At 48.4% G+C, this 144,179-nt stretch overlaps 1 long non-coding RNA gene across 1 annotated transcript; it reads left to right on the plus strand.

Annotated features, from left to right (window-relative positions):
* The first annotated feature begins 7,179 nt into the window (after positions 1-7,179).
* LOC147094721 (uncharacterized) lies at positions 7,180-91,624 on the plus strand. Its single transcript, XR_015074756.1, has 3 exons — positions 7,180-7,322; positions 19,169-19,299; positions 91,335-91,624. It is a non-coding gene; the product is annotated as an uncharacterized LOC147094721 (long non-coding RNA).
* The last annotated feature ends 52,555 nt before the right edge of the window (positions 91,625-144,179 follow it).

Genomic DNA, 144,179 nt, shown 5'->3' on the forward strand with positions numbered 1-144,179 from the left:
ACACCTCCCTATGCAACTGGATCCTGGACTTCCTGACGGGAAGATCCCAGGTGGTGAAAATAGGCAGAAACACCTCCTCCACACTGATCCTGAACACGGGAGCTCCCCAGGGTTGTGTGCTCAGCCCCCTTCTGTACTCCCTGTTTACTCACGACTGCGTGGCCACGCACAACTCCAACTCCATCATCAAGTTTGCTGATGACACTACCGTTGTAGGCCTGATCACAGATGGCGACGAGACAGGCTACAGGGAGGAGGTAAGAGCCCTAGGAGAATGGTGCAAGTACAACAACCTCTCTCTCAACATCAGCAAAACAAAGGAGATGATCGTGGATTACAGGAAGCGGCAGGGGGAGGGACACACCCCAATCTACATCGAAGGGGCTGAGGTGGAGAGGGTCAGCAGCTTCAAATTCCTGGGTGTATTCATTACGGAGGACTTAACGTGGTCCCATCACATCGACGTTGTAACCAAGAAGGCATGCCAACGCCTGTTCTTCCTCAGGAGACTGAAGAAATTTGGAATGGCCCCCGAGATTCTCACCAACTTCTACTGGTGCACCATCGAGAGTATCCTGTCCGGCTGCATCACTACCTGGTATGGCAACTGCACCGCCACAGACCGCAAGGCTCTACAGATGGTAGTGAAAGCTGCACAACACACTATAGGAATTAAACTACCTGCTGTGCAGGATATCTACCCCGAGAGGTGCCGGGGGAAGGCCCTGAGAATCATTAAAGACACGAGTCACCCCAGCCACAACCTCTTCGCCCTGCTCCCGTCCGGTAAGAGATACCGAAGCATACGGTCTCGTACCAGCAGGTTTCGAAACAGCTTCTACACCCAGGCCATAAGACTCATGAACGATTAATTTATTATTATTTATTACTGTTGTTTTATTTATTACTAGCTGGGGAGCCCCGCGTTGCGAGGGCAATTTTGGGGCGCTTGGTCTCCCTGCCCCTGTGTGTCCCCCCTCTCCCTGTCATGTCCTCTCCCTGTCCTATCCCTCCCCTCCTCTCCCTCCCCTCCCCTCCTCTCCTCTCCCTCCCTCCCTCCACTCCCCTGTCTCCCTCCCCCCACCCCCTCCCCTCCCCCACTCCACTCCCCTCTGTCCCTCTCTCCGGCCCCTCCCCCTGCCTAGCGCCTGAGGTCCGGTGCCGTTGCGATAGCGGCCGTGCGGGGCCTAGCGCTTAAGGCGCGGTCGGGTTCTGAGGCCGGGACGGACTGGAGCTGAGGTCCCCTGCGTATCGCGTGGCTGATGGACAGCCGCTGCGGGCGGGCGGCGCATGCGCGGTCAGTGCGGGCGGCGCATGCGCGGTCAGTGCGGGCGGCGCGAGGCGGCCCGTGGGGAGCAGGCAAGGGCGGCTTGGCGGCCGTTAGCGAGGGGGAAACTTCGGGCGGCCCGCCCGCGCTCCGTTCGCGACACCGTGAAACCTGAGACGGGGAAGTAGAGAGAGACAGAGAGGGAAGAGGAGAAGGAGAGAGAGGGAAGAGGAGAGAGGGAAGAGGAGAAGGAGAGAGAGGGAAGAGGAGAAGGAGAGAGAGAGAGAGGGAAGAAAGAGAGAGAGAGAGAGAGAGAGAAATTTTTTGAGCTTCAGGCCCCGAGTCCCCCCTGCGCAAGGGTGAGGAGGAGGGGGGGGGGTTGCTAAACACAATATAAAACTCAAATAAATTGTTAATTAATTCCCTAACACATAATTCAAATATTTACCTTACTTCCCTAACACACTGAAAGTGTGGGGAAAAAATCGTGAAAAATCAAGATGGCGGCCACTCACCTCAGTTCAGAAGGATAAGGCCCGCCCACACACGCACCGATTGGTCGACCGGTCAGGTCACCGAAGCGTAGGATTGGTCAATCGTCGAGTCACTCGACACTCAACTGTAGGAAGGAACCCGCCGTCCGATTGGTCGACCTCGACGTCACACGGTCGCTAATGAGATGCTAATGAGCGGAAGGCTGAACGTTTTTCGGATACCGTGGGCGCAGTTTCTGTCCGGCCGAAACGTAAATACGCCTATGACCGGTCCGGAATCGCAAGCTTTCTTTTGAGGCGACGCGCGCGTCGGTACGCTCTGTAACTTTCAAACGTATAGAGAACAGACAGACAGACATCGGGACAGACAGAAGAGCTCTTTTATATATATAGATTACTGTCTTTCTATTAGTATTTCTATCAGTATTTTTATCATTGTTATGCCATATTTATTCCAATGTTGGGAGGACTCGTAAAAATCAACATTTCATTGTGCAGTACACATGTCTGCTGCATATACGACAAATAAAATTGCATTGAATTGAAAATTGAAAATAGGAAAGACAGGAGAAGACTGAGAGAGAGAGAGACAGAGAGAGATACAGCAGGAAAGACACAGTGGAAGAAAGAGAGAGAGCCAGAGATAGTGAGAAAAAATAGAGACAGAGATAGAGAGACAGCGAGAAAGAGACAGAGAAAGAGAGAGAGAGACAGGGAGATACAGAGACAAGAGGGAGAGAAAGAGAGACAACATGGAAGGACAGAGGGATAGAGAGAGGGAAAAAGAGAGACAAGAGGGAGAGGCACAAAGAGAGACACAAAGAGAGACACAGAAAGGAAGAGAAACAGATATAGAGCAGAGAAAGAGAGAGAGGCAGAGATAGAGACGAGGCAGCGAGAGAGACAGAGAAAGTGAGAGAGTGAAGAAGACAGACAAAGATGATAGAGAGAGACAGAGTGTGAGGGACCAAAACATAGAGACAGAAAGAGATAGTGGGGGATAGAGGGAAAGAAACAGGGAGAGTGACATAGAAAAACAGAGACAGAGAGAGAGAGAGACTGAGAGTGAAAGAGAGAGGAAGAGAACAAGATGAGTGACAGGAACAGAGGAAGAGAGATAAATAGATAGACAGAGTGAATAAAAACAGAGAATGCTTGTAATACTCAGCAGGTCGGGCAGCACCTGTGGAGAGAGAAACAGAGTTAAAGTTTCAGGTTGTTGACCTTTCATCAGAGCAGGTAAAAGTTAGAGTTGTAACAAGTTTTAAACAAATACAGAGGCAGGGAAAGTGGGTACAGAGGCAGAGAAAGTGGGTACAAAGGCAGGGAAAGTGGGCACAGAGGCAGGGAAAGTGGGTACAGAGGCAGGGAAAGTGGGTACAGAGGCAGGGAAAGTGGGTACAGAGGCAGGGAAAGTGGGTACAGAGGCGGGGAAAGTGGGTACAGAGGTGGGGAAAGTGGGTACAGAGGTAGGGAAAGTGGGTACAGAGGCAGGGAAAGGGGGTACAGAGGCAGGGAAAGTGGGTACAGAGGCAGGGAAAGTGGGTACAGAGGCAGGGAAGGTGGGTACAGAGGTAGGGAAAGTGGGTACAGAGGCAGGGAAAGTGGGTACAGAGGCAGTGAAAGTGGGTACAGAGGCAGGGAAAGGGGGTACAGAGGCAGGGAAAGGGGGTACAGAGGCAGGGAAAGTGGGTACAGAGGCAGGGAAAGTGGGTACAGAGGCAGGGAAAGTGGGTACAGAGGCAGGGAAAGTGGGTACAGAGGCAGGGAAAGTGGGTAGAGGCAGGGAAAGTGGGTACAGAGGTAGGGAAAGGGGGTACAGAGGCAGGGAAAGGGGGTACAGAGGTAGGGAAAGTGGGCACAGAGGCAGGGAAAGTGGGTACAGAGGCAGGGAAAGGGGGTACAGAGGCAGGGAAAGGGGGTACAGAGGCAGGGAAAGTGGGTACAGAGGTAGGGAAAGTGGGTACAGAGGTAGGGAAAGTGGGTACAGAGGCAGGGAAAGGGGGTACAGAGGCAGGGAAAGTGGGTACAGAGGTAGGGAAAGTGGGTACAGAGGCAGGGAAAGTGGGTACAGAGGCAGTGAAAGTGGGTACAGAGGCAGGGAAAGGGGGTACAGAGGCAGGGAAAGGGGGTACAGAGGCAGGGAAAGTGGGTACAGAGGCAGGGAAAGTGGGTACAGAGGCAGGGAAAGTGGGTACAGAGGCAGGGAAAGTGGGTAGAGGCAGGGAAAGTGGGTACAGAGGTAGGGAAAGGGGGTACAGAGGTAGGGAAAGTGGGTACAGAGGCAGGGAAAGGGGGTACAGAGGCAGGGAAAGGGGGTACAGAGGCAGGGAAAGTGGGTACAGAGGTAGGGAAAGTGGGTACAGAGGCAGGGAAAGGGGGTACAGAGGTAGGGAAAGTGGGTACAGAGGTAGGGAAAGTGGGTACAGAGGTAGGGAAAGTGGGTACAGAGGTAGGGAAAGTGGGTACAGAGGTAGGGAAAGGGGGTACAGAGGTAGGGAAAGGGGGTAGAGGAGGAAAGAACAAAAGGGAAGGTCTGTGATAGTGTGGAAGACAGGAGAGATTAAATGACAGAAGGGATGATGGTGCAAAGCACAAGGGGATGGCAGTGGGACAAGTAAAGAAACCAAAGATGGGTCTAGAGGAGGTGTAAATGGCAATAGCAGAATCATTAACAACAGTGACTGTCCGAAAAAATGGTGGCAGAGGATATGATCAGAAATTGTTGAACTCGATGCGGAGTCCAGATGGCCGTAACGTGCCTAATCAAAAGATAAGGTGCTGTTCCTCGAGCTTACATCGCGCTTCATTGGAACAATGCAGGAAGCCGAGGATGGAGAGGTCAGAGTGGGAGTGTAGTGGAGAATTAAAGTGACAGGCGACCGGCAGCTCAGGGTCACGCTTGCGGACTGAACGGAGGTGTTCTGCAAAGCGGTCACCCAACCTGTGTTTGGTCTCCACAATGTAGAGGAGACCACATCCTGAGCAGTGAATACAGTACACTAAATTGAAAGAAGTACAAGTAAATTGCTGTTTCACCTGGAAGAGTGGGAATAAATGGGTTATTTTCAGATTAGCAGGCTGTAACTAGTGGGGTGCTGCAAGGATCACTGCTTGGGACTCAACTATTTACAATCTATATCAATGAATTAGATGAGGGGACCGAGTGTTATGTGTTTAAGTTTGCTTATGACACAAAGCCAGGTGGGAAAGTAAGCTGTGAGGAGGACACAAGGAGGCTGTAAAGAACATAAGGGCATAAGAAATAGGAGCAGTAGTCGGCCATTTGACCCTACGAGCCTGCTCCGCCATTCAATAAGATTATAGCTGATCTTCTCCCTCATCTCCACTTTCCTGCACTATCCCCATATCCCTAGATTCCCTTAATATTCAAAAATCTATCGATCACTGTCTCAACAACTGAAGCCTCCACAGCCCTCTGGGGTAGCGAATTCCAAAGATTCGCCACCCTCTGAGTGAAGAAATTTCTCATCTCAATCCTAAATAACCGACCCCTTATTCTGAGACTGTGACCCCTGGTTCTGGACTCCCCAGCCAGGGGAAACATCCTCCCTGCATCTACCCTGTCAAGCCCTGTAAGAATTGTGTATGTTTCAATGAGATCACCTCTCATTCTCATCACAACCATCTGCAGCTGCTTCATCAATGACCTTCCCTCCAACATAAGGTCAGAAATGGGGATGTTCGCTGAAGACTGCACAGTGTTCAGCGCCATTCACAACTCCTCAGATAATGAGGCAGTCCATGCCCGCATGTAACAAGACCTACTCCTGCTCCTACTTCTTATGTTCTTATGTTCTTATGACCTGTTCGACATTCAGGCTTGGGCTGATAAGTGGCAGGCAACATTCGCGCCACAGAAATGCCAGGCACTCCAACAAGCGAGAGTCTGACCACCTCCCCATGACATTCAATGGCATTACCATCGCCGAACCCCCCACTATCAAAATCCTGGGGGTCACCATTAACCAGAAACTTAACTAGACCAGCCACATAAATACTGTGGCAACAAGAGCAGGTCAGAGGCTGGGTATTCTGCGGTGAGTGTCTCATCTCCTGACTCCCTAATTTCTTTCCACCATCTACAAGGCACAAGTCAGGAGTGTGACGGAATACTCTCCACTTGCCTGGAGGAGTGCAGCTCCAACAACACTCAAGAAGCTCGACACCATCCAGGACACAGCAGCCCGCTTGATTGGCACCCCATCCACCACCTTAAACATTCACTTCCTCCACCACCGGCGCACCGTGGCTGCAGTGTGTACCATCTACAAGGTGCACTGCAGCAACTCGTCAAGGCTTCTTTGGCAGCACCTTCCAAACCCGCAACCTCTTCCACCTAGGACAAGGGCAGCAGACGCATGGGAACACCACCACCTCCAAGTTCCCCTCCAAGTCACACACCATCCTGACTTGGAAGAATATCATCGATCCTTCATCGTCACTGGGTCAAAATCCTGAAACTCCCTCCCCAACAGCACTGTGGGAGAACCTTCACCACACGGACTGCAGCGTTTCAAGAATTCGGCTCACCACCACCTTCTCAAGGGCAACTAGGGATGGGCAATAAATGCTGGCCTTGCCAGCGATGCCCAGATCCCATAACACAAATTTTTAAAAAATGATTCTAAACTCTAGAGAATACAGGCCTAGTCTACTCAATCTCTCCTCATAGGGCAACCCCCATCCCAGGAACCAGTCTGGTGAACTTTCGTTGTACTCTATGGTAAGTATATCCTTCCTTAGGTAAGGAGACCAAAACTGTACACAATACCGCAGGTGTGGTCTCACCAGGGCCCTATATAATTGCAGTAAGACATCTTTACTCTTATACTCAAATCCTCTTGTAATAAAGGCCAATACACCATTTCATTTCCTAATTGCTTGCTGTACCTGCATGTTAACTTTTAGTGATTCGTGTACAAGAAGACCCAGGTCCCTCTGAACACCAACATTTCCCAATCTCTCACCATATAAAAAATACTCTGCTTTTCTATTTTTCTTACCAAAGTGGATAACTTCACATTTCACCACGTTATATTCAGGGCCCCTCACTGACGATCAAACCCGCAGCTTCTGCCCCGCAGGACAGACACGTCACAACCAACGGGACAATGGTTACTGACGTCACACAGCCCGGGTTGTCGACGTCACACAGGCAGCGTTGCCGGTTTGCCAACGTCACACAGCCGCCCTTTCCGATTTACATGAGGTCACTGGCGCTGAGGTGGTTTATCGGCCGCGCGGATGCAAATCGATCGCCACGCTATCACGACCGGCCCCGCCTCCGTCTGAGAATGTGGGCGGCGCGCGTGCAGCTGTGCCGGGCCCCGATTGGTGGGCGCGCTGTCAATCAGCTGTCTTCACCCAATAGCAGTGACTGAGCGCGCTCTGAGGCCACACTGAGCATGTTCCAGGTCGGAGGCGGCTGGCGAACGAAACAAAATGGCGGAAAGTGAATCCGAGAGAGTGAAGCCGGAATGGATTGGCCGGAGGATCAACACCGGCACCGCCTGGACCCGCGGCCTTGGGAGCTGAGGGTGAGTGTCCCGCTGCTCGGAGTAGCCCAGGGAGGGGATAAGCGGGGCTGAGAGTGAGCCGGACCCTCATCTTCCCTAAAGTGCGGGGCCCAGACTCCAGCTGGGACTGAAGCAGAGTTTGATCCAGGCTCAGCACAGCGGCCGGACTCTTGTCCTCTCCCCCCGCCCGCCTCTGTCTGGAAAGCCCCGGATCCCCAGCACAGACATTATTCTCCGCTTTGTTCACCGGTGCCGCCACCTTCCGAGATTTGAGCACCAACACCCCCGGCTCGCTCTCATAGAAACAATATAGAAATATATAGAAGATAGGAGCAGGAGTCAGCCATTCGGCCCCTCGAGCCTGCTCTGCCATTCAATGAGATCACGGCTGATCATCCAAATTCAGTACCCGGTCCCTGCTTTCTCCCCATACCCCTTGATCCCTTTAGCCTTAAGAAATATATCTAACTCCTTTCTTGAATATATTTAATGAATTGGCCTCTACTGCCTTCTGTGTTAGAGAATTCCACAGGTTCACCACTCTCTGGGTGAAGAAATTCCTCCTCATTTCTGTCCTAAATGGCTTACCCTTTATCCTTAAACGGTGACCCCTGGTTCTGGACTCCCCGACCATCGGAACATCCTTCCTGCATCTAGTCTGTCCAGCCCTGATAGACTTTTATAAGTTTCAAGGAGATCCCTTCTCATTCTTCTAAACTCCAGTGAGTATAAGCCCAATTGACCAAATCTCTCCTCATACATCATTCCTGCCATCCCAGGTATCAATTTGGTGAATCTTTGTTGCACTCCCTCCATGGCAAGAACATCCTTCCTCAGATAAGGTGACCAAAACTGCACACAATACTCAAGGTGTGGTCTCACCAAGGCCCTGTACAACTGCAGCAAGACATCCTCGTTCTTGTACTCGAACCCTCTCGCTACGAAGGCCAACATACCATTTGCCGCCTTAACCGCCTGCTGCACCTGCATGCTTACCTTCAGCGAATGGTGCACAAGGACACCCAGGTCTCGTTGCACGCCCCCTTCTCCAAATCTATTGCCGTTCAGATAATCTGCCTTCCTGTTTTTGCCACCAAAGTGGATAACCTCATATTTATCCACATTATACTGCATCTGCCATGCTTCTGCCCAATCATCCAACCTGTCCAAATCATACTGGAGTTTCTCTGCATCCTCCTCACAGCACACACGCCCACCCAGCTTTGTGTCGTCTGCGAACTTGGAGATATTACATCTAGTTCGCTCGTCTAGATCATTTATATATATTGTGAACAGCTGGGGTCCTAGGACCGATCCCTGCGGTACCCCACTACTCACTGCCTGCCACTCGGGGAAAAAGACCCGTTTATTCCAATTCTTTGTTTCCTGTCTGCCAACCAGTTCTCTATCCAAGTCAGTACCTTGCCCCCAATCCCATGTGCCCTAACTTTACAAGGTAATCTCTTATGCGGGACCTTATCGAAAGCCTTCTGAAAGTCCAAATACACCACATCCACTGGTTCTCCCTTATCTATTCTACCAGTTACATCCTCAAAAACTTCCAGTAGATTAGTCAAGTACGATTTACCTTTTGTAAGTCCATGTTGACTTTGTCCGATCCTGTCACTGTTTTCCAAGTGCTCTGCTATTACATCTTTTATAATGGACTCTAGCATTTTCCCCACTACCGATATCAGGCTTACTGGTCTATAATTCCCTGTTTTCTCTCTACCACCTTTTTTGAATAGTGGGGTAACATTAGCTACCCTCCAATCCATGGGAACTGTTCCAGAGTCTATTGAATTTTGGAAGATGACCAGCAATGCATCTACTATGTCTAGGGCCACTTCGTTAAGTACCCTAGGATGTAGATTATCAGGCCCTGGGGATTTATCGGCCTTCAATCCCGTCAATTTCCCTTACACCATTTCCCTACCAATACTGATTTCTTTTAGTTCCTCTCATTAGACCCTATGTTCCCTGACATCTCTGGGAGGTTATTTGTGCCCTCCTTTGTGAAGACAGAACCAAAGTATGTATTTAATTGGTCTGCCATTTCTTCGTTCCCTATTATAAATTCCCCTGATTCTGAGTGCAAGGGACCTACGCTTGACTTAACCAATCTTTTTCTCTGCAGATATCTATAGAAGCTTTTACAGTCAGTTTTTATGTTCCCTGCAAGCTTGCTCTCATACTCTATTTTCCCCCTCTTAATTAATCCCTTTGTCCTCCTTTGCTGAATCCTAAACTGCTCCCAATCCTCAGGTTTACTGCTTTTTATGGCCAATTTATATGTCCTCTCCTTGGATCCTATGCTATTGTTGTAGGAAAAATGATTCCTCGGAAACTAGATTTTGAGTAAGAGAGACAACTTTATTAAATGACAGAGCTCTGGGAGAAGCGTCTGCAACCACGCGGTCTGCGAGAGCACCTTCTCCCCGATTGTACTACGTGCCGAGCTTATATACAATTCCAAGAAGTTGGTTTTAGATCATTTACATTCATCCAATCAATTCGTTTATTAGCGCATATCGTTATTTTCCTCCAGTCAGGAGTTTACACACTTGTGTTGCCAATTCTGCCTCTTCAGGTCTTCGTTCCGTCTTGTTCCCCGGCGGAATGTGATTAGTTCGATAATAGGATACAAGTGATTAGTTCGATGATAGGATACCAGTGAACCTTGTTAGTCCTCAGTGATCCAATTAGTCCCAGACAGGACACGAGACGGTCTTTGTTCCAGCCATGCGTAAGCGTGGCATGTCTCAATGTGCAGTGATTCAATTAGTCCCAGTCAACAAATTTGTTGTTTGTGTCTTTTCCAGCAAAATCTTGTCCAGCAATCTTGTCCAGCAAAATTTTATTCTAACAATATCCCTAATTTCCCTTGTTAGCCACAGTTGAGTCACCTTTTCTGTTTTATTTTTATGCCATACAGGGATGAACAAATTCTGTAGTTCTTCCATGCGATCTTTGAATGTTTGCCATTGCTTATCCACCGTCAACCCTTTGAGTAACATTCCCCAATCAATCCTACCCAACTCGTGCCTCATACCGTCGTAGTTTCCTTTATTTAAATTCAGGACCCTAGTCTCTGAGTCAACTACTTCATTCTCCATCTTAATGAAAAATTCTATGTCATTATGATCGTTCCGACCCAAGGGGCCTCGCACAACAAGATTGCTAATTAATCCTTTCTCATTACATAATACCCAGTCTAAGATGGCCTGATCTCTAGTTGGTTCCACAACCTATTGGTCCAGGAAACCATCCTGTATGCACTCCAGGAATTCTTCCTCCACACTATTGTTACTAATTTGATTAGCCCAATCTGTATGTAGATTAAAGTCACCCATGATGACTGCTGTGCCCTTATTGCACGTGTCTCTATTTTCCCGTTTAATGCCATCTCCAACCTCCGCATTACTGTTTGGAGGTCTGTATACCACTCCCACTAACGTTTTCTGCCCCTTGGTATTTCTCAGTTCTACCCATACAGATTCCACATCATCAGAGCTAATATCCTTCCTTTCAATTGTGTTAATTACCTTTTTTAACCAGCAATGCTACCCCACCTCCCTTTCCTTTTTGCCTATCTTTCCTGAATATTGAATACCCCTGGATGTTGAGTTCCCAGCCTTGGTCACCCTGGAGCCACGTTTCCGCAATCCCAATCAGATGATATCCGTTTACCTCTATTTGCGCAGCTAATTCATCCACCTTATTACAAATGCTCCTCGCATTAAGACACAAGGCCGTCAGGCTTGGTTTTTTTAACACTCTTACACCTTTTAGAATTATTATTTACTGTGGCCATGTTTGATTTAAGCCCTTGATTTCTCTGACTGCCACCTTTGTTTTTCTCCTTCCTGTCTTTTGCTTCTATCCTTATTTCCCTTTCTTCTGTCTCCCTGCTCAGGTTCCCAACCCACTGCCATTTTAGTTTAAACCCTCCCCGAGAGCACTAGCAAACACTCCTCTTAGGACATCGGTCCCGGTCCTGCCCAGGTTCAAACCGTCCGGTTTGTACTGGTCCCACCTCCCCCAGAACCAGTTCCAATGTCCCAGGAATTTGAATCCCTCCACCTTGCACCATTCCTCTAGCCACATATTCATCTGAAATATCCTTCTATTTCTACGCTGACTAGCACGTGGCACTGGTAGCAATCCTGAGATTACTACCTTTTTGAGGTCTTATTTTTTAATTTATCTCCTAACTCCCTATATTCAGCTTTTAGGACCTCATCCCATTTTTTACCTATATCGTTGGTAGCTGTATGCACCACGACAACTGGCTGTTCACCCTCCCCTTCCAAAATGTTCTGCAGCCGCTCTGAGACATCCTTGACCCTTGCACCAGGGAGGCAACATACTATCCTGGAGTCACGTTTCCGGCTGCAGAAACGTCTTTCTATTCCCCTTACAGTAGAATCCCCTATTACTTTGGCTCTCCGACTCTTTTTCCTCCCGTCCTGTGCAGCAGAACCATCCATGGTGCCAGGAAGTTGGCTGCTGCTGCCTTCCCCTGATAAGCCATCCTCCCCAACAATATCCAAAGCGGTATATCTGTTTGAGAGGGGGATGGTCACAGGGGACTCCTGCACTACCTGCCTGCGCCTACTACTCTGCCTGGTGGTCACCCATTCCCTTCTTGCCTGTGCAGCCTTTACCTGCAGTGTGACCAACTCCCTAAACGTGCTATCCACGACGTCCTCGCATCGCGAATGCTTCAGAATGTATCCACTTGCAGCTCCAGCGCCGCAATGCGGTCTGTCAGTAGCTGCAGCTGGATAAACTTCCCGCACACATGGTCGTCAGGGACACAGGAAGTGTCCCTGATTTCCCACATAGTGCAGGAGGAGCATACCACGGCACAGAGCTCTCCTGCCATGACTTACCCTTTAATTAATTCAAATTAACTTAAATCAAATCAATACCACCAATTAAATGATATACTCAAGGGCCCTTGGTTACTAACACTAGAAACTATAACCACAAAAAATTAAGACCATCTAAACTTTATAAACTATGAACTTTAGCTGTCAAACTAACCTGGCCGTACTCACCCAATCAGCTGCTCCCTCCTGCCCGTGTCACATTTTGAATCGTGACGTGGCTCTGGAACACCGCCGCCGGTCTGAAATTTGTAAGAAAGCCCGCGAAAGTGATTTTAAATACTCACCGGGCCTCGGGTCTCTGGTCTCACCGCTCCCACAACAGCCTCTGTATAGAAAAGCTCGCAAAAGTGATTTTAAATACTCACCTGGCCTCGGGTCTCTGGTCTCACCGCTCCCTCTCTCCTCGTGCCCCCTTTAAAATCCCCCTGTTTGGCTCCTCTTGTCTCCTCATTCTGCCCCCAGACACTCTGCCCTCCCTCACACTCTCTGTGCTCAATCCCACCGGCCCTGTGTCCGCCCATTCCACCGGCCTGTCTGTCCTCCTCACTCTTCACCACACGGCCCAGGCTCGGCTCATCGGCACGGCGCTCAGTCCCGCCCCGAGTTCACGGCAGCTTCAGGCCGACACAACCGGCATCAGAGCTACAGACAGTTTGATGGGACAGTGTAGGGGGAGCTTTGCTCTGTATGTAACCCATGCTGTACCTGCCCCGGGAGTGTTTGATGGAACAGTGTTCTCTCTCTCTCTCTCTCTCTCTCTCTCCCCCGTCTCTGTAATTGGTTATTTTGTAAATTTATCTGACATTTTTGAGCAATTGACAAGCGATTCCTGCTGATCTGCGCGTATTTCCATATAGGACACAGATGCTTCGGGGGAGCAGAGCTCTCGGTCATGTTGAAATAATGCTCAACAGATTATTGTAGAGACCGCCTAGCAGTGGAAGAAAACTGTGTCAGCAAAACTATAAAAAGAGTAAAATACATATCCTGGTCATGGGAGATTTTAACTACACCAAATGATCTGTCAAGAAGAGGTAGGGAAAGCGGAAAAGGGAATGGAGTATTTACAGTGTGCTCAGGTTTCCTTTCTTACCCAGTACGTAAGAAGCCCAACCAGAGAGGAATCACTGACGGATCTATAATGGGAAATGAACCAGAGCAGATAAGAGAAGTAAGCTTAGGTGAAAATCTACACTATCGATCACAACATAATAATGATTGAGAAAGACAGGAGTAGTAATAAGATTGTGAACAAGCTGATTTTGTGGTGATGACAATGGAACTCGGGAAGATAAACATGGAACTGAAGAGACAGACAAAGAGAGAGAACAGCAGTGGGAAATATTTAAAAAGGTGATCAGTAGAGTTCAAGAGAAATATATTCCATGACAAAACAAGAACAAACTAGCCAATAATAAAACACCAGGGCTGAATAAAGAGATGAGGGTAAAATGGATACTGATGAAAAATACAGACACCGAGTACAGTGACAATAAAGGAGAGGATGACAAGGGAATTGGAAGAGGCTGGGAAAGAATAAGAAAAACAATTAGGAAGGCGAAAAGAAACTGCAAAATTAAATTATCAAGGAATATAAAAAGAAATAGTAAAGTATCGTACAGGCACATAAATAATAGGAAATTCAGGATAGGGACAGAGCCACTAAAGGATCACAAGATAAACCAACAGGTAATGACAGCAAAATGGCAGAAATATTGGATACAAAAGCCTGACCTGCTGAGTATTTGCAGCACCTGACTGGCTGAGTATTTCCAGCATTTTTTGTTTCTGTTTCAGAAATATTGGATAGTTACTTTGCCTCAGTTTTTACCAACTCAACGAAAAAGGTGGACATGACATTGGAAGAAGAGATCAAGACATATAAAATAGAAAGGGTGAAATAATTAATAAACTAGCAAAAGTTAGAGGATAAAACCCCGATACTTAAATAAGCAAGGGAGAGAGAGAACAGAGGCACCATTATATATACTTGGGAATAGTTAGTGTAATTTCCAAATTTACAGATGACACCAAATTCTGGTGTATAAATACTGAGGAGCACTGTGACAAAATAGAAGATGTTAATAAACTGGCAGGTTGGTGTGTAAATGGCAAATTAATTTCAATATAGATAGATGAGAGATGCTGCAATTTTGGTAGGAGGGATAAGGAAACATACTCCTTGTAAAGTTAGTGTCTAAATGGGGTAGAGGAGCAAAGGGATCCAGAGGGACAGATGCACAAATCATTAAAAGCAGGTTAACCAGGCCATGAAAATGCAGACAAAGCACTGGGGTTCATTTCTAGAATGATAGATATACAAAGCAGAGCAGGTATTTTAAACGTGTATAGAACCTTGGTTAGACCACACATGGAGTTCTAAAAGCTTCCCCACCACCAAGGTTAAGCTGACTGGCCTGTAATTGCCAGGTTTATCCTTCTCCTTGTTTGAACCTGGGTGTAACATTTGCAATCCTCCAGTCCTTTGGCGCCACCCCTGTAATCTAAGGAGGATTGGAAGATTGTGGTCAGCACCAACACAATTTCTACCGTTACTCCCCACAGTAACCTCGGGTGCATCCCATCCGGACCAGGTGACCTATTCACTTTAATTACCGCCAGCCTGTCTGGTACGTCCTCTTCATCTATTGTATCTCATCCAGTATCCCAGCAATCTCCTCGTTTACCATAACTTTGACAAATCCTCGTCCTTAGTTAACGCTGATGCAACGTACTCATTTAGTACCTCAGCCATGCCTTCTGCCTCCACCAGTAGTTCTCCATTTTGGTCCCTAATCGGCCCCACAACTCCTCTGACGACCCTTTTTCTGTTAATATGCCTAAAGAAGACCCTTTGGATTACCGTTATGTAATTCTGTGGTGAATTCTGAAACGACATGGTACAGCACTCGAAACAATCTTCAGCAAGGGGCTGGGTGTCAGAGGGTCAAAACTCTGACCTTTCACCCCTACCGATCTGAAGGTCTTGTGTAAAATGAATGTGGGGATTTCAAACACAGTCCTTGGTGAGAGGTCAGATTTGTGCCAAACTAGGCCGTTTGACAGTTCAAGATTTCCACTTGGCTTTGTGTGAAGACGCGCTTCCTGACCTCACCCCTGAATGGACTGTTTATAATGTAAATATTATGCCCTCTTGTTCTGGACTCCCACTAGAGGAAAGAGTTTCTCTGTCATTTTGACAAACTTGATTTGAGGCTTTTGACGAGGTAACAGAGGGTGGATGAGGGCTGTTCAGTTGATGCTGTGTATATGGACTTTAAAAAGGCGTTTGAAGAAGTACCACGTAATAGGCTTGTTGGCAAAATTGAAGCCTGTGGGATAAAAGAAGCAGCAGGGATACAAAATTGTCTAAGGGATAGAAAACAGAGTTGTGGTGAATGCTATTTTTTGGAGTGGAGGGGGAGGTATTCAATGGTGTTCCCCGGGGATCAGTACCAGGATAACTGCCGTTTTTGATACATATTCATGACCTGGATTTGGATAAAGGGCACAATTTTGAAATTTGCAGCTGACTCAACTTGGAAGTGTTTAAAACCGCGAGGAAGATAGTAATAGACTTCAAGAGGACGTAGACAGGCTGGTGGATTGGACGGACACATGGCAGATGAATTGCAACACAGAAAAGTGTGAGGTTATACAGTTTGGGAGGAAGAATGAGAAGAGACAATGCAAGCGAAATGGTACAATTTTAAAAGGGGTGCATGAACACAGACCTGGGGGGATGTTTGTGCACAAATCTTTGGTGGCAGGACAGGTTAATAAAGCCAATGGGTTCCTGGGCTTTATAAATCGAGGCGTAGAGTACAAAAGCCAGGAATCGATGGTAAACCTGTATAAAACACTAGTTTGGCCTCAGCTGGAGTATTGTGTCAATTCTGGGCACCACACTAGGAAGGACGTGAAGGCTTTGGAGAAGAGACTTGCTGGAATGGTTTCAGGGATGAGGGATTGCAGTTACTTGGATAGACGGAGAAGCTGGGATTGTTCTCCTTCGAGCAGAGAAGGTGAAGAGGAGATTTGATCGAGGTGTTCTAAAATGAAGAATTGTTTAGATGGAGTAAATAGAACAACTTGTATTTATATAGCACCTTTAATGTAGTAAAACGTCCCAAGGTGCTTCGCAGGAGCCGCATAAGAATATATTGGGGCAGATGACCAAAAGCTTGGTCAAAGAGTTCGGTTTTCAGGAGCGTTTTAAACAGGCCATGAAAATGTAAACACAGCACTGGGGTTCATTTCTGGAGAGATCGAATTGCAAAGCAGCGAAGTTATGTTAAACTTGTAGATTCTGTTAGAGCCTTGGTTAGACCACACTTGGTGCACTCTGTACAGTTCTAGTCTCCATATTATGAAAAGGATAGAGAGACACTGGAGAAGGTGAAACAAAGATTGACGAGAATGATACCAGAACTGAGAGGTTCTAAGTATCCAGAATGTCTGACCGTGCTGGGGTCTTTTCTCTAGAAAAGTGAAGTCCGAGGGGTTATTTATTAGAGATCTGTATAATTATGAAGGGCTTTGATCAGGTAGATGACGAAGATGTTGCCACTTGTGGTGAATCCAAAACTGGGGGTCAAAAACATAAGATAGTCACCAATAAATCCAGTAAGGAGCTCAGCAGAAACCTCTTTACCCAGAGAGTGGTGAGAATGTGGAGCTTGCTGGCGCATGGAGTAGTTGAGGTGAATAGCAGAGTGCCTTTAAGGGGAAGCTGGATAATTACGAGGTAGAAAGGTATGGACGGATATGATGATAGGGTGAGGTGAAGTAAGGTGGGTGGAGGCTCGTGTGGAACATGAACACTGGCATGGACCTGTTGGGCTGAATGGCCTGTTTCTGTGCAGTAAATACTGTGTAATTCTATGGTGAATTCTGAAGAGACACGGTACAGCTCTCGAAACAATATTCAGCAAGGGGCTGAGGGTCACAGAGGGTCAAAACTCTGACCTTTCACCCCATCCAATCTGAAGGTCTTGTGTACAATGAATGTGGGGAGTTCAAACACAGTCCTTGGTGAGAGGTCAGGTTTGTACCACACTCGGCCCTAAATCGTTAGACTGTCTGTTAGGTGCTGATCAAGTGCCTTCAAAATCCTGTTTAAAACCTCTCTCTCCATCACTGATCTCAATCCACCTACAATCTTAACCCATTCTCTCCTGCTCAGTTTGTTTGTGTCTCTACATGCGTGTGTTTCTGTGTCCCACTATACGTGTGTTTTTGTGTGTGTCTGTATATGTGGGTATGTCTGTGTAGGTGTTTCTGCATGTGTCTCTTGTGCTGATGTGTGTGTCTATAAACAGAACCCTAGCTAATGAAAATATATCAGTCTGAGTCTTGAGCTTTTCAATTGAGCTCCAGCATGAACAGCTTTTTTGGGGAAAGTTCCAGATTTCTACTACCCTTTGTGTGAAGAAGTGCTTCCTGACATCACACCTGAACAGCCTAGCTTTAATTTTAAGGTTTTGCCCCTTGTTCTGGACACTCCCACCAGATGAAATAGTATCTCTCGATCATCATAAAACCTCAATGATCGCATCCTTAATTTTCTATATTCATGTTTATAAATTCAGGAACAGAAATGGTATGGAGCGGGGAGAGGAGCAGAGTAACAGTGGTAATGTCTAGGTAATGAAGAGGGAGCTCAGTATTTTACCTGCCTTTGAGGGCTCGATGCTGACACTATAAAGTGGAGGTAGGAACAGGAGTCGGCTATTCAGCCCCTCGAGCCTGTTCCCCCATTCAGTGAGATCATGGCTGATCTATCATAATTCCATCCACCTGCCTTGGCTCTGTATCCTTTCTCCACCCTTGCCTGGCAAAAATCTATTGATCTGGGAATTAAATTATTAATTACGCGAGCATCTACTGCTTTTTGTGGGAGAGTTCCATACTTCTACCACCCTTTGCGTGAAGAAGTGTTTCCAAACTTCTCTCCTGAATGGCCTGGCTTTGATTTTGAGATTATGTCCCCTTGACCTAGACTCCTCAACCAGTGGAAATAATTTCTCTCTCTCTACCGTGACAATTCCTTTTAACATCCTAAAATCCTCAATCAAATGAAATCGCCCCTTAACCTTCTATATTCCATGGACTACAAGCCCAGTTTATGTAATCTCTCCTCACAATCCTGGAACTCCCTCCCTAACAGCACTGTGGGAGTACCTTCACCACATGGACTGCAGCGGTTCAAGAAGGCGGCTCACCAATATCTTCTCGAGGACAATTAGGGATGGGCAATAAATGCTGGCCTTGCCAGCGATGCCCAGATCCCAGTAACGAATAAAATAAATAACTTAACCCTTGGTACCCTGGTTACATTCTGGTCTATCTGTGCTGCACTCTCTCCAAGGCCAGTATATCCTTCCTGAGGTGCGGTGCCCAGAACTGAATGCAATTCTCCAGATGGGGTCTTTCCAGAGCTCTCTACAGCTGAAGCACCAACATTCCATTGGCCTCTTTAATTATTATTGTACCCGTCCACGAGCTTTTACTGATTGAAGTACTTGGACCCCTAAATCTCGCCAGTAAGAGGTGTGGGGTGTGTGTATTTTCTGTTTAAATTGGTGCATTTGATTTCATTTGATTCTGGTATTTAACAGCAACAAACAACTCCTGTAAACCCTCAGCAACTGAATCTCTATTTGGATTCGTTCACCAGTCTTGGCGACTGACCAACTCGCCCTACGTATCTCTCTGTCCCACTATCCTTCCCTGGTGGGTTCGGATGTTGCAGACCGACAGTGAAAGATCCAGTGTCTGATTCCCACCAGCCCGAGCTCTCCACGTTCTCACTGAATGAAACCTTCCTTCACGGGAAGCAGGCTCTGTTTGATTGTTTAGGTCCCGTAACCCCTGACCCTGTATTACTGCTGTCAGAATAATGGGCTGTACTCAGAAATAAAACTTACTGCATTGATCACAGCTTCACATCCGTGTCTTGTTTCTCTTTAGGATCAGTGTGCCGGAGGACAAGGTGTCCGGGGATGAAATGAGACTGGGAGAAGATTTGGGAATCGCAGGAAATGGGAAGAGGAAACTGGCACAGGGAATCTCTCCAAGTGTCCAATAACACATTCAGAAAGGTACTGAGATAAGACAGGTGTCCCAGAGTGTCAGCACTCTGACCGTTTGGGGTTTAAGCTGTTTAACTTGAAACGTTGCCTTCAGGCAGATTGAAAATGGACATCTATTGCATCAGACCCACAGATCGTTTGATGGAACAGTAGAGGGAGATTTACACTCGGTCTAACCTGCCTATCCTCTATCTTGGTTTTTTCTCTATCTGCCTCATTTAATCTCTCGCTCTCTCTTTGCCTCAACTCACTCTGCCTCACTCTCGTCTCTTTCTTTCTCAATGGCTCTATCTCTCCTCGCCTCATTTTCTCTCTCTCATTCACCTTTGCTCTGTCTCTCTTATCTCTCTCTCATTTCTCTCTGCCTCGCTGTGTCTCATGCTTTCTGCCTTTCTCTTCTCTGCCTCGGTCTCTCCTTCTGCCTCACTCTCAGTCCCCCTCTCTCTGCATGTATCGACTGTTGTATCCTAAAAAGTGGACCTGGTGTTGTGCCAGGTCGACACTTTCCCCCTCAGAGTGGACTAAGTGATATACAAAGTCAGCGCTTAGCTTTGGTACAGATGACAGACTTCGAGTGAAGGATGGTTCAAAACGGTCTTTATTCACAGGCCCGGGGAGAGCCTTCTGGGACCCCTCTCAGATCCGACTCCACTGATTCCCTAGCAACAATCACAGTTATACAAAAATCAAACCCCTGCCCTAGGGGCGGGGATAAAGCTTATCTGCATATACAGAGTTATAGCTAAATGGCAATTATAAACCGTGACATTTCATCTTCTTACCACCCACAAATCCCACATTTCTGTTATCGGTTGGTCCCGTCACCTCCTGTGACTGTGGGCCTCATCTTAATTGCTCTACAACCCTCCATTTGCCCATAGCCAGGTGGTTTTGCTTGTTACATGTTGTCTTAAGGTAACAGTCCTCGTTAAGGCGTGCAAAGCACAGACTTTTGGCCTCGTCTCGGGTTACCTCTGCAAAGCAAGTGCATTCTGATTAGTCCCACCATACTTTGAAGAATGGAACCCTGTTGTGATTTACAACGAATGAATTCTTCGGTGTGTTATCTCGCATATGTGTTGCCTCGCCTGGCCAAACAGACATCCTCCTCAATCTTTCCATGAGTTGTTCTGCAGTTTAATCTCTCAGCATTTGAAGTCACTTAATCATGTTTTAAAACTTACCTGGGTAAATGCAGTATACAGACCTCTATATCGTTTAACTCCGGATAGGGATTAACCCATTATCTCCACCTTGTACATTGGTGCTGCATTATACATATTCTAACATACAAACTAAGATATAATAGTAATTTGACTACTTCAGTCCCCCCTTATGGCCCATTGGTCATTTTGACCCAATACGGCCAATATGCTGCAGTTTAAGATTGTTTGCTATGAGGACCGTCGCCCTAGTGGTACCAAGCCAGGGTGTCTAGTACTCATACTTCCGCAATCCTAAACGCAGTCTTCATAATGATTCTCCTCACGCCCTACCCCTTGCTTGTTGGTGGTTAGCAACAGTGTTTCTTTCTTTCTCTTCTTCCTTCGTTATTCGTTTGGTTATGGCCTGTGCGAGGTTGCGGTTCTTTTGCCATCGGCAATATCCACAAAGTAAGAACAAAGGGATCATTAATACGGCGCCTTGCACAACTGCCAGCACGTGTGACATGATCCTGATCCAGGGGTGTATATCGACATTTAGCCCCCAATTCCAGATCTTACTGTACCAAGGAGTTTCTGCTAATGTTGTGCCAATGTCTTTTCGTTGTTGCTGTAAGTCTTCCTCTATTTTATGATAGTACTTTAAAATTTCCTTCGTCTCCTGCCGTAATTTCTTCCAACCCTCCTCTTCCTCTAACTTAGGAATTGCCTTGGGCTCTGGTATGACATAAGCTTCAACCTCTTTATTAAGTACCATACCATCAAGTGACCATGTTTTCGTTTCCTGTGGTCTTGGTGGGTGTATATATTGATGTCCTATCTGTGTAGATATCTTTGGATCAAAACAAAAGTTTGGTTGGGGAATGGGACAAATCATCTTGATATTCATATTTCTGTTCAGTTGTGGTGACAGAAAATGCCCCGTTGTTCCTTGGTGCTACCCTTGTCCGGTGTATTCCCCTTGGGTGTGCCTCAATGGTGCAATTGGTGGTTTTTGTGAATCCGCACTCGGATGTGTTTCCCTCGGTGGGGGGGCGGTGTGCATGCCCATGTCCTTCCCTTGTGGTGGCACCTGTCCATTACCACCCCCCTTAAGGTTCCATTCTTCTGTTTATTATCTTCTTCCCCTTCCCAAAGTGCCTTGGTAGGGACATCATGATATTTAACCCAACTTTCCCTTTGTATCTCTCCTATGTTAATCACGTCGTATAGGGGCTGTCTCTCTTCTGGGAGTTGTGGGATGGCCAGTACAAAGCCAATCACCTTCGTCCATGGGGCCAGACAATTGTCTGCCCGGTATACTTGTCCCATTTTACGCCCCTTACATAGGCTTTTATTTGTGTCAATCCAAGGTTCCAGATCCTCATTAGTAATCCAGTCAGGGATCTGTCCATTATTTATTTGCCTCATGTTATGCTCAGCATTTGACAATAGCCATGAGCCATACATGGCACATACTAGTTCCTTATGGTTTGGCGAGAAGCATTGTCAAGTCGATCAATAATTGTATTGATTGTTTCTGCATGGGGGGCTACTACCTCTTCCACCCCCAACAATTGCATTATTGTTTGTTTTCCTGCCAGTGCCAGTTGCTGGCAATTTCCAGTGGTTTGTTTTAGTAACTTCTTTATTTTTGCTTGTAGTTCCTCTACTCCTTCGTTTACTCATTCTATGTCCAAGTTATTAACTGTTGCTAACCCGGCCGCATACCCTGCTCCGGCCATTTCCAATACTCCCCGTTTCTTACGTCTTTGTAAGAGAGATTTTCCCTGTGGACCCTCTAATTGTTTTACCCACAGGGAGTTCCATATTTGTTTTGTATGATTGTTACACATCGCGGACATTGCTAGAGTACTCCTATTAATGGCAACCTTAATAATTCCATGTGTTACACTAAAGAATGTTAGAACGGATTCTTTTACCCTCAGTCTGTTTCAGTAAACACTGAGTCGAACAACTGGAGAATTCAAACGATTTATTATCCGCGGAGTCTTACTCTGATATATCGACACTGACTCCTGCAAGAGTCTGCGAATCCAACAGAGCAAGCAGTTTGTCCTACAGTGTGTTACATTATTATACTTGCATTTGAGAAGACATTAACACATCGTACAGTCTGCACCAATCCCGAGCTGTGCACTTATACAGTTAATTTGATTTCCTGGCCTGGCAGTTTGAAATAAAGAAGTCACATTTTACTGAATGGGTTACAGTTAAGTAAATATCCTGGTAATGGGTTCCCGATCACCTAAACATTATGGTAATGTGTTTGCAATCATGGTAATGCGTTTTCTGATCGCCTATTGTCTGTATAACTTCTGCACACTGACTTATATTGTTCCTAACAGCAAGGTGTGACATTTGTGGGCGCCAGCCATATTAGCAGCCAAAGATCAGTTTAGCCTTTTTATTTTACTTCTTGCTGCCTTCACAGTTTCTTGTTTCTATTTCCTTGACCTTGGTATTCTCAAGTACACCTCATCTTGTGTTTTCCTTGTTATTAAACCCCCGGGTGCCCCTTTTTCCATTGGTGGGCCAGTTAGTGGAGTGAGGGCATTTTTATGCTTGTTGCCTTTCCTTTGTAACCCTATCCCCTCCGTCCTTTCCCTGATTTCCATCTGTAATATTTGTCCTCGCCGGGATCCCTTTTTGCGTTCCGCATTATAACATCCTATCATTCCCCTTTCTTTTACCTATTTTGGGCCAATTTAGTGGATTCGAACTCTGTCCCAAATATGGGAGCCCTGTGTAATTTGGTGTAATCTCAACTGCTTTATTGAATCCGAATCATGTATCCATGAAATATCCCTTTCCTACTTGAAACTTTGGAGTTATTTGAACGTTGTCCTTAGTACATAGGCACTCTATTTTAATCCCTTCGCCCTCCGTGACCCGGACAAACAAAGTCCCGTTAGCTGTACTTTCGTATTCACAATAATCACAGTACACAGTAATATCGCATCCGTTTCCCGAAGCCGCCCCCCATTCTAATGGTGGCTTATTGTTGGTGGGCATCTTGATTCCATTCTGGATGATGATTATGTTTGAAGTCGGGTCGATACCAAAGAGCATCAGAAGTCCCATCACAGATTCAGGGCGTATATTTAACCATAAACTCCCGAGTTGCTCGCGCCTCCCACTAGACTCAGCGCTTATACTTAGCCATAGAATCCCGATGAGAGCGCGATTGATGCTCCACTTCATTTTTCTATGCATTTATCGTTCCTGTAAAGATAAATAAAGGGGGCAAGTCATCACCAGCCGATAAGAATGGCATAATTCTATCAGTTCAAACTGCTGTACGTCTGGTTCATTTCCTGGTCTGTGGCTCTGTTTCCAGATATACTTGAAGATGCAAACCACGATGTATAATATTAATATCCCGCAGAGCCCTAGCATTAATATATGTAGAAACTGCCCTTCCCATTCTTTATACCTTCTAGCATACTCCTCACTCTCCTCAAAAGGCACCATCTCTGGCTTACTCATTGTTTTTGTCATATATTTTTAACTGAGTCCAGTGCTCCCATCTTCCTTTACCTGTTCTGGACTCATCTATACAAGCGCATGTGTCACTGTTCATTAATACTTCGTAAGGCCCTGACCATCTGGGTGCCAGCCCTGGTTTGGCTGGTATTATTTTTGCCATCACCTTGCTACCGACAGCTGGGACCTCCTTCTGGTCGTCCTGTGCATCCTGTTCTAGATCCCGTATAATCTGTTGCTCTGGCCTCATGTCTGAGAGCGTGTAATTGCGTACACAATTGTTTAATAAATCTCCTAATTCTATCCTTCGGGGGCCCTACGTCCTCACCCCCGGTAGCGACTCCTTCCGGCAGTGTCATTGCTCGTCCGGTCATTAGTTCGAAAGGTGTCAGCCCCGTGGTTCTATTCAGAGTTGCTCTAAGTCTCATCAGTATACTCGGGAGTAACTCTGCCCATCCCTTCCCCGTGTCTTCTACTGCTTTAGCTAAGGATAATTTCAAAGTCCGGTTCATCCTTTCCACCATCCCTGAACTCTGAGGGTGATATGGTATGTGGAACCTTTGTCTGATACCTAATAATGCACATGTTTCCTTTATAACCTTCCCTGTAAAGTGTGTTCCCTGGTCTGAATCAATTTGCAGCGGGATCCCCCATCGTGGTACAACCTCCTCTGCCATTATTCGTGCTACGGTTGTTGCTGTGCAATCTCTCGTGGCGAAAGCTTCAACCCATCCAGTAAATTGATCTATTATTACCAAACAGTACATTTTCCCCTTTGATTTCGGTAGAGGTCCAGTAAAGTCTATCTGCAACTTCTCCCATGGGCCTCTTGGTCTCGGCTGATGTCCCCACTTTACCTTGACAGGTTTCCCTATGTCATACTGCGCACATATGGGGCAGTGTCTACAGAATCTGTCCACAGCTTGTTTCATTCCGGGCCGCCACCAGCATCGCTGGAGGTTGTTTAACATATTGGATATACCTGTGTGTTGCCTACCATGGTACATTTTCATTAATTCCTGTTGTATACAGCCTGGTGCACATATCTGCTGCTCTTTCCTCCATATTCCCCCCGCCCTTTCTCCTTGTCCCCCTCGTTCCCATAGCTGTTTCTCCTCTTGGGATACTTCCTTATGTAATTTGGATATATCTATATCTTCTGGCAATGCAGTTACAGCAGCTATGTCTATCTGTGTTTCTGGTTCTGTGGTGCTCTTGTTTGCTGCTGCAATCTGTTGCTCTGCCACTTTTCTGGCTGCAAGGTCGGCGGCTCTGTTTCCCCTTTCTGTGGGGGAGTTCCCCCTCTGGTGGGCTTTTACCTTCACTACAGCTGTTTCAGTGGGTAACCCTGAGGCAGCTACCAATTCCTTTACTAATTCCTCATGCTGTATGGGTTTGCCACCTGAGGCAATATACCCCCTTCTACTCCAAGCTGCCATATAATCATGTACTATGCCAAAGGCATAGCGACTATCGGTATAGATATTCACCCATTTCCCTGCTGCCAATTTTAATGCTTCTGTCAATGCTGTTAGCTCGGCAACCTGTGCTGAACTACTCCCTGGTAATCTTCCTTCCCTCTGGACGGTGCCATCTCCGGTCACCACGGCCCAACCTGTTCGTGGTGTTACATAAGAACATAAGAAATAGGAGCAGGAGTAGGCCAATCGGCCCCTCGAGCCTGCTCCACAATTAGTAAGATCATGGCTGATCTGATCCTAACCTCAAATCTTCTATCACTCTCCATCCACCCGAACCCATGCGATCTCCCGGGAGAGGCGAAAAACCAGATAAAAAACCCAATGGCCAATTTGGGAGAGAAAATCTGGGAAATTCCTCTCCGACCCATCTAGGCGATCGATACTTGTCCAGGAGATCACTCTGTCCCTATATTTTCTACAGTACTTACCTTCTGTAAAGGCGATCTCCACTCCAGCCAGGAACAGGAATGAAACCATCTCCTGAAATCTAACACAGAATTAGAACACAAGAAGTAGGAGCAGAACCAGGCTACACGGCCCCTGGGCCCGTTCCACTACCCACAGGGCCATGACCATTTCGAACCCAGACTCCTGTCCAATTTCCTGCCCGCTCCCCGTAACCCTTAATTCCCTTTACTGCTAGGAAACTATCTCTTTCTGTTTTAAATTTATTTAATGATGCAGCTTCCACAGCTTTCTGGGGCAGCAAATTCCACAAACCTACCACCCTCTTGAGTGAAGAAGTTTCTCTTCATCTCAGTTTTGAGAGAGCAGCCCCTTATTCTAAGATCATGCCCCTTAGTTCTAGTTTCACCCATCATTGGGAACATCCTCACCGCATCCACCCGATCAAGCCCCTTCACAATCTTATGTTTCAATAAGATCGCCTCTCATTCTTCTGAACTCCAATGAGTAGAGTCCCAATCTACTCGACCTCTCCTCATATGACCACCCCCTCATCCCCGGGATTAACCGAGTGAACCTTCTTTGTACTGACTCGAGAGCAAGTATGTCTTTTCTTAAGTATGGACACCAAAACTGTATGCAGTATTCCAGGTGTGGTCTCACCAATACCTTGTATAACTGCAGCAATACCTCCCTGTTTTTATATTCTATCCCCCTAGCAATAAAGGCCAACATTCCATTGGCCTTCTTGATCACTTGCTGCACCTGCATACTAACACTTTGAGTTTCGTGCACCAGGACCCCCAGATCCCTTTGTACTGCAGTACTTTCCAGTTTCTTGCCATTAAGATAATAACGTGCTCTATGATTTTTCCTGCCAAAGTGCATAACCTCACACTTTCCAGTATTGTATTCCATCTGCCAAATCTCTGCCCACTTACTTAGCCTTTCTACGTCACTTTGCAGGTTTTTTTATGTCCTCCTCGCTCACTACTTTCCCTCCCATCTTTGTATCATCTGCAAACTTTGATATGTTACACTCGGTCCCCTCCTCCAAATCATTAATATCGATTGTAAAGAGTTGGGGACCCAGCACTGACCCCCTGTGGAACACCACTAGTTACTGATTGCCAGTCTGAGAAGGAACCATTTATCCCAACTCTTTGCTTTCTGTCAGAGAGCCAATCTTCCACCCATGCCAGAATATTACCCCCAATCCTGTGATTTTTTTTATCTTGAGCAATAATCTTTTGTGTGGCACCTTGTCAAATGCCTTTTGGAAGTCTAAATACACTACGTCCACTGGTTCTCCTTTATCCATCCTGTATGTTACTTCCTCAAAGAACTCAAGCAAATTTGTCAAACATGACTTCCCCTTCATGAAATCATGCTGAGTTTGTCCTATTAAATTATGTTTATCCAAATGTCCTGTTACTGCCTCCTTAATAATGGACTCTAACATTTTACCAACCACAGCTGTTCAGCTAACAGGTCTATAGTTTCCAGCCTTCTGCCTACTACCCTTTTTAAATAAGGGTGTTACATTGGAAAGCTGCTAATCTGCCGGGACCTTTGCTGAGTCCAGGGAGTTTTGGAAAATTATTACCAATGCATCCACAATCCCTACTGCTACTTCCCTCAAGACCCTAGGATGTAAGCCATCAGGTCCAGGGGATTTATCCGGCTTGAGTCCCATTATTTTACCAAGTACCACTTCCTTAGTGATTTTAATCGTATTTAGCTCCTCTCCCCCTAGAGCCCCCTGTTTGTCCAGTGTTGGGATATTCTTAGTGTCCTCTACCGTGAACACTGATACAAAATATTTGTTCAGCATTTTTGCCATCTCCATGTTTCCTACCATTAATTTCCCGGTCTCATCCTCGAAGGGACCAACATTTACTTTAGCCACCCTTTTTCTTTTTATATAACTATAGAAACTTTTGCTATCTGTTTTTATATTTTTTGCTAATTTACTTTCATAATCTATCTTCCCTTTCTTAATCAATCTTTTAGTTATTTTTTGCTGTCTTTTAAAGACTTCCCAATCTTCTATCCTCCCACTTGATTTGGCTACCTTATATGCCCTTGTTTTTAGTCGGGTACTATCCTTAATTACTTTACTTAGTCACGGATGGCTATCTTTTCTTTTACACCCTTTTTTCCTCAGTGGCATATATTTTTTTTGGAAGTTGTAAAATAACTCCTTAAATGTACACCACTGATCATGTACCGTCTTACCCTTTAATCTATTTTCCCAGTCCACTCTAATCAATTCTGCTCTCATACCTTCATAGTCTCCTTTATTCAAGCTTAGCACGCTTGTTTCAGATCCAACCTTCTCACCATCTACTTGAATATGGAATTCAACCATGTTATGGTCACTCATTCCAAGGCAACCCTTTACTAGGACATTTTTAATTAATCCTGTCTCATTACACAGGACCAGATCTAAGGTTGCTTGCCCCCTGGTCGTTTCAGTTACATACTGCTCAAGAAACCCATCCCTAATACTCTCAATGAACTCGCCCTCAAGGCTGCTCTGTCCAATTTGATTTGTCCAGTTAATATGATAGTTAAAATCCCCCATAATTATAGCTGTTCCCTTATTACAAGCCTCAACTATTTCCTGATTAATACTCCGTCCAACAGAGTTGCAACTGTTCGGAGGCCTATAGACTACGCCCACTAGTGTTTTTTTCCCCTTATTATTCCTTATCTCCACCCAAACTGTTTCACTATCCTGCTCCTTTGACCCAATATCATTTCTCTATTATAGTGATTCCTTCCTTTATTAACATAGCCACCCCACCTCCCCTCCTTTCCTGATTGTTAAATAACCTGGTATGTTTAATTCCCAGTCATGGTCACCCTGCAGCCATGTTTCTGTAATGGCCACAAGATCATACCCATATGTAGTTATTTGTGCCGTTAACTCATTCATTTTGTTACGAATGCTACGTGCATTCAGATAAAGAACTTTCAAATATATTTTGTGACACTTAGTTCCTGTTTTTTCCCCTTTTACTACTTTACCTTTTACTCCATACCTTCTGTCCCTTCCTGACACGTTCTATTTTTTAATTTCCCCACTGCTGCCTAAATCTATGACCTTCTCCGTTGTCATTTCTGTTATTTGCTCTCTAGAAACCTCCCCCCCCACTAATTAGGTTAAAGCCCTCTCTACAGCCCTAGTTATATGATTCACCAGGACTGTAGTCCCAGCACTGGCCAAGTGGAGTCCGTCCCAACGGAACAGCTCCCTCCTGTCCCAGTACTGGTGCCAGTGTCCCGAGAAGCAAAACCCATTTCTCCCACACCAGTCTTTGAGCCACGCATTTAACTCTTTAATTTTATTTATCCTAGCCAAATTCGCTCGTGGCTCAGGTAATAATCCAGAAATTATTATACTTGAGGTTCTGTTTTTTAATTTGACCCCTAGCTGCTCATACTCCTTTAACAGAACCTTCTTCCTTGTCCTATCTACGTCGTTTGTACCAACATGGACCACGACAACTGGATCCTCCCCCTCCCACTCCAAGTTTCTTTCCAGTCCAGAAGAGATGTCCTTAACCCTGGCACCGGGCAGGCAACACAGCCTTCGGGACTCCCGCTCTTGACTGCAGAGAACCCTATCTATCCCCCTAATGATACTATCCCCTACCACTACAACATTTCTTTTTACTCCCTCCACTTGAATGGCCCCCTGTACCACGGTGCTGTGGCCAGGTTGCTCATCCTCCCTGCAGTCCCCGCTCCCGCCCTCGCAGGGAGTAAGAACCTGGATCCTGCTTGACAAGAGCAAGGGCTGCGGCTCCTTCAACACTACATCCTGGATCCCTGTACCTTCCTCACTCGTAGTCACACCGTCCTGTCCCTGACCACGGACTACATCTGCAGTAATTAATTTCATAGGTGTGACCACCTCCTGAAACAGAGTCCAGGAACTTCTCCCCCTCCCTGATGTGTCGCAGTGTCTGAAGCTCGGTCTCAAGCTCTTTAACATGGAGCTTGAGTTCCTCTAGCAGCAAACACATCGCAAATGTAATCACCATGAGCCTCAATGGGGTCCACCAGCTCCCACATTTCGTAACAGTGACACATCACCTGTTCACCCATATCTGTGTAATTAGTTAAATTTATTATTATTAGCTATGAAGACCCTCTGCCCTGATATAGATGATATTACACCACTATTTAATAGGACTTAACAACTTAAAGGTATAGAAGAGAAGGAAGAGAACCTACCAACCAGCTGATCACCAACCTCCCTCGTGAATGCTGTCTGGGGGACCTGTCCGGTTGAATTGTCTCACTGCTCCACGTCCGCAGTGTTGGATTAGCCTGAGAGAGGGAAGCAAAACAGAGCAAAAAGCACCCCCTCACCTCCCACTTTCCCGAACTCTGCCACTTACCAAACTCTACTTCCACTCAGCGCTACCACACTAAGCCCGCCCCTTTTTATACCCGGATTCTACTTCCGGTTTAAACTCCCCAACAACTTAATTTACACTTAAAAAAAAAAAAAAAAAAAAAATTAAACTTCAAATAATTCACATTTTTACTCGCTAAAATTCAGCAAATGCACTTAAAAGACTTTTTCTCCCACTTAGCAAAGTCTGTTTAAACTCAATGCGACTTATAACATATTTACGCGACCCGTCCACATATAGCTCTAGGTCTGCCTGTGTCAAAGGCAATTCCATGATCCTGTCTACATATTCTGATTCTTCTTCACTGGTGCAACAGTGTTCCTCTCCCTCCATTCCCATCATAACTGCGGGGTTCTGGCTCATATCTCTAACTATCTGTATGGATTTATCTTTTGGTAACAGGACAGCCTCCCAAGCAGCCTTCTGGCCGTTTGAGACGGTTTTTAATCGTCCGGTGTTTAACAATTCCACTAGGGTGTGTTATGTATGTAACACAATATCCCCTGCCATTACTACAGGTTCACTCACTGTGCACGGTGGGCAGTCAATCAATCGCGGCAACGCATCATGGCATACTGGCTACTATCGGGGATATTCGTGTTGAATAGTAGGCTACAGGTCTCATGTAATCCCCATGCTTTTGTGCTACCACTGCACTGTAATGTCCCCTGTGATTGTGGCAGAAGATCTGATATGGCCTCCCCATATCGGGTAATCCTAAGGCTGGTGCGGCAGTCAGTGCCTGTTTTAATTTAGTGAAGGCTTCCGCCAGTAACACTGCCCATTCAATGGGTTCGTTTGCAACTTTTCCCCCTTTGGTCAATTCATACAGAGGTGCAGCTAGTTGTGAGAATCCTTCAATAAAATTTCTGCTATAATTAAATAGTCCCATTACTTGTCGAACTCCACTTATATTCACAGGTTTAGGCATATCGTTTATAGCCCACTTTCGATCCTCTGGCATGGCTCTCTTGCCCATGCTGATGTTATACTCCAGAAAGGCTACCTCTGATTTCCCTACTTGAGCTTTGGTGGGGTTTACTTTAAAGCCTGCATCCCGAAGAGCTTTCAGAATTTTAGACAAGGCTTTAACATGCCCCTGAGTGCTTGTGGAAGCTATCAGTAGATCGTCGACATACTGCAACACAGTGCTGCTGTCCTCCTCTAATTCTACTTCCTCCAGGGCCTTGGCCATGTGTCGGTGGAATATAGCTGGACTATTATGGAACCCTTGAGGGACCCTCGTCCAAGTATATTGTTTCCCATCTAGTGTGAAAGCAAATTTCTCTTGCGATTCTTTGTCCAATAGTATGGACCAGAATCCGTTCGCAATGTCTAATACTGTAAAAATTGTGTGTTCAGGCTTTAGTCCATTAAAAGTTGTACCAGGGCTTGCTACTATCGGGTATTCCTTTGGGGTCACCTTATTTAGTTCTATATAATCTATTGTCAGTTGAAATGATGCATCAGGTTTCCTTACTGGCCATATCGGGGAATTAGTTTCAGATATAGTTTCTCGTAAGATTCCCTGTTTGGTTAATTCCAACACTCTGTCCCTTCTGCTGCTTTGGCTTCCTCCTTTAAAGGATATTGTTGATGTGGGCGATGCATTGGTCCTGGTATTTTCACCGGGGGAGTTTGGACTAAACCACAATCTTGTTTGTGTTGCCCACACCCCAATATACTCTCTGCATGGGATCGCCCACGGTCCCTTCTTATCCCATTCTGGGTCTATAACTTTAATTGCCGCTACCCGATCTGTTGTGTTTCCCGGGGCTGCCTGTTTGTTTGACTTATAATCTGGTGGGCAGTACACTTCATTCGCTTTAGGGTCGACTAAAGCTCCTACTTCTCGCAGTATGTCTATCCCTAGGATTGTTCCTTCAGTATTCTCGCATACCCACAACTGTGTAGGTATTATTATACATCCAATTTCTAGTAAAACTGTTTCGCTCTTATAAGCCCTGATTTTCCGTCCACCGATTCCTGTTACATTAATGGAAAGTTTCGTTCGGGGCAAGGGTAAGTCTGTCAATGAGATTGTGGCTCGTGTGTCTATTAACATTTTGCACTGCCGGCCCCCTACCAATGCGTTAACAAACATCCTTGGATCCCCCTCCCCATTCTCCCTGAGGGCCGCTACCTTTCATTTAATATTCAACTTCTTCGTTATGTTTCTCATTTGCCTCGTAGTGCATACATCGCCTTCTCCCCCGTCCTCTGAATCATACCCATGTCACCTCTCACTTCGGGTATTTTTCCAGTTACTATATTCCCTAAGCTCCCTTTCTTCCCCATCCCTTTGTCGCGGTCTATCCCTATCTGTGTCTCTATCTCTTTCCTCCTGTTCCTCTCTTTTTTTTCCCCCTCATCCATCTTTTAAAATCCTCTCTTTCCCCCGTCTCCTCCTGGCTGTCCACTTTGGGGTCACCCCCCTTTGGTTTGGTCCCTGATTTTCCCTTCCTCCCCCTTCCAGCAGTCTATTCTCTTATGTCCTGGCTTGTTACAATTATAGCAAATTAGTTTTGTATCCGATGCTGATCTGGCAGCCCTTCTCTGCTTCTGTTTGCATTCTTTAATGAAATGTCCCTCCTCTCCGCAAGTATAACAGTTCGCTATCCCCACTGTTTCCTCCTGTTCCCCGAACTCCCCTGCGGCAGCTATCTTAACCTTTTGCATGTTATCCGCTTCTGTCGCCCACCTAATTAAGTCTTCATCGTTGTTCATTGTAACAACTCCTAATCGTATGGCTGCCTGATGTGCGGGACCCAGTCCGGCTTTAAATGACTGCAGGAAACATTGGTTCTCTGTGGTGGGGTTTCGGATGCCGGAACGTCCCACAAACCTTTCCCATTTCCGTTTACTATAGTCTACGGCAGATTCCCCCTTCTCCTGAGTTATATTGGTTATGGCTGCCCAATTTACCGGGGCCTGTCCCATAACCTCTTCTACTGCTCACTTGAATAACTCGTAGTTTTGGTCTGACTGTTGCGGGGTGAGATTACACTCCAGGCACCAAGTTCCGTCCCTGAAATTCACAGGCAATTGATCCCAACGATCATCCGAAACTTTTGCTCGCACCAACTGGTTTACACCTTTATTGTGTAAACTATGACTCATCCTCAATTCCCTCATCTTTTGCCAAAATGGGTAGTTATTCCCCCGATGTTGCAGCTGGGGTAATTTATCCACCAGCATTTGTTTCTCTGGGTTTGAAGGGCTGGTAGGTAGTTTGAATTATCTGGGGTCTTGCCGGAACTGCAGGGACCGCTGGAATTTCCGGGTTGTCTCCTACCACAGGGATCATGGTGGTACTGGGAATCTCTGGGTGTCCTGGGCTTACTTCAGTTTTTACCGGGGCCACTTTTACCGTGCAGTCCACCGGATTATAGGGTGGTGGGAAATTATTTTCTTCGGGCCAAGGCAGTGGCTCCAGCCAGTCCCTTTCCTTACCATCTCCTGCTGTTTTCTCTCCTAACCCACCCCCATCTATATTACCTTTTCCCAGTAGGTTTGGGTATAGGGATGTACTGCTGGAACTGGCTGCCGCCACCAGGTGTCCCTCTCCTCCTGGTTTGGGAGTTGTAACTTCTTTCTCTTCCCTTTTTCTTTCTGTTTCAACTCATTACATAGTTTCTGGTAACAAGCCAAAACTACCATTCCCCCTTTCCCCTCTTTGTCTTTGGATTGTCCTCTCCACCAAGCTCTTTGCCTCTCTGCACTATCTTCGGGATCCCATCCTTTCTTTTTCATATTTTCGCTAAGTGTTCGATTCTTGTCTGCTAAATAGCGGGTGACGGAGCCGGGATCTCCCCAAGGGGACGGTCCCTTCTCCTGTATATCTGCATTCCCTTTAGGCATTCTATATAGCTTCCGACTTACTTCTCAATGGTTCTTATATTACCCTGTCACTCACTCTCACACACACACACTTATTTTGCGCAGACAAACTCGTCACGGGGTCACGATCCTGTGGTGTTTCGTTCCCTACACCTACTTGGTCCTGGCCGTCACGTGGGACTACGTTCTCTTAATTCGGGCTCAGGCTAGGCGTTTAGGATAGACAACCACCCTTGTCCGTGTTGGTCACCCCGTGACTCCCAAGGATCCACTATTCGTAGGAGTTACCGCCCACTTAACCACCTCTTTACCCTAGAGACCTTGCCGTCTTAACGGCTCTGAGGATTCGGTGTGCTGCCTCCCGGCTTCCTTGTAGGTCTTTATAGCCCACTTATCTGCCTCTTTATCCTAGAGACCTTGCCGTCTTAACGGCTCTGAGGATTCGCCGTCTCCCGGCTCACCAGACCGCACCCCCTTTCTCGAGTCTGTCTCTGCCAACTTTAGTTCTTTTAATCACAGCCTTACCAGATCTCACAGTACGTTCTGAGCTTTCTAATTTATGGGTGGTAATTTAAAACGTACTCACCCTTCTTAGCTCGTCGTTCCTGTGGACCGGTCAGAGTCTGTGATCCTGTTCGTGACGCCAATTGTTGTATCCTGAAAAGTGGACCTGGTGTTGTGCCAGGTCGACACTTAACCCTTTCCCCTCAGAGCGGACTAAGTGATATACAAAGTCGACGCTTAGCTTTGGTACAGATGACAGACTTCGAGTGAAGGATGGTTCAAAACGGTCTTTATTCACAGGCCTGGGGAGAACCTTCTGAGACCCCTCTCCGATCCAACTCCACCGATTCCCTAGCAACAATCACAATTATACTAAAATCAAACCCCCCTCCCTAGGGGCGGGGATAAAGCTTATCAGCATATACAGAGTTATAGCTAAATGGCAATTATAAACCGTGACATTTCATCTTGCTGCCCACAAATCCCACATTTCTGTTATCGGTTGGTCCCGTCATCTCCTGCGACTGTGGGGCCTCATCTTAATTGCTCTACAACCATCCATTTGCCCGTAGCCAGGTGGTTTTGCTTGTTACATGTTGTCTTAAGATAACAGTCCTCGTTAAGGCGTGCAAAGCACAGACTTTGGCCTCGTCTCGGGTTACCTCTGCAAAGCAAGCACACTCTGATTAGTCCCACCATACTTTGAAGAATGGAACCCTGTTGTGATTTACAACAAATGAATTTTTAGTGGCGTTATCTCGCATATGTGTTGTCTCGCCTGGCCAAACAGACATCCTCCTCAATCTTCCCATGAGTTGTTCTGCAGTTTAATCTCTCAGCATTTGAAGTCACTTAATTATGTTTTAAAACTTAGCTGGGTAAATGCAATAGACAGTCCTCTATATCGTTTAACTCAGGGTAGGGATTAACCCATTATCACCACCTTGTACATTGGTGCTGCATTATACATATTCTAACATACAAACTAAGGTACTGCCTGCCACTCGGAAAAAGACCCATTTATTCGAACACTTTGCTTTCTGTCTGCCAACCAGTTCTCTATCCAAGTCAATACCTTGCCCCCAATCCCATGTGCCTTAACTTTACACGCTAATCTCTTATGCAGGACCTTATCGAAAGCCTTCTGAAAGTCCAAATACACCACATCCACTGGTTCTTCCTTATCTATTTTACCAGTTACATCCTCAAAAAATTCCAGTAGATTAGTGAAGCACGATTTACCTTTTCTAAATCAATGTTGACTTTTTCAGATCCTGTCACTGTTTTCCAAGTACAAGAGCGCTTGTTTTCCAAGTGCTCTGCTATTACATCATTTATAATGGACTCTAGCATTTCCTCCACTACCGATGTCAGGCTTACTGGTCTGTAATTCCCCATATTCTCTCTAGCACCTTTTTTGAATAGTGGGGTAACATTAGCCACCCTCTATTCCATGGGTACTGTTCCAGATTCCATTGAATGTTGGAAGATGATCAGCAATGCATCTATTATTTCTGGGGCCACTTCCTTAAGTACCCTAGGATGTAGATTATCAGGCCCTGGGGATTTATCGGCCTTCAATCCCATCAATTTCCCTAACACCATTTCCCTACAAATACTGATTTCTTTCAGTTCCTCCCTTTCATCAGACCCTATGTTCCCTGACATCTCTGGGAGGTTATTTGTGTCCTCCTTTGTGAAGACAGAACCAAAATATGTATTTAATTGGTCAGCTATTTCTTTGTTCCCCATTATTAATTCCCCTGATTCTGATTGCATGGGACCTACGCTTGACTTCACCAATCTTTTTCTCTTCACATATACTTTTACAGTCAGTTTTTATGTTCCTTGCAAGCTTACTCTCGTATTCTATTTTCCCCCTTCTTAATTAATCCCTTTGTTGACTCCTAAACTGTTCCCAATCCTCAGGTTTACTGCTTTTTCAGGCCAATTTATATGTCCTCTCCTTGGATCTTATGCTATCCCTAATTTCCCTTGTTAGCCATGGTTGAGTCACCTTTTTTGTTTTATTTTTATGCCAAACTGGGATGAACAAATTCTGTAGTTCACCCATGCGGTCTTTGAATGTTTGCCATTGCCTATCCACTGTCAACCCTTTGAATGACATTCCCCAATCAATCCTACCCAACTCGCGCCTCAGACCTTCGTAGTTTCCTTTATTTAAATTCAGGACCCTAGTCTCTGAGACAGAATTCTTCATTAAGATGGAGAATGAAGTAGTTATCATATTATGATCGCTCTGACCCAAGGGGCCTCGTACAACAAGATTGCTAAGTAATCCTTTCTCGTTACATAATACCCAGTCTAAGATGGCCTGAGCTCTGGTTGGCTCCTCGACATATTGGTCCAGGAAACCATCCCGTAAACACTCCAGGAATTCCTCCTCCACAGTATTGTTACTAATTTGGTTAGCCCAATCTAGATGTTGGTTAAAGTCACCCATGATGACTGCTGTGCCCTTATTGCACGCTTCTCTAATTTCCCTAACTTTTCTGCCCCATGGTATTTCTCAGTTCTACCCATACAGATTCCACATCATCAGAGCAAATATCCTTCCTTACAATTGTGTTAACCCCTTCTTTAACCAGCAATGCTACCCCACCTCCCTTTCCTTTTTGCCTGTCTTTCCTGATTATTGAATACCCCTGGATGTTGAGTTCCCAGCATTGGCCACCCTGGAGCCATGTTTTTGTAATCCCAATCAAATCATATTTGTTTACCTCTGTTTGCACAGCTAATTCATCCACCTTATTATGAAACACACTCACTGACAGACTGAGTACATCATAATCCACCGCCAGAGAGACACTGTGAACTGTAAAACACTTCTACTGACCTCAGGAATATTAACACGCTGACAGAGACCCCAGGTTAATATTATCACACTCACTGCGACACTCTGTCCTTATGTTTATACTGCCAAATGCTGACAGTAATCAATAACACACTCCCACAGACCCTTGGCTCATATTTGCAATGAGAGGGAGAGAAAACCTCGTACATATTAACACAGACCCGGTATAAATATTAACTGAATCACAGAATGCCTGGCATAAAATAAAACATTACTAAAGACAGTCTTTGTGCAATAAAATTCTGCTACAAATCCACAATAAATATTAACACGCGTTTAGAGACAAATTGTTCATAGTGACTCTGTCATGGATTTCCTGTGGGAAAATCTTGTTCACTCTCTCTACTTTCCCCTCATTCTCTCTCACTTATTCTATTTGCAGTATGTACTGGAGCTGACACTGAGACACACACGGGCTATACAGTGCCAGACAGGAGTGAAGCGTTCCCTTTTACCCGCTGTGTGCTGTACATGTACTGGAGCTGACACTGAGACACACACGGGCTATACAGTGCCAGACAGGAGTGAAGCGTTCCCTTTTACCAGCTGTGTGCTGTACATGTACTGGAGCTGACACTGAGACACACACGGGCTATACAGTGCCAGACAGGAGTGAAGCGTTCCCTTTTACCCGCTGTGTGCTGTACATGTACAGGAGCTGATACTGAGACACACACGGGCTATACAGTGCCAGACGGGAGTGAAGCGTTCCCTTTTACCCGCTGTGTGCTGTACATGTACAGGAGCTGACACTGAGACACACACGGGCTATACAGTGCCAGACAGGAGTGAAGTGTTCCCTTTTACCCGCTGTGTGCTGTACATATACAGGAGCTGACACTGAGACACACATGGGCCATATAGTACCAGATAGGAGTGAATTGTTCCTTTTACAAGCTGTGTACTGTATATCACAGAGTCCATTGGCACAGAAGGAGGCCATTCGGCCCATCGAGTCCATGCCGACTCGCTGTAGAGCAATCCAGTCAGTCCAATTGCCCCACTCTATCCCTGCAGCCCTGCAAGTTTATTTCCCTCAAGTGCCTATCCAATCTCCCTTTGAAAACATTGAGTGTCTCCGCTTCCGCCACTTCCGTCGGCAGTGAATTCCAGTTCATCACCACTCACTGTGTAAAAAGATTTTTCCTCACATTCCCCCCTGTATCAGAACCTTAAATCTGTCCCCCTAGTCCTTGTACCATCAACCAGTGGGAACAGCCTTTCCCCGTCTAGCCTTTCCAAACCCGTCATAATCTTGTACACCTTGTACATCTCTATCAAATCACCCCTCATCCTCCTTTGCTCCAATGAAAACAAATCCAGATTCTCCAACCTGCCCTTGTAGCTAAGATCCCCCATCCGCGGAACCATTCTGGTAAATCTCCTCTGCACCCTCTCAAGGGCCTTCGCATCCTTCCTAAAGTCTGGTGACCAGAATTGGACGCAATACTCCAGTTGTGGCCTAACCAGCGCTTTATAAAGTTTCAGCATTACTTCTCTACTTTTGTACTCAATACCTCTATTTATGGAGCCCAAGACCCCATATGCTTTGTTAACCACTCTCTCAATATGTCCTGCCACTTCAGGGACCTCTGCACATTAACTCTCATGTCCCGCTGTCCCTGAATATTCTTTAAAACTGTGCCATTAAGTGTATATTGCCTCTCCCTGTTCCTTCTGCCAAAATGCATCACCTCACACTTCTCTATTAAATACTGTCTGCCCGTTCCTTTCGCCTTCTCTTTCCTGTTGCAGTCGATTGGTATCATCATCACCGTTTGCCACACTCCCAAGATTGGTGTCATCGGCAAATTTAGAAATTCTACTTTGTATTCCAATATCCAGGTCATTTATATATTTGAAAAAAAAGCAGTGGCCCCAGCACTGAGCCTCCATTTTGTTAACCAGCCTTCTATGTGGTACTTTGCCAATCGGCTTCTGAAAATCCAAGTAGGCAACATCCATTGTATTCCCTTCATCAATACTCTGTTACTTCATCAAAAAATTCAATTAGATTAGTCAAAAACGATCTGCCTTTTACAAATCCATGTTGGCTCTCCTTAATTAGCTTTAACCTCTCAAAGTGCCCGTTAATTTTTTCCTTTATTGTTGTTTCTAAAACTTTACCCAACGCTGCTGTTAAACTGACCTACCTGTAGTTACTAGGATTGTCCTTGCACCCTTTCTTGAACAATGGTGTCACATTCAGACTTGGGCTGACAAGTGGCAAGTAACATTCGCACCACACAAGTGCCAGGCAATGACCATCTCCCACAAGCGAGACTCTAACCACCTCCCCTTGACATTTAATGGCATTACCATCGCTGAATCCCCCACTATCCACATCCTGGGGGTTACCATTGATCAGAAACTGAACTGGACCAGCCATATAAATACTGTGGCTACAAGAGCAGGCCAGAGGCTGGGAATTCTGCGGCGTGTCTCACCTCCTGACTCCCCAAAGCCTTTCCACCATCTACAAGGCATAAGTCAGGAGTGTGATGGAATACTCTCCACTTGCCTGGATGAGTGCAGCTCCAACAACACTCAAGAAGCTCGACACCATTCAGGATAAAGCAGCCTGCTTGATTGGCACTCCATCCACCACCTTCAACATTCACTCCCTCCACCACCGGCACACTGTGGCTGCAGTGTGTACCATCTGCAAGATGCACTGCAGCAACTCGCCAAAGCTCCTTCAACAGCACCTTCCAAACCCACGACCTCTACCACTTAGAAGGACAAGGGCAGCTGACGCATGGGAACATCACCACCTACAAGTTCCCCTCCAAGCCACACACCATCCTGACTTGGACCTGTATCGCCGTTCCTTCACTGTCGCTGGGCCAAAATCCTGGAACTCCATTCCTAACCGAATTGTGGGTGTACCTACACCATATGGACTGCAGCAGTTCAAGAAGGCAGCTCACCACCATCTTCTCGAGGGCAATTAGGGATGGGCACTAAATGCAGGCCTAGCCAGCGACGCCCACACCCCATCAATGAATAAAACATTTTTTTTTTGCCACTTTCTAATCCTCAGGCACCTCCCCTGCATCTAGGGATGATTGGAAAATTATGGCAAGCCCTTCCGTTATCTGCTCCCCAATTCCCTTCACAACCTGGGATGTGTTGTATCCGTGTGTTAATGGAGACACGGAATGCAGGAGTTGGTTTCACAGGGGTTTACTGAACAAAGTCTGGAGGTGAACTAACAGATACAAGACACTATGCAGGCTTATATAGCCCGAGTGGCCATTACCGGCATTACAGTACACGGGGGCTCTTAAAGGCACATACACCACAATTCCTCCCCTTTTAGACAACCAGCACAGAACATTTTAGGTAATCATTAATTAACATGTTACAAGAACAATAATCTACACATTTGCTGCAGTTAATCAATTATAAGTCAGTCTCTCTGGAGGCTTCCTGACTCGGTCCGGATAACGCCTCGGTGGTGTAGTAGTTTCTGGTGGTGTAGTAGGTTCTTTTGGCAAGGTCGATTCGGCTTGAATGCCAGTGTCGGGTTCATCTGGTTCCAGTATCACCGGATCGGAGGTAGATACTATGGGTATCTCTGCTTCATCATTAGGCGTATAGAGTTGTGGTGTAGGTTGTCCCTTTTCGGATGACTATGATCTGGTCAGCATGGCGCCTTATTATGCTTTCTCCAATGTCCACGGTATACATCAGCGGTCCTAGTCGTGTGCAAATAGTTCCAGGCTGCCATTTCTCGGTATGGTAGTCCCGGGCCAAAACTTGTTGACCTATCTGGAAGGTTCTAGTTGGCCTTTCATTCATGCCTTGAAATTGCCAGTTATCCACGTCCCTTCTGATGTTTGGCTTGATCAAATCCAGCCGGCATCTTAGGCTTCTATTGAAGAACATCATGGTGGGAGTTTGGTTTGTAACCACATGTGTTGCATTCCTGTACGCAAACAAGAAGTTATCTACCTTATGCTGTAGATTTATGTCTTCATTACCCATGGCCTTTATGGCCTTCTTGAAAGTCTGGACAAACCTTTCAGCCAATCCATTGGTGGCGGGATGGTATGGGGCGGACGTGTAGTGCTTAACCCCATTGTTTTTTTTAAGAACTTCCTGAATTCTTCGGACACAAATTGCGGTCCATTATCAGAACAGATCTGTTCAGGCAGCCCATTCCTGGCAAATATGGTCCTTAATATTGTGATGGTTTTTTCCGTGGTGGTGGAGGACATCTTTATTACCCCCGGCCACTTGGAGTGTGCATCAACCGCGATTAAGAACATTGAGTCCATAAATGGACCAGCAAAGTCGATATGTACCCTTTGCCATGGAGATGAGGGCCACTCCCATGGATGTAGAGGGGCTTGTGGTGGGGCGTTTTGGACCTTCTGGCATCCTAGGCAGCTCTTGGTCATTTCTTCGATGTCTCCATCGATACCTGGCCACCACACAAACGCTCTAGCTAGGTTCTTCATTTTCACTCCACCCAGATGCCCCTCGTGAAGCTCTTTTAGCACTTTATCCTGGAGTTTGGGCGGAATCACCACTCTGGATCCACACATCAAGGTTCCTCGGCACACTGACAGCTGTTCTCCTCTTTGCGAGAATGCTGGCAACAGTGGTTCGCCATGTGCTGGCCATCCCTTCACCGTTAAATCGTAGACTCGTGAGAGAGTCGGGTCATTTCTCGTTTCCTTTTCAATGGCAGAATTTGTTACTGGTAGACATTCCACTATGGTTGAGTGGAACATCTCCACTGGGTCCACTGTAGGTGCCTCTTCTACCGTTGGCAACGGTAGGCACGATAAACCGTCAGCATTCCCATGCTGTTTTGATCCTTTGTATTCTATGTCATATTGGTGTGCCCCTAGGAAAAGGGACCACCTCTGTAGCCTTTGCACTGTCATAATGGGAACACACTTTTTAGGGTTAAATATGGAGACGAGGGGTTGATGGTCAGTCAACAAGGTAAATTTTTGTCCGTGTAGGTAATGGTTGAATTTCTTAACTCCCCATACCAGGCTGAGTGCTTCCCTGTCGATCTGGGCATAGTTACGCTCAGCTGAGTTCAATGAGCGTGACGCAAAAGCTATCGGCCGCTCCGAGCCATCAGGGAATCTATGTGATAATACCGCTCCTACGCCGTAAGGGGATGCATCGCACGCCAGTCTGATTGGCAGTGATGGGTTGTAATGAGCCAAAACTTCCTTGGACGTGATCAGGCCTTTGCATTTATGGAAGGCACGTTTACAGTCTTCGCTCCATTTCCAAATTACTCCCGTTTGTAGCAGTGCGTTAAGAGGGTGCAGAACAGTTGACAAGTTCGGTAAAAATTTATGATAGTAATTTATCAATCCCAGGAACGACCTTAATTGTGAAACATTTTCAGGTGCTGGGGCTTTTATGACCGCTTCAATTTTTTCAGGTGACTTATGCAACCCTTCCTCGTTAATTATGTGGCCACAATATGATATTTGTTTCTGGAAAAATTCACACTTGGGGCGATTTGCTCGTAGGCCCCGTTCTCTCAGCCTAGTGAGCACCTGCTCCAAATTGGCAAGGTGCTCATTGTCATTTTCTCCTGTTACAAGGATGTCGTCTAGGTAGCATTGAGTCCCTGAAATCCCTTGGAGGACTTGCTCCATAGCTCTTTGCCAGATAGCTGGAGCTGATGCTACTTCGAAAACCAGTCGATTGTACTGGTACAGGCCTTTGTGTGTATTAATCGTGAGATACTTTTTTGAGGCCTCCTCAACCTCCATCTGTAGATATGCCTGTGCCAAGTCAATTTTGGTGAAACGTTTCCCTCTGGATAGTGAGGCGAAAATATCTTCTACCCTCGGAAGAGGATACTGTACCGTGTGAAGGACCGGGTTTACAGTCACCTTGAAGTCCCCACAGATGTGAATTTTTCTCTGTTCTTCAGATTTATCATTATTCAACGTTTTCTTCATGACCGGGACGATGGGTGTTGCCCACCCGCTCCAATCTATCTTGGATAACACGCCTGCCTTTTCCAAATTCTCCAGCTCTGCCTCGACTGCTGGACGAATTGCGTATGGCACCGGCCTTGCCTTAAAAAAACTTGGGAATTGCCGCATCTTCCACTTTTATTGAGGCGGTGACGCTGTTCAAGGCTCCAAGTTCCTGTTGAAACACTTCCTTGGCGTTGGCCAAGATGTCTTTTAATCGTTCAGGTATGACGTCGTCATCATTTTTTTTCTTGCTGGTCACCGTCAGTGCCTGAATGGAGTGCCAGTCTAAACGTATCTTCCTGATCCATTCACGTCCCAACAGCGGTGGACCACCATCTTGCAGAACGTATAAATACAACTTCTGTATTTCCTTGCCGTTGTATACAACAGGCACCCTTATTTTCCCCTTGGGGTATACTTTCTGCCCCGTATATGTTTTCAAGATAATGGATGTGTCTTTCAGAGGTTTTTGCGGAAATAGCCGCTCGTAATCCCGTCGACTTATGACGGTCAGAGCTGATCCTGTATCTAGCTCCATTTTAACTGGGGACCCTGCTATCGTGAGGGTAACCCAAATGGTCTGGTAATCTTCTTTGGCATTTACATTATGTAATTTGAGACAGCTTAGTCTCGTTTCCGGAGTCGCTATCGCTCTTCTGGTCTTCGGAGCTACTGTCCGTCATCATTTGTACCTTTCTGTACTTATTGATTTTTTTCCTGTCCATGGATTTTTTGTTTCCAGATCGGCATACACGTGCAATGTGTCCAATCTTTCCGCATTGCCTGCACGTTTTGTCCTTGAACCAGCAGTCCCTCGTCATGGGTGGATCTGCCGCAGCGATAACCTCTCTCGAAACCCTGTGTCATTTCATGGGTGCCGAAGTCCTGTGGCTTTTGCTGTATCTCTGCAGCTCCTCTTGCGGCTGCTTCGTATGATACAGCCACACTGAAAGCCTTGTCCAGTGTCAAATCTTTCTCGGAATGTAGCCTTTTCTGTGTTCCTTCACTTAGGAGACCGCAGACGAATTTGTCTCGAAGAGAATCTGCCAGTCCTGCTCCGAATTGGCAGTGCTTTGACAGCTTCCTTAATTCGGTGAGGTAATCAGCGTTACTTTCATTCTTGTGCTGATTCCTCCTGAAGAATTTGAATCGTTCCGCTATCAGCAGCGGTGTTGGGTTTAAGTGCTCCTGTAGGGTATCAACAATCTCCTTAAAATTCTTGTCCCTCGGTTTGGCTGGAGTGATTAAGTTTCATAACAGCCCGTATGTCCTTGCGCCCATTAGATTTAGAAGTACTGATGCCTTTTTATCACCCTCTATTTCATTTGCTGTGCAATATACCTCCACTCTTTCCACATATGTGGTCCAATCCTCTATCGCTATCGAAAGCAGTAATATTGCCAGCCTTGGGCATCCTGAAAAAAAAAATGTCGCCTCCCGCGCTTTCCTTTCTCCCCCGCAGAAAGAAAATGGCGCCTCCCGCGCTTTCCTTTCTTCCCCGCAGAAAAAAAATGGCGCCTCCCGCGCTTTCCCGCCGCTGCCGCTGCTGACTACGCTGTTCTCCGCGGTTTTTATTTACACTTTTTTTTAATAGGTGGAGACTCGTTCCCGCCGGACTCTCTGGGACTTTTCCCTCCCTCTGCTTGGTCCGAACGCCGACCTGCGTTGCAGCGCCGGCCGTCTCCCGAGTGCTCCACCCTCTGTCTCTGTTTGCCTCCGCCTTCGCTGCTCGGCCCCGCTACAGAGCCAGCCGATGGAGCCCCAGCCCGCCGCCCAGGAAGGATTATTGCAGTACCTGCCACCAGCTCGGCTAGCTGGTGAAACCACAGTTTATTTTTATTTTTTTCTTGTTTTTCTTCGACTTTTGTCTGAGGAATCGATCTCCTTGAGGTGCTGCCGAATTGCAGGTAAGTCCGTTTCCAATTCGTTGCCACTGTTGTATCCGTGTGTTAATGGAGACACGGAATGCAGGAGTTGGTTTCACAGCTGTTTACTGAACAAAGTCTGGAGGTGAACTAACAGATACAAGACACTATACAGGCTTATATAGCCCGAGTGGCCATTACCGGCATTACAGTACACGGGCTCTTAAAGGCACATACACCACAGGATGCAAGTCATCTGGACCAGGCGACTTGTCCACTCTAAGCATACCCAGCCTTTCTAGTACATCCTGCCTGTCAATTTTCACCCCTTCCTTTGCTTCTACCTTTTTACACTTCTACCGATTATTTTGTCAGCATCCACCTCCTCAGTAAACACCGATACAAAGTACTGATTGAGTATTCTAGCCTTGCCCTGCGCCTCTAAGCATAAATCACCTGCTTTGTCTGTAATAGGCCCCAACCCACCTCTTACTACCCGCTTACTGTTTACATGCTGGTAGAAGATTTTTGGGTTCCCTTTTATGTTAAACGCCATTCTACTCTCATATTCTCTCTTTACCAATCTTATTTTCATCTTCACTTCCCCTCTCAGCATATTGTTTTTGATCTGAAGATACTGAAGGAAAGAGACAGGAAGAAACAGACACAGTGAGGTGTAGAAAAAATTGAGATGGAGATGGAGACAATGGGAGAGAGACAGATAAAGAGACGGGGAGATACAGAGACAAAGGGAGAGAAAGAGAGACAAGATGGAGGGACAGAAGGATAGTGATAGAGAGAGAAAAAGAGACAAACAAGAGGAAGAGAAACAAAGAGACACAGACAAAGAGAAACAGACATTGGGCAGAGAAAGAGAGAGAGAGGCAGAGAGAGCGATGGGGCAAAGAAAGACAGAGAAAGAGATGAGTGACAGGGTCAGAGGAGGAGAGATAAATAGATAAGAGACCGAGCGAATAAAAACAGAATGCAGGAAATACTCAGCAGATCAGGCAGCATCTGGAGAGAGAAACAGAGTTCACGTTTCAGGTCGAAGACATTTCATCAGCTGAAAAAATGTTAGAGGTGTAATAAGTGTTAGAGGGGTACAGGGGCAGGGAAAGGGGGTACAGGGGCAGGGAAAGAACAAAAGGGAAGGTCTGTGATAGTGTGGAAGACAGGAGAGATTAAATGACAAAAGGGATGATGGTGCAAGGCAGAAGGGGATGGTAGTGGGACAAGTAAAGAAACAAAGATGGGTCTAGAGGAGGTGTAAATGGCAACAGCAGAATCATTAACAACAGCTGCTGTCCGAAAAAATGGGGGCAGAGGTTATGATCAGAAATTGCTAACTCGATGCTGAGTCCAGATGGCCGTAAAATGCCTAATCAAAAGATAAGGTGCTGTTCTTTGAGCTTCATTGGAACAGAGCACGAGGCCGAGGATGTAGAGGTCAGAATGGAAGTGGAGCAGAGAATTAAAGTGACAGGCAACTGGAAGCTCGGCATCACGCTTGCGGACTGAATGGAGGTGTTCCGCCAAGCAGTCACCCAATCTGCGTTTGCTCTCCCCAATGTAGAGGAGACCGCATCGTGAGCAGCGAATACAGTATACTAAATTGAAAGAAGTACAAGTAAATTGCTGTTTCACCTGAAGAGTGGGAATAAATGGGTCATTTTCGGGTTGGCAGGCTATAACTACTGGGGTGCTGCAAGGATCAGTGCTTGGGCCTCAACTATTTACAATCTATATCAATGACTTCGATGAGGGGACCAAGTACAATGTATCCAAGTTTGCTGATGACACTAAGCCAGGTGGGAAAGGAAGCTGTGAGGAGGACACAAGGAGGCTGCAAAGGGATGTAGGCAGGTTAAGTGAGTGGGCAAGAAGGTGGCAGATGGAGTATAATGTAGAAAAATGTGAAGTTATTCACTTTGCTAGGAAAAATAGAAAAGCAGACTATTTTTGAAATGGTAAGAGACTTGGAAATGATGTTTTCAGAGGAACCTGTGTGTCCATCTACAGGAATCACAGAAAGTTGATATGCAGGTACAGCAATTTGGTAAGCAAATGGTATGTTAGCCTGTCTATCAAATAGATTAGAGTACAACAGTAATGAATTCTTACTGCAATTATACCGAGCCTTGGTAAGGCCACACCTGGTGTACTTTGTAGTTTTGGCCTCCTTACCTAAGGATGCATATACTTGCCTTAGAGGGAGTGGAACGTAGGTTCACTAGACTGGTTCCTGGGATGGTGGGGATTGTCCTATGAGGAGAGATTGAGCAGACTAGGCCTACGTTCTCTAGTTTAGAAGAACGAGAGGTGATCTCATTGAATCATAGAAAATTCTTAATTACAGGATAGATGCAGGGTGGTTGTATCCCCTGGCTGGGGACTTTAGATCTCGGGGTCACTGTCTCAGAATAAAGGGTCAGCCATTTAGGACTGAGATGAGGAGAAATTTCTTCACACAAAGGGTTGTGAATGTTTGGAATTCTCTACCCCGGGGGACTGTGGAGGTTCAGTCGTTGAGTATATTCCAGGCAGAGATCGATAGACTTTTGGTCTCTGAGGGAATCACGGGATATGGGGATAGTGCGGGAAGGTGGAGTTGAGGCAGACGATCAGCCATGACCTTATTGAATGCCGGGTCAGGCTTAAAGGGCCAAGTGGCCTACTCCTGCTCCTATTTCTGATTTTTTAAATCTAGGATGGGAAGCCTGAGTTCAGCAGTTATAGGATCCAGGCAGAGAACAAGGAGCAGATGGAGAGACTGATGTGGATTTCAGCACAGTGATGATGTAGGGGGAGGGAGCTTAACAGCAGCAACAACAGCAGAATCCAACCCTGCAGTCACTTGTGAACTCGCTGATGTTTCTGCAGATGGGATGATGGAGTGAATCTCGTCCCACACACGGAGCAGGTGAACAGTCTCGCCCCAGTGTGAGTGCGCCGATGCACTTCCAGCTCAGACGGGTGATTGAATCACTTCCCACTGTCTCCACATTTTCACGGTTTCTCCATGGAGCGGGTGTCTCTCCAGGATGGACGATCAGTTGAAGCCTCGTTCACACACAGAACCAGTGTACGGTTTCTCCCCGCTGTGAACGGTGCGATGATTTTCAGGCTGTGTAACTGTGTACACGGCCATCCTGTGGGGTCAGTGCCCTCCCTGTCCCTGGTGCCAGGTTACTGACGTCACACAGCCCCCGTTGCCGGGCTACTGACGTCACACAGCCCCCGTTGCTGGGCTGCTGACGTCATAAAGCCTGCGTTGCCGTATTACATGACGTCACTGCCGCTGAGGCGGTTTAACGGCCGCGGGATTCAAATCCGGAGCAGCGCGTCCCCGCCTCCGACTGTGAAAATGGGTGGGGCGTGGGTCGCTGCGCCGGGCCCTGATTGGTGGCTGCGCTGTCAATCAGCTGTCTTCAGCCAATAGCCGGGGCGGATAACACTGATGCTGAGCACGTTCTGAGGCCGCACTGCGCATGTCCCGGTCCCCGGATGAAGGCGGTTATTGAAGGAAAACAAAATGGCGGAAAGTGAGGCGGTGAATCCGAGAGAGTGAAGCCGGAATGGATTGGCTGGAGGATCGTCGCCGCCTGGATCCGCGGCCTCGGGGGCTGAGGGTGAGTGTGCCGAGACTGAGCCGCTGCGGGCGCAGTCGGAGAGGGGATAAGCGGGGCTGAGAGTGAGCCGGACCCTCATCCTCCCTAAAGTGCGGGGCCCAGACTCGGCCCCCAGACTCCAGCTGGGACGGAAGCAGAGTTTGATCCAGGCTCAGCACAGCGGCCGGCCTCTTGTCCTCTCTGCCCGCCCCGGGAGTGTTTGATGGGACAGTTCTACACTGTACAGTGTACCCTCTCTCTGTCTCTCTCTCTCTGTCTCTGTCTCCCCCTGTTTCTCTCTTCCCCCCCTCTGTCTCTGTAATTGAAGCAGATTGGTTATTTCGTAAATTTATCTGACATTTTAGAGCAATTGACAAGCGATTCTTGCTGATCTGCACGTATTTCCATATACAGGAAACTTTGGTTTATCCGGAGGTTAACTGTCCAGAATGCTCGATCCACCGGCAAAATTCGGGAGTCGGTTCAGTAAGTTTTTTTTCTTTTCGTTGCTTTTTTTTCACCAGTCAGGCTCTGCAAGGTCTAGCTAAAGCTGTTGCTTAGCTACAGAGACGCTTGCAAGCTACGGCTGACTGTTTAGAAGCTGTTGCTAAGCAACAGGGTTTGTTGCTAGATACGTATGTTTTAACATTACCGCTGGTTTGTCCGGCAGTTTTGATGGGACGGCAACAGCTCGGTCCCGTCAGTGCCGGATATCACAGTTTCCTGTATATTGTTTCCCATCTAGTGTGAAAGCAAATTTCTCTTGCGGTTTTTTTTTTTTTTTTTTGTCCAATGGTATGGACCAGAATCCATTCGCAATGTCTAATACTGTAAAAATTTTGTGTTCAGGCTTTAGTCCATTAAAAATTGTAGCAGGGCTCACTACTATCGGGTATTCCTTTGGGGTCACCTTATTTAGTTCCGTATAATCTATTGTCAGTCGAAATGATGCATCTGGTTCATTACTGGCCATACCGGGGGAATTAGTTTCAGATATAGTTTCTCGTAAGATTCCCTGTTTGGTTAATTCCAACACTATGTCCCGTACTGCTGCTTTGGCTTCCTCCTTTAAAGGATATTGTTGATGTGGGCGATGCATTGGTCCTGGTATTTTTACCGGGGGGGTTTGGACTAAACCACAAGCTTGTTTGTGTTGCCCCCACCCCAATATACTCTCTGCATGGGATTGCCCACGGTCCCTTCTTATCCCATTCTGGATGTATAATCTTAATTGCACCTACACGATCTGCTTTGTTTCCCGGGGCTGCCTGTTTGTTTGACTTATAATCTGGTGGCCAGTACGCTTCATTCGCTTTAGCATCGACTAAAGCGCCTACTTCTCACAGTATGTCTATCCCTAGGATTGCTCCTTCAGTATTTTCGCATACCCGCAACTGTGCAGGTATTATTATACATCCAATTTCTAGTAAAACTCTTTCGCTCTTGTAAGCCCTGATTTTTCGTCCACCGATTCCTGTTACATTAATTGAAAGTTTTGTTCGGGGCAAGGGTAAGTCTGTCGATGAGATTGTGGCTCCTGTGTCTATTAACATTTTGCACTGCCGGCCCCCTACCAATGTGTTAACAAACATCCTTGGATCCCCCTCCCCATTCTCCCTCAGGGCCGCTACCTTTCATTTAATATTCAACTTCTTCTTCATGTCTCTCATTTGCCTCACAGTGCATGCGTCGCCGCCTTCCCCGTCCTCAATCATACCCATGCCGCCTCTCACTTCGGGTATTTTTCCAGTTACTATATTCCCTAAGCTCCCTTTCTTCCCTATCCCTTTGTCGTGGTCTATCCCTATCTCTGTGTCTATCCCTTCCCTCCTGTTCCTCTCTCTCTTCCCTCATCCATCTTTTAAAATCCTCTCTTCCCCCGTCTCCTCCTGGCTGTCCACTTTGGGGTCCCCCCCTTTGGTTTGGTCCCTGGTTTTCTCTTTCTTCCAGCAGTCTATTCTCATGTCCTGGCTTGTTACAATTATTGCAAATTAGTTTTGTATCTGATGCTGATCTGGCAGCCCTTCTCTGCTTCTGTTTGCATTCTTTAACAAAATGTCCCTCCTCTCCGCAAGTATAACAGCTCGCTATCCCCACTGTTTCCTCCTGTTCCCTGAACAACTCTGCGGCAGCTATCTTAAACTTTTGCATGTTATCCACTTCTGTCGCCCACCTAATTAAGTCTTCGAGTGCGGTCGGTGTTGAGTGCAAGCGAGAGTTTGGTAAGTGAGAGTTCGGGCAAGTGGGAGGTGAGGGGGTGTTTTTGCCCTGTTTTGTTTCCCACTTTCGGGCTTAGCCAGCACTGCGGAAGCGGAGCAGCGAGGCAAATCAACCTAACAGGCCCCACAGACAGCATTCAAAAGGGAGGTAGGTGATCAGCTGGTTGGTAGGTCCTCTTCTCTTTTATACCTTTTATAAGTTGGTAAGTCCTATTAAATAGTGGTGTGATATTATCATCTATATCGGGGCAGAGTGTCTTCTTAACTAATAAGAAATTTAATTAATTATATAGAATGGGTGAGAAGGTGATGTGTTACTGCTGCGAAATGTGGGAGCCGGTGGACACCATTGATGCTCACGGTGATTACATTAAGTGTTTGATGCTAGAGGAACTCCGGCACCGTGTTGATGTGCTCGAGACTGAGCTTCAGACACATCAGGGAGGGGGACAAGTACCTGGACTCTGTTTCAGGAGGTGGTCACAGCTATGAAATTAATTAATTCAGATGTTGTCCGTGGTCAGGGACAGAACGGTGTGACTATGAGTGAGGCAGGTACGGGGATCCAGCAGGTAGTGTTGGAGGAGCCGCAGCCCTTGCTCTTGTCAAACAGGTTCGAGGTTCTTACTCCCTGTGGGGGCGGGAGCAGGGACTGCAGGGAGGAAGAGCAACCTGGCCACAGCACTGGAGCGGGGGGCCATTAAAGAGGGGGGAGTAAATAGAAATGTTGTAGTGGTGGGGGATAGATAGGGTTCTCTGCAGTCGAGAGCGGGAGTCCTGAAGGCTGTGTTGCCTGCCCGGTGCCAGGGTTAAGGACATCTCTTCAGGGCTGGAGAGAAACTTGGAGTGGCAGGGGGAGGATCCAGTTGTCGTGGTCCATGTTGGTACCAACGATGTAGATAGGACAAGGAAGAAGGTTCTGTTAAAGGAGTATGAGCAGCTAGGGGTCAAATTAAAAAACAGAACCTCAAGGTTATTACCTGAGCCACGAGCGAATTTGGCTAGGATAAATAAAATTAGAGAGTTAAATGCGTGGCTCAAAGACTGGTGTGGGAGAAATGGGTTTTGCTTCTTGGGACACTGGCACCAGTACTGGGACAGGAGAGAGCTGTTCCGTTGGGACAGGCTTCACTTGGCCAGTGCTGGGACTGGAATCCTGGCGAATCATACAACTAGGGCTGTAGAGAGGGCTTTAAACTAATTAGTCGGGGGGAGATTGCTAGAGAGCAAATAATAAAAATGACAACGGAGAAGGTCATAGACCTAGGTAGCAGTGCGGGAATTAAAAACCAGAGAGTGTCAGGAAGGGACAGAATGTATGGAGTAAAAGGTAAAGTAGTAAAAGGGGCAAAAGCAGGAACTAAGTGTCACAAAACATATTTGAAAGTTCTTTATCTGAATGTACGTAGCATTCGTAACAAAATGGACGAGTTGACGGCACAAATAACTGCATATGGGTATGATCTTGTGGCCATTACAGAAACATGGCTGCAGGGTGACCATGACTGGGAGTTAAACATACGAGGGTATTTAACAATCAGGAAGGACAGGCAGGAAGGAAGGGGAGGTGGGGTGGCTATGTTAATAAAGGAAGGAATCACTGCAATACAGAGAAATGATATTGGGTCAAAGGATCAGGATAATGGAACAGTTTGGGTGGAGATAAGGAATAATAAGGGGAAAAAGCACTGGTGGGCGTAGTCTATAGGCCTCCGAACAGTTGCAACTCTGTTGGATGGAGTATTAATCAGGAAATAGTTGGGGCTTGTAATAAGGTAACAGCTATAATTATGGAGGATTTTATCTTTCATATTAACTGGACAAATCAAATTGGGCAGGGCAGCCTTGAGGAAGAGTTCATTGAGTGTATTAGGGATGGGTTTCTTGAGCAGTATGTAACTGAACTGACCAGGGGGCAAGCTACGTTAGATCTGGTCCTGTGTAATGAGACAGGATTAATTAAAAATGTCCTAGTAAAGGATCCCCTTGGAATGAGTGACCATAACATGGTTGAATTCCATATTCAATTAGAGGGTGAGAAGGTTGGATCTCAAACAAACGTACTGAGCTTGAATAAAGGAGACTGAAGGTATGAGAGCGGAATTGAGTAGAGTGGACTGGGAAAATAGATTAAAGGGTAAGACGGTACATGATCGGTGGTGTACATTCAAGGAGTTATTTTACAACTTTCCAAAAAAATATATTCCACTGAGGGGAAAAAAGGGTGTAAAAGAAAAGACAGCCATCCGTGGCTGAGTAAAGTAATAAAGGATAGTATCTGACTAAAAACAAGGGCATATAAGGTAGCCAAATCTAGTGGGCGGATAGAAGATTGGGAAGTCTTTAAAAGACAGCAAAAAATAACTAAAAGATTGATTAAGAAAGGGAAGATAGATTATGAAAGTAAATTAGCAAAAAATATAAAAACAGTTAGCAAGAGTTTTTATAGTTATATAAAAAGAAAAAGGGTGGCTAAAGTAAATGTTGGTCCCTTAGAGGATGAGACCGGGAAATTAATGGTGGGAAACATGGAGATGGCAAAAACGCTGAACAAATATTTTGTTTCAGTCTTTACAGTAGAGGACACGAAGAATACCCCAACACTGGACAAACCGGGGGCTCTGGGGGGTGGGGGGGGGGAGCTAAATACGATAAAAATCACTAAGGCAGTTGTACTCGGTAATATAATGGGACTTAAGGCGGATAAATCCCCTGGACCTGATGGCTTACATCCTAGGGTCTTGAGGGAAGTGGCGGTAGGGATTGTGGATGCATTGGTAATAATTTTCCAAAACTCCCTGGACTCGGCAAAGGTCCTGGCAGATTGGAAAACTGCTAATGTAATACCCTTATTTAAAAAGGGTAGTAGACAGAAGGCTGGAAACTATAGACTAGTTAACCTAACATCTGTGGTTGGTAAAATTTTAGAGTCCATTTATTAAGGAGACAGTAACTGGACATTTGGATAAACATAATTTAATAGGACAAAGTCAGCATGGTTTTACGAAGGGAAAGTCATGTTTGACAAATTTGCTTGAGTTCTTTGAGGACGTAACATACAAGGTGGATAAAGGGGAACCAGTGGACGTAGTGTATTTAGACTTGCAAAAGGCATTTGACAAGGTGCCACATAAAAGATTATTGCTCAAGATAAAAAATCACGGGATTGGGGGTAATATTCTGGCATGGGTGGAGGATTGGCTATCTAACAGAAAGCAGAGAGTTGGGATAAATGGTTCATTCTCAGACTGGCAATCAGTAACTAGTGGTGTTCCGCAGGGGTCAGTGCTGGGACCCCAACTCTTTACAATCTATATTACCGATTTGAAGGAAGGGACCGAGTAACATATCAAAGTTTGGAGATGATACAAAGATGGGAGGGAAAGTAGTGAGTGAGGAGGACATAAAAAACCTGCAAAGGGACATAGACAGGCTAAGTAAGTGGGCAGAGATTTAGCAGATGGAATATAATACTGGAAAGTGAGATGTTATGCACTTTGGCAGGAAAAATCATAGAGCAAGTTATTATCTTAATGGTGATGCGCTATCAATTACTGCGAAAGACTGGAAGTGAGTAACAAACAGGCTTTTATTAGCTAAAGAACGAAGGCATGCCTCTAGTGGTCGACCGGTCCTGAATGCCTGGGGGGCTGCAGAGCAGCCGCCTTTATACCAGGGCATATGGGTGGAGCTAGGGGCGGAGCCAGCTGAGGCATGCACAGACAGGTACAACAATGGGCAAGAGTGAACAACAGTGAAGTGAACAACAGTGGTTTACCACATTCACCCCTTGCTTAAAATGAGTCCGACGGGGTGAAGTGTATTAAAAGTTCGTATAATTGAGTCTTTCTGGGGGTCTTGTATGCCGTCGTGGCGACGGCGGAGGTGGTGCAGCTTCCGACGCCGAGTCCCGCGTGGGCCGGCGCACTGGCGTGTCGTCCTCCTGGGTGTTGGGTTGGTTGGTGATCAATGGCGGGTCACGGGGCCACGGCGTGCCGTCTACAGGGGTTAGGTATGGGTCCGTTGCCGCCGGTACATTGTGGGTAGCGGTGATGTTGGTTTCAGGGGCCCCTGAGGGTGCGAGGTCTCGTATGGAGACTGTGTCCTCCCGCCCGTCCGGGTACGTAATGTAAGCGTACTGGGGGTTGGCGTGGAGGAGGTCAACCCTCTCGACTAGGGGGTCCGTTTTATGGGTCCTCGCGTGTCTTCTTAGTAGGACCAGCCCCGGGGACGTCAGCCATGGCGGTAGCGATGTCCCCGATGTGGACTTCCTTGGGAAGACAAACATTTTCTCGTGAGGGGTGGAGTTAGTGGCAGTGCAGAGCAGTGACCGAATAGAGTGAAGCGCATCGGGGAGCACATCCTTCCAGCGTGAGGTCGGAAGGCCCCTAGACTTTAAGGCTAGCAGGGCGGCCTTCCAAACTGTTGCATTCTCTCTTTCCACCTGTCCGTTCCCCCGGGGGTTGTAACTGGTGGTCCTGCTTGTGGCAATACCCCTAGCGAGCAGGTACTGGCGGAGTTCGTCGCTCATAAACGACGAGCCCCGGTCGCTATGGATATAGCTGGGGAAACCGAACAGGGTGAAGAGGTCGTTCAGACATTTAATGACCGTGGCACTGGTCATGTCCGGGCAGGGGATGGCGAACGGGAAGCGCGAGTACTCGTCAATAATGTTGAGGAAGTACACATTGCGGTCGGAGGAGGGGCGAGGCCCTTTAAAATCAACGCTCAGGCGCTCGAAGGGGCGAGTGGCTTTTATCAGGTGAGCCCTGTCTGGTCTATAAAAGTGCGGTTTGCACTCAGCGCAGACTTGGCAGTTCCTGGTCATGGTCCTGACCTCCTCAATGGAGTAAGGCAGATTGCGGGCCTTGATAAAATGGAAGAACCTGGTGACCCCCGGGTGGCAGAGGTCATTGTGGAGGGCCCGCAGTCCATCAACCTGCGCGTTGGCGCAGGTGCCACGCAATAGAGCATCCGGGGGCTCATTGAGTTTCCCGGGCCGGTACAAGATATCGTAATTGTAGGTGGAAAGTTCAATTCTCCACCTCCCAAATCTTGTCATTTTTGATTTTGCCCCTCTGCTTGTTAGTAAACATAAAAGCAACTGAACGCTGGTCAGTGAGTAGGGTGAATCGTTTTCCGGCCAGGTAATGCCTCCAATGTCTCACAGCTTCCACAATGGCCTGGGCCTCCTTTTCGACAGAGGAGTGTCTGATTTCGGAGCCTTGGAGGGTTCGTGAAAAGAAGGCCACGGGCCTTCCCGCCTGGTTAAGGGTAGCGGCCAGGGCAAAGTTGGACACATCACTCTCCACCAGGAAGGGGATGGACTCGTCCACCGCGTGCATGGTGGCTTTAGCGATGTCCTCTTTGATACAGTGGAAGGCTAAGCCGGCCTCTGCTGCCAGGGGAAAAGAGGTGGACTTGATAAGTGGACGGGCTTTGTCCGCATAATTAGGGACCCACTGGGCGTAGTAGGAGAAAAACCCCAGGCATCTCTTCAGGGCCTTGAGGCAGTGGGGCAGGGGAAGGTCCATAAGAGGACGCATGCGGTCGGGGTCGGGGCCGATGACTCCGCGTTCCACAACACAGCCAAGGATAGCGAGGCGGTTCGTGCGGAATATGCACTTCTCCTTGTTATACGTAAGGTTTAGGAGTTGGGCAGTGCGGAGGAATTTGTCGAGGTTGGCGTCATGGTCCTGCAGGTCATGGCAGCAGATGGTCACATTGTCCAGGTAGGGAAAAGTGGCCTGCAACGCATTTTGGTCGACCATCCGGTCCATCTCCCTTTGGAAAACGGAGACCCCGTTGGTGACGCCGAAGGGGACCCGAAGGAAGTGGTAGAGGCGGCCGTTTGCCTCGAAGGCAGTATACTGGCGGTCCTCATAGCGGATAGGGAGTTGGTGATATGCTGACTTAAGGTCAATAGTGGAAAATACGCGGTATTGCGCGATCTGATTGACCATATCAGATATGCGGGGGAGGGGGTATGCGTCCAGTTGGGTATATCGATTTATTGTTTGGCTGTAGTCAATGACCAGGCGCTGCTTCTCGCCGGTCTTGACGACTACAACCTGGGCTCGCCAGGGGCTGGTGCTAGCTTTGATAATCCCCTCCTTCAGGAGCCGCTCCACCTCAGATTTAATAAAAACTCTGTCACCAGCGCTGTATCGCCTGCTTTTGGTGGCGATTGGCTTACAGTCTGGGGCGAGGTTGGCGAACAACGGGGGCGGGGGGGTGACTTTAAGCGTGGAGAGGCTGCAAAAGGTGCGCGGCAGGCAATTTGAAAACTGCTGGTTGCAGACTGAGAGTGGGGGAAGGGGTCCACCGTACGCCATCGTGACACTTAAGGTGGCACTGAAAATCCAACCCCAGTAGAACGGCAGCGCAGAGATCGGGTAGGACAAGCAGTTTAAAGTTTCTGTACTCTGTGCCCCTCACCGAAAGGGTCACCATGCAGTAGCCGCCGACGTCCGCTGAATGGGACTTGGAGGCCATAGAGACCCGGTGGCGCGCTGGCAGGACCGGGAGAGAGCAACGCCGCACCGTGTCGGGGTGGATAAAGCTCTTTGTGCTCCCGCAGTCGAAAAGACAGGTCGTGGCGCGGCTGTTTACCTTTATGTCCATCATGGACCTGGCTAGTTGGTGAGGTCTAGACTGGTCCAGTGTAACGGAGGCCAGCGTAGGGTCAGGCGCGTCGCTGTAGTCATCAGGTGAGGCGGTGGGTGAGTCGGGGGCCCGTTGCAAAAATGGCGGCCAGAACGGATCACACATGGTCGAGGGCGTTTAAGATGGCGGCGCCCATGATCCACACGTGGCTGGAGGCGTCCAAGATGGCAGCCCACACGCAGCACTACTGGAGTTTGGGGTAGGTTTGGCCTTGCAGATGCTGGCGTAGTGCCCTTCCCACAACCAGAGCAGGTAGCGTTTTTCGCCGGGCAGCGCGCTCTGGGGTGTTTGGCTTGGCCACAGAAGTAACACTTCGGGCCCCGGGACATCGCTGCAGAAGTTGTGGCGGTGGTGGCGCGGTGGCGGTCCTACCGTGTCCCAGGATGGCGGCGCTCGCGCCATCCACGATGCGGCCGTGCGGTCAGGTGAGTAGGCGTCCATATTCCGTTGGGCCACGTCTAGCGAAAGTGCGAGGGCCGTGGCCGCCTTCAGGTCGAATTCGCCCTGCTCTAACAGTCTCTGCCGGGTGTAGTTGGACCTGAGGCCCGCGACGAAGGCGTCCCGGACAAGTTCCTCCGTGTACACCGCAGCCGACGCCTCTTTTCATTTGCAGGCCCGGCCGAGCACCTTCAGCGCCCGTAGGTATACCTCCAACGATTCCCCGGGTTGCTGTTTGCGGGACCCCAGGAGGTGTCTGGCGTAAACTTCATTTACCGGGCGTGCGTACTGTTCTTTAAGAAGGTCGAGGGCACCCTCATAGGTAGTCGCATCTTGGATGAGCGAATAAGCTTGGTGGTTCACCTTGGAGGTCAGAATTTTTAGTTTGTCGCCATCGTTTTGAACAGAATCAACGGAGGCTTCTAGGAAAAGTTCAAAGCATCGCAGCCAGTGTGCGAACTTGGTAGATGCATCCGCCTCTTGAGGGTCCAGTTCCAGGCGTGCTGGTTTGAGGATTTGCTCCATCGGAAAAAACTTTAGCTAATAAAATTGATGCGCTATCAATTGCTGCGAAAGACTGGAAGTGAGTAACAAACAGGCTTTTATTAGCTAAAGAACGAAGGCATGCCTCTAGTGGTCGACCGGTCCTGAATGCCTGGGGGACTGCAGAGCAGCCGCCTTTATACCAGGGCATATGGGTGGAGCCAGGGGCGGAGGCAGCTGAGGCATGCACCGACAGGTACAACAATCGGCAAGAGTGAACAACAGTGAAGTGAACAACAGTGGTTTACCACAAATGGCAAGAAACTGGAAAGTACTGCAGTACAAAGGGTCCTGGTGCACGAAATGCAAAAAGTTAGTACGCAGGTGCAGCAGGTGATCAAGAAGGCCAATGGAATGTTGGCTTTTATTGCTAGGGGGATGGAATATAAGAACAGGGAGGTATTGCTGCAGTTGTACAAGGTATTTGTGAGACCACACCTGGAATACTGCATACAGTTTTGGTGTCCATACTTAAGAAAAGACATACTTGCTCTCGAGGCAGTACAAAGAAGGTTCACTCGGTTAATCCCAGGGATGAGGGGGTTGACATAGGAGAGGTTGAGTAGATTGGGACTCTACTCATTGGAGTTCAGAAGAATGAGAGGCGATCTTATTGAAACATATAAGATTGTGAAGCGGCTTGATCGGGTGGATGCGGTGAGGATTTCCCAATGATGGGTGAAACTAGAACTAGGGGGCATAATCTTAGAATAAGGGGCTCTTTCAAAACTGAGATGAGGAGAAACTTCTTCACTCAGAGGGTGGTAGGTGATATACCTATCAATCCATCCAATAAAAAGCGACGAGTTAAGAAAGTAACTATAGGTTTTTATTGGCTAAATAACAGAGCCCACCCTCGTGGGTGATCGGATCCAACAAGGAATATCAGCCAGTCGACCACCTTTATACCTGGGCAGGTAGGTGGAGCCATGGGCGGAGTCAGCAGTGGTCAGCCCAGGTATAACAGCGTGACAAGAGGCAACCTCGTATAGTGATACAACAGTGTGAACAGTGATAACGATATAACAGTGATAACTATAGTGTAACGATAGTGAACGATAAAAGTGGTTTACCACATTCACCCCTTGTTTAGATTTGAGTCCGGCGGGGTGAAGTGTACTACCAGTTCTGGTAAGTCAGTCTGTCCGGAGGCCTCGTAAGCCTTTCTGATCGTCGCAGCGGCGGTGTTGCATTCTCCGGTGTTGACGCTGGTGTCTGCGTGGTCGGCGAAGGCTCGTGGGGTTCCGGCATGCCGGCATGCCGTCTACCTGAGCTGGAATGGGGGGGGGTAAAGGTGGTGTCTCCGGAATGCCCGAGGGGTCTCGCAAGGAGACTGTGTCCTCCCGCCCGTCCGGGTAAGCCACATAGGCGTACTGGGGGTTGGCGTGCAGGAGGTTCACCTTCTCGACCAGGGGGTCCGTTTTATGGGTCCTCACGTGCTTTCGCAGCAGGACGGGCCCCGGGGAGGTCAGCCAGGTTGGTAGTGTGGTTCCCGTAGTCGACTTCCTGGGGAAAACAAACATTCGTTCATGGGGGGTGGCGTTAATGGCAGTGCAAAGTAGTGACCGGATGGAGTGCAGGGCTGCCGGGAGGACTTCCTGCCAGCGGGAGGTTGGGAGGCCCTTAGACTTTAAGGCTAAGAGGACGGCCTTCCATACCGTCGCGTTCTCTCTTTCTACCTGGCCGTTCCCTCGGGGGTTGTAGCTGGTGGTCCTGCTTGCAGCAATACCTCTCGCTAGTAGGAACTGACGGAGTTCCTCGCTCATGAAGGAGGAGCCCCGGTCACTATGTATATAGTTTGGGAACCCGAACAAGGCGAAGAGGTCGTTCAGGCATTTGATGACCGTGGTACTGGTCATGTCTGGGCAGGGGAAGGCAAAGGGGAAACTGGAGTACTCGTCAACGATGTTGAGGAAGTACACATTACGGTCAGAGGACGGGAGGGGCCCCTTAAAGTCGATGCTCAGGCGCTCGAAGGGGCGGGTGGCCTTGATCAGGCTTGCTCTGTCCGGCCTAAAGAAGTGCGGTTTGCACTCGGCACAGGTCTGGCAGTTCCTGGTCATGGTCCTGACCTCCTCGATGGAGTATGGCAGGTTGCAGGCCTTAATGAAGTGGTAAAGTCTGGTGACCCCGGGGTGGCAGAGGTCGTTGTGGAGGGTCTGAAGTCTATCACTTTGCGCGCTGGCGCATGTAATTCATGACAGAGCATCAGGGGGATCGTTCAGCTTACCTGGCCGGTACAAGATATCATAATCATAGGTGGATAGTTCGATTCTCCACCTCCAATATCTTGTCATTCTTGATTTTGCCCCTCAGCTTGTTATTAAACATAAAAGCGACCGAACGCTGGTCGGTGAGGAGGGTAAATCGTTTGCCTGCCAGGTAATGCCTCCAGCGTCGTACCGCCTCCACAATCGCTTGGGCCTCCTTCTCGACCGACGAGTGTCAGATCTCAGGGCCCTGTAGGGTCCTTGAGAAGAAGGCCACTGGTCTCCCCTCCTGGTTAAGGGTAGCGGCTAGGGCGAAGTCGGATGCATCGCTCTCCACTTGGAAGGGGATGGACTCGTCCACTGCGTGCATTGTGGCCTTGGCGATGTCTCCCTTAATGAGGGAGAAGGCTGCGCACGCTTCCTCCGTAAGGGGGAAGGATGTGGACTTCATGAGGGGTCTGGCTTTGTCTGCATAATTGGGCACCCATTGGGCATAGTAGGCGAAGAGCCCCAGGGTTCTCTTCAGAGCCTTTGGACAGTGGGGGAGGGGTAGCTCCATGAGGGGACGCATTCTTTCGGGGTCGGGGCCGATGACTCCGTTCTCTACTACACAGCCGAGGATGGCAAGGTGCGAGGTGTTAAACACACATTTCTCCTTATTGTAGGTGAGGTTCAGCCGTTGGGCCGTACGGAGGAATCTCTCCAGATTAACGTCATGGTCCTGCTGGTCGCGGCCGCAGATGGTGACGTTATCTAGGTAGGGGAACGTGGCGTGCAGCCCGTTCTGGTCAACCATCCGGTCCATCTCCCTTTGGAAGACCGAAACCCCGTTGGTGACGCCGAAGGGAACCCTAAGGAAGTGGTAGAGGCGGCCGTTCGCCTCAGGCTGTATACTGGCGGTCCTCAGGGCGGATAGGGAGTTGGTGATAGGCCGACTTAAGGTCGATGGTGGAGAATACCCGGTACTGCGCAATCTGATTGACCATATCAGATATGCGGGGAAGGGGGTATGCGTCCAGCTGGGTGTACCTGTTTATGGTCTGGCTGTAGTCGATGACCAGGCGGTTTTTATTGCCGGTCTTAACGACCACGACCTGGGCACGCCAGGGGCTGGTGCTCCCCTCGATGATGCCCTCCTTCAGGAGACGCTGCACCTCAGAGCTAATGAAAGCTCTGTCCCCGGCGCTGTGCCGCCTGCTCTTGGTCGCGACGGGTTTGCAGTCGGGGGTGAGGTTAGCGAACAGGGAAGGTGGCGGGACCTTGAGGGTGGATAGGCCGCAGGTGTTACGCGGTGGGCGGTTTAAAATCTGTCGGTTGTCGACTGAGAGTGGGGGGAGGGGTCCGCCGTATGCTAGCGTGACGCTTTGGAGGTGGGATTGGAAGTCTAGCCCTAGTAGGACGGCAGCGCATAGCTGGGGGAGGACGAGGAGTTTAAAATTTTTATACTCCGTACCCTTAACCGATAGGGTCACAACACAGTAGCCGCTGATGTCTGTGGCGTGGGATCTCGATGCCATCGAGATCCGGTTGCGCGTTGACAGGGAGGGAGTAGTGGCTCACCGTGTCTGGGTGGATGAAACTCTCCGTGCTTCCGCTGTCGAACAGGCAGGTTGTGGCGTGGCCGTTTACTCTGATGTCCATCATTGACTTGGACAGGTGATGCGGGCGGGCTTGGTCCAGTGAGACGGAGGCTAGTGTATAGCTGAGCAAGTCGTTGTAGTCTGCGGGTGAGGCGGTAGTCAGGTCTAGAGGCACAGTGGCGGTCGAGCGTGGTGGGTAAAATGGCGTCTCCCACGAGGTTGGACAAAATGGCGGCGAAGACGGCTGCCCCCGTAACTCACATGAGGCACTGCTGGTGTCGGTTGCCTGTATCAAAGATGGCCGCCCCATGACTCACATGTGGGGATGCTGGCCTCTGTTGCCTTGAAGGAAGATGGCCGCCCCCACAGCTCGCATGAGGCACTGCTGGCCTCTGATGATCCACCTCTGCAGGCCTTAGCGAAGTGGCCTTTCTTCATACAGTTTGAGCAGGTAGAGTTCTTGGCTGGGCAGCGCGACCTCTGGTGTTTCGCCTGGCCACAGAAGAAGCAGCCGGCGGCCCGATCGCGGGGGTCCGATGTCGGAGCCGGTACCGGGGGTGGCGGTCTCGATCGGGTCCGGGACGCTGAGGTAGGTCCCAGGGGGGGCGCTGCGGGGGGTATCGCGGTCGGGGTCGGTCCCAAGTCCCAGGGTTGCGAGTTACAGTACCTTGAGTATGCCTCGAGGTCCCGATGGGCCACCTCTAGAGAGAGAGCGAGGGCTGCAGCTTTGTCCAGGTCGCGGTCCCTTGCTTCCAGTAGTCTTTGCCGTGAGTAGTCGGACCGCAGGCCTTTCACGAAGGCATCGCGGACATTGTCTTCAGTATTTTCTGCAGCCGTTACCGCTTTAAAGTTACAGTCTCTGCCGAGTGCTTGTAGCACCCGTAAAAGTTCCTCCACGGGCTCTCCTGGCTGTTGCGGGCGGGATCTTAGGAGGTGTCTGGCATACATGGAATTTACCGGGGTTTGGTACTGTCTTTTCAGCCGGTTGATGGCGTCCTCGTATGTTTTGAGGTCCCGGATGAGTGCGAATACTTTAGGGCTCACTTGGGCGTTCAGAACTCTGAGCATGGATTTCTGAGGCACGCCGGATTCTCCCAGGTAGGCTTCGAAGCAGCTCAGCCAGTGTTCAAAGTCGAGGGCTGAGTTTGCTGCCTGTGGATTTAGGTCCAGGTACGGTGGTCTGAGGGCTCGCAGCCAGGCAGGCTGTTGTAGCTGGGCGTCTGGCTGGTCGCTTGGCTGGTCGTTTGACTGCTCAAGTGTCGACATTTTAAAATTTAGCCAATAAAATTGATATACCTATCAATCCATCCAATGAAAAGCGACGAGTTAAGAAAGTAACTATAGGTTTTTATTGGCTAAATAACAGAGCCCACCCTCGTGGGTGATCGGATCCAACAAGGAGGAATACCAGCCAGTCGGCCACCTTTATACCTGGGCAGGTAGGTGGAGCCATGGGCGGAGTCAGCAGTGGTCAGCCCAGGTATAACAGCGTGACAAGAGGCGACCTCGTATAGTGATACAACAGTGTGAACAGTGATAACGATATAACAGTGATAACTATAGTGTAACGATAGTGAACGATAAAAGTGGTTTACCACAGTAGGTCTATGGAATTTGCTGCCCCAGAGAGCTGTGGAAGCTACATCATTAAATAAATTTAAAACAGAAATAGACAGTTTCCTAGAAGTAAGGGGAATTAGGGGTTACGGGGAGCGGGTAGGAAATCGGACATGTGGCTAGTTTCGGATCGGTCATGGCCCTGTGGGTGGCGGAGCGGGCCCAGGGGCCGTGTAGCCTGGTCCTGCTCCTACTTCTTGTGTTCTAATTCTGTGTTAGATTTCAGGAGATGGTTCTATTTCAGGAGATGGTTCTATTCACAGGGATTAGTGGAGACCTCAGGAACAGGCTGCCAGCTAGGAGTCCTTCAAGAGTAAATTGGGCCTGTTCCTGGCTGGGGTGGAGATCACCTCTTACAGAAGGTAAGTACTGCAGGAAATACAGGGACAGAGTGGTCTCCTGGACGAGTTTCGATCGCCTAGATGGGTCGGAGAGGAATTTCCCAGATTTTTTCTCCCAAATTGGCCATTGGGTTTTTTATCTGGTTTTTCGCCTCTCCCGGGAGATCACATGGATTCGGGTGGGATGGAGAGTGAAAGTAGATTTGAGGTTAGGATCAGATCAGCCATGATCTTATTGAATGGCGGAGCAGGCTCGAGGGGCCGATTGGCCTAGTCCTGCTCCTATTTCTTATGTTCTTATGTTCATTGTAACAACTCCTAATCATATGGCTGCCTGATGTGCGGTACCCAGTCCGGCTTTAAATGACTGCAGGAAACATTGGTTCTCTGTGGTGGGGTTTCGGATGCCGGAACATCCCACAAACCTTTCCCATTTCCATTTACTATAGTCTACGGCAGATTCCCCCTTCTCCTGAGTTATATTGGTTATGGCTGCCCAATTGACCGGGGCCTGTCCCATAACCTCTTCCACTGCTCGCTTGAATAACTCGTAGTTTTGGTCTGACTGTTGCGGGGTGAGATTACACTCCAGGCACCAAGTTCCGTCCCTGAAATTCACGGGCAATTGGCCCCAACGGTCATCCGAACTTTTTGCTCGCACCAACTGGTTTACATCTTTATTGTATAAACTTTGACTGATCCTCAATTCCCTCATCTTTTGCCAAAATGGGCAGTTATTCCCCCGATGTTGCAGCTGGGGTAATTTATCCACCAGCATTTGTTTCTCTGGGTTTGAAGGGCTGGTAGGTAGTTCGAATTATCTGGGGTCTTGCCGGAACTGCATGGACCGCTGGAATTTCCGGGTTGTCTCCTACCACGGGGATCATGGCGGTACTGGGAATCTCTGGGTGTCCTGGGATTACTTCAGTTTTTACCGGGGCCACTTTTACCGTGCGGTCCACCGGATTATAGGGTGGTGGGAAATTATTTTCTTCTGGCCAAGGCAGTGGCTCCAGCCAGTCCCTTTCCTTACTATCTCCTGCTGTTTTCCCTCCTAACCCACCCCCATCTAATTACCTTTTCCCAGTGGGTTTGGGTTTCGGGACGTACTGCTGGAACTGGCTGCCGCCACCAGGTGTCCCTCTCCTCCTGGTTTGGGAGTTATAACTTCTTTCTCTTCCCTTTCTCCCTTTTCCTTCTGTTTCAACTCATTACATAGTTCCTGGTAACAAGCCAAAACTACCATTCCCCCTTTCCCCTCTTTGTCTTTGGATTGTCCTCTCCACCAAGCTCTTTGCCTCTCTGCATTATCTTCGGGATTCCATCCTTTCTTTTTCATATTTTCGCTAAGTGTTCGATTCTTGTCCGCTAAATAGCGGGTGACGGAGCCGGGATCTCCCCAAGGGGACGGTCCCTTCTCCTGTATATCTGCATTCCCGTTCGGCATTCTAGTTAGCTTCCAACTTACTTCTCAATGGTTCTTATATTACCCTATCACTCACTCACACACACTTATTTTGCGCACACTCACTCATAACTGGGTCACGATCCTGTGGTGTTTCGTTCCCTACACCTACTTGGTCCTGGCCGTCACGTGGGACTACGTCCTCTTAATTCGGGCTCAGGCTAGGCGTTTAGGATAGACAACCACCCTTGTCCGTGTAGGTCACCCCGTGACTCCCAAGGATCCACTATTCGTAGGAGTTACCGCCCACTTAACCACCTCTTTACCCTCGAGACCTTGCTGTCTTAACGGCTCTGAGGATTTGGTTTGTCGCCTTCCGGCTTCCTCGTTGGTCTTTAAATCCTGCTTATCTGCCTCTTTGTCCTAGAGGCCTTGCTGTCTTAACGGCTCTGAGGATTCGCCGCCTCCAGGCTCACTAGACCGCACCCCCTTTCTCGAGTCTGTCTCTGCCAACTTTAGTTCTTTTAATCACAGCCTTACCAGATCTCACAGTACGTTCTGAGCTTTCTAATTTATGGGTGGTAATTTAAAACGTACTCACCCTTCTTAGCTCGTTGTTGCTGTGGACCGGTCAGAGCCTGTGATCCTGTTCGTGACGCCAATTGTTGTATCCTGAAAAGTGGACCTGGTGTTGTGCCAGGTCGACACTTAACCCTTTCCCCCTCAGCGGACTAAGTGATATACAAAGTCGACGCTTAGCTTTGGTACAGATGACAGACTTCGAGTGAAGGATGGTTCAAAACGGTCTTTATTCACAGGCCTGGGGAGAACCTTCTGAGACCCCTCTCCGATCCGACTCCACCGATTCCCTAGCAACAATCACAATTATACTAAAATCAAACCCCCCTCCCTAGGGGCGGGGATAAAGCTTATCAGCATATACAGAGTTATAGCTAAATGGCAATTATAAACCGTGACATTTCATCTTGCCGCCCACAAATCCCACATTTCTGTTATCGGTTGGTCCCGTCATCTCCTGCGACTGTGGGGCCTCATCTTAATTGCTCTACAACCATCCATTTGCCCGTAGCCAGGTGGTTTTGCTTGTTACATGTTGTCTTAAGATAACAGTCCTCGTTAAGGCGTGGAAAGCACAGACTTTGGCCTCATCTCGGGTTACCTCTGCAAAGCAAGCACACTCTGATTAGTCCCACCATGCTTTGAAGAATGGAACCCTGTTGTGATTTACAACAAATGAATTCTTGGGTGCATTATCTCGCGTATGTGTTGTCTCGCCTGGCCAAACAGACATCCTCAATCTTCCCATGAGTTGTTCTGCAGTTTAATCTCTCAGCATTTGAAGTCACTTAATTATGTTTTAAAACTTAGCTGGGTAAATGCAATATACAGTCCGCGATATCGTTTAACTCAGTGTAGGGATTAACCCATTATCTCCACCTTGTGCATTGGTGCTGCATTATACATATTCTAACATTAAAACTAAATTATACATATTCTAACATACAAACTAAGATACTGCCTGCCAATCTGAAAAAGACCGTTTATTCCAACACTTTGCTTTCTGTCTGCCAACCAGTTCTCTATCCAAGTCAATACCTTGCCCCCAATCCCATGTGCCTTAACTTTACACGCTAATCTCTTATGCGGGACCTTATCGAAAGCCTTCTGAAAGTCCAAATACACCACATCCACTGGTTCTTCCTCATCTATTTTACCAGTTACATCCTCAAAAAATTCCAGTAGATTAGTCAAGCACAATTTACCTTTTGTAAATCAATGTTGACTTTGTCCGATCCTGTCACTGTTTTCCAAGTGCTCTGCTATTACATCATTTATAATGGACTCTAGCGTTTCCCCCACTACTGATGTCAGGCTTACTGGTCTGTAATTCCCCATTTTCTCTCTAGCACCTTTTTTGAATAGTGGGGTAACATTAGCTATCCTCCATTCCATGGGTACTGTTCCAGATTCCATTGAATGTTGGAAGATGATCAGCAATGCATCTATTATTTCTGGGGCCACTTCCTTAAGTACCCTAGGATGTAGATTATCAGGCCCTGGAGATTTATCGGCCTTCAATCCCATCAATTTCCCTAACACCATTTCCCTACAAATACTGATTTCTTTCAGTTCCTCCCTTTCATCAGACCCTATGTTCCCCGACATCTCTGGGAGGTTATTTGTGTCCTCCTTTGTGAAGACAGAAACAAAATATGTGTTTAATTGGTCTGCCATTTCTTTGTTCCCCATTATTAATTCCCCTGATTCTGATTGCATGGGACCTACGCTTGACTTCAATCTTTTTCTCTTCCCATATCTATAAAAGCTTTTACAGTCAGCTTTTATGTTCCCTGCAAGCTTACTCTCGTATTCTATTTTCCCCTTCTTAATTAATCCCTTTGTCCTCCTTTGTTGAATCCTAAACTGCTCCCAATCCTCAGGTTTACTGCTTTTTCTGGCCAATTTATATGTCCTCTCCTTGGATCTTCTGCTATCCCCTAATTTCCCTTGTTAGCCACGGTTGAGTCACCTTTTTTGTTTTATTTTTATGCCAAACTGGAATGAACAAATTCTGTATTTCACCCATGCGGTCTTTGAATGTTTGCCATTGCCTATCCACCGTCAACCCTTTGAATGACATTCCCCAATCAATCCTACGCAACTCGCGCATCAGACCTTCGTAGTTTCCTTTATTTAAATTCAGGACCCCAGTCTCTGAGACAAGTACTTCATTCTCCGTCATATTATGATTGCTCCAACCCAAGGGGCCTCGTACAACAAGATTGCTAATTTATCCTTTCTCGTTACATAATACCCAGTCTAAGATGGCCTGATCTCTGGTTGGTTCCTCGACATATTGGTCCAGGAAACCATCCCGTAAACACTCCAGGAATTCCTCCTCCACAGTCTTGTTACTAATTTGGTTAGCCCAATCTAGATGTAGATTAAAGTCACCCATGATGACTGCTGTGCCCTTATTGCACGCTTCTCTAATTTCCCTTTTAATGCCATCCACAACCTCCGCATTACTGTATGGAGGTCTATATACCACTCCCACTAACGTTTTCTGCCCCTTGGTATTTGTCAGTTCTACCCAAACAGATTCCACATCATCAGAGCAAATATCCTTCCTTACAATTGTGTAAATCCCTCTTTAACCAGCAATGCTACCCCACCTCACTCCTTTTTGCCTAGCTTTCCTGAATATTGAATACCCCTGGATGTTGTGTTCCCAGCATTGGCCACCCTGGAGCCATGTTTTTGTAATCCCAATCAAATCATATTCGTTTACCTCTATTTGCACAGCAAATTCATCCACCTTATTATGAAACACACTCACTGACAGACTGAGTACATCATAATCCACCGCCAGAGACACTGTGAACTGTAATACACTTCTACTGACCTCAGGAATATTAACACTCTGACAGAGACCACAGGTTAATATTAAGACACTCACTGAGACACTATATGTACATCATAATCTACCATCAGAGACACACACTGAACTGTAAAACACTCCCATTGACCTCAGGAATATTAACACTCTGACAGAGACCCCAGGTTAATATTATCACACTCACTGAGACACTCTGTCCTTATGTTTATACTGCCAAATGCTGACAGTAATCAATAACACACTCTCACAGACCCTTGGCTCATATTTGCAATGAGAGGGAGAGAAAACCTCATACATATTAACACAGACCCGGTATAAATATTAACTGAAGCACAGAATGCCTGGCATAAAATAAAACATTACCAAAGACAGTCTTTGTGCAATAAAATTCTGCTACAAATCCACAATAAATATTAACACACGTTTAGAGACACATTGTTCATAGTGACTCTGTCATGGATTTCCTGTGGGAAAATCTTGTTCACTCTCTCTACTTTCCCCTCATTCTCTCTCACTTATTCTATTTGCAGTATGTACTGGAGCTGACACTGAGACACACACGGGCTATACAGTGCCAGACGGGTGTGAATTGTTCCCTTTTATCTGCTGTTTGCTGTACATATACAGGAGCTGATACTGAGACACACATGGGCCATATAGTACCAGATAGGAGTGAATTGTTCCTTTTACAAGCTGTGTACTGTATGTCATAGAGTCCATCGGCACAGAAGGAGGCCATTCGGCCCATCGAGTCCATGCCGACTCGCTGTAGAGCAATCCAGTCAGTCCAATTGCCCCACTCTATCCCTGCAGCCCTGCAAGTTTATTTCCCTCAAGTGCTTATCCAACCCCCCTTTGAAAACATTGAGTGTCTCCGCTTCCACCACTTCCGTCGGCAGTGAATTCCAGTTCATCACCACTCACTGTGTAAAAAGATTTTTCCTCACATTCCCCCCTGTATCAAAAGCTTAAATCTGTGTCCCCCTCGTCCTTGTACCATCAACCAGTGGGAACAGCCTTTCCCCGTCTAGCCTTTCCAAACCCGTCATAATCTTGTACACCTTGTACATCTCTATCAAATCACCACAAGGGAAGAAGATGTTACCATGTGTGGCGAGTCCAAAACTAGGGGTGATCAGTGTTATCCGCCCCTGCTATTGGCTGAAGACAGCTGATTGACAGCGCAGCCACCAATCGGGGCCCGGCGCAGCGACCCACGCCCCACCCATTTTCGCAGTCGGAGGCGGGGTCGCGCTGCTCTGGATTTGAATCCCGCGGCCGTTAAACCGCCTCAGCGGTAGTGACGTCATGTAACCTGGCAACGTGGGCTTTGTGACGTCAGCAGCCCAGCAACGGGGGCCCTCCCTGCCCCTGGTGCCAGGTTACTGACGTCACACAGCCCCCGTTGCCGGGTTACTGAGGTCAGATTTGTACTACACTCGGCCGTAAATCGGTAGACTGCCTGTTATGTCCCGAGCAAGTGCCTTCAAAAGCCTCTTGAACCCTTTCTCTCCGTCACTGATTTCAATCCACCTACAACCTTAACCCGTGTGTGTGTGTGTTTCACCGTGTCTGTCTCTCAATATACAGACACACAAAACCCTGCCTATCAATCTGAGTCTTGAATTTTTCCAGCTCCAGCCTCAACAGCTTTTTGGGGAGAGAATTCCAGATTTCTACTGCCCTTTGTGTGAGGAAGTGCTTCCTGACATCACACCTGATCGGCCTAGCTTTAATTTTAAGGTTTTGCCCCTTGTTCTGGACTCTCCCACCAGATGAAATAGTATTTCTCGATCATCTTAAACACCTCAGTGATATCACCCTTAATTTTCTATATTCAAGGAAGTAAAAGACTAGTCTATGCCACCTGTCCTCATCATTTAACCCTTTCAGCCCGGGTATCATTGTGGTGAATCTGTGCCGAACCCCCGCCAAAGCTAATACATCATTCTTGAGGTACAAGGTCCGGAATGCAATGGGTTCTTCCCTTGCATGTTTTGGTATACTCTGATGTAATTCATCCGGTCCTGAGGATTTATCATCTCTAAGTATTACTAGTTTATAAATTCAGGAACAGAAATGGTATGGAGTGGGATGGGGGACAGAGTAACAGTGGCAAAGCAGAGGGAGCTCTGTATTGTACCTGCCCTTGCAGTGCTCGATGCTCCAAGGGGAACCAGTAGATGTAATGTATTTGGATTTCCAGAAGGCATTCGATAAAGAGCCGCATAAAAGGTTACTACACAAGATAAGAGCTCACGGTGTTGTGGGTACAGGAAGCTTTTTTTTTATCCGGGACCGACGTGGTGCCGGTTCATCAAAAATTCCGGATAACCGAGTGCTATAGTAAAAGATACGGAGAGCTGAGAGCTCCGTATAAAGCAACAAACCCTGTTGCTTAGCAACAGGTGCAGAACAATGGCCACAAGTTCCAAGCATCTCTGTAGCTTAGCAACAGCTGCAGCCACACCCAATTGCACAGCAACAGATCGAGGAAGGCAAGTAATATGAAGTAAAACTTACCTGAACCTGCTCCAGAATTTTGCCGGTTAACCGAGATTTCCGGTTATTTAGGTGCCGGTAAATCAAAAGTTTCCTGTAATATATTAGATTGGACAGGGGATTGTTTTCTGTTCGTTAACCAGAGTCGGAATAAATGGGTCATTTTCAGGTTGGCAAACTGTAACTAGTGGGGTGCCACAGGGATCAGTGCTGGGGCCTCAACTATTTACAATCGATTAATGACTTGGATGTACTGTAGCCAAATTTGCTGACAATACAAAGATAGGTGGGAAAGCAAGTTGTGAGGAGTACACAGAGTCTGCAAAGGGATATAGATAGGTTAAGTGAGTGGGCAAAAATTTGGCAGATGGAGTATAATGTGAGAAAATGTGAGGTTATTCACTTTGGTAGGAAGAGTAAAAGAGCAAAATCTTATTTAAGTGGAGAGACTATAGAATGCTGCGGTACAGAGGGATCTGGGAGTCCTCGTCCATGAAACACAAAAAGTTAGCATGTAGGTACAGCAAGTAATTAGGAAGGCAAATGGAATATTGACCTTTATTGCAGGGGGATGGAGTATAAAAGTAGGGAAGTCTTGCTGCAGCTGTACAGGGCGTTGGTGAGACCACACCTGGAGTACTGCGAACAGTTTGGGTCACCTTATTTAAGGAAGGATATACTTGCATTGGAGGCAGTTCAGAGACGGTTCAGGAGGTTGATTCTGGAGATGAAGGGGTTGTCTTATGAAGAAAGGTTGAGCAGGTTGGGCCTATACTCATTGGAGTTTAGGAGAATGAGAGGTGATCTGATTGAAACATAATATTCTGAGGGAGCTTGACAGGGTAGATGCAGGGAGGATGTTTCCTCTCGTGGGGGAATCTAGAAATAGGGGGCATAGTTTCACAATAAGGGGTTGCCCATTTAAAATGGAGATGAGGAGGAATTTCTTCTCTGAGGGTCGTGAATCTTTGGAATTCTCTACCCCAGAGAGAGCTGTGGAGACTGTCATTGAATATATTCAAGGCGGAGATAGACAGATTTTTGAAAAACAGGGGAATCGAGGGTTATGGGGAAACGGCCGGAAAGTGGAGTTGAGGCCAAAATCAGATCAGCCATGATCTTGTTGAATGGCGGAGCAGGTTCGAGGGGCCGAATGGCCAACTCCTGCTCCTATTTCTTATGCTGGTACTCTATAAAGTGGAAGTAGGAACAGGAGAAGGCATTCCGCTCCTCGAGCCTGTTCCCCCATTCAATGAGATCATGGCAGTTCTGTATCTTAACTGCATCCACCTGCCTTGGCTCAGTATCCTTTTATACCCTTGCCTGGCAAAAATCTACCACTCTCAGAATTAAAATTATTAATTGCGCTTGTATTTGCTTTTTTGTTTGAGAGAATTCCACACTTCTACCACCCTTTGTGTGAAGAAGTGTTTCCTAACTTCTCCTGAATGGCCTGGATTTGATTTTAAGACAATGTCCCCTTGTCCCAGACTCCTCCACCAGTGGAAATAGTTTCTCTCTATCTACCTTAACAATTCCTTTCAACATCCTAAAAACCTGCATCAAATTAAATCACCCCTTAACCTTCTATATTCTAGGGAATATGTAATCTCTCCCATAATGTAACCCTTGGAGCCCTGGTAACATTCTGGTCTATCTGTGCTGCACTCTCTCCAAGGCCAGTATATCCTTCCTGAGGTGCGGTGCCCAGAACTGAATGCAATTCTCCAGATGGGGTCTTTCCAGAACACTCTACAGCTGAAGCACCAACATTCCATTAGCCTCTTTAATTATTATTGTACCCGTCCACTAGCTTTTACTGATTTAAGTACTTGGAGCCCTAAATCTCTCTGCTCATCTACAGCTCCCAGCTTCTCGCCAGTTAGAGAGGTGTATGTGTCTGTGTGTGTCAATCTGTGTGGCTGTGTATGCGTTTATTTGTATATTGTGATCTATGTATGTGTACATGCTTGTGTATGTGCTTCTGTGGGCATGTCTCTACATGAGTGTGTCTGCATGTCTGTGGTTATGTGTGTCTATGTACATGTGGGTCTACGTTTATGTGTCTGTGATGTTGTCTGAGCCACCATCCCTTTGCTCTGTTTCTTTCTGAATACGGTTCCGTACCAATGTGTTTGGGCCATTCACCTCCCCAGAAAGTGCAGAATTTTTTGTTTCAATTGGTGCATTCTCATTAATTTGATTCTGGTATTTAACAACAGCAAACAACTCCTGCAAAACCACAGCAACTGAATCTCTATTTGGAATAGTTCACCAGTCACGGCGACTGCTCCAGAGCAACATAGGAACAGGATTAGGCAATTGAGCCCCTCGAACCTGTTCCGCCATTCAATGAGATCATGGCTGATCTGCACGTTGGCCCATATCCTTTAATACCTTTAGTTAACAAAAACTATCAATCTCTGATTTAAAATTAACAATTGATCTAGCATCACTTGCCATTTGCGGATGAGAGTTCCAAACTTCTACCACCCATTGTGTGTAAAAGTGTTTCCTAATTTCACTCCTGAAAGGTCTGGCTCAAATTTTTAGACTATGCCCCCTAGTCCTAGAATTCCCAACCAGTGGAAATAGTTTCTCTCTCTCTCTACCCTATCTATTCCCCATAATATCTTGAAAACTTCAATCAGATCACCCCATAAACTTCTAAATTCTAGGGAATACAACCCTAGTTTGTGTAATCTCTCCTCGGAACAACCCTTGTAGTCCGGGTATCATTCTGGTAAACCTACGCTGCACTCCCTCCAAGGCCAATATATCCATCCTAAGGTGTGGTGCCCAGAACTGCTCACTGTACTCCAGGTGTGGTCTAACCAGGGCTTTGTATAGCTGCAGCATAACCTCTACCCCTCTGTACTCTGGTTCACTAGACATAAAAGCCAGCATTCCATTAGCCTTTTTGATTATTTTCTGCACCTGTTCATGACATTTTAATGATCTCTGTACCTGGACCCCCAAGTCTCTTTGGAACTCCACTATTTTTGAGCTTTTCACAATTTAGAACGTACCCAATTGTATCCTTTTTAGGTCCAAAGTGGATGACTTCACATTTGCCTACATTGAAATCCATTTGCCACAGTTTTACCCATTCACATAATCTATCGATATCACTTTGTAATGTTATGCTTTCATCTACACTGCCTTTTATGCCGCCTATCTTTGTGTCATCGCAAATTTAGATATATGACTTTCTATGCCATCATCTAAGTCGTTAATAAATACTGTGAATAGTTGAGGCCCCAACACAGATCCCTGTGGGACACCACAGTCACATCCTGCCAATTTGAGTACGTATCCATTATCCCTACTCTCTGCCTCCTGCAGCTCAGCTAATTTCCTAACTAGGTCAATAATTTGCAATGAATTCCTACTATCACCAAATTCTTCCACTCTGCTTGTGTGAAAGATCCAGTGATGGATTCCCACCAGCCCGAGCTCTCCACGTTCTCACTGAATGAAACCTTCCTTCACGGGAAGCAGGCTCTGTTTGATTGTTTAGGTCCCGTAACCCCTGACCCTGTCTTACTGCTGTCAGAATAATGGGCTCTACTCAAATAAAACTTACTGCATTGATCACCGCTTCACATCCGTGTCTTGTTTCTCTTTAGGATCAGTGTGTCCGAGGACAAGGTGTTCGGGGTGGATTGAGGCTGGGTGTAGATTTGGAAATCGCAGGAAATGGGAGGGGGAAACCGCTGTAGGGAATCTCTGCAAGTGCCTAAACACATTCAGGAAGGTACTGAGATAAAACGGGTGTCCCAGAGTTTCAGCACTCTGACCGATTGGATTCAGGATATCTCACTTACAGAATCATAGAATGATCCAGCACAGAAGGAAGCCCTTCGGCCGATTGACGCTGCACCGGCTCTTTCACAGAGTAATCCAGTTAGTCCCCCTCCCCCGCTCTGTCCCCATATCACGACAATTATTTCTCCTTCACGTATTTAGCCAATTCCATTTTGATGGCTATTCCTGAATCTGTATCCAGCACCCGATCAGTCAGTCATTGCAAATTCTAACCACTCGTTGCATAAACACATTTTTCCTCATGTCACCTCTGATTCTATTGACAATCACATTAAATCTCTCGTTATCGACGCTTCAGCCATTAGAGAGAGATTCTCATTATTGACTCTCTGAACCCTTCATGATTTTAAACTCCTATCAAATCTCTACTTGGCCTTCCCCGCTCCAAGGAGAAAACCCCATCTTCTCCAGTCTATCCATGTAACAGTAATCCCTCATCCCTGAAACCATTCTAGTAAATCTCTTCTGTACCCTCTCCAAAACATTCTCATCCATCCTAAAGTGTAGAGCCCAGAATTGGACACAACACTCCAGCTGGGACCGCACTAGTGTTTTATATCGGTTTAACACATTGTTCTGACTGTTGTTAACCTGTCCTCCCCCCAAAGGTTTGTGCACAAACAACCCCAGGTCTCGTTCTCGCACCCCCTTTAAAATTGGAACATTCAGTTTGTGTTGTCTCTCCTCATTCCTCCGACCAATCTGTATCACCTCACACTTTCTGTGTTGAACTTCGTCCACCATTCCAGCCTGTCTATGTCGTCTTGAAGTTTATTACCATCTTCCTCACTCTTTACTGCACTTCCACATTTCGTGTCATCTGTACATTTCTAAATTCTGCTCTGTATCCCCAAGTTCATGGGCTTCCTCAGGCAGACTGAAATGAGACATAATCTACATTAGACCCACAGACACTATCTAACCCGTGCTGTACCTGCCCAGGGAATTTTCGATGGGACATTGTAGAAGGCGCTTTAGTCTTCGGCTAACCAGTGCTGTACCTGCCCTGAGAGTGTTTGATGGGACAGTGTAGAGGGAGCAATACTCTGCATCTAACCCGAGCTGTACCTGCCCTGAGAGTGTTTAATGGGACAGTGTAGACTGAGCTTTACTCTGTTTCTGTCCTGCACTGCACCTGCGCTGGGAGTGTTTGATGGGACAATGTCGAGGGAGCTTTACTCTCTATATAACCCATGCTGTAACTTCCCTGAGAGTGTTTGATGGGGAAGGTGTAGAGGGAGCTTTACTCTGTATCTAACCTGTGCTTTACCTGCCCTGGGAGGTTTTGATGGGGACAGTGTAGAGTGAGCTTTATTCTGTATCTAACCCGTGCTGTACTTGCCCTGAGTGATTAATGGGACAGTGTCGACTGAGTTTTACTCTGTTTCTGTCCTGTGCTTTACCTGCCCTGGGAGTGTTTGATGGGACAGTGTAGAGGGAGCCTTACCCTGTAACTAACCCAAGTAGTGCCTGCCCTGAGAGTTTTTGATAGGGACAGTGTAGAGGGAACATTACTCTGTCTAACCCGTGCTGTACCTACCCTGGGAGTGTTTGATGGGATGCTGCAGAGGGGGCTTTACTCTGTATCTAACCTGTGCTGTACCTGCCCTGGGAGAGTTTGATGGGACAGTGTAGAGTGAGCTTTACTCTGTATCTAACCTGTGCTGTACCTGCCCTGGGAGAGTTTGATGGGACAGTGTAGAGTGAGCTTTACTCTGTATCTAACCCGTGCTGTACCTGCCCTGGGAGAGTTTGATGGGACAGTGTAGAGTGAGCTTTACTCTGTATCTAACCCGTGCTGTACCTGCCCTGGGAGAGTTTGATGGGACAGTGTAGAGTGAGCTTTACCCTGTATCTAACCTGTGCTGTACCTGTCCTGGGAGTGTTTGATAGGACAGTGCAGAGGGAGCTATTCTGTGCAACTAACCCGTGCTGTACCTGCCCTGAGAGTTTTTGATAGGGACAGTGAAGACTGAGCTTTACTCTGTTTCTGTCCTGCACTGCACCTGCCTTGGGAGTGTTTGATGGGACAGTGTAGAGGAAGCTTTACTCTGTATCTAACCCGTGCTGTACCTACCCTGGGAGTGTTTGATGGGATGCTGCAGAGTGAGCTTTACTCTGTATCTTATCCGTGCTGTACCTGCCCTGAATTTGTTTGATGGGACAGTTTGAGTGATCTTTACTCAGTTTCTGTCTTGTGCTGTACCTCCACTGGGAGTGATTGATGTGACAATGTAGAGTCAACTTTACTCTATATCTGTCCTGTGCTGCACCTGCCCTGGGAGTGTTTGATGGGGACCGTGTAAATGGAGTTTGACCGGGGACCCACGTGAAGCTGGCAGTATAACTCAGATCTGCTGGATAACCCTGCTCTGAAGTCAGTGCCTGTCTCAAAACCTGTACTGACTGAACAAAATCTCATTGCTTTAAAGTTAGTGATTATAACCTGACATCGATATGATATGATAGAGTAAGAAAACTTCGAGAAATATTAAACTGAACAGAGAAGGAGCGATTTAAAAAAAATAAAAAAATAAAAAATCTCTTTCCGTCTCTCTGCCTCTTTCTCTCTTACTATGCCTCATTCTGGCGCGCTCTCATCTTTCTCTCTGCCTCGCTGTCTCTCTCCCTCTCTCCCTCTCTCCCTCCCTCCCTCCCTCCCTCCCTCAGACCCCCCTCCCCTCCGTCTGTCAATTTCTACCTTCTCAGTCAAGATTCCTCACCTAACTGCGCTCTCTGAACACAACCACTTTATCACTGAGCCCAGCCTGTGCTCTGAACACATTGCATGAGCTGGTCACAGCTTCTTCACCCCCCAGTTTTAAAATGTGTTTTCCAGGATGTGTCAGGTCCCACCAGGGGCTTGGAGTCCTGCAAGATTTCGCTGTTAATCTAGAGGGAAGCTTGCTTTTTATTCTAACCTCTGCTGCACCTCTTCCGCCACATCTCATTCACCCCCATTCCTGAATTCATTTTATTACATTTCATCGCCCACTGACATCTCCGCCCACATATGTACACATTGCCTCCGATGTGCTCCTCTCTGTAAATCTACTGGGCCTTGTTTTTCAAGATTTTTGTCAGCCTGCCTCTGTAATTGAAGCAGTTTGGTCATTTTGTAAGTTTATCTGCAATGTTTGAATAATTGGCAAGCGATTTCTGCTGATGATCTGAGCGTAGTTCCATAGGACACAGATGCCTCAGGAGAGCAGGGATCCAAACCAGGTTAACATGACACTGAAAATGTTATTCTACAGTCCAGCTAACAGTGGAAGGGAATTGGAGGGAAAATAAGTCAGTACATCTATAAAATGAGTCAAATACAAATCCTAATCATGGGAGATTTCAACAACACCAAATAATCTGGCAAGGAGAGGTAGGGAAAGGGGAAAAGGGAATGGAGAATTTACAGTGTGTTCCGGACTCCTTTCTTACCCAGTACGTAAGAAGCCCAACAAGAGAGGAATCAGTGATGGATCTATAATGGGAAATGAACCAGAGCAGATAAGAGACAGACAGAGAGATAGAACAGCAGTGGGAAATACTTACAAAGGTGATCAATTGAGTTCAGGAGGAAGATATTCCACTAAAATAAACAAGAATAAACTAGCCAATAATGAAACACCATGGATAAGGGCAAAATTGAAACAAAAGGAAAAGGCAGACACTGAGTACAGTGACAATAAAGGAGAGGATGAGAAAAGGAGTCGGGCGAGGTTGGGAAAGAAGCAAAAAAACGATTAGGAAGGCGAAAAGGAACTGCGACAGTAAATTATCAAGTAATATGCCAAGAAATAGTAAAAAGTAATCTACAGACTCTCAAAAGAAAAGGTAAAACAAGATGGGGTCCGGGCCACTAAAGGATGCAGAAGATAAACTCGCAGGTAATGACAGCAAAATGGCAGAAATATTGGAGAATTACTTTGCCTTAGTTTTTAACCAGGTCGACTAACAAGGTGGCTATGACATTGCAAGAGGAGATCAAAAAAGATACCAAGACCTTTAAAATTGAAAGGGGAAAATAACTGATAAACTAGTAAAAGTTAGAGAGGATAAAGCGGCGGGTCTGGATGTGTTAATTCACACATACTAAATGAAGCAAGGAAGAGATAGCGGCGGCACTAATATATTTACTCAGAATTGTTGGTACAATATCAAAATTTGTGGATGACACCAAATTTGGGATTGTAATCAATACTGAGGAGGATTGTGACAATACAAGATGTTAATAAACTTGGGTGATGGGCGTGTGAAGGGCAAATTAATTTCAATACAGATAGGTGTGAGGTGGTGCATTTTGATAGGAGGAGTAAGGAGGCCACATACTCCTTGGAAAGTAAGTGTCTAAATGGGGTAGAGGAGCAAAGGGATCTGGAGGAACAGCGGTACAAATCGTTAAAAGCAGGCTAATAAGGCCATGGAAATGCAAACAAAGCATTGGAGTTCATTTCTAGAGTAAGAGAATTGCAAAGCAGAGAAGTTATGTTAAACTTGTATAGAACCTTGGTTAGACCCCACTTGGAGCACTGTGTACAGTTCTGGTCTCCATATTACAATAAGGGTATAGTCACTGGAGAAGGTGCAAAAAAGATTTACAAGCATTATACCGTAACTGTGAGGTTCTTAGTATTCTGAATGACTGAATAGGCTGGGGCTCTTTCTCTAGAAAAGGGAAGGCTGAGCGATGATCTAATAGAGACCTTTATAATTCTGAAGGGGTTTGATGGGGTAGATATAGAGAAGATGTTACTACTTGTGGGGAGTCCAAAATCAGGGGTCATAAATATAAGATAGTCACTAATAAATCCAATAAGGAATTCAGGAGAAACTTCTTCACCCAGAGAGTGGTTAGAATGTCGAGCTTGCTGGCACATGGAGTAGTTGAGGTGAATAGCAGAGTGTCTTTAAGGGGAAGCTAGATAAGTACACGAGGGAGAAAGGTACAGAAGGATATGATAGGGTGAGGTGAAGTAAGGTGGGTGGAGACTCGTGTGGAACATAAACACCGGCATGGACCTGGTGGACTGAATGGCCTGTTTCTGTGCTGTAAATTCTATGTAATTCTGTCGTGAATTCTGAACAGACACGGTACAACACTCGAAACAATCATCAGCAAGGCCTGGGTGTCACAGAGGGCCAAAGCTCTGACCTTTCACCCCTACCGATCTGAAGGTCTTGTGTAACATGAATGTGGGGAGTTCAAACACTGTCCTTGGTGAGAGGGCAGATTTGTACCACACTAGGCCCTAAGTTGGCAGACTGGCTGTTTCATGCCAAACACGTCCCTTCAGAAGCCTGTTTAAAACCTCTCTGTCCGTCACTGATTTCAATCCACCTGCAACCTTAACCCTCTCCCTCCTGCTCAGTCTGTGTGTGTGCCTATCTGGACGTGCGTGTGTTCTGTCTGTCTATACGTGTATGCATGTCAGTGTCTGTTCATGTTTTTGTGTGTGTGTTTCTTGGCACCGTGTGCAGATCCCGCATCTATATTACTTTCTACATTCCGCGCAGTGCCAGTTTCTGAGCTGGTGTCTGAGTGTCCGACGCAGTGACATGTGGTGGGCCATCTTCTTCTTCTCCACTTTCCTCCATTATTTCGGGGACAGGCTATGCGGGTGGCAGATCTTGGTCATCTGAAAGCAGAAAGGCACAAGAGTCAGGTTATGATGAGGGAAGGGGGAAAAGTAAGATATCCATGCATGCAGCATCAGCAGCTTGTAAGTGAGAAGAGCTTGTAGGATGAGGGGATGTGGGATATGAGAAGGAGGATTAGGAATGAGCAGAGCGTTATTGCCCCCAAGGGCTTCAACTTCCCCGTTTTCGCGGCTTCGGTGACTGCCCCTCCAATCATGTCGAGCACTGTCTCCTCCAGTTGGCAAAGGTCTGTAAAGCGGTTTGGCCGCCTCCCATCTGCCGTTGCTCGCGGCGGTTGTGAGCTACCTTGGCCTGCAAGAAAAAGGGAAGTGTGTCAGTGAGTGCAGTGAGTGTTTGGGTGATGTGCCTGCCATAGTTGAATAGCTCTCAGTATGTGCAAGGTGTGAGATGTGGCTGTGAGTGTTGCAGCAGTGGTAAGGTTGTGAGGGTGAAATGAAGCTATGATTGTGAGGTCTGAGTGGTGAAAGGTCGGTCAGTGATGGGGGTGTGGTATATTGAGCAGTGTCTGAGGCTTGTGATGCAGGTGCTGGGATATGACATTTGCTGAAGCCTTCACTCACCTTGACCTGCCGTGTGAGGTCGCTAAACTTCTTGCGGCACTGTATCCATGTCCGCGGGACAGCACTATTGACCGTGACGTGATACTGTTGACCGTGATGTAGCTAATGTTACCCCACTATTCAAAAAAAGGTGGTAGAGAAAAAGCGGGGGATTATAGACCGGTAAGCCTGACATCGGTAGTGGGGAAAATGCTAGAGTCCATTATAAAAGACGTAATAGCAGAGCACTTGGAAAGCAGTGACGGGATCGGACAAAGTCAACATGGATTTACAAAAGGTAAATCATGCTTGACTAATCTACTGGAATTTTTGGAGGATGTAACTGGTAAAATAGATAAGGGAGAACCAGTGGATGTGGTATATTTGGACTTTGAGAAGGCTTTCGATAAGGTCCCACATAAGAGATTAGCGTGCAAAATTAAGGCACATGGGATTGGGGGCAAGGTATTGACTTGGATAGAGAACTGGTTGGCAGACAGAAAGCAGAGAGTTGGAATAAACGGGTTGTTTTCCGAGTGGCAGGGAGTGACTAGTGGGGTACCGCAAGGATCGGTCCTGGGACCCCAGCTGTTCACAATATATATTAATGATCTGGACGAGGGAATTGGATGTAATATTTCCAAATTTGCAGACGACACAAAGCTGGGTGGGAGGCTATGCTGTGAGGAGGATGTCGTGAAACTCCAGTACGATTTGGACAGGTTGGGTGATTGGGCAGAAACATGGCAAATGCACTATAATGTGGATAAATGTGAGGTTATCCACTTTGGTGGCAAAAACAGGACGGCAGATTATTATTTGAATGGCAATAGATTGGGAGAAGGGCAAGTGCAAAGAGACCTGGGTGTCCTTGTGCACCAGTCGCTGAAGGTAAGCATGCAGGTGCAGCAGGCGGTTAAGAAGGCAAATGGTATGTTGGCCTTCGTAGCACGAGGGTTCGAGTACAGGAAAAAGGATGTCTTGCTACAGTTGTACAGGGCCTTGGTGAGACCGCACCTTGAGTATTGTGTGCAGTTTTGGTCGCCTTACCTGAGGAAGGACGTTCTTGCCATGGAAGGAGTGCAGCGAAGATTCACCAGGCTGATACCTGGGATGGCAGGAATGACGTATGAGGAGAGATTGTGTCGATTGGGCTTATACTCACTGGAGTTTAGAAGATTGAGAGGTGTAAGGATTCCGGGGGCTTCTTTTAAACTGGTTTAAGGTAATCTACCTGGCCAGCAGTCTTTTTGCTGCTGCACTCTATACCAATTTACAAACAGCGGTTTCGAATCGCTACCCCTCCTTTAGTTCTGAGTGGAGGAACTTATAATTAATGATATTAAAACGGAACAAGTGGTTTGGATGAGAGCAAAAATCAAGCTTTATTAACTGATGCGCCATCAATTACTCAAAAGACTGAGGTTAAGCGAGTAACAACCAGGCTTTTATTAACTAAAGAATGAAGGTCTAGTCTCGAGTGGTCGACCCGTCCAGAATACTAAGGGACTGGGAGGTAGTCACTTATATACCTGGAATAGTGGGAGGAGTCAGCCGAGGCATGTCCATACCTGTATCTAGTGGAATACACATACACATACAGACAGGTATAACAGTGGTTTACCACATTCACCCCTTGTTTAAAAATGAGTCCGGCGGGGTAAAGTGTATTTAAAAGTTCGTGTATTGGAGTGTCTGCGGAGGTCTTGTCTGCCGCTGTGATCGACGTGGCGACGGCAGGGGTGGTGGAGCTTCCGGCGTCGCGTCCCGTGTAGGCTGGGGCACTGGAGTGTAGTCCTCGTGGGTGACGGTCCAAGGCGAGCCGGCTGCTGGGGTTGGATATCGGGTCGTGGGGGGGGGTGGTAATGGGTAGTGGGTTACAGCGGTCCCCGAGGGTGTCGTGGGGGGGGGTGGTAATGGGTAGTGGGTTACAGCGGTCCCCGAGGGTGCGAGGTCTCGTATGGAGACTGTCCTCCCGCCCGTCCGGGTTCGCAATGTAAGCGTACTGGGGGTTGGCGTGGAGGAGGTCGACCCTCTCGACCAGGGGGTCCGTTTTATTGGTCCTCACGTGTCTTCTCAGTAGTACCGGCCCTGGGGACGTCAGCCATGGCGGTAACGCTGTCCCCAATGTGGACTTCCTTGGGAAGACAAACATTTTCTCGTGAAGGGTGGCATTGGTGGCAGTGCAGAGCAGTGACCGAATCGAGTGGAGCGCATCGGGGAGCACCTCCTGCCAGCGGGAGGTCGGAAGGCCCCTAGACTTTAAGGCTAGTAGGGCGGCCTTCCAAACTGTTGCATTCTCTCTTTCCACCTGTCCGTTCCCCCGGGGGTTGTAACTGGTGGTCCTGCTTGTGGCTATACCCCTAGCGAGCAGGTACTGGCGGAGTTCGTCGCTCATAAACGATGAGCCCCGGTCGCTATGGATATAGCTGGGGAAACCGAACAGAGTGAAGAGGCTGTTCAGACATTTAATGACCATGGCACTGGTCATGTCCGGGCAGGGGATATCGAACGGGAAACGGGAGTACTCGTCAATGATGTTGAGGAAGTACACATTGCGGTCGGAGGAGGGGAGAGGCCCTTTAAAATCGACGCTCAGGCGTTTGAAAGGGCGAGTGGCTTTTATCAGGTGGGCTCTGTCTGGTCTATAAAAGTGCGGTTTGCACTCAGCGCAGACTTGGCAGTTCTTGGTCATGGACCTGACCTCCTCAATGGAGTAAGGCAGGTTGCGGGCCTTGATGAAGTGGAAGAACCTGGTGACCCCCGGGTGGCAGAGGTCATTGTGGAGGGCCCTCAGCCTATCGATCTGCGCGCTGGCGCAGGTGCCACGCGATAGGGCATCTGGGGGTTCATTGAGCTTCCCAGGCTGGTACAAGATCTCGTAATTGTAGGTGGAAAGTTCGATTCTCCACCTCAAGATCTTGTCATTTTTGATTTTGCCCCTCTGCTTGTTGTTGAACATAAAAGCAACTGAACGCTGGTCAGTGAGCAGGGTAAATCGTTTTCCGGCCAGGTAGTGCCTCCAATGACGTACAGCCTCCACAATAGCCTGGGCCTCCTTCTCGACCGCGGAGTGTCTGGTCTCCGGGCCCTGGAGGGTTCGTGAGAAGAATGCCACAGGTCTCCCCGCCTGATTAAGGGTGGTGGCCAGAGCGAAGTCGGACGCATTGCTTTCCACCTGGAAGGGGATGGATTCGTCCACTGCGTGCATGGTGGCTTTGGCAATGTCCTCCTTGATACGGTGGAAGGCTGAGCGGGCCTCTGCCATCAGGGGAAAAGAGGTGGATTTGATCAGCGGACGGGCTTTGTCTCCATAGTAGGGGACCCACTGGGCGTAGTAGGAAAAAAACCCTAGGCACCTCTTCAGAGCTTTTAGGCAGTGGGGCAGTGGGAGTTCCATAAGGGGAGGCATCCGGTCCGGGTCAGGACCGATGACCCCGTGTTCCACAACACAGCCAAGGATGGCGAGGCGGTCTGTGCGGAATATGCACTTCTCCTTGTTATATGTCAGGTTCAGGAGTTGGGCGGTGTGGAGGAATTTCTCGAGGTTTGCGTCATGGTCCTGCAAGTCATGGCCGCAGATGGTCACATTGTCTAGGTAAGGGAAAGTGGCCTGCAGCGCGTTTTGATCGACCATCCGGTCCATCTCCCTTTGGAAGACGGAGACCCCATTGGTAACGCCAAAGGGAACCCTAAGGAAGTGATAGAGGCGGCCGTTTGCCTCAAAAGCAGTATACTGGCGGTCTTCGGGGCGGATGGGGAGCTGGTGGTATGCTGATTTCAGGTCAATGGTCGAAAAGACGCGGTACTGCGCGATCTGGTTGACCATGTCAGCTATGCGGGGGAGTGGGTAGGCGTCCAGCAGGGTGTAGTGGTTTATTGTTTGGCTGTAGTCGATGACCAGGCGTTGTTTCTCGCCGGTCTTAACGACCACAACCTGGGCTCGCCAGGGGCTGGAGCTGCCCTCAATAATCCCCTCCTTCAGGAGCCGCTCCACTTCGGTTTTGATGAAAACCCTGTCCCCGGCACTGTATCGCCTGCTCTTTGTGGCGATGGGCTTACAGTCGGGGGTGAGGTTAGCAAACAGTGGGGGGGGTGGGACTCTGAGTGTGGAGAGGTTGCATCTGGTGCGCGGCGGGCAATTTGGAGGCTGCTGGCTGCGGACTGTGAGTGAGGGGAGGGGGCCACCGTACGCCATCTTAACGCTTTTGAGGTGGCACTGGAAATCCAACCCCAGTAGGACGGCAGCGCAAAGTTGGGGCAGGACCAGGAGTTTAAAATTATTGAACACAGTCCCGTCTACAACTAGTGTCACCACGCAGTAGCCACCAATGTCCGCTGACTGGGACTCGGCGGCCATAGAAATCCGCTGGTGCGCAGACAGGACTGGGAGAGAGCAACGCCGCACCGTGTCGGGGTGGATGAAGCTCTCTGTGCTCCCGGAGTCAAAAAGGCAGTTTATTGCATGGCCGTTTACCTTAACGTCCATTTTGGACCGAGCTAGTTGGTGCGGTCTCGTTTGGTCCAGCATAACAGAGGCCGGCGTAGGGGTCGGTGTGTCGCTGCGGGTATCAGATGGGGGGGGGGTTGGCGGCCTGCTGCGTCCCGGCTGGTGTCCAAGATGGCGGCGTCCATGATTCCCATGTGGCTGGAGTCGTCCAAGATGGCTGCTGCTGCGGTGGTTCGCACATGGCTGGGGAGGCCCAAGATGGCGGCTCGCACGGCCCACACGCGGCGCTGTTGGGGGCCCAAGATGGCGGCTCGCACGGCCCACATGCGGCGCTGCTGGCGTTCGGGGTGGCTTTGGCCTTGCAGACGCTAGCGTAGTGTCCCTTTTTCCCGCAGCCCGAGCAGGTCGCATTCTTCGCCGAGCAGCGTGCTCTGGGGTGTTTGGCCTGGCCACAGAAGTAGCATTTCTGGCCTTGGGATACTGCTGTCTGGCTTTGGGACACTGCTGCCGTGGTTGGGCCGTTGTTGGGCTGTGGCTGGGGTGGCACGGTGCTATGGGGCTGTCCTACCGTGTCCCAGGTTGTCGTTCCCCGCAGCATCCACGGTGCAGAGGAGTAGGCATCCATGCCCCGGTAGGCTGCGTCCAGCGTTAGTGTGATTTCGGAGGCTTTGTCGAGGGTGAGGTCACTCTGCTCCAGCAGTCGCTGTCGGGTGTAGTTGGACTTGTGGCCCGCTACGAAGGCATCCCGGATCAGTTCCTCCGTGTACTTAGTGGACGTTACCGCCTTACACCCACAGGCCCGGCCAAGCACGGACAGTGCTTGGAGGTATTCCTCAGTCGATTCCCCAGGTTGTTGCTTGCGACTCCCCAGGAGGTGCCTGGCGTAAACTTCGTTCACAGGGCGCGTGTTCTGGGTCTTGAGGAGCTGGAGGGTGGCTGTGTACGAGGTCGCGTCCCGGATGACTGAGTACACTCGGTGGTTCACCTTGGAGATCAGGACAGATGGTTTGTTCGCATCCGTTACGACCGCAGTGGAGGCAGTCAGGAATGCCTCGAAGCACATGAGCCAGTGAGCAAACTTGGTGGAAGCGTCTGCTTCCCGACTGTCCAGGTCCAGGCATGCTGGTGTGAGGATCTTCTCCATTATAAAAAATTTAGTTAATAAAATTGATGCGCCATCAATTACTCAAAAGACTGAGGTTAAGCGAGTAACAACCAGGCTTTTATTAACTAAAGAATTAAGGTCTAGTCTCGAGTGGTTGACCCGTCCAGAATACTAAGGGACTGGGAGGTAGTCACTTATATACCTGGAATAGTGGGAGGAGTCAGCCGAGGCATGTCCAGACCTGTACCTAGTGGAGTACACATACACATACAGACAGGTATAACAGTGGTTTACCACATTAACTAAAAGAAACTATAATCAAAAATATCAAACTATCCCACACGAACACAGTGAAATTGTAAAACTATATAACGGGGGGTTGCAGACGGCGAAAACGAGGGATACAATGGCTACAATGTTATTTAAACAATCTTAGCAATTCCCTTAAATCACCATCCCCCCCTTAACTCCTGCTAGGTTGCCTTGTTGAGGAGTCAGAAACTCCGCTCACATGTGGTCCAGCGAAGAGGAAGAGAGAGAGAGAGCTCACCTATGGTCCCAGGAAGTCAAGAGAGCGAGATAGCTTCAGCATCTATCTTTAAGCCTGGTGAGCCCCTCCCGTTCTGCCTTGCAAGGCTGTGTGCAAAATTCCCCACCCAAAAGGGTCCAATACACAAGAGAAAGCTGTGATAGGCTAACTCAAAGTGGTTGGATTGAGTTAATGTGATTTTCGGAGCTCCCTGTGCTGAAACAAAAGGGAGATACGACTGCTCTATTGTCCAGTACTGGGGTGATTTAAAATCCATTCAAATGTTAACGCTTCCCATTCAAGATACAAAAGTCTCTTCTGCAGTTTAGATGTCCTCCACTCGATATACAAACAAATGCTAATAGCATTCAGTTGCTTTGTAAACAAAGCCTTGTCCTTTGTCTTCATCGAACCTTACTTCCAGACACACACAGCTGCATTCCAAGCCTCTTTTGTCATTCGGCCATGTGGTACGACTGCCATTTTTTATCCCTGGAAATTTAAAAGCACATTGCCCAGGGATACTTTAATCAAAAAAATTAATCTTCAGAACTGTAAATTATTGCGAATTCTTAGAGGGGACCTCATGCAAACCTACAAAATTCTGTCAGGCTTGGACAGACTAGATGCAGGAAGGATGTTTCTGATGGCCGGGGAGTCCAGAACCAGGGATCACCGTCTAAGGATAAGGGGTAAGCCATTTAGGACTGAAATGAGGAGGAATTTCTTCACCCAGAGAGTGGTGAACCTGTGGAATTCTGTGCCACAGAGGGCAGTGGAGGCCAGTTCATTAAATATATTCAAGAAAGAGTTGGATATATTTCTTAAGGCTAAAGGGATCAAGGGATATGGGGAGAAGGCAGGGACAGGGTACTAACTTTGCATGATCAGCCATGATCTCATTGACTGGCGGAGCAGGCTCGAAGGGCCGAATAGGCTACTCCTGCTCCTATCTTCTATGTTTCTATGTGATGCACCCAGCTATCTCCTGCCACAGCCTTCTCGAAGTGTGCACTGATGGCTTCCTGCCACGCTGCAGGAACAGGACAGCCTGCCTCCTCTCCACTGCCACGACCAATGCCTCCAGAGCCGCATCGGAGGACCTTGTGGCTCGTTCTCTTTGCTGCTGCTGAGATTTGTGGGCCAACTGCAATTCCAACCCCTACTTCAGTGACAATGAGGTGCTGCTGCATCAAAGCACCTCCACTCTAAGTAGTGGAGAAACACTAGGCCACACATTACAGGCCATTAGACTGCACAAGATATTAGCCCACCTGTTTAGCGCTGTGATCAGCACTACAATCATGTAAATGAGCAGACAGCATGAATTCTGCGTGCTGCCTGGGCCACTCTGAACGGGGGCAGCCAAATAGCACTGGGCCACGACACCGCCCGTTTTCGGGCCATATCCAATTTCTAGGCCTAGGTTTGATGGGTTAAAAGTCCTGTTGAGAACATAAGGACATAAGAATAAGGAGTAGGAGTAGGCCATACGGCCCTTCCAGCCGGCTCCGCCTATCAAAAATACCATGGCTGATCTTTGACCTCAACTCCACTTCCCTGCCTGATTCCCATAATGTTTGTGGACCAGCTGCATCATGCCAGCTGAGCTCAGGAGTTCAGACCTGGAGTTGGGCCCAAACACACAACCTTGTCTTCTGAAAGATAGAGAACTGCCAACTGGGTCCAGCTGCCAACTGATCCACGTCACATAAAAAGGAAACGCCTTTTCCCAGGATATCTCCAGAGAGCAGAGCCACTCCCCGTGTGTGTGATTATAAATGCAGCAAACTCGGAGTCCGGATTCAGAACATTTCCACTCCAGCCGCCTGAATCTGACTCTGGAAAACATCGCAGAAGATGAAAGCTCTGCTCTTGCTTCTTGGATTCCTGATGCTGACTCAGGCCAGCCTCACTGGAGGCGCCAATTGGAAGATATTAGGAGGAGGAAGAGGTAGATTTGGAGGAGTAGGAATAGGTTTTCGTTTCTAGGTCTCTCTGATCTCTCCGCAGTCAGTGTCCAGTCAGTTTTATGTTTTAAACTATTGTATTCTCTGTTTGAATGTCACAGTTTGATTAATTGAGTGAAGGTGATTGTAAGATTGTAAGAAAGTCTGAAGAATTAAACCTGAACCAGTTCCACGGGTAAATCCCCCGATTATTCAGCGGGTACCTCAGTGGGTCGAGGGAATGGCGGGTGTTTGCTGATCCAAACAGACCAGCAATAAAAGCACAAATTACTGGCCGGTGCCGAGTGGGCGGATCTCAGCCGCAGCATTGACCCGGTTAGGAGACTCTGTAATTGGCCTCAGTACCCAGGTACTGCGGAGGGGAAACTCCCAGTTGTTGCTCCCGATCACTGCTACCCGCTGCAAAGTGTGAGAGTGCGGACTCTGTGTGAGGACCGGAGCGGGAGATCCTTCAGTCCCTTTCCCCCACACTCACTGTCCAGTCTCTCAGATGAAGAATGGTGAATTGGGAGCGATGCTGGAGGTGTGTGAGGAACCGGTCCCCAGACAAGAGTCAGCTTTTCATTACAGGAGGGCAGGGAATGGGATCAAAAAGTTTCAAAACAGGTTTATTTAATTGGAATAATTCTGCAGCCTTCATAGAGATCGGGATGTGAGAACACGGACTAAGTAGAGGAGGCAAGCGGTGAAATGATCAATTGCCAGTAGCTGGGTGTCAGTTTGGCTCAGTTGGGAGTTGAGTGAACAAGTTGTGGGTTGATGCCCCAGTCCAGTACATACAGCCCAGCACTGGGGGAGTGCTGCACTGTTGGAGGTGTCATGTTGTGGATGAAACGTTAAACGGAGACCCTGTCTACCTGTTCATGGGGCAGGAAACATCTGGTGACATTTGAAGAGCTGGGAGTTCTCCCGGTGTCTTGGACCGACATCACTTGCTCATCCAACATGAGCAGAGACTCCCCATCCTGTCCAATCTCATTTGCTGTTTGTGGGACTTTGCTGTGAGCTAATTGGCTGCCACGTTTCCTACAAAACAGTGTCGGCACTTCAGAAACAAGCCCTGGTCTGTGAAACTCTTTGGGCCCTTCTGGTGCCGGGAAAGGTTCTCCATCAATGTCAGATCTTTCCTCTCTGTGTCTCTGGTCTCAGATAGCGGGTGTGGTGGGCTCCATTCTGAGGAAATCCCCTTGGGCTGCCCTTCAGGACAAAGAGTGAGTCTGCACAGGTCGGGGGAGGGGGAGAGGTGTGGGCTTTCATTAAGTATAAAAGAGTTAAGGTTCATGTGTGGTCCAGAGTCAGTCTTAGTAACACTGACAGACTCAGCTTCATGTTTTCTCATTGTTCTCCCTCCCTCTGTGTACAGAACCATCAATCAATTCATTCTTCATTTTGGATTTTAGTGCCCTGCACCTGGTATGGAGGAGCATGTCGTGAGGGCGGCTGCAACACAGACGAGATGCCTTTCCCAAAAAAGTGCCCTGATATGTTACAATGCTGCTTTCTGAAATGATGAAAGATCCAGTGACGGATTCCCACCAGCCCGAGCTCTCCACGTTCTCACTGAATGAAACCTTCCTTCACGGGAAGCAGGCTCTGTTTGATTGTTTAGGTCCTGTAACCCCTGACCCTGTATTACTGCTGTCAGAATAATGGGCTGTACTCAGAAATAAAACTTACTGCATTGATCACAGCTTCACATCCGTGTCTTGTTTGTCTTCAGGGTCAATGTGTCCGAGGACAAGGTGTTCAGGGATGGGATGAGGCTAGGAGAAGATTTGGGAATTGCAGGAAATGGGAAGAGGAAACCGCTGCAGGGAATCTCTGCAAGTGCGAAATAACACATTCAGAAAGGTACTGAGATAAGACAGGTGTCCCAGAGTGTCGGCACTCTGACCGTTCAGGGTTCAGGATATCTCGGTTGAACGGATTTGTTCAGGCAGAATGGAAGCGGACATACTTTGCATCAGACCCACAGACTGAGGGGACACTGCAGAGGGAAATTTACTCTGTATCTAACCCGTGCTGTACCTGCCCAGGGAGTCTTTGATGGGACAGTGTAGAGCAGGGGTGGGCTATTATTTGGGCTGGAGGGCTGGTCAACAAGTTTTGTTGAGCTGTTGAGGGCCGCACACCAATGTTCCCCCGAAGCTGCGTGGCCGCGGACCAATGGTGAGGTCACATGTAGGCCGCTCACCAGCTCCTGCCGCTGGAAGAGAAACTGCAAATTTAAAGGGACCGCGCACAAAAAAATAATTAGAGGGAACATTGCCGCTCAAATAAAATGAATTGTGTTCACCACAGCTACCATTAAAATTCGTTCTGGCATTTATTGTATAAAAACTCTTCATGTCATTTGCACACTGACTAACAATAACAACACTTATTAACAGGCTAACCAACATGAAGCAGGTTCACCAGTCACTTTGAAAAGTGCTCGGTCTGTTTATTCCAAATGGTCTCAATTCATTCTTATAGTGGAAAATGAGAGATCGACTCTGCTTCCACTGGCGATTATAACCACGGTATAAGGCACAATCAAGGATAAAGTCATTGATACAACCTTTAAAAATTGCATGTGAATTTGGCATAGTGGTTAGCACTGTTGCCTCACAGCGCCAGGAACCCGGGTTCAAATTCTGGCCTCGGGCGACTGTCTGTGTGGAGTTTGCACATTCTCCCTGTGTCTGCGTGGGTTTCCTCCGGGTGCTCTGGTTTCCTCCCACAGTCCAAAGATGTGCAGGTTCGGTTGATTTGGCTATGATAAATTGACCCTTAGTGTTAGGGGATTAAATACGTCGGGTTACAGGGATAGGGTGGGATATGTGTCGGTGCAGGCTCGATGGGCCGAAATGGCCTCTATCTGCACTGTAGATTCTGTGATTCTGTGAAAGTGCTACTTTGATGCTTAGGAAAACCTCACTGAGAAATAATTAGGTGACTCGGAAAATGATTTAATCCACAAATTGTGGCCCAGGTCAGCCATCAAATTGGGCTTGTTCATTGTCAACGTGCGATCACTCCTGAGAAAAGCCAAGATGCCGATAGAGTTTGTGGATTTTCACTTGAGAATGGCCACAAGTAATGCACCATTATAATGTATATTTCATCCCCGAGTGCTATTTATTACTGGGACTGGCCAACGACATCAATCTCTACAGCACTTTCTCTCTATCTGTCTCTCTCTCTCTCTGCCCCCCTTTCTCTACTTAGGAATACATAGGATATACAGCACAGAAACAGGCCATTGGACCCAACCAGCCGTGCTGGCGTTTATGCTGCATTCGAGCCTCCTCCCTCTTTTCTTCATCTAACTATCAACATAACCCTCTATTCCCTTCTCCCTCATCGGCTTATCTACCCTGCGCTTAAATACACCGATACTATTCGCTTCAACCACTCCCTGTGGCAGCGAGTTCCACATTCTCACCAATCTTTATCTCTCACTGTCTCACTTACTCTCTTCCTGCCCCCTCTCTCTATCTCCATTTCTCTCTCTCTCTCTCTCTCTCTCTGCCCCGTCTCTCACCCACTCGTTCTTTCTCTGTCCTCGATCTCTGTCTTTCTGTGTTTCTCTCTCTTTCTCCCCCCTAATCTCCATCTCTCCGTCACTATCCCTCTGCCCTTCCATCTTGTCTATCTTTCTCTCCCTCTTGTCTCTGTCTCTCTCTCTCTCTCGCTGTCTTTCTATCTCTCTCTTTTTCACCCCATCAGTCTCTCGCTCTTTCTCCTTCTGCCTTTCTTACTGTATCTCTCCCTGCCTTTGTCTGCTGTGATACTTTCTCTCTCGCTCTCTTTTTCTCTCTCTCTCGCTCTCTATTCTGTGTCTCGCTCCCCCTCTCTCTTTTCTCTCACTCAGTCTCTCTATCTCGCATTCTGTCACTCACTCTCCTCTCTTTATATTATTCTCTCTGCCCCTCTGCTTTACTCTGTCTTTCTCTCAGTCTCACTTTCTCTCTCTCTCTATCTGTCTTTCTCTCACCCTTTCTGTCTCTACCCCACTATATTTTCCTCTCGCTCGCATTCCTTCTCTGTCTCTGTTTTTCTCTGTCTCTTTTTTCTCTCACTGTCTCACTTGATCTCTTTCTCTGTCTTTCTGCCCATCTCTCTCTTCCATCTCACACTGCCCTCTATCTCTGTTTCTCTGTGTCTCTGTGTATCTCTGTCTCTCCCCCTCTCTCCCTCCCTCTTGTCTCTGTCTCTCTCTTACTATCCTTCTGTCCCTCTGTCCCTTCATCTTGTCTTTGTCTCTCCCTTTGTCTCTTTCCTTCTGTATCTCTCCGTCATTATGTCTCATTTTGTTCTCACCCTGTCTCTCTATCACTGTCTGTCTTTGCCACCCTCTCTCTCTCTCTCTCTAAGTCTCTGCCACTATCCCTCCCTCTTCTCTCTCAGCTCTATGATTCTATCTCTCCTCCAACTCTTTGTTTATCTCCCCTTACGTCACTCTGTCTCACTCTCTCTCAAACTCTATTGCTTTCTCTCTCTGACTCACTGTCTCGGTCTCTCTCTCTGTCTCTCTATGTCTTTCTTTATCTGTCTCTGTTTTTATGTCTCTCACTCCTTCGCGCTCTCTCTCTCTGTCTCTCTCTTTCTCTCTCCCGCTCTCTCACTCTGTCTCCCGCTCTCTCACTCTGTCTCCCCTTCTGTCTCTTTCTCTCTCTCCTGGTCAGCAGTGCTCCCTGCTGGTAGTTGTCGACACTGAGTGTCTGGGCTGACACAGGAGATCAGACCCTTGGGGTGAGGTTCCAGTGATGCAGCCCGGGTCTGTGGATCCCGACCCTCAGCGACAGTCTGCACCTGTGGAGGGTGAGAGGGGGGAAAAAAAGGAGAGATCGATGTAAATTAATCACTAATGTTACCAGAGTTACTGTTAAATGGGGAGGGTCAATGCTGGCTGCATTTCACCAACAGGCCTCTAGGGGGAGAGGGGATGTTTTGGGCAATGGCGCCACCTCCTGGTAGCAAGGAGTATTACACGTCAATATTCCTGGCACGATACAGCACCGGAGGAAGCTATTCGGCCCATCGTGCCTGTGCCGGCTTATGAAAGCGCTACCCAATTAGTCCTACTCCCCTGTTATTTCTTCAAAGCCCTGCAAGTTTCTCCCTTTTCAAGTATTTATCCAATTCCCTTTTGTAAGTTGCTATTGAATCTACTTCCACAGCCCGTTCAGATAGTGAATTCCAGATCCTAATAACCCGCTGTATAAAAAAAATTCTCATCATCTCCCTCTTATTGAAGGGAGTGAAGATTGAATCCCCATTTTAAAGTAATCCGTTCTCTCCTGTTCCCATTGAACCGGCCAGTGTCCCGTGACCTTGAACCTGGGCATATAAAGAGGAAGACACACTGGAATAAGTATTTTGAAAGGAGATGATATCGATCGATAGGCACATGCTGGTTTAAATGATGGATATGGTGTTTAAATGTGGCAGCTTTCAATTACAAGAAAACGATTTTAAATAGGCACAACTTTTAATAGATACGTGGTTTAAAATTATTCATGCAATGTTTAATTTATACTTGTTTTCTGAAAGTTTAGATATGCCATTTCAATATATAGATATGTTGCATTAAATTACACACACGTATATAAATTCCACTAATAATGCTAGCTTATAAATACAATATTGCAGGAATATGCTATGTTGAGAGATAAGTATACCCGGTTACATTGTACACAGGCTGCCTTAAGTTAAATGCATGTAGCTTGGATTTATATTTCTAATCTTGTGAGTTATAGATAGGCCAATTTGTTCATGTTAATGTTTTAATTTATATAAATGCTGATTTGAAGTATATACATATAAAACATTATGCTGTGGATACTTAATTGAACTCTCTCATTAGTATACATACCTATCAACAACATCAACATGCATTTATGTAGCACCTTTAACGTAGTAAAACATCACAAAGCGCATCACAGGAGCGATTATCAAACAAAATTTAACACCGAGCCACATAATGAGATATTAGGACAGGTGACCGGAAGCTTGTTCAAAGAGACAGGTTTTAAGGAGCATCTTAGAGGAGGTACTGTCCCCCTCACATTCAAATCTGCCGTCATCACCCCCCTTCTCAAAAAATCTACCCTTGACCCCTCTGTTCTAGCAAACTACCGCCCCATCCCCGACTCTGTTTCCTCTCCAAAGTCCCTGAGCTTGTTGTCACCTCCCAAATCCATGCCCATCTTTCCTGTAACTCCATGTTTGAAACACTCCAATCAGGTTGAACCCCTGCCACAGTCCTGAAATGGCCCATATCAAAGTCACAAATGACATCCAAAGTGACTGTGACCATGTAAAACTGCCCCTTCTTATCCTTCTCGACCTGTCTGCAGCCTTTGACATGGTTGACCACTCCATCCTCCTCCAACGGCTCTCCTCCGTCATCAAGCTGGGTTGGGTTGCACTCACCTGGTTCCATTCTTATCGATCTAACCATAGTCAGTGAATCGCTTGCAATGGTTTCTATTCCTGCTTCCACACTGTTACCTCTGGTGTCCCCCAAGGATCTACCCTTGGCCTCCTCCTATTTCTCATCTTCATGCTGCCCCTCGGCAACATCATTTGAAAACACAGCGGCAGTTTACACATGTACGCTGAGGACACCCAACTCTCACAACCACCTCCCTCGACCCCTCTGCTGTCTCTAAATTGTCACACTGCTTGTCGGACATCCAGTACTGGATCAGCAGACATTTCCTCCAACTAAATATTGGGAAGATCGAAGCCATTGACTTTGGTCCCAACCACAAACTCTGTTCCCTAGCCACCAACTCCATCCCTCTCCCTGGACACTGTCTGAGGCTGAACAAGACCATTCACAACCTTGGTATCCCATTTGACACTGAGATGATCTTCCGACCACATATCCGCTCCATCACCAAGACCGCCTATTTCCAGCTATGTAACATCACTCAACTCTGCCCCTGCCTCAGCTAATCTGCTGCTGTAACCCTCATCTGTTGCTGAAACCCTCATCCGCTACTGAAAACCTCATCCGCTACTGAAACCCTCATCCGCTACTGAAACCCTCATCCACTGCTGAAACCCTCATCTGTTGCTGAAACCCTCATCCGCTACTGAAACCCTCATCCGCTACTGAAACCCTCATCCACTGCTGAAACCCTCATCCGCTGCTGAAACCCTCATCCGCTGCTGAAACCCTCATCCGCTACTGAAACCCTCATCCACTGCTGAAACCCTCATCCATGCCTTTATCACTTCAAATCTCGACTATTCCAATGTTCTTCTGGCCGGCCTCCCAATTTCCATCCTCCATGACATTTAGCTCATCCGAAACTCTGCTGCCAGTGTCCTAACTCGCACCAAGTCTCGTTCACCCATCACCCCTGTGCTCGCTGACCTACATTGGCTTCCAGTCCAGAAACGTTCATTTTAAAATTCTCTTCCTTGTTTTCAAATCTCTTCATGGCCTCGCCCCTCCCTATCTCTTTAACCTCCTCCAGCCCTACAATACATCAAGATACCTGCACTCCTTTAATTCTGGCCTCTTGAGCATCCCCGAGTTTAATCGCTCCACCATTGGTGGCCGTGCCTTCAGCTGCCGAGGCCCGAAGCTCTGGAATTCTCTCCTTAAACTTCTCCACATGTTGTATTTCTTTCCCTTCCCAAAATTTTGTTCCCCACACCCATTTATTTCCCCAAACCCCACCCCCATTTTTTCCCCCTTCCTCTCCCCCGGGTTTCTCCTCTCTCACCCACTGACTTTCAGCTTTAATGATCATCAGTGAAATATAGTTGCACACTTTAATTCTCAGTGCAGCTCCTCTTTAAGAGCGCTGTCCCACCTCCACTCTCTCATTGAGTCCGGCACGACTCTCCGTCACAGTGGGATGACGCAATGAAGCTGGGAGGAGAATAACGAAACGCCGCTGGGTGAAGATAAACCACATGTCTGTGCTCTGATTGGTCATAGCGTGTACACGGCGCTCAGCGATTGGTTCAGTGAGCTGACGTCACAAAGTCTGCGGGTGGTTCCACTGTGATTAGTCCATCGCGTTTTAGGCTGCGCTTTGATTGGGTAAGACAGCTGTCTGTTACACAGCGGCTTCTCCGATTGGCCGTAAGGCCTCCTCAGAGGGTGGGGATTGTCAGTGAGCCGGCGGGCGATGGATCAGTGTTGAGCGGCAGCAACAGGCAATGTCCCAGCCTGCGGCCCCTGCTCCTAATCCATCGCGGGGACTTGGGGCTGGGAATCCCCGCGAGGCCGGAGAGCAAATCCCCGATAAAGGGTTTCCAAAGGAGCTTCCTATGTAAACATGTCACGCTGCAGCACCCGCTCCTGCCAGTGGCGGCGCTGCACCACAACTCTTCAAACCTCCTGGTGTCAGCCAGATAGACCGGCCCCATTCACCAGGTGAGAGAGGGCAGCTCACTGGGATTATCCTGCTCTGTGTGTGGGGCTCAGTACCACAGCGGGTGAGAGAGGGCAGCTCACTGGTCACAGGCCCGGCATGGAGCCTGGGACCTTCCTGCTCTGAGTGTGGGGCTCAGTACCACACTGGGTGAGAGAGGGCAGCTCACTCAGACATGGCTGGGGATGGAGCTTGGGATCTTCCTGCTCAATGTGTGGGTCTCAGTACTAAACCAGGTGAGAGAGTACAGCTAACTGGGCACAGGCCGGGCATGGAGCCTGGGATCTTCCTACATAGAACATAAATAGGAGCAGGAGTAGGCCAATCGGCCCCTCGAGCCTGCTCCGCCATTCAATAAGATCATGGCTGATCTGATGCTAACCCCCAATCCACTATCACAGAACCATCTCCTGAATCTAACAGAATTAGACACACGAAATAGGAGCAGGATCAGGCTACATGGCCCCTGGGCCTGCTCCGCTACCCACAGGGCCATGACCGATCCAAACCTAGACTCATATCCAAATTCCTGCCCGCTCCCCGTAACCCTTAATTCCCTTTACTTCAAGGAAACTGTCTATTTCTGTTATAAATTTATGTAATGATGTAGCTTCTACAGCTTTTTGGGGCAGCATATTCCATGGACCTACCACCCTCTGAGTGAAGTAGTTCCTCCTCATCTCAGTTTTGAAAGAGCAGCCCCTTATTCTAAGACTATGCCCCCTAGTTCTAGTTTCACCCATCATGGGGAACATCCTCCCCGCATCCACCCGATCCAGCCCCTTCACAATGTTATATGTTTCAATAAGATCGCCTCTCATTCTTCTGAACTCCAATGAGTAGAGTCCCAATCTACTCAACCTCTTCTCATATGTCCATCCGCTCATCCCCAGGATTAACCGAGTGAACCTTCTTTGTACTGACTCGAGAGCAAGTATGTCCTTTCTTAAGTATGGACACCAAAACTGTACGCAGTATTCCAGATGCAGACTCACCCATACCTTATACAACTGAAGCAATACCTCCCTATTTTTATATTCTATCCCCTAGCAATGAAAGCCAGCATTCCATTGGCCTTCTTAATCACTTGCTGCACCTGCATACTAACCTTTTGAGTTTCGTGCACCAGGACCCCCAGATCCCTTTGTACTTCAGTACTTTCCAGTTTCTTGCCATTAAGATAATAACTTGCTCTACGATTTTTCCTGCCAAAGTGCATAACCTCACACTTTCCAGTATTGTATTCCATCTGCCAAATCTCTGCCCACTTACTTAGCCTGTCTATGTCCAGAGTCTGGGCTCTACCTGTGCTCTGTGTGTGTGGGGTTCAGTACCAACCGGGTGAGAGAGGGCAACTCACTCAGCACAGGACGGGGATGGAACCTGGGATCTTCCTGCTCTGTGTGTGGGGCTCAGTACCACACCGAGTGAGAGAGGGCAGCTCATTCAGCACAGGTCGTGCACGGAGTCTGGGATCTTCCTGCTCTGTGTGTGGGGCTCAGTACCAACCGGGTGAGAGAGGGCAACTCACTCAGCACAGGACGGGGATGGAACCTGGGATCTTCCTGCTCTGTGTGTGGGGCTCAGTACCACACCGAGTGAGAGAGGGCAGCTCATTCAGCACAGGTCGTGCACGGAGTCTGGGATCTACCTGTGCTCTGTGTGTGTGGGGTCCAGTACCAACCGGGTGAGAGAGGGCAACTCACTCAGCACAGGACGGGGATGGAACCTGGGATCTTCCTGCTCTGTGTGTGGGGCAAAGTACCACACCGGGTGAGAGAGGGCAGCTCACTCATCACAGGCTGGAAATGAAGCCTGGGTTCTTCCTGCTCTGTGTGAAGAGCTCAGTACCACACCCAGTGAGAGAGGGAAGCTCACACCAAACAGGCCTGGGATGGAACCTATGATCTTCCTGCTCCGTGTGGGAACCTCAGTACCTCACCGGGTGAGAGTCACATGTTGCGAGAGACCGAGTGTTAATTATTGTGCCCTGCCCTGATTTGGGCCCCAATCTCTGTTGCTTTTCCTCCTCCAGCTCCTGCTATGTCCAGCCTGGTGATGTCGGGTACCTGGGCTGAGGAGTTTCTGGTCACTGAGCTGACCCTAGGCACATCGCAGGCTGACAGCAAAGTCAATTGGTCAAAGGAGTTCCTAAGGAGATGGGATTGTGGGTTCAAGGCCACTGATCCTGTGCATTGTGGGTACTTGGTCACTGACCCTTGGCATTGTGGGTAAGGTCACTGACCCTGGGCATTGTGGGTGCAGAGTTACTGATTCTGGGCATTGTGCATAAGGTCACTGACGCTGGGTATCGTGGGTGTAGGGTATAGGTTCACTGACCCTGGGCATTGTGGGTGTAGTGTTAGTGATCCTGAGAATTGTGGGTAAGGACACTGACCCTGGGCATTGTGGGTACAGTGTTACTGACCCGGGTTTCCTCCGGGTGCTCCGGTTTCCTCCCACAGTCCAAAGATGTGTGGGTTAGGTTGATTGGCTATGATAAAAAATTGACCCTTAGTGTTGGGGGGATTAAATACGTGGGGTTACAGGGATAGGGTGGGATATGTGTTGGTGTAGGGGTTATGGGGATCGGGTGGGATATGTGTCGGTGCAGGCTTGATGGGCCGAAATGGCCTCTATCTGCACTGTGGGGTTTCTGTGATTCTGTGATTCTGTGTGATAAGCATTGTGGATATAGGGTCACTGACGCTGGGCATTGTGTGTATAGTGTCACTGACCCTGGGCATTGTGGGTTTAGGGTAAAAGGCCATGAGCATTCTGGGTATCGGGTCACTCACAATGGGCATTATGGGCACTGGGTCAGTGACACTAGGCATTGTGGGTTTAGGGTCACTGAGCCTGGGCATTGTGGGTATAGGGTCACTGATGCTGGGCATTGTGGGCACTGGGTCACTGACCCTGGGCATTGTGGGCACTGGGTCACTGAGCCTGGGCATTGTGGGCACTGGGTCACTCACCCTGGGCATTGTGGGTACAGGGTCACTGAGCCTGGGCATTGTGGGTTTAGGGTCACTGACCCTGAGCATTGTGGGTACAGGGTCACTCATCCTGGGCATTGTGGGTTTAGGATCACTTACCCTGGGCATTGTGTGTTTAGGGTCTCTGACCATGGGCATTGTGGGTACAGGGTAACCGACCCTGAGCATTGTGGGTACAGGGTCACTGTCCCTGGGCATTGAGGGTACAGGGTCACTGACACTGGGCGTTATGGGTTTAGGGTCACTGACCCTAGGCATTTTGGGTTGAGGGTCACTGACCCTGAGGATTGTGGGTACAGGCTCACATGACCCTGGGCAATGTGGGTTAGGGTCACTGAACAGGCTCGAGGGGTTGAATGGCCTCCTCCTGTTCCTCTGTTTCGATGTTTTCAGATTTGCAGTAAATCTGTACATTTTGACTGTTAAAGTTAATTCCACCGCTCGCTCTGTTAATAAAAGTTAAAGTGGAGGAACTGAAAAGAGCTCCCGTCCTGTTTCCAGCCCACGATCTCTTTCACTGTTAACAATCTCCCAGGCTGGAAAGTAATCCCACCCAGGGCTCAGTAACTGCCACAGAGATTTCAGCAATCCTGTCCCTCCTGTATTTCCCTAATTTAAATATTTCCCAATTCTTCGAGGGGTATTTGGGAATAGGGGAGAATCCCTTGGTTTAAATAACCAACATTTAAATGCGGAGAAATCCGTCTGTTGCTCCCAATTCCTTGTGTTTTTTGTTAGTAATAACTTGCGGGAGCAGAATTGGAATCAAGTCCGCCGTTTGTTCCGTCCTCTGTTCCTGTTCTCTCTCGATGTCTCTAAAAGACGATTCACTGTATCGGGAATCGAGTTCCGATCAGTCCTGTGACGGACAGACCTGCTGAGTATGACAAGCATTTTCTGTTTTTATTGCGGACTAGAATCCGTCTCTGAAACACGGAGACACAGGGAACGCTGCTCAATCTGCTCCAGGGACACTTTCCTGAACCGCTGAAACGTTTGACAAATAACTAACCTGAGACAAAAGCAAAATGTTACGGATGCGGGAAATCGGAAATAAAAACAGAAAATGCTGGAATCTCTCAACAGGTCAGGAAATGTGTTCTGACGAAAGGTCGTGGACCTTAATCGTTAACTCTGTTCCTCTCTCCACAGATGCTGCCTGAGCTGCTGAGTATTTAGAGTATTTTCAGAAAAATTTGTCCATTCTGAGTTTCGAGTTGCAAAACTGACTCAAATGTTGTCCGAATCGCTCTGTAAAAGTTGTATAATAATGTTCAAACCAATTATTAGAAATGTTTAAAGCCTTGATTCTCATTGACTCTGATTACCGTAAAGAGTAAAGAAATTGAAAGAAAAGCCGCACAAAGCCTCGTCATCTTATATATATAAATCGGTACTTCTGTCCTTCTGTCTGTCTGTCATCGTGTGTGCATCTGGCGGGCTATGCGCTCGAAAGTTACAGGGCGTACCTATGCGCACATTACCTCCATAGAAAGCTTACGCTTCCGAGACGGTTTTAAGCGTATTTACGCTTCGGCCAGGCTAAAATCGCGCCCGCGGTAACCCAAAAACCTTCAACGTTCCGCTCATTAGCATCTCATTATCCGCTCATTTGTGACAGAGTGACCTCGAGCTCGACCAATCGTACGCCGGGTTGCTGGCGTGTGCCGCTGGGCCAATCGGTGCGTGTGTGGCCGGGCCTTATCGTTCTGAACCGAGGTGAGTCGCCGCCATCTTGATTCCAAACTTTTCCTTTCTTTTTCCCGCTTTCTGTGTCTTAAAAAAAAAACGTTGCTTTTAAAACACATATTGGGTTTTTTTTAAATGATTTAGAAAGTAATTAACTTATCTAATCTCATTAATTTTCCTACCTTTCCCCGTTTTTCCAGGTAGGCCTAGAAGCCTCGGCGGCTCCTCCGCACCCACGCCCAAGCTAGGCACCTCCCTGCCCCACTCGAAGGCTGGAGGGCCGAGCCTCAGACCAGCGCCGCTAGGGTGCGCGCGCAGCAGGAGCTGAGACGCGGCATCTCTCTCTGGCTCGGCCGGGGGGCGGGGCTTGCTGAGCGTCGACGGTTACCCTGGCAACCGGCCCCCGCCGGCCGTCTCGCACAGCCGCAATCGGCGGTCTTCACCTCGGGGGGGGGGCGCGACCCTCGGGGGGGGGGGGGCCGCGCGCGCAGCAGGAGCAGCTGAGACGCGGCGTCTCTCTCTCTGGCTCAGCCGGGGGGCGGGGCTTGGTCAGCGTCACGGTTACCCTGGCAATCGGGCCCGCCGGCCGAGCCAGAGAGATGCCGCGTCTCAGCTCCTGCTGCGCGCGCAATCGGCGGTCTTCACCTCGGGGGGGGGGGTGAGGACCGCGACCCTCGGGGGGGCGTGACTCTCGGGGGGGGCGTGACCCTCGGGGGGGGCCGCGACCCTCGGGGGCCCCCCCGTCCTCCCTCCCCTACCCCCCGCCCTCCCTTTCCCCCCCCCGCTACCCCGCCCTCCCTTCCCCCCCCGCCCCGCCCTCCCTTCCCCCCTCCCTTCCCCCCTCCCTTCCCCCGCCCTCATCCTTCCCCCCTCCCTCCCCCCCGCCCTCCCCCGTCCCTTCCCCGCCCTCCCCTCCTCCCCGTCCCTCCCCTCCCTCCCCTCCCCCCCCTCCCCTCCCCTCCCTCCCCTCCCCCCTCCCCTCCCCCTCCCCCCCTCCCCTCCCTCTCTTCCCCCCAGTCGCTCTCTCTCTTCCCCCCAGTCGCTCTCTCTCTTCCCCCCAGTCACTCTCTCTCTTCCCCCCAGTCGCTCTCTCTCTTCCCCCCAGTCACTCTCTCTCTCTCTTCCAACAACAACATTCCCTCGAAAAAGCCTCGGCACCGCCGGGCACTTCAGCTAGTAGAATTATACAATAATACAACATTGTGCTGTGTTTCTGACGTCACACACCCCACGTGTCGCGTTTCTGACATCACTCAAATCACAGCAGAGTTCAGAGTTCTCTGCAGCCGGACCATTGTACAAATACTATTAACGGAATGAAGTTTAATTGGCATATTGTTCAATAATAAAATGTTGTCAATTAAGCACGAGCGACTTGTTTCCCATGGATGTTCAGGCTGTGTCACTGTATTGTAAAGATATTCTGTTTTATGCTCGGTATTTTTTTTAGATTTCTATCAGGCCCGGACAAAACATTTCCCACTCCCTCGTTAGCTTCCTCTGGCTCCCGAATATTGGTTTGCATTATAGAATTAAATTCAGAACGATTGCCTTGTTGTTGCATTAAACACTTTAACTTTTTGATTCTGACATCATTTCGGGTTTAGAGAGCGACCGATGTGACTGCAGTCCCAAGAGATCCACTCGGAGATCTCGCTGAGACCCCAAACAATGCAAGTTGGGAGGAGCGCGGTTTGAGCCGGAGAAGCTGCTCCCTCTGACCAGATGTCCATCTACCAGCGGCCGCTGTTTATTCCACACTCGGAGTTTAGCGCCGTACTGCTTGTGAAAAGTAACCTGAGGAATGTGACTCTCTAGCGGACTCTATAGGGAAGCAAGCTCTGATCGGGGCGGATTCACATCCCAACTCTCCCGACCCTCATACCAGTGGGTGAAAAATTCCCCTTCTGTGTTCCGGCTGCAGCGAGGAGCCCAGATCAGGAAAAGGTGAAGTCCCAGTCCACAGGTTTCGGTCCATTAATATAAGTGGGAAATTTACGAAACAGTAATGTTGTTGCTGGGGGAGGTGGATTATAAACGGGATTCCCCTCCCCATCCCTGAGGGCGCTCCGTTTACCCCGGGTTAACCTGTTTATTTTGGGGTTAACAGCAGACACGAGACTGCCACATGTCCGGATGTGACTTTCGCCGGTTGGAAGATCCGCATCTTTTCTGTTGGTGAATATTGCCCAGAGTTCATTGATGTTTCTTTAGTGTGAATTCGGTAATATTGCCTTATCCTAATATTCTCGCAGCTGTGGACTCTTCAAACTCTGGGGCGAATTTATTCTGGACCTTCTGTGATCTGTGGGGATTGTTCATTTCCTGAGAGGAATGAGGATGCAGTGTGGGGCCGGCAGAAAGTCTTGGGTCCAATTCCCGCAGTGAGTCCCACTGATAGAGCCGGGCTGGGTAACTCAGTGAGGACAGGACGTGGACAATATTCCCTCTGGGTCACGGGATCAGATGTGTTCTCGGGCTGAACGGTACAACTGCTGAAAGTGAGTGCGGCATTTTAAACTCCGATATTGTAACAAGGGGAGGCAGACATTTCAAACTATTAATGTCGGCCTCTGAGAGCCATAATGTTTGGATCGATGCCCGATCTTCTGTGGACTGAACCATATGGAGAAAGAAGGGCGCGAGTTCTGTCGCTGCTCTGTGTTGAGTTAGTTTCTCTTAGCTCAGGATTGGCGGGGCCACTGCACTTGATCCCAGTGCTGCGGTCTGGAGAAACGAAGATCAGTGAGACTCCCTGCTCCTGGGAGTTTCCTATTGATCCGGGAGATGGTGTTGGTGGCAGATCTCCCCTCTTCACTTGTTGGAGTCAGTTCATCAAAACATTCTCTATATGAATGTTTATAATTCGACTAAAAACCTCAAACCAAGAAAATAAATCCCAACCCCCGGCAGGCCGGAGTGGGAGTGGTCAGGAAAGCTCTTTATGGTTAAAGATACCACAAATAATCAGTGTCCAGACTCTCACATGAAACAAATTATCACTTCGGGATGTGGCAGACGCTCCTGGGCCCTTGGAACTAGATCCCAGCACAAGCCCGTCCCTTCAGGGGAGGAGAACATTGGAAGGAGGAAGGAATAACCTGAGGATGGAAATTGTTAAGTGGCAAGAAGTTTGGGTCTTTGTCGCTGGAAGCACTGGACTAAAGGGAAAGGAAGGTGACCCGAGACAGACCCGGACCAGGAGCACCGACTTCTCCCAATCTCTGAGCTCGGGCAGCTCTGCACTACTGGGACAGGCAGGTGACCCGAGACAGACCCGGTCCAGGAGCTCCACCTCCTTCCAGTCTCTGAGTTCGGGCAGCTCTGTACTAAAATGAAAGCAAGGTGATCCGAGACAGACCCGATCCAGGATCTCCGCCTCCTCCGAGTCGCTGAGCTCCGGGCAACTCTGTACTAAAGGGAACAGAAGGTGACCCGAGACAAACCCGGTCCAGGAACTCCGCCTCCTCCGAGTCTCTAAGCTCCAGGCAGCTCTGCACTAATGGGACAGGAAGGTGACCCGAGACAGACCCGGTCCAGGAGCTCCACCTCCTTCCAGTCTCTGAGCTCGGGCAGCTCTGTACTAAAGGGAACGGAAGGTGACCCGAGACAGAACCGGTCCAGGATCTCCGCCTCCTCCGAGTCTCTAAGCTCCGGGCAGCTCTGCACTAATGGGACAGGAAGGTGACCCGAGACAGACCCGGTCCAGGAGCTCCGCCTCCTTCCAGTATGTGAGCTCGGGCAGCTCTGCCCTAAAGGGAAAGGAAGGTGACCCGAGATGGACACGGTCCAGGATCTCTGCCTCCTCCGAGTCTCTGAGCTCAGGGCAGCTCTGCACTAAAGAGAAAGGAAGGTGATCCGAGACAGACCCGGTCCAGGATCTCCACCTCCTCCGAGTCTCTGAGCTCAGGGCAGCTCTGCACTAAAGGGAAAGGAAGGTGACCCGAGACAGACCCGGTCCAGGATCTACACCTCCTCCCAGTCTCTGAGCTCAGGGCAGCGCTGCAGTAAAGGGAGAGGAAGGTGACCCGAGGCCGACATGGTGCAGGAACACCACTACCGCCCAGTCTCCGAACAGCAGGCTCTGGTCAGAATCTGCTCTTACGTCACTTCAATTAAACCGCACACATAATACTGGTGATCTTCAAAATATGCCTGGGATGTTATGGAGCAGGAAGAAACAAATAACTCAGAATCAACAGTCTTTGTGTGGTACTGAAATAGAGAGTCACACAGAACGAGAGAGACAAGGAGAGGGGATAGAGAGAGATGGCGAGGCAGAGTTATAGAGAGAGGGATAGAGTTAGAGCGAAAGAGACTTACAGAGAGAGAGGGGCAGACAGGGACGGAGAGAAAAAGGGAGAATGGGAGAGGGACAGAGATGTACAGGGACAGGGACAGCGTGAGAAATGGACAGAGAGAGATACAATGAGAAGTATCGAGCTGTCAGAGACCAATCTCCAAGACCCATTAACCAACAGTATTCGGATCAGCAGCTGCCAGCCGGGGTTTAAGAGGTTAAATTAGGAGGCCAGGTAACAGAAACATGGCTTGTATTCCCTTTTATAGAAAATTGAGGGTTGAACTGATCACAGTGTTTAAAAAGTTAAAATATTCGAAATGGTAGATGAAGAGGATGATTCCACTGGTGAGCGACACAGTACAACATGACCTAAACTTACAATTAGAGACTGATCACCCATGGATGAAATCGGGAAGTTTTTTTTTTAACATAATGGGTAGCAGAGCACTGGAACACTTCATAAAATGGCTGTGGAAGCTGGGGGTCAATTGACATTTTCACTGTGGTCGAAAGAACCAGAGGCTGATTAAGCGATAGTCAAGGCAGGTAATAGTGTGCGAAACAATCTAGATCACTGGACCCTGAGGCTGCTGGTTCCTCACACACTGAGCCCTCACATTCACTCACACTTCAGCTGGGTCTGGATCACTGGACCCTGAGGCTGCTGGTTCCTCACATACTGAGCCCTCACATTCACACACTCTTCAATTGGTCTGGATCACTGGACACTGAGGCTGCTGGTTCCTCACACACTGAGCACTCACACTCACTCACTCTTCAGCTGTGCCTGGATCACTGGACCCTGAGGCTGCTGGTTCCACACACACTGAGCCCTCACATTGACTCACTCTTCAGCTGGGTCTGGATCACTGGACCCTGAGGCTGCTGGTTCCTCACACACTGAGCCCTCACATTGACTCACTCTTCAGCTGGGTCTCGATCACTGGACACTGAGGATGCTGGTTCCTCACACACTGAGCCCTCACACTCACTCACTCTTCAGCTGGGTCTGGATCACTGGACTCTGAGGCTGCTGGTTCCTCACACACTGAGCCCTCACATTCAATCACTCTTCAGCTGGGTCTGGCTCCCTGGACCCTGAGTATGCTGGTTCCTCACACACTGAGCCCTCACATTCACTCACTCTTCAGCTGGGTCTGGATCACTGGACCCTGAGACTGCTGGTTCCTCACACACTGAGCCCTCACATTCACTCACTCTTCAGCTGGATCTGGACCACTCGACCCTGTGACTGCTGGTTCCTCACAAACTCACTCACTCTACAGCTGGGTCTGGATCATTGGACCCTGAGACTGCTGATTCCTCACACACTGAGCCCTCACATTCACTCACTCTTCAGCTGGGTCTGGATCACTGGACTCTGAGGCTGCTGGTTCCTCACACACTGAGCCCACACATTCACTCACTCTTCAGCTGGGTCGGGCCACTGGACTCTGAGGCTGCTGGTTCCACACACACTGAGCCCTCACATTCACTCACTCTTCAGCTGGGTCTGGATCACTGGACCATGAGGATGCTGGTTCCTCACACACTGAGCCATCACACTCACTCACTCTTCAGCTGCGTCTGGATCACTGGAGCCTGAGGATGCTGGTTCCTCACAAACTTAGCCCTCACATTCACTCACTCTACAGCTGGGTCTGGATCACTGGACCCTGAGGATGCTGGTTCCTCACACACTGAGCCCTCACATTCACTCACTCTTCAGCTGGGTCTGGATCACTGGACCCTGAGGCGGCTGGTTCCTCACACACTTAGCACTCACATTGACTCACACTTCAGCTGGGTCTGGATCACTGGACCCTGAGACTGCTGGTTCCTCACGCACTGAGCCCTCACACTCACTCACTCTTCAGCTGGGTCTGGATCACTGGACCCTGAGACTGCTGGTTCCTCACACACTGAGCCCTCACATTCACTCACTCTTCAGCTGGGGCTGGATCACTGGACCCTGAGGCTGCTGGTTCCTCACACACTGAGCACTCACACTCACTCACTCTTCAGCTGGGCCTGGATCAATGGACCCTGAGGCTGCTGGTTCCTCACACACTGAGCCCTCACATTGACTCACTCTTCAGCTGGGTCTGGATCACTGGACCCTGAGGCTGCTGGTTCCTCACACACTGAGCCCTCACATTGATTCACTCTTCAGCTGGGTCTGGATCACTGGACTCTGAGGCTGCTGGTTCCTCACACACTGAGCCCACACATTCACTCACTCTTCAGCTGGGTCTGGGTCACTGGACTCTGAGGCTGCTGGTTCCTCACACACTGAGCCCTCACATTCACTCACTCTTCAGCTGGGTCTGGATCACTGGACCATGAGGATGCTGGTTCCTCACACACTGAGCCATCACACTCACTCACTCTTCAGCTATGTCTGGATCACTGGACCCCGAGGATGCTGGTTCCTCACAAACTTAGCCCTCACATTCACTCACTCTACAGCTGGGTCTAGATCACTGGACCCTGAGGATGCTGGTTCCTCACACACCAAGCCCTCACACTCACTCACTCTTCAGCTGGGTCTGGATCACTGGACCCTGAGACTGCTTGTTCCTCACACACTGAGCCCTCACATTCACTCACTCTTCAGCTGGGTCTGGATCACTGGACCCTCAGGCTGCTGGTTCCTCACACACTGAGCACTCACATTGACTCACACTTCAGCTGGGTCTGGATCACTGGACCCTGAGACTGCTGGTTCCTCACACACTGAGCCCTCACGCTCACTCACTCTTCAGCTGGGTCTGGATCACTGGACCCTGAGGATGCTGGTTCCTCACACACTGAGCCCTCACATTGACTCACTCTTCAGCTGGGTCTGGATCACTGGACCCTGAGGATGCTGGTTCCTCACACACTGAGCCCTCACACTCACTCACTCTTCAGCTGGGCCTTGATCATTGGACCCTGAGGGTGCTGGTTCCTCACACACTGAGCCCTCACACTCACTCACTCTTCAGCTGTGTCTGGATCACTGGACTCTGAGGATGCTGGTTCCTCACACACTGAGCCCTCACACTCACTCACTCTTCAGCTGGGCCTGGATCACTGGACCCTGAGGATGCTGGTTCCTCACACACTGAGCCCTCACACTCACTCACTCTTCAGCTGGGTCTAGAACACTGAGTCCTGAGACTGCTGGTTCCTCACACATTGAGCCCTCACATTCACTCACACTTCAGCTGGGCCTGGATCACTGGACCCTGAGGATGCTGGTTCCTCACACACTGAGCCCTCACATTCACTCACTCTTCAGCTGGGTCTGGATCACTGGACTCTGAGGCTGCTGGTTCCTCACACACTGAGCCCACACATTCACTCACTCTTCAGCTGGGTCGGGCCACTGGACTCTGAGGCTGCTGGTTCCACACACACTGAGCCCTCACATTCACTCACTCTTCAGCTGGGTCTGGATCACTGGACCATGAGGATGCTGGTTCCTCACACACTGAGCCATCACACTCACTCACTCTTCAGCTGCGTCTGGATCACTGGAGCCTGAGGATGCTGGTTCCTCACAAACTTAGCCCTCACATTCACTCACTCTACAGCTGGGTCTGGATCACTGGACCCTGAGGATGCTGGTTCCTCACACACTGAGCCCTCACATTCACTCACTCTTCAGCTGGGTCTGGATCACTGGACCCTGAGGCGGCTGGTTCCTCACACACTTAGCACTCACATTGACTCACACTTCAGCTGGGTCTGGATCACTGGACCCTGAGACTGCTGGTTCCTCACGCACTGAGCCCTCACACTCACTCACTCTTCAGCTGGGTCTGGATCACTGGACCCTGAGACTGCTGGTTCCTCACACACTGAGCCCTCACATTCACTCACTCTTCAGCTGGGGCTGGATCACTGGACCCTGAGGCTGCTGGTTCCTCACACACTGAGCACTCACACTCACTCACTCTTCAGCTGGGCCTGGATCAATGGACCCTGAGGCTGCTGGTTCCTCACACACTGAGCCCTCACATTGACTCACTCTTCAGCTGGGTCTGGATCACTGGACCCTGAGGCTGCTGGTTCCTCACACACTGAGCCCTCACATTGATTCACTCTTCAGCTGGGTCTGGATCACTGGACTCTGAGGCTGCTGATTCCTCACACACTGAGCCCACACATTCACTCACTCTTCAGCTGGGTCTGGGTCACTGGACTCTGAGGCTGCTGGTTCCTCACACACTGAGCCCTCACATTCACTCACTCTTCAGCTGGGTCTGGATCACTGGACCATGAGGATGCTGGTTCCTCACACACTGAGCCATCACACTCACTCACTCTTCAGCTGCGTCTGGATCACTGGACCCCGAGGATGCTGGTTCCTCACAAACTTAGCCCTCACATTCACTCACTCTACAGCTGGGTCTAGATCACTGGACCCTGAGGATGCTGGTTCCTCACACACCAAGCCCTCACACTCACTCACTCTTCAGCTGGGTCTGGATCACTGGACCCTGAGACTGCTTGTTCCTCACACACTGAGCCCTCACATTCACTCACTCTTCAGCTGGGTCTGGATCACTGGACCCTCAGGCTGCTGGTTCCTCACACACTGAGCACTCACATTGACTCACACTTCAGCTGGGTCTGGATCACTGGACCCTGAGACTGCTGGTTCCTCACACACTGAGCCCTCACGCTCACTCACTCTTCAGCTGGGTCTGGATCACTGGACCCTGAGGATGCTGGTTCCTCACACACTGAGCCCTCACATTCACTCACTCTTCAGCTGGGTCTGGATCACTGGACCCTGAGGATGCTGGTTCCTCACACACTGAGCCCTCACACTCACTCACTCTTCAGCTGGGCCTGGATCACTGGACCCTGAGGATGCTGGTTCCTCACACACTGAGCCCTCACACTCACTCACTCTTCAGCTGGGTCTAGAACACTGAGTCCTGAGACTGCTGGTTCCTCACACATTGAGCCCTCACATTCACTCACACTTCAGCTGGGCCTGGATCACTGGACCCTGAGGATGCTGGTTCCTCACACACTGAGCCGTCACATTCACTCACTTAAGCTGGGTCTGAATCACTGGACCCTGATAAGGGATATGGAGGGAATGAGTTAGGACAATGTGGGGGTTCCCAGTGAAAGTGAGATTCAGTATTTGTTCTCAGGGGAGCCTCGATAGCTGCGAAGGAGAGCTCTGTGATAGTGGTGCTGTTTTATTGTTCAGGTGGCTCGGATGTTATTGATGTCACACTGCTCTCTCTGACCTGTGATCACAAATATCTCACAGCAGGCAATCATAGAATCAAAGAATCATAGAGATTTAGAGCACAGAAGGAGAACATCCAGCCCATCATGCCCATGCCAGCCGACAAGGAGCTGTCCACCCTAATCTCCCGCCCAGGCAACATCCCCTGCACCCGCTCTAGGGCAATCACATCCTTCCTGTAATGTGGTGATCAGATCTGCACGCAGTACTCTAGCTGCGGCCTAACTCGTGTTTTATACAGTTCAAACATAACCTCTCTGCTCTTATATTCTATGCCTCGGCTAATAAAGGCAAGTATCCCGTATGTCTTCTTAACCACCTCATCTGCCTATCCTTGCTACGTTCAGGGATGTGTGGATATGCACTCCAAGGTCCCTCTGATCTTCTGCACTTCTCAGTGTCCTACCATTTATAGTGTATTCCTTTGCCTTGTTAGCCCTCCACAAATGCATTACCTCATAATTCTCCAGATTGACTTCCATTTGCCGCTGTCTGCCCACCTGGCCAGTCTATTGGTATCTTCCTGCAGTCTGCAGCTTTCTTCTTCATTTTTAATCACACGGACAATTTTTGTATCATCTGCAAACTACTTCATCAAACTTCCTACATTAAAGTCCAAATCATTGACATGTACCACAAAAAGCAAAGGACCCAGTACTGAGCCCCGGGAACCCCACTGGAAACAGCCTTCTAGTCACAAAAACACCATTCGACCATTACCTGTTATCACCTGCCTCTGAGCCAGTTTTGCACCCAACTTGCCACTTTGCCCTGGATCCCAGGAGCTTTCACTTTCGTGCCAGTCTGCCTTGCGAGACCTTCTAAAAAAGCTTTGCTAAGATCCATATAGACAATCTCAAGCACACTACCCTCATCCACCCTCCTTGTTACGTCTTTAAAAGTTCAATCAAGTTAGCCAGACACGACATTCCCATAACATGTCCATGCTGACTGTCCCTAATTAATCCGTGTCTTTCTAAATGAAGATTTGTTCTGTCCCACAGAATTTTCCCAGGAATCTCCTGGGTCAGTTATTCCAGAAGGCAGTTTCCACATGCCCTCTCACCCTGCTGCTGCTCCTTATTTCCCGCTTCCTACTTTTCATAGAAACTGCAACTAGGTACTCACAACTGGAAACACCACAGTGCATACACACCGGGACAGTGAACTCACTACTGGAAGCACCAATGTTCATAGACACCAGGACAGGGGACGCACTACTGGACACACCACTGTTCATACACACCGGGACAGGGGACTCACAAATGGAAACACAACTGTTCATAGACACCGGGACAGGGGACTCACTACGGGAAACACCACTGTTCATAGACAGCAGTACAGGAGACTCACCACTGGAAACACCACTGTTCATAGACAACGGGACAGTGGACTCACTACTGTAAACACCACTGTTCATAGACACCGGGACAGGGGACTCACTACTGGAAACACCACTGTTCATAGACACCGGGACAGGGGACTCACTACTGGAAACACCACTGTTACTTGACACCGGGACAGGGGACTCACTACTGGAAACACCACTGTTCATAGACACCGGGACAGGGGACTCACTACTGGAAACACCACTGTTCATAGACACCGGGGCAGGGGACACACTACTGGAAACACCACTGTTCATGGACACCGGGACAGGGGACTCACTGCTGGAAACACCACTGTTCATAGACACCGGGACAGGGGACTCACTACTGGAAACACCACTGTCCATAGACACCAGGACAGGGAACTCATTACTGGAAACACCACTGTTCATAGACACCGGGACAGTGGACTCACTACTGGAAACACCACTGTTCATAGACACCGGGACAGGGGACTCACTACTGGAAACACCACTGTTCATAAACACCGGGACAGGGGACTCACTACTGGAGACACCACTGTTCATAGACACCGGGACAGGGGACTCACTATTGGAAACATCACTGTTCATGGACACTGGGACAGGGGACTCACTACTGGAAACATGACTGTTCATAGACACCGGGACAGTGGGCTCACTACTGGAAACACCACTGTTCATAGACACCGGGACAGGGGACTCACTGCTGGAAACACCACTGTTCATAGACACCGGGACAGGGGACTCACGACTGGAAACACCACTGTTCATAGACACCGGGACAGGGGCTCATTACTGCAAACACCACTGATCATAGACACCGGGACAGGGGACCCACTGCTTGAAACACCACTATTCACAGACACTGGGACAGGGGACTCACTACTGGAAACACCACTGTTCATAAACACCGGGACAGGGGACTGACTACTGGAAACACCGTTGTTCATAGACACCGGGACAGGGGACTCACTACTGGATACACCACTGTTCATAGACACCGGGACAGGGGACTCACGACTGGAAACACCACTGTTCATAGAAACAGGGACAGGGGGCGCACTACTGGAAACACCACTGTTCATAGACACCGGGACAGGGGACTCACGACTGGAAACACCACTGTTCATAGAAACAGGGACAGGGGGCGCACTACTGGAAACACCACTGTTCATAGACACCGGGGCAGGGGACTCACTACTGGAAACACCACTGTTCATAGACACCGGGACAGGGGAGTCACTGCTGGAAACACCACTGTTCATAGACACCAGGACAGGGGACTCTCTGCTGGAAACACCACTGTTTATAGACACCGGGACAGGAGACTCACGACTGGAAACACCACTGTTCATAGATACCGGGACAGGGGACTCACTACTGGAAGCTCCACTGTTCATAGCTACCGGGACAGGGGAATCATTTCTGGAAACACCACAGGGCAGCACGGTGGCATAGTGGTTAGCACTGTTGCCTCACAGCGCCAAGGACCCGGGTTCAAATCCGGCCTCGGGTGACTGTCTGTCTGGAGTTTGCACATTCTCCCTGTGTTTGCGTGGGTTTTCTCCGGGTGCTCCGGTTTCCTCCCACAGTGCAAAGATGTGCGGGTTAGGTTGATTGGCCATGATAAAAAAAAAATTGGCCCTCAGTGTTAGGGGGGATTAAATACGCGGGGTTACGGGGATAGGGCTTGGGTGGGATGGCTGTCGGTGTAGGGACCGGGTGCTTGGGTTTGGATGATCAGCCATGATGTCATTGAATGGCGGAGCAGGCTCGAAGGGCCGAATGGCCAGTCCTGCTCCTATCTTCTATGTTTCTATGTTTCATAGACACCGGGACAACGGACTCACTACTGGAAACATCACTGTTCATAGACACCGAGAGAGGGGGTGCACTACTGGAAACACCACTGTTCATCGGGACAGGGGACTCACTACTGGAAACACCACTGTTCATGGACACTTGGACAGGGGACTCACTACTGGAAACATGACTGTTCATAGACACCGGGACAGGGGACTCACTACTGGAAACACCACTGTTCATAGACACCGGGACAGGGGACTCACTACTGGAAACCCCACTGTTCATAGACACCGGGACAGGGGACTCACTACTGGAAACACCACTGTTCATAGACACCGGGACAGGGGACTCACTGCTGGAAACAGCACAGTTCATTGACACCGGGACAGGGGATTCACTGCTGGACACACCACTGTTATAGGCACCGGGACAGGGGACGCACTACTGGAAACGCCTCTGTTCATAGACACGGGGACAGGGGACTCACGACTGGATACACCACTGTTCATACACACCAGGACAGAGGGCCCAATGCTGGAAACACCACGGTTCATAGACACCGGGACAGGGGACTCACTACTGGAAACACCAGTGTTCGTAGACACCGGGACAGGGGACTCACAACTGAAAACACCACTGTTCATAGACACCGGGACAGGGGACTCACTACTGGAATCACCACTATTCATAGACACCGGGACAGGGGACTCACTGCTGGAAACACCACTGTTCATAGACACCGGGACAGGGGACTCACTACTGGAAACACCACTGTTCATAGACACCGGGGCAGAGGACTCACCACTGGAAACACCACTGTTCATAGACACCGGGACAGAGGACTCACTACTGGAAACACCTCTGTTCATATACACAGGGACAGGGGTCTCTCTGCTGGAAACACCACTGTTTATAGACACCGGGACAGGAGACTCACTACTGGAAACACCACTTTTCATAGATACTGGGACAGGGGACTCACTACTGGAAACACCACTGTTCATAGACACCGGGGCAGGGGACTCACTATTGGAAACAGCACTGTTCTTAGACACCGGGACAGGGGACTCACTAATGGAAACACCACTGTTCAGAGACACCAGGACAGGGGACTCACTACTGGAAACACCACTGTTGATAGACACCGGGACAGGGGACTCACGAATGGAAACCCCACTGTTCATAGATACCGGGACAGGGGACTCACTACTGGAAACACCACTGCTCAGCGATACAGTGACAGGGGACTCAAGACTGGAAACACCACTGCTCATAGACACCGGGACAGGGGACTCACTACTGGAAACAACACTGTTCATAGACACCGGGACAGGGGATTCACTACTGGAAACAGCACTGTTCATAGACACCGGGACACGGGACTCACTACTGGAAACACCACTGTTCATAGACACCGGGACACCGGACTCACTACTGGAAACACCACTGATCATAGACACCAGGACAGGAGACTCACGACTGGAAACACCACTGTTCATAGAGAGTGGTACAGGGAACTCACTACTGGAGGCACCACTGTTCATAGACTCCGGGACAGCGAAATCACTACTGGAAACACCACTGTTCATAGACACCGGGACAGGGGGCTCACTAATGGAAACACCACTGTTCATAGACACCGGGACAGGGGACTTACTATTGGAAACACCACTGTTCATTGACACCGGGACAGGGGACTCACTACTGGAAACACCACTGTTCATAGACAGTGGCACAGGGGACTCACTACTGGAAACAACACTGTTAATAGACACCGGAACAGGGGACTCACTACTGGAAACACCACTGTTCATAGATACCGGGACAGGGGACTCACTGCTGGAAACACCACTGCTCATAGACACCGGGACAAGGGACTCACTACTGGAAACACCACTGTTCATAGACACCGTACATGGGACTCACTGCTGGAAACACCACTGCTCATAGACACAGGGACAGGGGACTCACTACTGGAGACCCCACTGTTCATAGACACGGGGACAGGGGACTCACTACTGGAGACCCCACTGTTCCCAGACACCGGGACAGGGGACTCACTACTGGAAACACCACTGTTCATAGACAGCGGGACAGGGGACTCACTACTGGAAACATCACTGTTCATAGCTACCGGGACAGTGGACTCATTTCTGGAAACACCACAGGGCAGCACGGTGGCATAGTGGTTAGAACTGTTGCCTCACAGCGCCAGGGACCCGGGTTCAAATCCGGACTCGGGTGACTGTCTGTCTGGAGTTTGCACATTCTCCCCGTGTTTGCGTGGGTTTTCTCCGGGTGCTCCGGTTTCCTCAAACAGTGCAAAGATGTGCGGGTTAGGTTGATTGGCCATGATAAAAAAAAAAATTGGCCCTTAGTGTTAGGGGGGATTAAATACGTGGGGTTACGGGGATAGGGCTTGGGTGGGATGGCTGTCGGTGTCGGGACTGGGTGCTAGGGTTTGGATGATCAGCCATGATCTCGTTGAATGGCGGAGCAGGCTCGAAGGGCCGAATGGCCAGTCCTGCTCCTATCTCCTTTGTTTCTATTTTTCATAGACACCGGGACAGCGGACTCACTACTGGAAACAACACTGTTCATAGACACCGAGACAGGGGGTGCACTACTGGAAACACCACTGTTCATCGGGACAGGGGACTCACTACTGGAGACACCACTGTTCATAGACACCGGGACAGGGGACTCACTACTGGAAACACCAGTGTTCGTAGACACCGGGACAGGTGACTCACTACTGAAAACACCACTGTTCATAGACACCGGGACAGGGAAATCACTACTGGAATCACCACTGTTCATAGATACCGGGACAGGGGACTCACTGCTGGAAACACCACTGTTCATAGACACCGGGACAGGGGACTCACGACTGGAAACACCACTGTTCATAGACACGGGGACAGGGGACTCACTACTGGAGACCCCACTGTTCCCAGACACCGGGACAGGGGACTCACTATTGGAAACACCACTGTTCATAGACACCGGAACAGGGGACTCATTTCTGGAAACAACATTGTTCATAGACACCGAGAGAGCGGACTCACTGCTGGAAACACCACTGTTCATAGACACCGGGACAGCGGACACACTACTGGAAACACCACTGTTCATAGACACCAGGACAGGGGACTCACTACAGGAAACACCACTGTTCCTAGACACCAGGACAGGGGACTCACTATCGGAAACACCATCGTTCATAGACACCGGGACAGGGGACTCATGACTGGAAATACCACTGTTCATAGATGATGGGGCAGCGGACTCACAACTGGAATCACCACTGTTTAGAGACATCGGGAGAGGAGACTCACTACTGGAAACACCACTGTTCCTAGACACTGGGACAGGGGACTCACTACTGGAAACACCACTGTTCATAGACACCGGGGCAGGGGACTCACTGCTGGAAACACCTCTGTTCATAGACACCGGGACAGGGGACTCTCTACTGGAAACACAACTGTTCATAGACACCGGGACAGGGGACTCACAACTGGAGACACCACTGTTGATAGACACCGGGACAGGGCACTCACCACTGGAAACACCAGGACAGGGGACCCACTACTGGAAACACCACTGTTCATAGACACCGGGACAGGGGTCTCACTGCTGGAAACACCACTGTTTATAGACAACGGGACAGGAGACTCACTACTGGAAACACCGCTGTTCATAGACACCGGGACAGGGGACTCACTATTGGAAACACCACTGTTCATGGACACCGGGACAGGGGACTCACTACTGGAATCACCACTGTTCATTGACAGTGGGACAGGGGAATCACTACTGGAAACACCCCTGTTAATAGACACCGGGACAGGGGACTCACTACTGGAAACGCCACTGTTCATAGATACCGGGACAGGGGACTCACTGCTGGAAACATCACTGTTCATAGACACCGGGACAAGGGACTCACTACTGGAAACACCGCTGTTCATAGACACCGGGACAGGGGACTCTCTATTGGAAACACCACTGTTCATAGACACCGGGACAGGGGACACACTACTGGACACGCCACTGTTCATAGACAGCGGGGGGTAGGGGACTCACTACTGGAAACCCCACTGTTCACAGTCACCGGGACAGGGGACTCACTACTGGAAACACCACGCTTCATAGACACCGGGACAGGGGACTCACTGCTGGAAAAACCACAGTTTATAGACGCCGGGACAGGGGACTCACTACTGGATACACCACTTTTCATACAAACCAGGACAGGGGATTCACTACTGGAAACACCACTGTTCATAGACACCGGGACAGGGGACTCACTACTGGATACACCACTGTTCATACACACCAGGACAGGGGACTCACTACTGGAAACACCACTGTTCATAGACACCGGGACAGGGGACTCACTAGTGGAAACACCAGTGTTCGTAGACACTGGGACAGGGGACTCACGACTGAAAGCTCCACTGTTCATAGACACCGGGACAGGGGATTCACTACTGGAATCGCCACTGTTCATAGACACCGGGACAGGGGACTCCCCACTGGAAACACCACTGTTCATACACACCAGGACAGGGGACTCACTGCTGGAAACACCACTGTTCATAGACACCGGGACAGGGGGCTCACTACTGGAAACACCACTGTTCATAGACACCGGGACAGGGGACTCACTACTGGAAACAGCACTGTTCATAGACACCGGGACAGGGGACTCACCACTGGAAACACCACTGTTCATACACACCAGGACAGGGGACTCACTACTGGAAACACCACTGTTCATAGACACCAGGACAGGGGACTCACTACTGGAAACACCACTGTTCATAGACACCGGGACAGGGGGCTCACTACTGGAGACCCCACTGTTCCCAGACACCGGGACAGGGGACTCACTACTGGAAACACCACTGTCCATAGACAGCGGGACAGGGGACTCACTACTGGAAACACCACTGTTCAAAGACACCGAGAGAGCGGACTCACTACTGGAAACACCACTGTTCATAGACACCGAGACACGGGGTGCACGACTGGAAACACGACTGTTCATAGACACCGGGACAGGGGACACACTACTGGAGACACCACTGTTCATAGACACCGGGACAGGGGACTCACTACTGGATACACCACTGTTCATAGACACCGGGACAGGGGACTCACTAGTGGAAACACCACTGTTCATCGACACAGGGAAAGTGGACTCACTACTGGAAACACCACAGTTCATTGGCACCGGGACAGGGGACTCACTATTGGAAACACCACTGCTCATAGACACCAGGACAGGTGACTCACTGCTGGAAATACCACTGTTCATAGACTCTGGGACAGGGGACTCACTACTGGAAATACCACTGTTCATGGACACCGGGACAGGGGACTCACTACTGGATACACCACTGTTCATAGACTCCGGGACAGGGGACTCACTACTGGAAACACCACTGTTCATAAACACCGGGACAGGGGACTCACTACTGGAAACACCACTGTTCATAGACACCGGGACAGGGGACTCACTACTGGAAACACCACTGTTCGTAGACACCGGGTCAGGGGACTCACTACTGGAAACACGACTGTTCATAGACTCCAGGACAGGGGACTCACTACTGGAAACACCACTGTTAATAGACACCGGGACAGGGGACTCACTACTGCAAGCACTACTGTTCAATAACACCGGGACAGGGGACTCACAACTGGAAAAACCACTGTTCATAGACAGCGGGATAGGGGACTCACTACTGGAAACCCCACTGTTCATAGACACCGGGACAGGGGACTCACTACTGGAAAAAACACTCTTCATAGACACCGGGACAGGGGACTCACTGCTGGAAAAACCACAGTTCATAGACACCGGGACAGGGGACTCACTACGGGACACACCACTGTTATAGACACCGGGACAGGGGACTCACTACTGGAAACGCCACTGTTCATAGACACAGGGACAGAGGACTCACTACTGGATACACCACCGTTCATACACACAAGGACAGGGGACTCACTTCTGGAAACACCACTGTTCATAGACACCGGGACAGTGGACTCACTACTGGAAACACCAGTGTTCGTAGACACCGGGACAGGGGACTCACTACTGAAAACACCACTGTTCATAGACACCGGGACACGGGATTCACTACTGGAATCACCACTGTTCATAGACAGCGGGACAGGGGGCTCACTACTGGAAACACCTCTGTTAATAGACACCGGGACAGGGGACTCTCTACTGGAAACACCACTGTTCATAGACACTGGGTCAGGGGACTCACCACTGGAAACACCACTGTGCATAGACACCGGGACAGGGGACTCACGACTGGAAACACCACTGTTCATAGACACCGGGACAGGGGACTCACCACTGGAAGCACCACTGTTCATACACACCAGGACAGGGGACTCACTACTGGAAACACCACTGTTCATAGACACCGGGACAGGCGACTCACTGCTAGAAACACCACTGTTTATAGACACCGGGACAGGAGACTCACGACTGGGAACACCACTGTTCATAGACACCGGGAAAGAGGACTCACTACTGGAAACACCACTGTTCATAGACACCAGGACAGAGGACTCACTACAGGAAACACCACTGTTCCTAGACACCAGGATAGGGGACTCACTACTGGAAGCACCATCGTTCATAGACACCGGGACAGGGGACTCACGACTGGAAATACCACTGTTCTTAAAAGACGGGGCAGCGGACTCACTACTGGAATGACCACTGTTTAGAGATATCGGGAGAGGAGACTCACTACTGGAAGCACCACTCTTCCTAGACACTGGGACAGGGGACTCACGACAGGAAATACCACTGTTCTTAAATGACGGGGCAGCGGACTCACTACTGGAATGTCCACTGTTTAGAAACATCGGGAGAGGAGACTCACGACTGGAAACATCACTGTTCATAGACACTGGGACAGTGGTCTCGCTACTGGAAACACCACTGATCATAGACACCGGGACAGGGGACTCACTACTGGAGACCCCACTGTTCCCAGACACCGGGACAGGGGACTCACTACTGGAAACACCACTGTCCATAGACAGCGGGACAGGGGACTCACTACTGGAAACACCACTGTTCATAGACACCGGGACAGGGGACTCATTTCTGGAAACACCATTGTTCATAGACACCGAGAGAGCGGACTCACTACTGGAAACACCGCTGTTCATAGACACCGAGAAAGGGGTGCACTACTGGAAACACGACTGTTCATAGACACCGGGACAGGGGACTCACGACTGGAGACACCACTGTTCATAGACACCGGGACAGGGGACTCAGTACTGGAAACACCACTGTTCATAGACACCGGGACAGGGGACTCACTGCTGGAAACACCACTGTTCATAGACTCTGGGACAGGGGACTCACTACTGGAAATACCACTGTTCATAGACACCGGGACAAGGTACACACTACTGGAAACAACACTGTTCATAGACACCGGGACAGGGGACTCAGTACTGGAAACACCACCGTTCATAGACACCGGGACAGGGGACTCACTACTGGATACACCACTGTTCATAGACTCTGGGACAGGGGACTCACTACTGGAAACACCACTGTTCATAAACACCGGGACAGGGGACTCACTACTGGAAACACCACTGTTCATCGACACCGGGACAGGGGACACACTACTGGACACGCCACTGTTCATAGACAGCGGGATAGGGGACTCACTACTGGAAACCCCACTGTTCATAGTCACCGGGACAGGGGACTCACTACTGGAAACACCACTCTTCGTAGACACTGGGACAGGGGACTCACTGCTGGAAAAACCACAGTTCATAGACACCGGGACAGGGGACTCACTACGGGACACACCACTGTTATACACACCGGGACAGGGGACTCACTACTGAAAACGCCACTGTTCATAGACACCGGGACAGGGGACTCACTACTGGATACACCACTGTTCATACACACCAGGACAGGGGACTCACTACTGGAAACACCACTGTTCACAGACACCGGGACAGGGGACTCACTACTGGAAACACCAGTGTTCGTAGACACCGGGACAGGGGACTCACTACTGAAAGCTCCACTGTTCATAGACACCGGGACAGGGGATTCACTAGTGGAATCACCATTGTTCATAGACACCGGGACAGGGGACTCACCACTGGAAACACCACTGTTCATACACACCAGGACAGGGGACTCACTATTGGAAACACCACTGTTCATAGACACCGGGACCGGGGGCTCACTACTGGAAACACCACTGTTCATAGACACCGGGACAGCGGACGCACTACTGGAAACAGCACTGTTCATAGACACCGGGACAGGGGACTCACCACTGGAAACACCACTGTTCATAGACACCGGGACAGGGGACTCACTACTGGAAGCACGACTGTTCATAGACACTGGGACAGTGGTCTCGCTACTGGAAACACCACTGATCATAGACACCGGGAAAAGGGACTCACTGCTGGAAACACCGCTGTTCATAGACACCGGGACAGGGGACTCACTGCTGGAGACCACACTGTTCCCAGACACCGGGACAGGGGACTCACTGCTGGAAACACCACTGTCCATAGACAGCGGGACAGGGGACTCACTACTGGAAACACCACTGTTCATAGACACCGGGACAGGGGACTCATTTCTGGAAACACCATTGTTCATAGACACCGAGAGAGCGGACTCACTACTGGAAACACCACTGTTCATAGACACCGAGACAGGGGGTGCACTACTGGAAACACGACTGTTCATAGACACCGGGACAGGGGACTCACTACTGGACACACCACTGTTCATAGACACCGGGACAGGGGACTCACTACTGGAAACACCACTGTTCATCGACACCGGGACAGGGGACTCACTAGTGGAAACAGCACTGTTCATCGACACAGGGAAAGTGGACTCACTACTGGAAACACCACAGTTCATAGGCACCGGGACAGGGGACTCACTATTGGAAACACCACTGCTCATAGACACCAGGACAGGTGACTCACTGCTGGAAATACCACTGTTCATAGACTCTGGGACAGGGGACTCACTACTGGAAATACCACTGTTCATAGACACCGGGACAAAGTACACACTACTGGAAACACCACTGTTCATAGACACCGGGACAGGGGACTCACTACTGGAAACACCACTGTTCATAGACACCGGGACAGGGGACTCACTACTGGATACACCACTGTTCATAGACTCCGGGACAGGGGACTCACTACTGGAAACACCACTGTTCATAAACACCGGGACAGGGGACTCACTCCTGAAAGCTCCACTGTTCATAAACACCGGGACAGGGGATTCACTACTGGAATCACCACTGTTCATAGACACCGGGACAGGGGGCTCACTACTGGAAACACCACTGTTCATAGACACCAGGACAGGGGCTCACTACTGGAAACAGCACTGTTCATAGACACCGGGTCAGGGGACTCACTAATGGAAACACCACTGTTCATACACACCAGGACAGGGGACTCACTACTGGAAACACCACTGTTCATAGACACCAGGACAGGGGACTCACTGCTGGAAACACCACTGTTTATAGACACCGGGACAGGAGACTCACTACTGGAAACACCACTGTTCATAGACACCGGGACAGGGGAATCACTAATGGAAACACCACTGTTCATAGACACCAGGACAGGGGACTCACTACAGGAAACACCACTGTTCCTAGACACCGGGACAGGGGACTCACTACTGGAAACACCATCATTCATAGACACCGGGACAGGGGACTCACGACTGGAAATACCACTGTTCATAGATGATGGGGCAGCGGACTAACTCCTGGAATCACCACTGTTTAGAGACATCGGGAGAGGAGACTCACTACTGGAAACACCACTGTTCCTAAACACTGGGACAGGGGACTCACTGCTGGAAACACCACTGTTCATAGACACCGGGACAGGGGACTCACTGCTGCAAGCACTACTGTTCAACGACACCGGCGCAGGGGACTCACAACTGGAAACACCACTGTTCATAGACAGCGGGATAGGGGACTCACTACTGGAAACCCCACTGTTCATAGACACCGGGACAGGGGACTCACTACTGGAAAAAACACTCTTCATAGACACCGGGACAGTGGACTCACTGCTGGAAAAACCACAGTTCATAGATACCGGGACAGGGGACTCACTACGGGACATACCACTGTTATAGACACCGGGACAGGGGACTCACTACTGGAAACGCCACTGTTCATAGACACAGGGACAGAGGACTCACTACTGGATACACCACCGTTCATACACACAAGGACAGGGGACTCACTCGTGGAAACAGCACTGTTCATAGACACCGGGACAGTGGACTCACTACTGCAAACACCAGTGTTCGGAGACACCGGGACAGTGGACTCACTACTGAAAACACCACTGTTCATAGACACCGGGACACGGGATTCACTACTGGAATCACCACTGTTCATAGACAGCGGGACAGGGGGCTCACTACTGGAAACACCTCTGTTCATAGACACCGGGACAGGGGACTCTCTACAGGAAACACCACTGTTCATAGACACCGGGGCAGGGGACTCACCACTGGAAACACCACTGTTCATAGACACCGGGACAGGGGACTCACTACTGGAAACATCACTGTTCATAGACACCGGGACAGGGGACTCACCACTGGAAACACCACTGTTCATACACACCAGGACAGGGGACTCACTTGTGGAAACTCCACTGTTCATAGACACCGGGACAGGCGAATCACTGCTAGAAACACCACTGTTTATAGACACCGGGACAGGAGACTCACTGCTGGGAACACCACTGTTCCTAGACACCGGGATAGAGGACTCACTACTCGAAACAGCACTGTTCATAGACACCAGGACAGAGGACTCACGACAGGAAACACCACTGTTCCTAGACACCGGGACAGGGGACTCACTACTGGAAACACCATCATCCATAGACTCCGGGACAGGGGACTCACGACTGGAAATACCACTGTTCTTAGATGACGGGGCAGCGGACTCACGACTGGAATCACCACTGTTTAGAGACATCGGGAGAGGAGACTCACTACTGGAAGCACCACTTTTCCTAAACACTGGGACAGGGGAATCACTACTGGAAACATCACTGTTCATAGACACCGGGGCAGGGGACTCACTACTGGAAACGCCACTGTTCCTAGACACCGGGGCAGAGGAACTCACTGCTGGAAACACCACTGTTCATAGACACCGGGACAGTGGACTCACTACTGGAAACATCACTGTTCATAGACACCGGGACAGGGGACTCACTACTGGAAACATCTCTGTTCCTAGAGACTGGGACAGTGGTCTCGCTACTGGAAACACCACTGATCATAGACACCGGGACAGGGGACTCACTACTGGAAACATCACTGTTCATAGACACCGGGACAGGGGACTCACTACTGGAGACCCCACTGTTCCCAGACACCGGGACAGGGGACTCACAACTGGAAACACAACTGTTCATAGACAGCAGGACAGGGGACTCACTACTGGAAACACCACTGTTCATAGACACCGGGACAGGGGACTCATTTCTGGAAACACCATTGTTCATAGACACCGAGAGAGCGGACTCACTACTGGAAACACCACTGTTAATAGACACCGAGACAGGGGGTGCACTACTGGAAACACGACTGTTCATAGACACCGGGACAGGGGACTCACTACTGGAGACACCACTGTTCATAGACACCGGGACAGGGGACTCACTGGTGGAAACACCACCGTTCATAGACACCGGGACAGGGGACTCACTAGTGGAAACACCACTGTTCATCGACACTGGGAAAGTGGACTCACTACTGGAAACACCACAGTTCATAGACACCGGGACAGGGGACTCACTATTGGAAACACCACTGTTCATGGACACCGGGACAGGCGACTCACTGCTGGAAATACCACTGTTCATAGACTCTGGAACAGGGGACTCACTGCTGGAAATACCACTGTTCATAGACACCGGGACAGGGGACTCACGACTGCAAACAGCACTGTTCATAGACACCGGGAAAGGGGACTCACTACTGGAAACCCCACTGTTCATAGACACCGGGACAGGGGACTCACTACTGGAAACACCACTGTTCATCGACACCGGGACAGGGGACTCACTACTGGAAATGCCACTGTTCATAGACAGCGGGATAGGGGACTCACTACTGGAAACCCCACTGTTCATAGACACCGGGACAGGGGACTCACTGCTGGAAAAACCACAGTTCATACACACCGGGACAGGGGACTCACTGCGGGACACGCCACTGTTCATAGACACCGGGACAGTGGACTCGCTACTGGAAACACCACTGTTCATTGACACCGGGACAGGGGACTCACTACTGGAAACACCACTGTTCATTGACACCGGGACAGGGGACTCACTACTGGAATCACCACTGTTCATAGACACCGGGACAGGTGGCTCACTACTGGAAACACCACTGTTCATAGACACCGGGACAGGGGACTCACTATTGGAAACAGCACTGTTCATAGACACCGGGACAGGGGACTCACCACTGGAAACACCACTGTTCATACACACCAGGACAGGGGACTCACTACTGGAAACACCACTGTTCATAGACACCGGGACAGGGGACTCACTACTGGAAACATCACTGTTCATAGACACCGGGACAGGGGACTCACCACTGGAAACACCACTGTTCATACACACCAGGACAGGGGACTCACTTGTGGAAACTCCACTGTTCATAGACACCGGGACAGGCGAATCACTGCTAGAAACACCACTGTTTATAGACACCGGGACAGGAGACTCACTGCTGGGAACACCACTGTTCCTAGACACCGGGATAGAGGACTCACTACTCGAAACAGCACTGTTCATAGACACCAGGACAGAGGACTCACGACAGGAAACACCACTGTTCCTAGACACCGGGACAGGGGACTCACTACTGGAAACACCATCATCCATAGACTCCGGGACAGGGGACTCACGACTGGAAATACCACTGTTCTTAGATGACGGGGCAGCGGACTCACGACTGGAATCACCACTGTTTAGAGACATCGGGAGAGGAGACTCACTACTGGAAGCACCACTTTTCCTAAACACTGGGACAGGGGAATCACTACTGGAAACATCACTGTTCATAGACACCGGGGCAGGGGACTCACTACTGGAAACGCCACTGTTCCTAGACACCGGGGCAGAGGAACTCACTGCTGGAAACACCACTGTTCATAGACACCGGGACAGTGGACTCACTACTGGAAACATCACTGTTCATAGACACTGGGACAGGGGACTCACTACTGGAAACATCTCTGTTCATAGACACCGGGACAGGGGACTCACTACTGGAAACATCTCTGTTCCTAGAGACTGGGACAGTGGTCTCGCTACTGGAAACACCACTGATCATAGACACCGGGACAGGGGACTCACTACTGGAAACATCACTGTTCATAGACACCGGGACAGGGGACTCACTACTGGAGACCCCACTGTTCCCAGACACCGGGACAGGGGACTCACAACTGGAAACACAACTGTTCATAGACAGCAGGACAGGGGACTCACTACTGGAAACACCACTGTTCATAGACACCGGGACAGGGGACTCATTTCTGGAAACACCATTGTTCATAGACACCGAGAGAGCGGACTCACTACTGGAAACACCACTGTTAATAGACACCGAGACAGGGGGTGCACTACTGGAAACACGACTGTTCATAGACACCGGGACAGGGGACTCACTACTGGAGACACCACTGTTCATAGACACCGGGACAGGGGACTCACTGGTGGAAACACCACCGTTCATAGACACCGGGACAGGGGACTCACTAGTGGAAACACCACTGTTCATCGACACTGGGAAAGTGGACTCACTACTGGAAACACCACAGTTCATAGACACCGGGACAGGGGACTCACTATTGGAAACACCACTGTTCATGGACACCGGGACAGGCGACTCACTGCTGGAAATACCACTGTTCATAGACTCTGGAACAGGGGACTCACTGCTGGAAATACCACTGTTCATAGACACCGGGACAGGGGACTCACGACTGCAAACAGCACTGTTCATAGACACCGGGAAAGGGGACTCACTACTGGAAACCCCACTGTTCATAGACACCGGGACAGGGGACTCACTACTGGAAACACCACTGTTCATCGACACCGGGACAGGGGACTCACTACTGGAAATGCCACTGTTCATAGACAGCGGGATAGGGGACTCACTACTGGAAACCCCACTGTTCATAGACACCGGGACAGGGGACTCACTGCTGGAAAAACCACAGTTCATACACACCGGGACAGGGGACTCACTGCGGGACACGCCACTGTTCATAGACACCGGGACAGTGGACTCGCTACTGGAAACACCACTGTTCATTGACACCGGGACAGGGGACTCACTACTGGAAACACCACTGTTCATTGACAGCGGGACAGGGGACTCACTACTGGAATCACCACTGTTCATAGACACCGGGACAGGTGGCTCACTACTGGAAACACCACTGTTCATAGACACCGGGACAGGGGACTCACTATTGGAAACAGCACTGTTCATAGACACCGGGACAGGGGACTCACCACTGGAAACACCACTGTTCATACACACCAGGACAGGGGACTCACTACTGGAAACACCACTGTTCATAGACACCGGGACAGGGGACTCACTGCTGGAAGCACCACTGTTTATAGACTCTGGGACAGGGGACTCACGACTGGAAATACCACTGTTCATAGACACCGGGACAGGGGACTCACTACTGGAAACACCACTGTTCATAGACACCGGGACAGGGGACTCACTACTGGAAACACCACTGCTCGTAGACACCGGGACAGGGGACTCACTACTGGATACACCACTGTTCATAGACTCCGGGACAGGGGACTCACTACTGGAAACACCACTGTTCATCGACACCGGGACAGGGGGCTCACTACTGGAAACACCACTGTTCATAGACACCGGGACAGGGGACTCACTACTGGAAACAGCACTGTTCATAGACACCGGGACAGGGGACTCACCACTGGAAACACCACTGTTCATACACACCAGGACAGGGGACTCACTACTGGAAACACCACTGTTCATAGACACCGGGACTGGGGACTCACTGCTGGAAACATCACTGTTTATAGACACCGAGGCAGGGGACTCACTATTGGAAACAGCACTGTTCCTAGACACCGGGACAGGGGAACTCACTCCTGGAAACACCACTGTTCATAGACACCGGGACAGGGGACTCTCTACTGGAAACATCACTGTTCCTAGGCACCGAGACAGGGTACTCACTACTGGAAACATCTCTGTTCCTAGACACTGGGACAGTGGTCTCGCTACTGGAAACACCACTGATCATAGACACCGGGACAGGGGACTCCCTACTGGAAACACCACTGTTCATAGACACCGGGACAGGGGACTCACTACTGGAAACAGCACTGTTCATAGACACTGGGACAGGAGACTCACTACTGGAAACACCACTGTTCCTAGACACTGGGACAGGAGACTCACTACTGGAAACACCACTATTCACAGACACCGGGACAGGGGACTCACTGCTGGAAACACCACTGTTCATAGGCACAGGGACAGGGGACTCACTACTGGAAACACCGCTGTTCATAGACACCGGGACAGGGGACTCACTAGTGGATACACCACTTTTCCTAGACACTGTGACAGGGGACTCGCTACTGGAAGCACCACTGTTCATTGACACCGGGGGAGGGGACTCATAAGTGGAATCACCACTGTTCATAGACACCGGGACAGGGGACTCACCACTTGAAACACCACTGTTCATAGACACCGGGACAGGGACTCACCACTGGAAACATCACTGTTCATAGACACCGGGACAGAGGGCTTACTACTGGAAACATCACTGTTCATAGACACCGGGACAGTGGACTCACTACTGGAAACACCACTGTTCCTAGACTCTGGGACAGGGGACTCACTACTGGAAACACCACTATTCATAGACACCGGGACAGGTGACTGACTACTGGAAGCACCACTGTTCATAGACACCAGGACAGGGGACTCACTACTGGAAACAACACTGTTCATACACACCGGGACAGGGGACTCACTACTGGAAACACCACTGTTTATAGGCACCAGGACAGGTGACTCATTACAGGAAACACCACTGTTCAGAGACACTGGGACAGAGACTCACTACTGGAAACATCGCTGTTCATAGACATGGGTCTCACTATTGGAAGTTTCTTTGTTCATAGGCACAAGTGCAGGGGACTCGAGCTGGAGCAACAACATTAACAACACCTTTTATTTATATAGCGCTTTTAAAGTAGTAAAACGTCACAAGGCACTGCACAGGTGCATAACAAGACACAAAACGACACAGAGATGCATAAGGAGAAATTAGGGCAGGTGAACAAACACTTCGTCATCGAGTTAGGTTTTAAGGATCGTCTTAATGGACTAAAGAGAGGTAGAGATGTGGAGAGGTTCAGGCAGGGAATTCCAGAGCTTCGGGCCTAGGCAACTGAAGGCACGGCCACCAATGTTTAAGCAATTGTAGTCAGGGATGGCGAAGAGGGCAGAATTAGAGGAGCGCAGATAACTCGGGGGGTTGTGGGGCTGGAGCAGTTTACAGAGATAGGAAGAGGCGATGCCATGGTGGGATTTGAAAACAATGTTGGGAATTTTGAAATCGAGGCTTTAACCGGGAGCTAATGTAGGTCAACGAGCACAGGGGTGATTGGTGAACGGGACTTGGTGCGAGTAAGGACACAGGTAGCCGAGTTTTGGATAACCTCAAGTTTACATAGTGTGGAATGTGGGAGGCCAGCTAGGTGTGCGATGAAATCGTGAAGTGTAGAGGTAACAAAGGCATGGATGAGTGTTTCAGCGGTGGATGAGCTGAGGCAAGGGCGGAGACGGGCGATGTTACTGAGGTGGAAATAGGCGGTCTTCATTATGCTGCGGATAGGTCGGAAGCTCATTCCAGGCTCAAATGTGACTCCAAGGTTGTGAACAGTATGGGTCAGCCTCAGACAGATGTTAGGGAGAGGGATGGAATCAGTGGCTGGGAACGGAGTTCACCACTGTTCATCGGCACAAGTCCAGGAGTGTCACTATAGGAAACAACATCACTTTAGTTCCAATAAATCCCACAGTTCCATGGGTGATGGAGAAGCTGTTCACGAGCTAGAGAAAGTAAAAGTCCAAAGACAACACATGCTGATTGTTTTAATGATCTGTTTATTGTTCTCCAGGCATTCCACACACATAAACCGCCACAGTTATTATTCATGTCCTTTGTTAGGGTGAAAATTAAATAGCTCAAAGCAGCAACATGAATTTTAAAGATTGTATTGTAAGAAGTGAGAAATATAGCTACAAGATAAAATGGCTGCGCGGATGAGTGCGATGGGTAATGTCAACCGTCAGAATGCGTATGTGCGAGACAACATGAAGCCCACCAAAGAGGAACAAATGACTACAATAATAGCACGATGGTTGCACCTAAGAACCAATCACCGTAAGAGAACTCCAACCGGCCAAGCAGGTGTGATGCAACACTCTGCGTGTTTTTCGTTCCAGAAGGGAAGTAACAAGAAAAACTTAGCTTAAAGCACAAAGTGTAATTAAATCAGTAGAGGAGGAATGTGATTGGAGAAAGGACTTGTTGCTATGGGAATGTGATTGGACGAAGACCTTTGTATGTAATGAATTGCTTATCCGGACTGATAATGTATAAACAAATTCCGACACCATTGTAACGGCGAGAAGGTGATCACTAGACTGCGGGGTCTATGACTCTTCTCCCAGAGCGCTCTGAATAATAAACTGTGGACTTCTACTTTGAGACAGACTCGAGTGAATTTATTTTTCACCAACACCTTATATTATTTAGATATTAATAACAGACGGGCTTATTATCCTTTCACACTCAACTGGTGTAACCCACGTGTTCTGACGCTCATCCAGCAATCAACATCCCATTCTCACATCAGCCTAAACCTCAATGCTGGGTCTTGTATTTCTTTGTGTCCAGAGTTTGATTTAATCCAATTAAACCCCTCCCACTTTTATAACCTTACCATCCACATAATTCCAGCTCTTCTACCTTGTTCACTGATTCTTACATGGGAACACGCGGGCCTTGTCAGATATTGGCCAGCGTTATATCTGGAGAATCCTGGGGCAGAGATGGAGCCTGTTGGGGTTCCGGTAAAAGATGCAAGAACACAGGATGGGATATGAGATGCAATGCAGGTCTAATGCTGAGAATTCCTCCGATCTTTTCGTTGCTTAACTAATTTAAATATTATTCTCAGTGGATATTTCATCCCAATCTTCAGCTCCTCTCTGAATTTAGTCTGTGTTACTGCATAAATACACGTGTTTGTGCAGCAGCTCAATAGCAGGAGCATATAGCTGGTATAATCTGCGATAAGTAACGGCTCATTGAAACTTATATAATAATAACGGTTTGTAATTCGCATTAATAAGAAAAATATCACGTACGTCATCCAGAGCAGCAGGAAGTTGCCGGATATGGCGAAGAGTAAGGCAATGGATTTCCTTCGGTTCTCCATCTCCGGATCATTGTGATTCCCATCATTCTTGCTGCTCCTCAGCTTCCTGCGGACTCTACTGGCCGCCAAAATGTGTCCTATGGTTAGAGCATTGAGCAGCAGCATCAGGAATGTTGGGAGCAGTGGGGTGAAACAGCGATCAATCCAGCTAAATGCTACCCACGCAATTACAATGTAATACTGTAGTTTTATATTATAGCCCCAGGGTACGTTGTCCACTGTATACCAGGGTTGAAATGCAAAGTACCAGGGAATGCTTTTCAAACAGAACAGCAGACACACGGTTCCTATAACCACGGCTGCATTTTTCTCGGTGCAATATTTAGTCCTCAGCCTCAGGCAACAAATGGTAACAAAACCATCAAAAGTGAAAGCGACTGTTAACCAGACAGACATATCTGTGGCTGCACGAGCCAGGGCGGTGAAGAAAGAACACACAGGTGTGAGCAACAGGAAGTTAGTCGGGAAATAATAATCATTAATCCGAACCAGTATCACATCAGTGATAATGCCCAGTAGATCCGCCGCCGCCATGGCCACCAGGTAGCGGGTGATACATCTGGAGAGACCGCACTTTCCCCGGGACAGGATCACAATCGTCATCATGTTAGCTGCAAAAGGGAAACAGACAGAAACAGGGAATGAGCCTTCAGGTTACAGCAAGGGAGCCAGTTTCACAGTATTTGATGTGAAATGTACTTTACTGCAGGATCTGGGGATGGGAACTGAACTCGTTACCGCTGCTAGGATTGTGCAGTTGATAACGATTTTATCATAAAATTGCAGTGTTCAGTATATGAGAGTCTGGAGAAAATAAGTTAAAATAAACGCCTCCAGCAAAGATTAAAACATGAACAAAATGAATTCTCAGGGAATTTCCTCAGAGCTGCTCCTCTTCCACCATCACAGCTTCGTCAGAAGTGCAAGGAATCCCGGAGAGCTCCGAGTAAATTACCAGACCTTTAATTGTACGAACAAATGGACAGCGAGATAATGAGTTATAAATAATAGCAAGAAGTAGCAGTTCAGTGACGGAAGAACGAATGAAAAGAAAACGAAAGAAAAGTGATTGAAAATAATTACTGAATGGTCAGTTATAAATTGGGAAATAAATGATGGGTGAGGAGCAGTGAGAATGAAGCCGGCCCGAAATGCGGTAAATGCTAAACGGGGAGCACCGAGGGTGAGATCAAACGGCGGGGTTTGGATGCGTGGCCAGGAGAGGGGAGCAGATACCAGGCGGGGGTCAGAACAGGCTCGGATTTGTCAGGTTGGATTCTCAGACTGGGGGTCATGACTAAAAACTGCTGAAAAAACAAATGTCAAACACCATGTTACAAAGCGACTTGTTGTGGGTCAGCTCGAACAGTTTCTGTTTACAAACCACCAGATGGACATTTCAACAAAAGCAAGGCTGGATGCTGGAAATCTGAAATTAAAACAGAAAATGCTGGAAATACTCAGCAGGTCAGGCAGCAGCTGTAGAGAGAGAAACACAGTTAACGTTTCAGGTCTATGACCCTTCGTTAGAACAGGAAAAAGTCAGATGGACAGTTCACCTGGTCAACCGACTTTCCCTCGCTGGAAACCCCAGGCCCTGACATCGTTGTAAGGGTTTGGGGGCTTCTTTGAACTGGTTTAAAGTAGCTTTCCTGGTCTTGCAGGACCAATTCCAATAAAACCAATTTTATTACAGCGGTCACGAATCGCTGCCCCTCCTTTAGTTCTGAGTGGAGGAACTTATAATTAATGATATTAAAATGGAACAAGTGGTTTGGATGAGAGAAAAAAATCAAGTTTTATTACCTAAATAAACTACAATCAAAATATCAAACTATCCCACACGCACACAGTAATTACAGTAAAACTGTATAACAGGGGGTTGCAGACGGTGAAGATGAGGGATACAATGGCTACAATGTTATTTAAACAATCTTAGCAATACCCTTAAATCACCACCCCTTAACTCCTGTTAGGTTGCCTTGTTGAGGAGTCAGAACACACTGCTCACCTGTGGTCCAGCGAAGTAAGAGAGCGAGATAGCTTCTCAGCCGCTATCTTTATACCTGGTGAGGCCCCTGCCGTTCTGCCTTGCAAGGGCTGTGTGCAAAATTCCCCACCCAAACAGTCCAATACACAAGAGAAAGCTGTGATTGGCTAACTCAAAGTGGTTAGACTGGGTTAATGTGTCTTCCGGAGCTCCCTGGGCTGAAACAAAAGAGAATGCAACAGCCCTATTGTCCAGAATGCTAAGTGATTTAGACCCATTCAATGTACAAAAGTCTCTTCTGCAGTTTAGATGTATCCACTCGATATACAAACAAATGCCAATAGCATTCAATTGCTTTGTAAACAAAGTATTGTTCATTGTCTTCATTGAACCTTACTTCCAGACACAGAAAGCTGCATTCCAAGCCTCTTTTGTCTTCGGCCATGTGGTGCAACAGCCATTTTTATCCCTGGAAATTTAAAATTGATCTTCAGAACTGTAAATTATTGCGAATTCTTACATCGGTGCCTTGAACAGTGCAACATCATTTGGGCAAACTCCAACCATCACCACAAGGGGGAGTAGGGCAGATGTGAGCAGCAACAAACAAGCTGACATTGTTCTGTGATCCAGGAATAATTGAACCTTCCAAAGTACACGAAGTAAGACGGAGCACACTCCCGACCTCGCTTTTGTCACCTCTGATAATGGATGAAACTTCAGAGGGAGGTGATGGCGGCGATCCCGAGCTTGCAGCAAAGATCAGTGCAAGTGACAATAGCGGCTGCTGTCAAACCCAGGACAAAAAAGTACCTGCCGAGATTCAGCTTCAGAAAGTTTGAGTGGGAAGGTCATACCTCTGAATTGGACGAATCCATCTGTAATATTAATCCGACACACGAGCAATATTGAGAATCTGTCACCCTGGTGTGTAAGATTTTCCAAAATTACATCCTAGCAGATATGGGAAATATATACAACTGAGCATCTGGAATAAACAATCAAAAATATCAGAGTTTCACTCAGGATAATGTGTCGTATGGCAGGTTGTCAGCTTGACATAGAAAGAAGCGTCATGGGTTAATTGGTACAGAATAAGAGAGAGAAAGAGTGTGTGGGACAGAGAGAGAATGAAAGACGGATAGAACGAGATAGGGAGAGACGAATTGAGAGAGTCAGTGAAAGAGAGAGGGGAGACAGAGGGAGAAAGAAAAATTGAGATTGAGAGACAGAGAGAGAGAAAAACGAGAACTATATATATCAGAGACAACTCTGTGTAGAAGGAACAGCCTTTGCAAGATAAGGTAGGTGAAGTAGAAATAATTCACTGTCTTCCTGCAGAACCGACTTTAGACAAGAGACTCTTAGGTGAAAATGATATGACATGATTTTAGCAGTGTATAATTTTTAAATAGTTAAGCAGCTGGGGGGATCTCCATGGATACAGAAATATATTGTAAAGGTACTGCCCCCGAATCAGAGATTAGAGATGTGAGGTGCTGTCCAGTGACCCTGAGCAGGTTGAGGTGGACCTTCTGCTTGAACCGCTGCAGTCCATGTAGTGATGCAGCTTCCACAGGGCTGTTAGGGCGGCACTTCTAAGGTCTGGTCCGAGTTACTATGCATCAAATGTGACGGGATAATTTTTTCCCAATGTTACCAATATTTTGTAATGAGTCAAACCAATTCAGTAATTTATTTATCTAAAATATGCAGCATTATACAATATTGCTAAAATTATTCACCACATTTATCATTCACTAAACCATTAATTGATTCAACAATTGGATCAGTGTTTCAATGATTTATTAATTATAGTCCCGCCTTACTTAGAGTCACACTTTAAACAACGGTGGCACTTAAATAACAAATGATCTGGTTACACAACGATTGCAGTCAATTACACTTGTTTCTGTTTCCAAGTTCAATGACGGGAAACGAAGAGAAGAATATCCACCACTCTGAGAATCCAACCACCAATGTCGTCAGTTAAAAATAAAAATATCTTTACTGCTGTGCCGTAATGTTTCTATTTCCCCAGCTCTCCGTTCCTTCAGTCTCCGGGCTCACTGTCCATGCAATGTCCAGAATATAACCATTAAAGCACAGAACATTATAATATCAATAAGTATATCGCAAAAGGAAGAGGGAGGACAGTTAGGGCGTGATATTCCCAGAATTTCTGAAACTGACCCGTAATCTGTAAAATAATCACCTCCGGACAAACGCAGCAACTGAGCAGACCCGCAAGGAGAGCAGTAATACAAAGGGACACGGACTTATACAATCAATAACCGGTTACAATGGCTCACCGGGAACTCCACGGGCGGCAAGGATAACTTCAGAAATCACTTATACCAGTTACACTGAAAATGGACACGCGATTAATGGAACTCCCATTGCAGAAATGATGATGACTTGGGAGCTTGACGCACAGTTACACAGAGGCACAGGAGGAGGTCATTCAGCCCCACAAGCCTTTTCCGACATTACATTAGATCCTGGCTGATCTGCACCTTAACTCCATTTACCCGTCTTGGTTCCAAATCTCTTGATACCCATACCATAAAAAGTTGTATCCATCACAGTCTTCAATATTTCAATTGACCGAACATTGACAGACTTTTGGGAAAACGAGTTCCAGATTCCCACTGCCCTTTGTGTGAGAAAGTGTTTCCTGATTTCCCTCCTAAATGGCATAGCTCTCATTTTAAGATCATGTACCTCGTTCTCCAATCTCCACCATAGGAAACAGTTTCTCTACATCAACGTTATCGAATCTCTTTATCATTTTAAATAACTCGAATATAACACCCCTCAACATTCTAAACACAAGGAATACAAACGAAGTTTCTGCAACCTGTCCTCACAATTTAACCCTTTAAGCCCCGGTGTAATTCTGGCGAACCTGCGCTGAACTCCCTCCAAGACAAATACATGTTTCCTGTGGTGCGGTGCCCAAAACTGAACCTCGTGCTCCAGATGGGGTCGGACCAAGGTTCGATATAAAACTGAAGCATCACTTGCTCACTTTCTAATTTAAACACGTTTGTGAAAAAAAACAAAATCCCATCAACATTTATCCCTACTTTGTGTCTCCTTCCTCGCAAGCAACTACCGACCCGTCTCACAAGGTTACCTCCAATTCTGTGCGATCTCACTTTTGTTAATAATTTCTGTGCGAAACCTTAACTGAAGCAGTGAAATAACTGACTCTGTATTACAACTTGAGAATATGGGGACCAACATTCCATTGCATCGTGTGCTGACGATATTTACAGTTAAAATTACCCCCGCTGACAGGACATTGAATGGAGATAACAATTGGAGCTTTTGCTGGACATTATAAGTGCATTATGATCTCAATGAACATATCACCCAAGGAAGATGGCGGGCAGGGAGGATGTGATATTCAATTAAATTCTGACATTGATTTGGAAAAAGCAAAACAAATTCTTCAGAAGGAACAGAAAAGGTATCGGACATGTACAAAGACCAGTTACACACATACACCCTGATTCACAAAGTCAGTAAATTCAGAATAAGTTAGCGGGAACACCAAATATCGCTTGTAGAACGGGAACATGGCAAACAGATATACAATACATTCCACTTTATTTATCTCTGAGAAATGATGGGAACTCTTGGTGCGGGACACCGAGCCACAATGGATTCTGTGAGCTGTAATATTCAGAGAAAGACTTATTAAGACAAGAGCCAAGCTTCCAATGGGAGCATTAGGCTGCATTGTCCCTGAGATTTGTGAGAGTCAGTGGGACAGTGAGACAACTCACTTCACTATGTCCTTACTGAGTAACATCTTTAAACAGACCTGGCCGAGTTTTAAAACCAATAGCAAAATATTGGAGTTTGATACCGATCACATTTGTTCAAAAAGCAACCTGGAACTTTTGGTAGCAGCGGGTGTTGGGAACTCATTCCACTGAATGTGAGATTTCAGTTTCCCAGCTGAAGGGGAGAATTTGATTCCTTGTAACGTAAGAGTTAAAATACATCGGTTTCATACCCAGGGCTCAGTCACACTAAACTATGAATCTGAGCTAGAGGAATGTTACACAGACACAGATTACAGGGCGATATGATCAAAGTGTTTAAAATGATGGAAGGATGGGAGAAGGTAGATAGAAGCAGATTGATTCCAACAAATGATGGGGTCAAGAACGAGGCGTCATAGATACAAGATTGAATAGAAGACATTCGGAACATTTGGAAAAGAGAGCAGGAGAAACTTCTTTACAAAGAGAGTAGGGACTCGGTGGAATTCAGTTCCAGAGTTAGTGGTTGAGGCAGAAGCTATGCTCAGTTTCAGAGTAGAGTGGAAAGGTGGATGGAGGAAGAGGAGATGAAGGGATATTGGGGACAGGCTGGGTAAATGTGTTTACAAATATCTTCTAACTGTAAGGATCAGAAGGGAACTAAATATAACTTGGTAGCGAGCAGCGGCTTGACCCGGCAGACAATCTGGCTGAGAGTTCAGCCGGTGTTATATGAACATGCAAGTGTATGAGCTGAACGATAAAAGTGTCCGGTTTGTATAAAGGGATCAGAACCCGGCTTCTGATCGGTGATCTGGGTAAAATGCGGGTGATGGAAGCTGAAACGGATTTTTCAAATGGGGACAAAGCCAGGACAGTTTCACAGAGCGCCGTTGCTTTGTTTCAACCGCTCTCTCAGTGCATTGGATTCCCGGTCTGAGCTGCTGGAAGGGATGTGGCAGGAATGAGCTGCCCCCCCACAGGCTGAAGGCAGCACAATGCCCGCCCGGTGGGTGAAGAGGAGTCTGAGAACAGGCTAGTGACCGGTCAGGGGAGAAGACCAGGGGGAGAGTCTGTGTCCCTGCATGGAGCAGAAACCCACCCTCGGCATGGATTGTGATCACCAGGAACAATATCCAGCACTTTGCTGGAAACAGACCGGGAAGAGCAGGGAGATTCTAATTAATGAGACTGAACAAATCCCTGTGCTGACTGTCCGGATTCCCAGGTATATGTCCAGAAGCAGCCATCAGTCGACCGGTCCCCAGCGGGAGTCAGAGGGGGAGAAACTGGAGCATTTTACAACAGAGTGAATGTTCAGTAAAATATAGACCTTGTCAGGTATTACCGAATGTAGCCAGAAAAAAGGGGAGGAGAGAAAATCCGGCCGGGCATGAAAGCAATGGAATTAAAATATTCCATGGAATCACACATTGCACGAGTTCTCAATTAAAACGGAATAATTGGAAAGACATTAAATGCAGAAAATAATCTGCAGTTTTTATGGGGTTTAAAGAATCTTAAAAATACAAAACATTATCAGTCAATGAACGAGGTACAGCGGGCAATACAGTCGCTGAATTTCTGCCTTTCAATTGACTTGTGAAAACATTGAGAAAAGGACACTTACCGAGATAAGAGCAGAAACACAGTTAACCCTGATTCACAACTTTAGTAATGGAATATAATCTCTTACCGAGGATTCCAATGGCTGCTATAATCGGATAGTAAATCATTACTGTCTGTATATCTGGTGGTAAGATGGTAAATGGATACACGATGTACAGAACTCTCATTCTGTCTGAGAAGTGATGGTGACTCTTGGCACTGGACACAGGGCTCAACTGAGTCTGTGAGATGAGAGTCTAAGGGAAAACCATTTATAATTGAGGGACACTTCCCGTGGGATCAGGAAGCATCAGGAGTATTGACGTTACTTCCAGTCATTTGGGCAGCGTGTCAACTCCCTTCACTGTAATGTTTGTGCTGCGCTAATTAGACACAAATTGATATTGCAAGTGTTTTGAAATGAAACCGCTGAAAGATTGGAATAATATTTTGCTCACATTTCTCTCTGTCAATGTACTGAAAGCCGGGCTCTGACGGCATCGCTGCAACACCTTAAACAGAAGCAGCTTCAGATTCCCCTCTGTGACGTCACACGGCTCACTCCTGACGATGCACCAACTGAATTCCCCCAATTCTCAAACATCTTTCGATGTTTACACCGCCCCCGGCGCTCCAAACTCAGCCCTTTGAATGTGGGAGTTTAGGCTGGCAATTGAATGAGGAATTTTAGTATTTAGGACGGGAAGAGGTCATAAGAACATAAGAAATAGGAGCAGGAGTAGGCCAATCGGCCCCTCGAGCCTGCTCCGCCATTCAATAAGATCATGGCTGATCTGATCCTAACCGCCAATCCACTATCACAGAACCATCTCCTGAATCTAACAGAATTAGACACACGAAATAGGAGCAGGATCAGGCTACATGGCCCCTGGGCCCGCTCCGCTATGCACAGGGCCATGACCGATCCGAACCTAGACTCATGCCCAAATTCTTGCCCGCTCCCCGTAACCCTTAATTCCCTTTGTCCTTTGTCTTCATTGAACCTTACTTTCAGACACAGAAAGCTGCATTCCAAGCCTCTTTTGCCTTCGGCCATGTGGTGCGACAGCCATTTTTATCCCTGGAAATTTAAAATTGATCTTCAGAACTGTAAATTATTGCGAATTCTTACATCGGTGCCTTGAACAGTGCAACATCATCTGGGCAAACTCCAACAATCACCACAAGGGGGAGTAGGACAGATGTTAGCAGCAAAAAACAAGCTGACCTTGTTCTGTGATCCAGGAATAATTGAACCTTCCAAAGTACACGAAGTAAGATGGAGCACACTCCCGACCTCGCTTTTGTCACCTCTGATAATGGATGAAACTTCAGAGGGAGGTGATGGCGGCGATCCCGAGCTTGCAGCAAAGATCAGTGCAAGTGACAATAGCGGCTGCTGTCCAACCCAGGACAAAAAAGTACCTGCCGAGATTCAGCTTCAGAAAGTTTGAGTGGGAAGGTCATACCTCTGAATTGGACGAATCTATCTGTAATATTAATCCGACACACGAGCAATATTGAGAATCTGTCACCCTGGTGTGTAAGATTTTCCAAAATTACATCCTAGCAGATATGGGAAATATATACAACTGAGCATCTGGAATAAACAATCAAAAATATCAGAGTTTCACTCAGGATAATGTGTCGTATGGCAGGTTGTCAGCTTGACATAGAAAGAAGCGTCATGGGTTAATTGGTACAGAATAAGAGAGAGAAAGAGTGTGTGGGACAGAGAGAGAATGAAAGACGGATAGAACGAGATAGGGAGAGACGAAATGAGAGAGTCAGTGAAAGAGAGAGGGGAGACAGAGGGAGAAAGAAAAATTGAGATTGAGAGACAGAGAGAGAGAAAAACGAGAACTATATATATCAGAGACAACTCTGTGCAGAAGGAACAGCCTTTGCAAGATAAGGTAGGTGAAGTAGAAATAATTCACTGTCTTCCTGCAGAACCGACTTTAGACAAGAGACTCTTAGGTGAAAATGATATGACATGATTTTAGGAGTGTATAATTTTTAAATAGCTAAGCAGCTGGGGGATCTCCATGGATACAGAAATATACTGTAAAGGTACTGCCCCCGAATCAGAGATAAGAGATGTGAGGTGCTGTCCAGTGACCCTGAGCAGGTTGAGGTGAACCTTCTGCTTGAACCGCTGCAGTCCATGTAGTGATGCAGCTTCCACAGGGCTGTTAGGGCGGCACTTCTAAGGTTTGGACCGAGTTACTATGCATCAAATGTGACGGGATAATTTTTTCCCAATGTTACCAATATTTTGTAATGAGTCAAACCAATTCAGTAATTTATTTATCTAAAATATGCAGCATTATACAATATTGCTAAAATTATTCACCACATTTATCATTCACTAAACCATTAATTGATTCAACAA

This window comes from Somniosus microcephalus, unplaced genomic scaffold (genome assembly GCF_052327205.1).
Source record: "Somniosus microcephalus isolate GS21.2 unplaced genomic scaffold, FLI_Smic_1.0 unresolved_chr1, whole genome shotgun sequence".
In the NCBI taxonomy this organism is placed as follows: Eukaryota; Metazoa; Chordata; class Chondrichthyes; order Squaliformes; family Somniosidae; genus Somniosus; species Somniosus microcephalus.